At 42.3% G+C, this 142415-nt stretch overlaps 8 protein-coding genes across 13 annotated transcripts; 4 read left to right on the top strand and 4 right to left on the bottom strand.

The window, feature by feature from the left end:
* Positions 1–57741: 57741 nt before the first annotated feature.
* On the bottom strand, positions 57742–70125 carry jam2b (junctional adhesion molecule 2b). The gene is made up of 10 exons (XM_026145726.1): positions 69990–70125; positions 64493–64558; positions 63966–64076; positions 63668–63817; positions 60843–61024; positions 60608–60716; positions 60410–60517; positions 58787–58805; positions 58655–58694; positions 57742–58509 (listed from the first exon to the last, which is right to left on the bottom strand). Exons 1-10 carry the CDS (start codon positions 70030–70032, stop codon positions 58471–58473), a joined length of 867 nt encoding a protein of 288 aa, XP_026001511.1. The 5' UTR covers positions 70033–70125; the 3' UTR covers positions 57742–58470.
* Positions 70126–74838: 4713 nt separating this feature from the next.
* LOC113008363 (probable serine/threonine-protein kinase kinX) lies at positions 74839–78212 on the top strand. Its single transcript, XM_026145724.1, has 6 exons — positions 74839–74939; positions 75343–76554; positions 76676–76758; positions 76851–76988; positions 77174–77285; positions 77834–78212. Exons 1-6 carry the CDS (start codon positions 74897–74899, stop codon positions 77899–77901), a joined length of 1656 nt encoding a protein of 551 aa, XP_026001509.1. The 5' UTR covers positions 74839–74896; the 3' UTR covers positions 77902–78212.
* A 7892-nt stretch (positions 78213–86104) lies between these two features.
* Positions 86105–88703, top strand: mettl21cb (methyltransferase 21C, AARS1 lysine b). The gene is made up of 5 exons (XM_026144713.1): positions 86105–86140; positions 86576–86684; positions 86822–86985; positions 87059–87176; positions 88248–88703. The coding sequence occupies exons 2-5, from the start codon at positions 86576–86578 to the stop codon at positions 88643–88645; spliced, it is 789 nt and encodes a 262-aa protein (XP_026000498.1). The 5' UTR covers positions 86105–86140; the 3' UTR covers positions 88646–88703.
* Positions 88704–88781: 78 nt separating this feature from the next.
* On the bottom strand, positions 88782–93379 carry LOC113007780 (rhodopsin kinase-like). The gene is made up of 7 exons (XM_026144709.1): positions 92430–93379; positions 91305–91432; positions 90659–90816; positions 90498–90581; positions 90252–90376; positions 89960–90161; positions 88782–89855 (listed from the first exon to the last, which is right to left on the bottom strand). The coding sequence occupies exons 1-7, from the start codon at positions 93126–93128 to the stop codon at positions 89566–89568; spliced, it is 1686 nt and encodes a 561-aa protein (XP_026000494.1). The 5' UTR covers positions 93129–93379; the 3' UTR covers positions 88782–89565.
* Positions 93380–95678: 2299 nt separating this feature from the next.
* On the bottom strand, positions 95679–104225 carry tfdp1a (transcription factor Dp-1, a). Of its 3 annotated transcripts, none has more exons than XM_026144710.1 (12): positions 104067–104225; positions 101999–102083; positions 101511–101577; positions 101209–101330; positions 100170–100291; positions 99794–99959; positions 99519–99665; positions 99377–99445; positions 98838–98989; positions 97696–97862; positions 96913–96991; positions 95679–96837 (listed from the first exon to the last, which is right to left on the bottom strand). In XM_026144710.1, the coding sequence occupies exons 2-12, from the start codon at positions 102008–102010 to the stop codon at positions 96699–96701; spliced, it is 1242 nt and encodes a 413-aa protein (XP_026000495.1). In that variant the 5' UTR covers positions 102011–102083; positions 104067–104225; the 3' UTR covers positions 95679–96698. The 3 variants fall into 3 exon arrangements, with proteins under 3 accessions (XP_026000495.1, XP_026000496.1, XP_026000497.1); XM_026144711.1 differs by lacking the exon at positions 104067–104225 and adding an exon at positions 102888–102959; XM_026144712.1 differs by lacking the exon at positions 104067–104225 and adding an exon at positions 102724–102797.
* A 3332-nt stretch (positions 104226–107557) lies between these two features.
* dcun1d2a (DCN1, defective in cullin neddylation 1, domain containing 2a) lies at positions 107558–113356 on the top strand. 3 transcript variants are annotated; one of them, XM_026145063.1, is made up of 7 exons: positions 107558–107637; positions 109213–109429; positions 109567–109735; positions 110053–110183; positions 110273–110355; positions 111827–111923; positions 112013–113356. In XM_026145063.1, the coding sequence occupies exons 1-7, from the start codon at positions 107635–107637 to the stop codon at positions 112090–112092; spliced, it is 780 nt and encodes a 259-aa protein (XP_026000848.1). In that variant the 5' UTR covers positions 107558–107634; the 3' UTR covers positions 112093–113356. The 3 variants fall into 3 exon arrangements, with proteins under 3 accessions (XP_026000848.1, XP_026000849.1, XP_026000847.1); XM_026145064.1 differs by lacking the exon at positions 107558–107637 and adding an exon at positions 107655–108260; XM_026145062.1 differs by lacking the exon at positions 107558–107637 and having other exon boundaries at positions 108281–109429.
* Positions 113357–114501: 1145 nt separating this feature from the next.
* On the top strand, positions 114502–118600 carry LOC113007970 (growth hormone-regulated TBC protein 1-A-like). 2 transcript variants are annotated; one of them, XR_003269968.1, is made up of 9 exons: positions 114502–115180; positions 115702–115847; positions 115943–116101; positions 116192–116316; positions 116567–116663; positions 117270–117442; positions 117535–117720; positions 117991–118147; positions 118478–118600. XR_003269968.1 is itself a non-coding variant. In XM_026145061.1 (8 exons), exons 1-8 carry the CDS (start codon positions 115119–115121, stop codon positions 118090–118092), a joined length of 1050 nt encoding a protein of 349 aa, XP_026000846.1. In that variant the 5' UTR covers positions 114502–115118; the 3' UTR covers positions 118093–118600. The 2 variants fall into 2 exon arrangements, 1 of the variants encoding a protein (XP_026000846.1); XM_026145061.1 differs by having other exon boundaries at positions 117991–118600.
* A 2566-nt stretch (positions 118601–121166) lies between these two features.
* Positions 121167–128542, bottom strand: lamp1b (lysosomal associated membrane protein 1b). Its single transcript, XM_026145090.1, has 7 exons — positions 128456–128542; positions 128142–128239; positions 126433–126608; positions 126214–126342; positions 126026–126092; positions 124038–124205; positions 121167–123953 (listed from the first exon to the last, which is right to left on the bottom strand). Exons 2-7 carry the CDS (start codon positions 128200–128202, stop codon positions 123814–123816), a joined length of 741 nt encoding a protein of 246 aa, XP_026000875.1. The 5' UTR covers positions 128203–128239; positions 128456–128542; the 3' UTR covers positions 121167–123813.
* Between the last annotated feature and the right edge of the window lie 13873 nt (positions 128543–142415).

Genomic DNA, 142415 nt, shown 5'->3' with positions numbered 1-142415 from the left:
AATAGCTACTGCATTACTGCAACTAATGCGGCACACTCCACAGGTTTAGGGGTGTTTATGGACATTTTTAATCATTCGAAGCCCATCTGTGAGCTCAGACACTGATGTTGAACAAAAAGGCCTGGCTCACAGTCCTGAGTCTAATTCATCCCAAACATGGTCTGTCTGGTTGAGGTCATGACTCTGTGCAGGCCAGTCGAACTCTTCCACACTAACTTTGCTCATCTATGTCTTTATGGACCTTGCAGATGAACAGGAATGGGCCATCTCCAAACTGTTCCTGTATAGTGCTCTTGTTGTTCCTATAGTTGGGAGCATGAAATTTGTCATATTGTCTTAGTAAGAATCTCTTTTACTGTGGCTAAGGGGCTAAGCCCAACTCCTGACAAACAACCCCACACCATAATCCTACGGATACACCACAGCATCCAACATTTTGCATCATGCTTGCTGATGCAAGACTTGGATATAGCTGCTCACCATTGGAAATGCATTCTGTGAAGCTCTCTTTTCCCACTTTGTTATAATACCACTAACAGTGGAATATTTAGGTACGATGAAATTTCATTACTGGACTCGTTGCACAGGTAGCATCCTATCATGGTACCACACTGGAATGAATAAATTATTATGAATTAATGACTGATTCATACAGTCAATACATGAGGGGTGACTCAAGACTTTTGCACAATACTGCAGCTTCTGGTGGAGGGGGCAATTTTAAAATCAATTAGAGCTAATCTGGAATCTGGAACTAATTTATAACTCCCATTTCTAATCTGATGGTGACAAGAAAGATAGAAAGAAACGTGTAGAAGCTCTCATTTAACAGGTCGTGTAGTTATAGGTGGACGCACAGCCAGAATAGCAAATGTTTCTCCAGCATATGAGGCTGTAAAAGTTAAACCGGGAGTGGAGAGTTATCAGTGTTACATAACACAAGTATGGAATTATTTATTTAGCAAAAGACTTCTTCTTAGAACTTTTGAATAATAAACTGTCAGACAGTAGTGACAACAAGTAATGTGATGGGTTTTTATTATTAATTCTCTCATTTGCTTCCATCGTTTGGGGAATAGTGAACTCTGTGTAATTAGTCTAGTCATAAAATGCATTTAGTTAGTGGGACGAGTTTGCTGATAGTTCAGCATTTGCCCAGAGAATCAATTTAGACCTTTTTTTTGCTGTTTTCTTGTGTAATTAGCTTAGAAAACTAGAAACAAATTTGGGCCATAAAGGGGAGATATTTTTTTATCCCCCTTTGATCATTCCCCACACACATTTTTATTTATTTGCTTTTATTTTTTTATTTTATTTCTGCCCAACTCCATTAAGGCTATCCATTTTACAGAAGACCACCAACACCACCAAACATATGACTGGTACAAGCCCTATTTGAGAAAGAGGGATTATAAGATCACCAGAAATTTTACTACTTTAAAAACAACTGTAAATTGCAAAATTATTTTATTTAATTTTTATTTATTTTAATCTGAATTTGTAAAATGACATTATATTGGTGTAAGAGTCATAATTACAAGCTACTGGAATGGGCTTACAAATTTAAGTTTCATGAACACAAAGCTCTCCTCCTTGAATCGCTACCTTATCGTGGTGGAGGGGTTTGTGTGTCCCAGGGATCCCAGGGGCTATGTTGTCTGGGGGCTTTTGCCCCCTGGTAGGGTCTCCCATGGCAAACTGGTCCTGGGTGAGGGACCAGACAAAGAGCGATTCAGAAGACCCCCATGAAAAGAATATCGAGGGAACAGTTTACCCTGCCCGGGATAGGGTTACCGGGGCCCCGCCCTGGAGCCAGGCCCGGGGAGGGTGCCCGAGGGCGAGCGTCTGGTGGCCGGGCCTTAGTCCATGGGGCCCGGCCGGGCACAGCCCGAAGAGGAGACATGGGCCCATCCTCCCGCAGGCCCACCACCCGCAGGAGGCGCCATAGGGGTCGGGTGCATTGTGAGCCGGGTGGCGGCCAGGAGCGGAGGCCCTGGCGGACCGACCCCCGGCTGCCAAGACTGGCAATAGGGACATGGAATGTCACCTCTCTGGTGGGGAAGGAGCCTGAGTTGGTGCGTGAGGTTGAGAGGTACCGGCTAGATATAGTTGGGCTCACCTCTACGCATTGTCTGGGCTCTGGAACCAGTCTCCTGGAGAGGGGCTGGACTCTGTCTCAGTCTGGAGTTGCCCCTGGTGAGAGGCGGCGGGCTGGGGTGGGTATTCTTATATCCCCTCGGCTTGCTGCCGGTACGTTGGGGTTTTTCCCGGTGGACGAGAGGGTTTGTTCCCTGCGCCTTAGGGTCGGGGAACGGGTCCTGACTGTCATCTGCGCTTATGCGCCGAGTGGCAGTTCGGAGTACCCAGCCTTCTTAGAGTCCCTGGGGGGGGTGCTGGAAGGTGCTCCACCTGGAGACTCTGTTGTCCTGCTGGGAGACTTCAATGCTCACGTGGGTAACGACAGCGAGACCTGGAGGGGCGTGATTGGGAGGAACGGCCTCCCTGATCTGAACCCGAGCGGTGCTTTGTTATTGGACTTCTGTGCTAATCACAGTTTGGCCATAACGAACACCCTGTTCGAACATAAGAGTGTCCATAAGTGCACGTGGCACCAGGATGCTCTAGGCCGTAGGTCGATGATCGATTTTGTAATCGTATCACCAGACCTGCGACCATATGTTCTGGACACTCGGGTAAAGAGAGGGGCTGAGCTGTCAACTGATCACCACCTGGTGGTGAGTTGGATCAGGTGGCGGGGGAGGACGCTGGACAGACCTGGTGCACCTAAACGCGTAGTGAGGGTGTGCTGGGAACGTCTAGCAGAGGCCCCAGTCCGCGAGATCTTCAACGCACACCTCCGGCAGAGCTTCAACAGCATTCCGAGGGAGACTGGGGACATTGAGTCCGAATGGACCATGTTCAGCGTCTCCATTGCCGAAGCTGCTGCATTGAGCTGCGGCCGCAAGGTGGTTGGTGCCTGCCGTGGTGGTAATCCCCGAACCAAATGGTGGACACCAGAGGTGAAGGGAGCCACCAGGCTGAAGAAGGAGGCCTATCAGGCTTGGTTAGCCTGTGGGACTCCGGAGGCAGCCGACAGGTATCGACAGGCCAAGCGGAATGCGGCTCGGGCAGTGGCTGAAGCAAAAACTCGGGTGTGGGAGGAGTTCGGAGAGGCCATGGAAAAAGACTTTCGGACTGCCTCGAAGAGATTCTGGCAAACCGTCAGGCGTCTCAGGAGGGGAAAGCGGTGCTCTACCTGCACTGTGTATAGTGCTGGCGGAGCGCTGTTGACGTCGACCGAGAAAATTGTCGGGCGGTGGAAGGAATACTTCGAGGACCTCCTTAATCCCACTGACACGTCTTCCGGGGAGGAAGCAGAGTCTGGGGATGAGGGGTGTGACCCACCAATTTCCGGGGGCGAGGTCACTGAGGCAGTTAAACAACTCCTTGGTGGCAGAGCCCCTGGTGTCGATGAGGTCCGCCCCGAGTTCCTGAAGGCTCTGGACGTTGTAGGGCTGTCTTGGTTGACACGTCTCTGCAATGTTGCGTGGAGATCAGGGGCAGTACCTGTGGACTGGCAGACCGGGGTGGTGGTCCCCATCTTCAAGAAGGGGGACCGGAGGGTGTGTTCCAACTACAGGGGGATCACACTCCTCAGCCTCCCCGGGAAAGTCTATGCCAGGGTGCTGGAGAGGAGGGTTCGTCCGCTAGTCGAACCTCGGATACAGGAGGAACAATGCGGTTTTCGTCCTGGTCGCGGAACACTGGACCAGCTCTTTGTCCTCTCGAGGATACTTGAGGGTGCATGGGAGTTTGCCCAACCAGTCTACATGTGTTTTGTGGACCTGGAGAAGGCATTCGACCGTGTCCCTCGGGGCGTCCTGTGGGAGGTGTTGCGCGAGTATGGGGTGTCTGGCCCATTGCTACGGGCCATTCAATCCCTATACAACCGTTGCAAGAGCTTGGTTCGCATTGCCGGCAATAAGTCGGACTCGTTCCCGGTGGGTGATGGGCTCCGCCAGGGCTGCCCTTTGTCTCCGGTTCTGTTCATAATTTTTATGGACAGGATTTCTAGGCGCAGCCAAGTGGCGGAGGGCTTTCGCTTTGGTGGCCTCAGAATCTCATCTCTGATTTTTGCGGATGATGTGGTTCTGTTGGCTTCATCGGGTGAGGGCCTCCAGCTCGCACTGGAACGGTTCGCAGCCGAGTGTAACGCAGCGGGAATGAGGATCAGCACCTCCAAATCTGAGGCCATGGTTCTCAGCCGGAAAAGGGTGGAGTGCCCACTCCGGGTCGGGGATGAGTTCCTGCCCCAAGTGGAGGAGTTCAAGTATCTCGGGGTCTTGTTCGCGAGTGATGGGAGAAGGGAGCTGGAGATCGACAGACGGATTGGGGCTGCGGCTGCAGTAATGCGGACGCTGCACCGGTCAGTCGTGGTGAAGAGGGAGCTGAGTGTAAAAGCGAAGCTCTCAATTTACCGGTCGATCTACGTCCCTACCCTCACCTATGGCCACGAGCTGTGGGTAGTGACCGAAAGAACGAGATCGCGGATACAAGCGGCGGAAATGAGCTTCCTCCGAAGGGTGGCTGGCCTCTCCCTTAGAGATAGGGTGAGAAGTTCGGCCATCCGGGAGGGGCTTAGAGTAGAGCAGCTGCTGCTCCACATCGAAAGGAGCCAGCTGAGGTGGTTCGGGCATCTGGCAAGGATGCCCCCTGGGCGCCTCCTGGGCGAGGTGTTCCAGGCATGTCCCACCGGGAGGAGGCCCCGGGGCAGACCCAGGACACGCTGGAGAGATTATATCTCTCGGCTGGCCTGGGAACGCCTTGGTATTCCCCCGGACAAGCTGGAGGAGGTGGCTGGGGAGAGGGAGGTCTGGACCTCTTTGCTTAGGCTGCTACCCCCGCGACCCGACCTCGGATAAGCGGATGAAGATGGATGGATGGAACACAAAGCTTGGAAAGATCTTTGTGAACAAGGGCACGCCTTTCTAGAGCAAGTGCAAAATAACACAAGTGATATTTTACAGTAGCTCCTTTTTACTGGTCCGGACGGGATTCCCGGCCGCGTCCTCAAGTCATGCGCGCACATCTTCAACCTTTCCCTCTCTCTGTCTGTAGTCCCAGCCTGCTTCAAAATGGCCACCATCATCCCTGTACCCAAATCCTCCACCATCTCCTCATTGAACGACTGGCGACCTGTAGCCCTGACCCCCATCGTAAGCAAATGCTTCGAGAAGCTGGTCAGGGACTTCATCTGCTCTGCACTACCCGACTCACTGGACCCTCTACAGTTCGCATACCGCCACAACAGGTCCACTGATGATGCCATAGCCCTGACACTACACACTGCCCTGTCACACCTGGAGAAGAGAGACACGTATGTGAGAATGCTGTTTGTAGATTACAGCTCAGCATTCAATACCATCGTTCCCTCGAAGCTGGACAGGAAACTGCAGGATCTAGGACTGAGCAGCTCCCTCTGCAGCTGGATCCTTAGCTTCCTGTCTGACAGACGCCAAGTGGTAAGACTGGGCAGCATCATCTCATCCCCCATCACACTGAACACTGGTGCTCCACAGGGGTGTGTACTGAGCCCTCTCCTGTACTCACTCTACACCTACGACTGCACAGCCACTAACAGCTCCAACATCATTGTGAAGTTTGCAGACGACACTACAGTGGTGGGTCTTATCACCAACAGTGATGAGACAGCTTACAGGGAGGAGGTCAGCGCCCTGACCCACTGGTGTCAAGACAACCATCTCACCCTCAACGTCGCAAAGACAAAGGAGTTGATAGTGGACTTCTGGAGGTGCAGAGAAGTACACACCCCCATCACCATCAACGGCGCTGCTGTGGAGAGAGTGAGCAGCTTCCGGTTCCTTGGTGTACATCTGGCTGAGGATCTTACGTGGTCAGTACACACAAACAAAACAGTGAAGAAGGCGCAGCAGCGCCTCTTCTTTCTCAGGAGACTGAAAAGATTCGGCATGAGCCCCCGCATCCTCAGGACCTTCTATCACTGTGCCATTGAGAGCATCCTCACTGGATGCATCGCCACCTGGTATGGCAACAGCACCGCCTACAACTGCAAAGCTCTCCAGCGAGTAGTGCGGTGCTCTGAACGGATAATTGGAGGTGAGCTTCCCTCCCTCCAAGACATCTACAGGAAGCGCTGCCTGAGGAAAGCGGGGAGGATCATCAAGGACTCCAGTCACCCCAGCCATAAACTGTTCAGACTGCTTCCATCAGGAAGGAGGTTCTGCAGCATCCGGTCCCGTACCAGCAGACTGAGAGACAGCTTCTTCCACCAGGCCATCAGACTGCTGAACACGTCATAGACACCTCACCTCCACAACTGGAACTTTAACATTATGCACGCCATACTGTACAGTAATGCCACTGTTTTGCACATGTCTCAACTCTGTATATTTTTATATATTTTATTTATTGTTGACTCTATTTAATTTGTAAAATATGTGTACACACACACACACACACACACACACACACACACACACACACACACACACACACACGCACACACACACACGTAGAAAAATATTTAGTATACACATCCAGAAATGCATATACTATTATATATTGTACATATATTTATTAGTTTCAGATGTAGCCATTCTTGTATTTTGCTTGTTTACATTATTGTATTTTGCACAACTCTGTTGCTTGTGAAGCTCGCACACAAGAATTTCACTCACATGTGCTGTACCAATGTACCTGCACATGTGATGTGACAATAAAAGTGATTTGATTTGATTTGATTTTTTGATCTCTTTCCAAAACTATTGCTCAAGACAAACAGAAAAGAAAGCTGAGCTGCAGGAGCACTGTAGATGGTGAATCAAAGAATCACAAAACAGAGGGATATAACGGTCAAACGAGTCCACAGGAACCACTTAAAGTGCCCCAAACTCCACAAAGACATTCAACAGTGTTGGAAAATGAAGTAAGCAAAATCCTAGGGCTGAAAAATCCATGAGGAGCCAAGCATAGCTGAAAGACACTGCACTAAATTACCCCCAAAAAGTCGAAAAACCAACAAAAGAAAATCTGTCATTTGCTGCAGTTTATGATTGCATTCTCCTTTTATTTTCTATTTTCAGAAATTTTTCACAGAAGATTAACCTAACATGTCACTGTAGGAGTACAGTTATGTGCTAAAGCTCTTGCCACTAACAAACATGCAGGAGCAAACAAAGACAAACTGCATTTTTTTTGAAATAGTTCAAACCAAAGGTGAGGTTTGCAAGTAGCTTTCTGCCCCTCTTTTCTTCCTTTAGCTTGCTTCATTCCCCCATCTACTTTGTTCCACCTAAATATTACATGTGCATTAGGGAGACTAGCAGATGATGGATGTGTGGTAATAGTTCCACCTGTTTTTTTCCACATTTTCTCCAGTGCTCAACATCTACAGCATGAACTCAACAACCGAAGACGGGGAAATGTAGAAACAGCACCTCATCGTAACAGAAACCGTTGATGTCTTCGTGACCTCCATCTGTGGAGGAAGACAGACATCCAATGTGTCCTTCAGTATACACAGTCCTCTACACCAGCACTATGATACTGAAATAGTAAAAACATTTTTTTCATCATCAGTTGACGAAAAACAACAAGTCTCTCAGGTAACCTTCACGTTTACATTTACGCTGTATTTTATTAGTTGATACTTTTTACTTCTTGTCTTTTTATTGTGTGTAAATTGGTTTGTGGCTTGTTGTGACTATGTAGTTCCTCTCAGTTATGTGACTACATCACAATAAAAGTTGTGGTAATGGCTATTTTCACACTTTTACTTCGCCTTACAATAGTTTATTGTGTGAAAGCATGAGCAGAAATAACACTAATATAACACATTTTAACAAATCAGAGAGGTGCTGGGATGCAATGCTTAAAGTATAACCGTGTTTTAGATAGAAAAATATCTAGCCAAACCTACTTGGTGTTATGTAAAAAAAGTACTTACCTCCATGTCACTGGTTAAAACATTAATTAGATGTGATTAATCACATTTATTTTCAAAAGCTCAATTTCACTTGCCACACTCAGGCCTGATTACTGCTAGACCTACTTAATCAAGAAATCACTTAAACAGAACCTTTCTGACAAAGTGAAAAGATCTCAAAAAGCAGCACCTCATGCCATGATCTAAAGAAACTCAAGAACAGATGAGAAAGAGTCACTAACATGTATCAGCCTGGAAAGGCTTACAAAGCCATTTCTAGGGCTTTGGGACTCCAGCAAACCATTATCTTAATCCCACTGGCCCAAGAGAGGCATTTAAGGTGGTGATTGGAGCATATCGTGCAACCGGTCATGTACACTGGGAATGCACATGCTGCAAAAAAACAAAACAGCACTGGCAAAAAATAGAAGACGTAATGTATTTGCTCTGACAAACACAAGTTGGGACTTTAATCATAAAATATGAGATGAGGTGTTCATATGAGGTGTTGGTAGAAAATAGACTGGGAGTTGCTGTAGTGTGGGGCATGTAAGACGTGGAGATGCTGGGAAGGCTGAATAGAGACTGACTCAGCCCAGTCAGGAAGCATGTGAGTAATAGGCTCAGTCTCTGCCCAGCCACACTAAAACAAACTCTGAGTTTTCAAGTTAAAACTAAGGAACATTTCCAAAATGCTGGACTGGAGTATGATGATATCCTCAAGCCACTGTCTTACTGCACACCTGAGAAAGTGCTGCAAAGTAATGATAAGTCGCAACAGGCTTTCATAATTATACTTTATATCCAGGCGCCTTTAGAGTCAGCTTGGCAGTTGGTTTTGTACTTTATGACACATCAATTGAAGTCTGCTCTCTTCATCACATTTGCCCCAGTAACACACTTCACACTCACATTTTCAGCACCCCATGGCTGAGAGGACAAAGTGCGAACAGCTTCCTAAATGGCTGATCACATGATTGTGAATCAATCTAGTCAGTGGTGAACCTTCCCAGGATTGGGCGGCCTACCAAAATTACTCCAACAGTGAATCAATGACTCATCAGGAGGTCACAAAAAAACCCAGAACAACATTTAAAGACGTGGAGGCCTCACTTGACTCAGTTAAGGTCAGAGTTCATGATTCAACAATAAGAAACAGACTGGGGAAAAATGGCATTCATGGGAGAGTTCGAGGAGAAAACCGTGCAAAGATCTCTGTCTTAATAAATAAATAAATATGGGTAAATTCCCAGATGATTAAACATGCCACTATTTTGCTGGTAATACCTGAAATGAGGGGTTGTATTTGTAGGGTTGGAGCGGGGCGAGTGGGGGGTCCATAACCCCCCTAACCCCACTGGATATTACACCCCTGCTTCTGTCCATTATTAAAATTTGTTTCATGACCTGAAACATGTAAGTGTAACAAAAGGATTGTAATAGGTATGCAAAAACCTTAGAAAGCAGGAGGGGTGAAAATACTTTTGGTTGTCACCTCAGAGCACATTTATGCAAACAGGTCTACATTTGAAAAAACAAAGCACTTTTTTTGGCACTTCCTGGTAAAGTTCTGTATTTTTACTCCAAGAAAAAAAAGAAGCTTTCAGAGAAAAAGGATGTTTGCGTGAAAAGACAGCACTTCCCACAACGCAGGCATTATTGCAAACTTTCCTCGTACAGCACAGGTTATCAGGACAAAACAGGAGAGAACAACCTGACACGCCTGTTGAGTCTGGCAGACAGCTGTTAACCACACATGGCCAAGATGTTCTTAAGGTGGTCTGAAAATAGCAGTATAACCATCTGTAATTGCATGTGAGCAGGCCAAACTCCATCAGCTGAAAGGGACCATGTGATGAAAAAAAGCTTAGGAGCAGCTACCAGAGACTGCTCACGTTGAGAATTCATTTTCAGTCTTTATAGCTGTGGTGCTGAGAAATAGTGCAAAAGAGACAAGCAGAAGAAAGAATCTAATGCCAGTAAAGTTTTTCCCCCGTGTGTCATGAAACATTAAGCAATTAGCAAGATTTATGTTTTCTAATTGATCGCTTCAGTTAAGCAGATGTTTTCTGTTGTTCACATGTTTCCATACTGGTATAGATCCTTACAGGTGGTGCCTGAAAATATGGACACCCATCATTTAAATGTCATTTTCAAAGTTGCTTGACTTTTCCACAGAGATTTAAACATGCCAGTGTGATGGCAACAACTCTGCCTGTAAACCTATGTTTTTATTGCAGTGGATCCACAGAGTATTTGGATCTTCCCACTTCCTCTCACTTGCTGCTATATTCATTTGCACTGCTGTTTTCACAGTACTGTTGGTCCCCATGAGGCTTCTCTGAGATCTCTTCACACTGTACCTGTCACTTCCTTGGAGATGTCAGCCCTGCTCCCACAGCCTAAGCATAAGGCAATAGCAGACTGCTTCACTTCACCTTTTGTCACTTTTAATACTCTTTGTGTCTCCGGGGCTTCAGGACCGTGTTCTGCTATTTATTTCTTCCTCACAGTATTTCCTGCACAGGCTTCACACATTTGGAAATAGCAATTAGTCGTCTTTTTGCATGTCTTACAGGGGAGAGCTCGCACTCATCTCTTTGCTGATGAGATTTTAGTTTGATGTCACATCCCTGCAATTCCTCACAAGCTCCGCCATCATCCCATGACATCCTAAACATTTTTAACAGCCGCTATTTCTGTCTCTGACTTTCTTACTTTTTCTCCTGTCCTACATCTGATTCTCCTGGCTCTGCTTGCAATCTGTTATTTGACTCGCATAAGCTGGGTGTAATTGTCATTATCACATGTTGTTGTTGTTGCTGCTGTTATTAAGATATTGTTGATATGATAAGTCTTCTTGAGCTTTATGAAATGATTGTGTAATCCTTTCTAAGCCTTCTCCAGAGAAACGGTCAGGTGCCTTTGGCCTAAGTATGAATTTCAGTAATTAAAAAAGAAAAAAACAAACAGCCACATACAGAGCTACAGTGTTTTTGCAGCTGAGCATCCATCAGCTTGTTTTCTAGTTGTGTATATTTTGGGTACACAGGCAGATACTGTGTCATACTCTCTCTCTCTCGCTCCCCCAGTTCCATTCTGTCTAACTGGAAAAGACAAGGATGAGGGTGGTCGCTTTTAAAGAGACACATCCTCTGGCAGGCACTGCTCTGTATGGTCTTCCGTTATGTTGCAGCACCCGCCTTGCGCTACTTTGGAACTAGGTTGTTTCCATGACGACCAAGTATGTGATGGACAGGTCTGTGTATGATGGCTGGTCTGCTGTGTGAGCTTCCACCCTCTGCTGTCTTCCAAACTGGATGCTAAGGTTTTGGCATGTCTACTTGTTAATGTATTCGGTGCATAACACAAAGTCTACATATAAGGATTCGATATATTTGGTTATATATCTGTGTGTGTGTTTGTGTACAGTGATGCATTCACTGTCAGCCAGCTGTAGGAATCAAATGGTTGCCTTCACACCCTGCACTCAGCAAGTCTACTTTTAGGAACAAACGCCCACATCATATTTTCTTACTGCCAGTTTTTCCCACCCACTGTACAGTACATACAGACACAAAAGAATTTGAGTGCCCAACATGTGAAATTTGGTTTCTGTACCGACTTAGTGTTGCTTGATCACACAGAAAACAATAAACAAAACAAAGATTTCAGATTCAAACGCTGCATCCTTTTATCTCTCCTCCTACATTATGCTTTTGCATGACGTTAAATGCTTTTAATATGTGGTGACATAACTACTAACTTACTAGCTGTGCAGAGTGGTTGAATGTAGCTAGAAAAAAAGTACATGTACTCAGGTACTGTACTGCAGTGCAGATTTTTTTTATACTTGTAATTCCATTTATAAATCAAAGCTATATGTTAGTCTGTATGTTTTATGTGAACAGGCCAATCTCCATAAGCTGAAATGGACTGTGTGATATTAGGAAAAGCTTAAAAGCAGCTACTGGAGAGTGCTCATGTCATGACAACTTGCTGAAACTCAAACATCAAAATGAGGAAGGAAGCTGATTTAAGTGACTTGAGTGTGGTAGGTTGAGTATTTATGAAAACACAACCGTCTCTAGGGTTGAACAAGGAACTATTCAGTGACCGGCAGTTCTCTGGGGGAAAATGCCTTGATGATTTCAAATAAGCACAAACAAAATATGCAGTAGGTTAGAATACTGTAGAAGAGTATCTCTGGATGCACAGCATACTGAACCTTGAAACAGATGGGCTACAGCAGTGGAAGACCACACTGGGGAACTGAGGCTACAGTTCACACAAGCTTCCAAACTGGACAACAGAAGAGTGGAAAAATATTGCTTGGCCTGATGAGCTTCAGCTACTGCTGCAACATCCAGATGGTAGGGTCAAAGTTTCGTGTAAGCAGCAACCCCAATATTGAATCTCTGTTATGATGACTTACGATATGTCTGAAAACAAAAAGGGTCCAACCCAGAACAACTGACAAACGTGTCAAACGTGTGCCTTTTAAAGTGACTGTGTACCTTTTAAAGTGACTGTATATATATATATATATATATATGTATATATATTAGGGGTGCAACGATATTCGTATCGATATTGAACCGTTCGATACAGTGCTTTCGGTTCGGTACGCATATGTATCGAACAATACAACATTTGTAATTTATTTTATCAACTTTCCTTCTGACGATGCTGTCTGTGTTGAGCGCTCAGTGAATCTGCGTTCGACTACTCCGCCTAGGCTCGACAGTGCAGCCTGGGCGGAGTAGTCGAACGCAGATTCACTGAGCGCTCAACACAGACAGCATCGTCAGAAGGAAGAGCGCAGGGCAAGCTAGCGAGACAGAAGTTAAGCTCTCCTTGTAACATGGACCTCCCCCACCCTCATTCAGATCTGGCGTTTGGAATTATTTTGGTTTTCATGTGACGTATGACCCTGAAGGTAAGCGAGTCATGGACTAAAGTAAAACAGTATGTTGGATGTGCCATGCAATGCTCAATTACATGGGTGGGAACTAGTGTGTTAGCGCAGTTAGCTTGTTAACGTGTTGGCCGTCTAGCCCCATGCACGGGGCGATCGGCGGTAGCTCGTTAACAGAGATTTGCCGTGTTGTGGCGTTAAGGTCATTTCAACGAGATTAACCTGAAAGCACTAGTGGGAACACAACGAATATGACTGCACATTTACGCCGACATCATCCTAGTGCAAAGACAAGTGGAAGCAGAAAAAAAAACAAGCAAGCATGCTACTAACTTTAGCCGAGTCATTTAGACAGCTGTTAGCACATGATTCTCCTTATATGTTTAATATGCTGCTGAGAATATAGCCCAGAAGAAGCGGATAGTATAGCTTTTATTTTGGAAAGAGACATTTCTCTGTAATAAACTCTCTTTTACAAAGATGAGTGATTCCTCAATCAGATACAGGGCTCGCAATATCGCTAGCCCGACGTCCCGGAGCTAGCGATTTTTTTCAGTCGGTTTACCAAAATCTATCTCTGCCCTGCCTGTCGGGCTATTGTAGGAAGGAAAAATATATGTCAATGCTTTTACATTCTTTCAGAAATGTAGCTGGGTAATTATGTCATTGGCATCGGTGAGCCACTGTCAATATGTGACATATTGCAATCGCGTTTGAATTTGCGCTTGTTTTTTTGCTTTCACTTTGCAATCGTGCGAACTGTGTATAGAGAGCGACAGCACTGATCTGTGAGTGATGATAATTTGTGCACCAATTCCTCTGACATCGTCTTATTAATTGTTAGCTTACTATGCAAACATGACAAGTGAAATCTCCCGCAGCAAGCTTAAACATGTGAGAGGTTGATCGCAGAGAATCGCTGAGCTTATGTGAGTGCGTGTGTAAAAGCAGCAGGATTTATATTTGACTACGATGACCTGGATGACTGAGAACCTTCACAGACAGATATATATTTTAGTTCTGCTGAGCCAAATAAGACAGGTCAGGGTGAAGAAGTGACAGCCAAAGAAAAGCTTACCACAAAACGGAGAAGTTATGACAAATCAGACTATAAGGCAAAAAGAAAGTGCAGCTTTATGGTTTCATGGACAAAAGAATTTCTGTGGCTGCAATATGACGAGCTAAATAACCAGGGTTGCACATAAGTGGTCCGCAGGTGCGCATTCGCTGTCAAAATAAAAAACACGCACAAGGGTTAGGGTTAAATTTAAAAACTGTACTTTTGAGTTAAAATATATATTTATAATTTTAATAAATGACAAATTAAAAAGGCATGAACATTTTCCTTGTATCAAAAAAATATCGAACCGTGACACCAAAGTATCGGACCGAACCGAACCGTGAATTTTGTGTATCGTTGCACCCCTAAAAAAAATAAATAAATAAAAAAAAAAAAAATAAATATATATATATATATATATATATATATATATATATACATATATACATATACACATATACACATATACATATGTATATATGTATATGCGTATATGGTGGCTAACCAACCGGACATAGTGGTGGTAGACAAACAGAAGAAGACGGCCGTAGTGATCGATGTAGCGGTTCCGAATGACAGCAATATCAGGAAGAAGGAACACGAGAAGCTGGAGAAATACCAAGGGCTCAGAGAAGAGCTCGAGAGGATGTGGAGGGTGAAGGTAACGGTGGTCCCCGTGGTAATTGGAGCACTAGGTGCGGTGACTCCCAAAATAGGCGAGTGGCTCCAGCAGATCCCGGGAACAACATCGGAGATCTCTGTCCAGAAGAGCGCAGTCCTGGGAACAGCTAAGATACTGCACAGGACCCTCAAGCTCCCAGGCCTCTGGTAGAGGACCCGAGCTTGAAGGATAAACCGTCTCAGGGTGGGTGTGGCTACAATGTAGCTTGCCATCACCAGTGTGTGAATGTGTGTGTGAATGGGTGGATGACTGGATATGTAAAGCGCTTTGGGGTCCTTAAGGACTAGTAAAGCGCTATATAAATACAGGCTATTTACCATGAACACCTCTCCTCAGCAGGGCCTCTACGCGACTGAGGTGCAACATCACAACAAATCCAATTACCAAATAATACTGCTAAAATGTATTTATATTCATATATAACAAACATAAACAAAATAAAAGCTCCCAAAATATAAATACAGAAAATAAACATTTATAAATAACAGAGGTGGGACCAAGTCATTGTTTTGCAAGTCTCAAGTAAGTCTCAAGTCTTTATCCTCAAGTCTCAAGTCAAGTCTCAAGTAATGTCAGGCAAGTCAGAGTCGAGTCTCAAGTCACTGGTGTAAAAGTCCGAGTCAAGTCACAAGTCTGAAACTTTGAATTTCAAGTCCTTTCGAGTCTTTAAAAAAAAAATAATGAAAAAATAATGTTGCAGTTATATGCTAAATGTAAATATTAGACCATGTAATTTTTTAATCTGTGTTTTTCTCAACACATGACAAAATAGTGAACTTAGAAAATATACACAAATTGTGAAATTGCACCTCTTTAAAATGCAGCTCAATTAAACCTAGCTCCAAGAATAATTTTCACCGACAGTTCTGAGATAAGCTGCATGTTATTCTTGGATGCGGTTGTAGGACCAGCTTTAAAATCGCATGACAAAAATATCATACACATTTAAAAAACTGCATCACCAACGTAGCCTGGAAAACATTTGCTAGTTAGATGAAGTCAGCTATCTCATCGTAGCATATTTATATGCATATTTATAATTATACGGTTCTTGGAGTGAGTGCATACACTCATGAAGTTTAGTAACTTCAGGTCACTGCAACAAGCCCAGGTACAGTTTACGACGGATGGGTGCAGGACCTTGAAATGCACCGTGTAGAAAGTAAAGACCATCGTACGTATCATAAGTTTACCAGTCTCACAAATTGTCGTCATAAATACACATTCGTTAACCGTTTATTAATAGGACCTTTGAGCTCAACGGTAATTAATTAGTAGTGGAAATAATTTCTGGTAGCATCACAGAAATGTAGCAGTGACAATAACACTGTATGCTGTAATCATACTGGACAATTAGTGATACAAAAAACCTGTTTTATCCTGTGAATAAAAGTATATGTTTTTGTCAATGTACCATAATAACAGAAGCGAAACGCAATATTGTGTCAGGACAATTCACTATTTATGCACAATAAATAAAGGAGCATAGCGCGACAATTTCTGTTCAGCGCCAGACTTGCTTGTAACCTATATCACCAATTATGTTAAGAAAAATGACGCATTAACTACTAAAAAACACTGACCTTCGTGTAAATGCTTGGAGCAGACTAACCTGTGAGCTGGAGGGTTCTGGGACGTTATATTTGATCTTTGAATGGCTGCGATCCAGGCCATCCGTCGCGTCTTTGTTACTTCGGAAACACGGCTTGAACAATTTCTCTTCAACGACATAATCCGATAACAACCGATCTCTTTACCCGTCGGCTTCCCGTGGCTGTCATGCGACCGGCTATTGCAGTTAATAATACAACGGCTTCTTGACATTTTTGTGTTTCTTTTTATCGCTGTATAACTGATTTTAATTGAAAGCCTGCGTGCGCTAGTACCGCTTGCCACGAGTTCCCAGAATCCTTTGCGGTTCTACCCGTGAATGACGTCACATTTTCAATCTCTATATAATATGCATGTTAAATTTTATATTTGGGGTAAAATATCAAGTCTTTTCAAGTAAACCGGTTCAAGTCCAATTCAAGTCCCAAGTCATTGGTGTAAAAGTCCAAGTCAAGTCACAAGTCTTAGAACATTTTTTCAAGTCAAGTCTAAAGTCATAAAATTAATGACTCGAGTCTGACTCGAGTCCAAGTCATGTGACTCGAGTCCACACCTCTGATAAATAAACACATATACATAACCAATACTGACAAAGCAAGATAACACTGCAGGATGGATCTTTGGTGAAATATAAATTATTTTTTAATACACCCGTTACATATATATATATATATATAGATAGATAGATAGTTTGGACACACAGTGAGTAAGTATGTCCAGACTTTTGACTTGTGTTGTGTGTTTATGCTGTTTATTTGTGATCCTTCCAGACAACAGTGAGATTTCCTAGAAAAAGGGCGTTCTTGGAGATTCCCACCTAGTCTGTGCAGCCATGAACTACAGCTTTGCATCATTTGTTAAATGAGTGCCCTTTTAAAAGCTCTGCTTTGAGACAAACATGTGCTAGTAAAATATTTTTTGTAAAAAATGACAAATTAAACTCAAGCAACACTGAACAATGCTGTGCTCAGCTGTGGAGTTGACCGTTCAAGGAATTCCACTCCAGTTGACATCAATAAGACAAAGGAGTGGGGAAAAAACACTGGAAACCAAGCATTTAGGAGCGGAGGGATGTTGAGATGACCTAAATGCAAGTATGTAGAGAGGCCGACCTTAATGACTTTTCTTGTTGAAGAAAAGCAAACAAACTAAAACAAAAACACAAAAAACAGCTGAGCAAAGTGAAATTGAAAAATGACACAAGTCAAATCAGAACCACTAGAAGGAAACCCATTATTCATGAGGAAGGACAGGACTATTTACAGAAACAATTCACAGCACTTCACTTAGTCCATATTCCACGTATACCCCATAATAACAAAGTGAAAAAGTTTGTTTGAAATTCTTGAAAATGTATTAAAAATACAAAACAAAAATATCACATATATATAAGCATTCACAGCCTTTGCTATAACACTCAAAATTGGGCTCAGGTGCATCCTGCTTCCCCTGATCACCTGTCAGATGTTTCTACGACTTGATTGGAGTCCAGCTTTGGCAAATTCAATTAATTGGACATGATTTGGAAAGGCACCAGTCCATATAAGGTCCCATAGTTGACAATTGCATATCAGAGCACAAACCATGCCATGAAGTCCAAGGAATTGTCTTTACAGAGGAAAAATACAGAGGCACAGCATTAAAGGTTTCTATGAGCACAGCAGCCTCTATCATCTGTCAATGAAAGAAATTTGGAACCACCAAAACCCCTTTAGAGCCTGTCGCCTGACCAATCAGGGTAAAAGGCTCAGATTTTAATTAGCCATGTGACAAAGAACCTTAGTCTTGGTTCGTCTTTTTAACAGGACAATCCAATCACCCCAACAGATCACTCTCAACCTGTAGGCTTCCTTTTAGTTTCTGGGGTACTTAGATTAATTTTTGAAATAAGCCCTGTAAGCCCTGCACTTATGTGAAACATATTAAGGCCACTTTAATAAAAATGGCAAAAATAATCCAATAATATCAGCCTTAATGGTAAAGCCTGCATCACATTTCTGTATTAGCGAGTAGTCATTTAAGTATTAATAGTCTTATTTAAAAGATATATGCTTCCACTACGTGTGCAACATTTCTACTCATAATGCAGTATTGACAAAGTATTAAAACCTAAAAGAATCTGAATACAGTCAAATCTGAGCACTTAGATTAGCGCTAGAGATTGATGATTATGTCCAGATTATAAGTGACCGAGCACAGTGAAGAAAGAGTAACACGGCATAAAGAAACTTTCAAGAAGTGCCATTAGATGTTGCTGAGCAATCTCATTTTCCCAAACAAGTTTCATTACCTCTAATATACAGTAGATCAGTTTAAGTTTTTTATGCTGAAAATGGATGTGAAATAACCACAAATCTCTATTTCAAAATCCCTTTAAAACGACTCTGTTCCGGCCTCTTTCCCAGTTATTTTCAAAAGGGATGTATCAAAGTGTTTGGCAGTGAGAGGCAGTAAAGCCCTCTTTAAAGGATTACTGGGTGAGTAGGATGAGATTTCTCACTTATTTTCCCTATATCCTCCCTCTTTAGCTGCACAGTGCATGAAACCCATATTGTTACTATCACTGGTTTTCTACTCAGGTTGTTAAGGGAGAGCTAATAACAATTCACTTAAGAAAAAATACAACAACAGCATCATCAGAGGAAACTGCAGCTGAGCCAAGTGTAATTATCTGCAGTGAGAGCGTGATTTCACTCCAGCAGGTTTGTAGCTCAACACCTGCAGGTCAGAGACACCATATGTCTTGGTAAGTAGTTCACAAGAAGAGCAGGACTCACAACCCACACAGTTCTAAGAAGATCCTCGTTTTTATGCAATATAATCATTTTCAAATGCTAGCTCACCGTAGACTTGCTAAATGCAAATTAACCAGTAAAGATGTCACTTCCTCTAGTACACATTTCACTCTCCTGATATGCTTCTCTTTTGTACACAAGGTAAACACCTTGTTTTTTCTCTATTATGAAAATCCTCTTACAGGTTTAGCTAGAGTATAATACAGGTAGCCTATGTAGACTAACGTGCTGCAAGCCTCAGTGAAAAGAGCCTGTCTAATCCATCAAGAAGTTTTGGGAAAGCAGGATTTGTTTGACAAACCAAACTAGTGAAATGCTATTAAGATGCAGAGGACTAAATGAAATTGCCTTGGCCTCCTGAATAATTTCACAGCACGAGTTCATCTTGTTACACTGAAAAGCACAACAGGTAGGCAGCAGACATGTGCGGCGTGATTGGTAGTCAGTGTTAGTTATACATAATTCATTCCCTCTGTGGTTTACTAGAGAGCGTGGTCGTAATTATTTTGCTGTGAGCCGATTTGTTTTGCATTGACTGCATATATGCAACATTATGAAGTATATACACAACAAGATGGTGCATGTCTGCCTGTCTGCTTTTTTTTTTTCTTTAACCACCAAACCCACTATTGTTTCTTTATCGGTGTGTGGTTCTGAGCAGCACTATGTAATTTCACTTGAGCTCTGTTTAGGCTTTGAAGGCTTGTTTCCTTTTTCCCAAACAGGCCAGACTCCCCATCAGATATAATGAGGGAACATGGAAGCCAAAGTGGAGGTTTGAAATGGTAATTAGTAAGACTCCCTGCGACTATAAGAGACAGAAGGACTGATTTAGCACAGCAGAATTAGAGATTGGAAGACAGTAATAGGACACGTTTGGATGGCAGTCGTATATTTAGCTGTGGTGCCCAGGAGCAGGAATGAAGTAAAATCAGATTTTAGCTCCATTACATCTATTTATACCAGAAGGCCATACTAGCGCAGCTTAAACTTTGTTCATCACTAGAGAAATCTGCAACTTTGCAAGATTGCTGTGCAAAAAATATCATTTTGTTTCATCCATTTTAGACTAAACTAACCATGTGCAAAAACAAATGTTCGTGGTGTCTATAATGAGCAATGAAGAACAAGCTAAATGGAGGTGAAATTTAAAAGACATTAAAAAACACTATTAACTGACATATTGCTTCCTCCCAAATTTCATGCTACTTCTGCTATCATTAGTCACCCTTACTGCATGTTGAGATCTCAAGATGCCTTTCAGCTCATGTGAAGGCACAATTTACATCGGCTAAGTGTCTACTTTGCTGCATTCTAATTAGCGCCAACTTTCTGTGGCAGTTTTTCTGTATTTTCTCTAACACATTATTTATATATGCCTGCAAAAAGCATGGTTATTGTATGTGTGAACAAGTGTACAGCTATAGTGTTGGGGAAGTTGGTTTCACAGTTTTATGATGCTGAATACGGTTTGGTTTAGCATGCTAATGTCCGCTAACTAGCATCACACAACTTTCACTTAACAAGAATATTTGATATGCTGGGGCTATATTTTGAGTTTTCACAAAAACCTACCCAATAACTATAAAAAAACAACAACTTCAGAGTACACTCTCTGCCAGCCATGGATTTCTGCACCAATTTCACCAGCATATGTCAAGAAATTTGGCCTGCTGGTAGCGTTTCGTAAGAAATCAAGAGGATCATGGCTGTCAGCCACATTCATACTTTGGTGACCTTGAATTCTTGTGGAAATGTTCGTGTTCATTTTTTTCAGTACACACTGGGATACTTCAGTCCTGATAAAAGCACTGGAGGATAATATTTGTCATTTTGAAAAGGAGGTATGAGCTAATAGGCACCTCGCTCACCTGACGTCTCAGTTTCTCCTTCCAATTATCTCACAATAGCGCATCTTCAGGGGGAAACAATCCACATATAAGTGTCATTTATGAGAGGTAGAGCATGAGTCTTTCATTAGATGAAGTTTTTCAAAACACATGCAAAAATTAGACACATGCATTGTTTCAGGCTATAATTTTTTGTCAAGCTTTGTAGTGAAGTGCAGCAGAAAGACGATTCAGCTGGGAGCACAGTGACTCTCTAACAACCCCTCTAAACAATACTCAGCAGATTCCTGACACTGAAGTGGAATGCATGAAATGTACAGAAGACAATCCAGAGAGGTATGACAACAAAAAACTAGGACAGGAGGAGGCTAGGCTGGCAAAGCAGACCGAGCAGTGTAGCACCGTAAGCAGCCAAAAAAAGCAGCAGGAGAAGCATTTATGAGCAAAGATAAAGAAATTATGAGCAAAGATAATACTGTTTTCATTAATATGTCTGCATGAACATGGCTACTGGACTGTTTGAATGTGAAGGATGAATATGTAGGGCAGCTCATCGTTTGACAGTGTGTGCACGTTAAGAGAAAGTAGCCTGAATACCTGAGTGACTATGAATAATCCATTGTATTATAACACAGAATTGTACTGAACAATGGTTAGCCTGACAAGTTAGTTTTTTGTGCTGAGATGTCTAATGTTTTAAACATTATGGCTTTTCCACAAGAGCAGTAATAAAGTAAATGATAGAGCTGACAGTGTGTGATCATTTTTTTTTATATTCAAAGGTTTAACCCTCTACTGCATGACTTTTTAATTTGGGGGGAAAAAAATATTTCTCCCTATTTTGGGGGAGCTTTAGGGTCCCTAATAATATATCAATCATAAAATTTGACACCCTGACCCCCCCAAACAGATATTGGTTTGTTGCTTGAAGGCAACACTGTGCAACAAGGGCAGTAAAATGCCAAGTTATTCTATAATAAGTTGTATTAGTACAACAAGGATGAACAAATAAATAAACAACAAATAAACAATGTAAACATTTCACAAAACAATGAAACACCAAAATGCATCCAACATTTGACCCTAACCCCATGCACGTGCGCGCGCATACACACACACACACACACACACACACACACACACACACACACACACACACACACACACACACACGTTGTGTTTCCATCACTTTTGGGGACATTACATTAACTTACATTAAATTCCTGGAGACTTATCCTGTCTCTACCCATCACAAGTCCCTGCCTGAACCTTACCCTAACCCTTACTCAAGCCTTCACCCTAAAATTGAATGATTTACCTTGTCAGGCGCAGTGGCCCGTGGAAATGGAAGGGACTCAAGTGCAGATTCAAAACCGGAGGCCAGGGGTGAGGTGTAACGAAAAGAGATATTTATTTTACAATGCTCAAAGGCTAACAGAAAGTGCAGACTAGAATCAATGAACATAAACTAGATGTCTGAGGCGAGAGAAGATACTGTGATGATAACTAGACGGCAGGGATAACTGAGTGCAGGTACTGGGCAGGGGAAACTGTGGCGGGCCAGGGCACTGAAACAGAGGAGAGAGCAGTCAGGGGAATTCCACAGAGAGCTGCGAGTGAATCTAAGGATAGTACACTGAGCTGTCTTACAAACTTGCAGGTGAGGGTTGCGTGGAGGGGGGAGGCAGGAGAGGTCCAGGTGGGTACTGCATGCAATGCAGGGAGGCAGGCAGGAAAGAATGGCAGCTCCGACACGGAGAGGGATTACCGGCGGCAGCAAACTGGTTTCCAGGAGAGCTTGGTAGGTGGGTTTTCGCGGTAAAGTTGGCAGATAATCTGGCGAAGACCAGTTGAGTGCGCCGGTCATAAATACTGCTGGTCCGATTGCCATCAGGTGAGGAACAACAAAGACTCCACCCAGTGGGGAGGAGCTGATGCTGTGGAAAACCACCCAGACCACGACACTACCCCCCCATCAAGGGTCGACCCCCGGCGACCGAGCCACCCGCGGCCCGCGTCGAGCCCCGTAAAAAGCAGAAAGCAAAGCAGGATCCAAAATCAAGGAACGAGACACCCAGGACCGCTCCTCAGGCCCATAACCCTCCCAGTCCACCAAGAACTGCCGGACCCGTCCCCGCCGACGGACGTCCAGAATGCGCCGGACCGCGAAGGCAGGATGCCCATCCACGAGCCGGGCGGGAGGAGGGGGAGCGGAAGGAGGGCACAACGGACTCACGACCACCGGCTTGACCTGGGAGACGTGGAAGGTCGGGTGAATGCGCAGCGAGGAAGGCAGCTTCAACCGCAGCGCAGAAGGGCTGAGGACCCGCTCCACCTCGAACGGTCCAATGAAACGCGGGGCCAGCTTACGGGATGCCACCTTGAGGGGAACGTCCCTAGCAGACAACCACACTTTCTGCCCAGGGGAGTAGGCAGGGGCTGCCCTGCGGCGACGGTCCGCGTACAGGCACTGGCGAGCAACGGACCGGCACAACGACCGACGGGTCAACCTCCACGCCCGCTGACAACGTCGGAGATGGTGTTGGACCGAGGGAACCTCGAGGTCGGCCTCCTGGTCGGGGAAGAGAGGCGGCTGGTAACCTATGGAGGCCTCGAAAGGCGAGAGGCCAGTAGCAGAAGACGTAAGCGAATTGTGAGCGTATTCTGCCCATGGCAGCAACGAGGACCATGAGGCGGGGTTGGAGGCAGCGACACAACGGAGGGTGGCCTCCAGTTCCTGGTTGAGCCGTTCGGCCTGCCCATTCGTCTGTGGATGAAATCCTGAGCTCAAGCAGGGTTTAGCCCCGAGAGCGGTGCAGAACGACCTCCACACTCGCGAAATGAACTGAGGGCCCCTATCTGACACGATCTCGCAAGGTATGCCGTGGAGTCTGAAGACCTGCTCAGTCATAATCTTGGCTGTCTCCGTTGCAGTGGGGAGTTTGTTTAGGGCAATGAAGTGTGCAGCTTTGGAGAATCTATCCACCACAGTGAGAATCGTGGTTTTACCTGAGGAGACGGGAAGGCCAGTGACAAAATCCAACGCAATGTGAGACCAGGGGCGATGAGGTATAGTGAGGGGTCGTAAAAGTCCAGCTGGGCGTAGTGAGCTCGATTTGTTACGTGCGCAGACAGGACAGGCAGCTACATATTCTTTGACGTCTTTATCAATAGTCTCCCACCAGAAATACCTTTTAAGGAGTGAGCCTGTTCTCCCCCCACCCGGATGGCAAGAAAATTTGCCCTTGTGGACCCAATCGATCACCTTAGGGCGAGCCACGGTGGGGACATAGCGTCGGTTCGGAGGGCCCGTGCCGGGGTCTGGCTCAGTCTCCAGCGCACGGCGGATGTCCTCCTCCACGTCCCAGGCGACAGAACCGATCCTGACTCCTGCCGGCAAGATGGTGGGTGCATCAGACGGGTCACACACAGGGTCGAACTGGCGGGACAGAGCATCCGGCTTGGTGTTGCGGGTGCCTGGTCGGTAAGAGATGGAAAAGTTAAATCGAGTAAAGAATAGGGACCATCGAGCTTGGCGCGAGTTGAGCCTTTTGGCTGTGCGTAAATAGGTTAAGTTCTTATGGTCAGTCCAAATAGTGAATGGATGCTCTGCTCCCTCAAGTAAATGCCGCCATTCCTCCAGCGCTAGCTTTACAGCAAGCAACTCCCTGTCTCCAACGTCATAATTCCTCTCCGCAGGTGAGAGGCGGCGGGAGAAAAAGGCGCAGGGCTGAAGCTTAGCAGATGAACCTGAACGCTGGGACAACACCGCCCCGACCCCAACGCCTGACGCGTCTACTTCCACGACAAAAGGTTTACTATGATCGGGATGGATTAAGACCGGCGCAGAGGTAAACAGTTCTTTCAACCGGGAGAAGGCGGCGTCGGCCTCTGGACTCCAATGGTAAGGTAGCTTAGAGGAAGTTAGACGAGTTAGGGGAGCGGCTACTTGACTGTAATTCCTGATGAAGCGGCGGTAGAAGTTCGCGAAGCCCAAAAACCCTTGTAAGTGTTTTCGGGAGGTTGGTAGTGGCCATTCCGCTACTGCCTTCACTTTAGCCGGATCTGTCTTCACCTGCCCCCCTGCAAGAATGTAACCCAGAAACGACACAGACGGTGAGTGGAATTCGCATTTCTCGGCTTTGACATATAACTTGTTCTCCAACAACCGCTGGAGTACGGCCCGGACATGGACTCTGTGTTCCTTGAGGTCCTTGGAAAAAATCAGGATGTCGTCGAGGTAAACGAAGACAAAACGATCCAGAAAATCCCTAAGGACATCATTCACTAGGGTTTGAAAAACTGCAGGTGCGTTAGTGAGGCCAAATGGCATGACTAGATACTCGAAATGTCCTAAGTGTGTGTTAAACGCAGTTTTCCACTCATCCCCCTCCCTGATTCTGACTAGGTGATATGCGTTCCTGAGATCCAGTTTGGTAAAAATAGTGGCCCCATGGAGGGGCTCAAAAGCGGAGCTGATGAGTGGTAATGGGTATTTGTTTTTAACCGTGATGTCATTAAGGGGCCGAAAGTCAATGCATGGGCGGAGTGTGCCATCTTTCTTACCCACGAAGAAGAAGCCAGCTCCCACAGGGGAAGTTGATGGTCTGATGAGTCCAGCTGCCAGTGAGTCTCCGATGTATTTTTCCATGGCAGCCCGTTCAGGTCGTGACAAGTTGTAGAGGCGGCTGGAAGGTAACGTGGAGCCGGAAAACAAGGTAATGGCACAATCGTAAGGGCGATGGGGTGGCAGGGACAGTGCCTTATCTTTATTAAAAACTTCAGATATGTCATGATATTCGGGGGGAACCGCAGAGAGGTCTGGGGTGCAGTTCTCCTTGCTAGAGGGCTCGGTGGCCCCTGGTGGAGCAGCTGAGACGAGACAGTTTGCGTGACAATATGGGCTCCAACTCACGACCCTCTGTCCCACCCAATCCAGGTGAGGATTATGATGCCTTAGCCATGGGAAACCTAGAATTATGGGCGTGTCAGGGGATTGTGAGGTGTAAAAGATCAGTGTTTCTCTGTGGTTGCCGGAAGTGATCAAGGTAACCGGTGCAGTGCGATGAGTGATGTAAGAAAAGACCTGATCGTTTAATGCCCTAACTGGAATAGACGGATTTAACTCAAAAAGAGGGATCTGAAGCTGTTCAGCAAATCCCCTGTCAATCAAACTCTGTTCGGCCCCTGAATCAACCAGCGCTGATGAGACGTGGGCTCCCTGACCGAGTAAGAGTGTCACAGAAAGCAAAAATCGGGGCTTGGCGTTAACCCTGGTACCGCCCACCCGTACCCCTGGATCTACCGGCGGGCGGTCTCTTTTCCCTTCTTAGGGCAGGAAGAAATCAAATGCTCACCGGAGCCACAATAAAAGCAAGAGTGTGAACGGCGACGCCTCTCTCTCTCTTCCACCGTCAGCTGGTAACGCCCGATCTGCATGGGTTCCGGTTCCGGTTCACCACCCCCTGTGCCAGCAAAGGGAGCGGACGGCTGAACCGGAAGCGGTGGCGGGAGAGAAACGACCGGCGATGACCGCCGCAAGGACCGACGGGAGCTGTAGTCCCTCTCCCACTCTCGCTCCCGCAACCTGCTGTCAATGCGAAGTGTGAGGGAAACCAGCTCCTCAAAATTAGCGGGCTCGTCCCGGGAGGCCAGGTGGTCCTTCATCTCATCGTTGAGGGAGTGCAAATACACCCCGTGTAGAGCCCGATCAGACCAGCCCGCCTCGGCGGCGGCGATGCGGAAATCGATCAGGAAGTCCGCAACGCTCCGCCGTCCCTGACGAAGATGCAACAGCTTCCGCGCCGAACTGCGTTCAGAGGTCGGGTGAGCGAAAGTCTTCTTAAACTCACTCAGAAAGTCGTCATAATGACAAGTCGGTAACGGATGTCTAGCTAGATAAGCCTCTGCCCATGTAAGGGCGCGATCGCGCAGTTTCCCGACTAAATAAGAAATCCGCACGGTTTCAGAAACAAACGAGCGGGGTGAGCGCCCGAACGCTAGCTCGCACTGAAGGAGGAAACCGCTACATCCCCCCCGGCCGCCAGAAAAAGGTTCCGGCTCCGGGGAGGCGGCATCGCGGAACATCGGCGTCTGCAGGGGCTCAGGACCCGCAGCGGGCTGAAGCGGCGGCGGCGCGGATACCGATGCCGACGTACCGGGAACGGGTTCGGGTTCCGGGGCAGTGGCCGACTGAAGGGTCTGAACCGCGGACTGCATCTTCTCCTGCTCGTCGGTGAGTGAGTTAACCTTCGCCAGGAGAAACTGGAGCGCGTCCTCGTGAGTGCCAAGAATGGCGCCCTGTTTTGAGACGGCGGTCCGGATTTGATCCGCTGAGTCCATACACTGGCCAGATTATACTGTCAGGCGCAGTGGCCCGTGGAAATGGAAGGGACTCAAGTGCAGATTCAAAACCGGAGGCCAGGGGTGAGGTGTAACGAAAAGAGATATTTATTTTACAATGCTCAAAGGCTAACAGAAAGTGCAGACTAGAATCAATGAACATAAACTAGATGTCTGAGGCGAGAGAAGATACTGTGATGATAACTAGACGGCAGGGATAACTGAGTGCAGGTACTGGGCAGGGGAAACTGTGGCGGGCCAGGGCACTGAAACAGAGGAGAGAGCAGTCAGGGGAATTCCACAGAGAGCTGCGAGTGAATCTAAGGATAGTACACTGAGCTGTCTTACAAACTTGCAGGTGAGGGTTGCGTGGAGGGGGGAGGCAGGAGAGGTCCAGGTGGGTACTGCATGCAATGCAGGGAGGCAGGCAGGAAAGAATGGCAGCTCCGACACGGAGAGGGATTACCGGCGGCAGCAAACTGGTTTCCAGGAGAGCTTGGTAGGTGGGTTTTCGCGGTAAAGTTGGCAGATAATCTGGCGAAGACCAGTTGAGTGCGCCGGTCATAAATACTGCTGGTCCGATTGCCATCAGGTGAGGAACAACAAAGACTCCACCCAGTGGGGAGGAGCTGATGCTGTGGAAAACCACCCAGACCACGACATACCTTGCATTTTGTCCCCATAAAGTAGGCGAGACCTCACAATATGAGTGTGTAAACAAATTTGTGTCCCCACAACAATAAGTAATACATGACCACACACACTGACACCCACACAGCAATATTGGTATGGCAGGGATCAGGCCCACACAATGTGCTTCCACATGGCCCACATACCGCAAAGAATGATGGCCCTTTGGTGGCCCAGACCTGGTTTGCCAGAGGTGGCCCACACATGGGCCAGCACAAGGCCAGTTTCAGACACCCTGGTCGTCCTGTGCTGGCCTATGTGTGGATTACCACTGGCAAACCTGATCTGGGCCACTAAAGGGCCGTTATTCATTGCGGTATGTGGGCCATCTGTAGGTGGTGTGCAGCCACGGGCCAGTTGTAGACACACTGCTGGCCCTGTGCTGGCCCAGAACGGTTTCAGCTCTGGCCCCAGATGTCAGCATAATGTGTACCTTAATCAAGCCATGCAACAACAACATGTGCCAGAACATGCAAAACAGTGCAAAAGTAACATGCCGAAACTCTGTTCAGACAGTGAATGGACTGATTTTTATGTAGTGCTTTTCTACTCTCCCAGATTACTCAAAGTGCCGGCTTGATACCAGATCCTGGCCAGACCTGCTTGCTATGTGGGCACTAACACACACACAGACACAGTTACTTTACCAACTGACCCCTGACCCCTGAGCTCCCAAGTGTCCCTCAAACCTCATTCAGGGATCCACTCCTCTACTTCACTGTCACTCCCTGAAAGCTCACTGTCCTCACTTTCTGAGGACAGAAAGTGCACATTCCCTTGGTTTCCTTGCATAAAAAGTTTTTACATCCATGTCCTGTAATTATGAGTAGATTGTAAAGTAAAAAAACATTGACTATGATCATATAAATGCACACAAACACATCTCTACACACATCCAAATGCATTATATTGCCTGAAAAAAATTGGGCTAACTGCGCAGTGTTGCCTTGAGGCAACGAATGAAAATGAACAGTTTTACAGTATAAATAAATTTAAAAAAGTAGAACAAACAATCAAATGTTCTTCTTAACATATTCATGCACATACAAGTATTTTTGTAATATACATTTATTTCACTATAAACATGTAAAATAGTGATCTTTATCTTGCTTCCTAATGGAAATGTCTCTCATGTAGTGCAGCTTGCAGAAAGGGCCCCCCCCCCCTCCCCCCCAAATCAAAGTCACACCACCTTCAACTCATCATTTTATTGGAAAGAGATGTGCCTGGTAACATTGTTTGAAAAAAAAGAAGTTTTTTTTTTTTTTGAAGCTCCACCGTAAGGCATGAAAATGTGGTTTGTTGCCTCAGGGCAACGCTATGCAGTAGAGGGTTAAATGACATAAATTAACATATAGAGACCAAAGACAGCACTACATTGCAGCAGGAGTCTTAGTAGACATCTGAGTGAACCTGGTGTGCTCAGCTCTGATGATGATTCTCAGAAACTGATCACAAATAGGTACTTTACTTTGCATGAGGAGCGTTTTTAATTTTTTTACAGTTTCCAAATTATTTAGCTGAATTCACCTGTTAAATTCTTTTTTGCAAAATATGTCACCAAGGAAGCAAAAATCCACGCAAAATGCTGATATGTAGCACGATATCTGGAAATGTTTGAAAAACCATACCGATGGGGGCGTTGGGGAGTTTGACAATTTGTTGATGGTAATAAACAATAAACTTCTATCTTTTGAAGTAGGTATGCAACTAAAACACATTAATATATCTAATATATCACTTTTATAATGTTTAATACAATAAAGACAATAAAGGTAATTTAATTTACTGTGAGCTGCTGTGCTGAGCCAATCCTATCATGGGTTTTTATTTGGCTGGAGTTTTGAGTTGCTGTGCTTTGTTACTTTATGATTATTGTTTTTTTATTATTAGTTATATTTATTGCGTAGGTTCCCTCAGTTTCCTGAGCCTTTAGTCTTGACTGCTTATTGCTTGTATTTATAGACTTTGATTGGTCCCCTCGGTGCTTCCTCTGTGTGAACCCCCTCTGTTAAGTTCATTCATGTTTCCGTGTTTCCTGTTTTAAGTTATTGTTATTGCTAATTACGTATCTCTGGTGCCGGGTTTAGTTTCACTTCCTCCTTACTGTCTGATTGTCGTTAATGTCTAGATCTATTTTCTATCATCCATTTTAACAGTTAGAACAAAATGAAGCTAAAAACATCATCTCCCTGTCTCCGGTACAGTTTTTACCACAACCAGTTGTGAACGTGGAAATGATGTCATTTTTTCAGTCATGTCTGCTGGGAAATCTCACAGTAATTCTGAACAAGCCACAAGTCAGTAGTGCAACTGCTGTGTAATATTTTTATGTGGAAATGATGTGCTTTTGGAGGGTGTATGTTGGATTCAAAACAAACTACGGTGTTCATGGTAACAAAGAGACCTCACCGCATGTGCAACTGACTTACCATTGCTTTCTTTAAGAGACAAATCAAGGGGCCGGGACTGGAATTGTATTTGTGTTGTGTGTCACAGTGGACATAAGCTATACTAGGCACACAAAAAGCAGGTTTTTTTCAGCTAATTTCAACAATTTGTTGACGATGAGAAACTATAATGTGTTATCTTTAGAAGTCTGTGGAACTGGTAATTTAATTCACAATTTTGTATCAAATTATTAGACTTTACAGCTTGACAAAAATCCAATATTGTGTCACAAGGGACTTGCAACCTCCTACATTGTTATTATCCTTCTCAGGATTGATTTCAGATATGCAGTGACAGGAGGTGTATTCACTAAATCACGAATCATCACAATGAATGCTGCGTTTTCCTTTTTGAATCTATGTGACTTCCTGCTTCAGGCAGCCATTAAAAGCCTGGAATGAGAAGCTCTTTCTGTGCACTCATCCAAGTGTGACGACCAGTTCGGGTGGGGCATGCATGGGTCACCACTGATCTATTCAGGGCTTTCAGTAGGAGTGTTTTCCTGGCATGATGCCCCTAAAAGGTTACCCTGTGTGTGAGATAACATTTTTACAACCATCTCATGCTTGGCTGGACTACTTTAGTAGCGGGGTGACGGCAAGAAGAAAGCTGGGGTGTGTTTTGGCAGTAAGTAAAGAAAAGACAAGTGAAATCACAGACAGAGGTCGTGTTAGCTTACATGTAATTTGCAGTTCCACTTTTTTTTCTTTTGTAGATTTTTACAACAACTACTGCTGACTTGTTTTTGTTTTTTCTTGACATGTTTTTCTCTGGATGCATTTGGCACATTACATCAAATTATAATTGCACCATTTAATACTTTATTTTCACCCCATGACTGAACATTGATGTTCCCTCAATTTAAAGCAACTACAATAACATACATCTGTGCATTTGTTGTTTGTTCCACATTGCAGTCCTTGTATGAAAAATATCGACAGTTTAACAAAAAAGGAACAAGACAGAAAAAGAGCTGAAGCCATTACCTGCAGATCAAAGGTTATTTTGCTGTGTAGTTTCTGCAGTGAACCCAAGTGCCTCTCTGGAATTTCCCCAGAATATTGTTTTTATTCAGCATGCTCCACATTTACTGCTTTCTTTAAACATTAATGGATTGCTCAGAAAGGAAGTGGCTTCTCTGTCACTACGAGGTTTCTGAGCTGGAGCGAAAAGGCAATGACAGATGAGTCTAAGATGGCTGTACTATCTAAGGCATATCACAGAAAGGGTTGATAAATATTAGTAGTCAGCAGTCCAGTTGACAAAACAGGGTACTCTATGGTAAACATTTTTAAAAGACAACAAATTTCATACAATTCCAGTGGAAGTAATCAGGCTTCCAAAGAAAACATTTCGGGAGAATCAGTCCAATATTCAGTTAAGACCATTATAGTCAGATCTTTTTAATTTTATTTCTTTTATTTCTTTTGAACTAATTTACACTTTATCAGGTACAGCTGTTCAACTCTTCATTATCACAAATATCAGCGGATTACATGGCAGCAACGCCATGCAATTAGACATGTAGACATGGTCAAGATGACCGGTTGAAGGTCAGACTTTAAACGTGGCATGGTTGTTTCTGCTAGATGGGCTGATCTGAGCACTTTAGAAACCGCTTAGCTACTGGGATTTTTTTTTCACACAAGCATTTCTAGTGTTCACAGGGAATGATCCACAAAATAGAAAATATTCACTGAGTGGCATTTTTCTGGGAGAAAATACCCTGCTAATGTCAGAGGTCAGATGAGAATGTCCAGGTGTCTTTGAGCTGATAGGAAGGCAACAGTAACTCACGAAAACCAAAACACTCATGACAACCAAGGCATGCAGCTAAGAACAGGAAATTGGGGGTGCATTTTGAGCACGCTCACCAATATTGGACTACAGAAGATTGGAAATATATTCTTTGGTCTGACGAGTCTCAATTTCTGCTGCAACATTTTGATAGTACGGTCAAATTTTAGTTTGAAGGCATGGCTCCATCGTGTGTCAGTGGTTCAGGCTAGTATAGGCGGTATTTCCTTAGCCAACTTTGAGACTTGGAACGAACTGAGCATCGTTTAAACACTTCCCTACCTGAGTATTGCTGTCGATCAGTATTGCTGTCGATCTCAAGCCAGATCTCAAGCCAGTAGAGGAACAGGACAGTGCACACATCACACTTTTAATGTTGAGCTGACAAATCTGAAGCAACTGTGTGATGATCTCCTGTCAATATGGACCAAAACAACAGCCCTGTTCTTGCTAGATAGATAGATAGATAGATAGATAGATAGATAGATAGATAGATAGATAGATAGATAGATAGATAGATAGATAGATAGATAGATAGATAGATAGATAGATAGATAGATAGATAGATAGATAGATAGATAGATAGATAGATAGATAGATAGATGTGGTTGAAGAAAATAATTACCTCAGCTGCAGTGTAAAGTGGACTATAAGTTATTCATGCATGAATTTTAGAAAAATAAGGGATCAAGAGCAAATGGGCAGCAGACTGGTCAGTGCTGCTTTTACCCTCTTGTCGCTTTTGAGGACACAGTAGGAAGCCACTTACATAATCAGTCATTTAAAGTTAACACAAGAGGAGCACTAGTGGGACTTCATGAGGACAACATTAAAGAAAGATGAATTTAAGTGAGTGCTACACTTTAGCAGGAAGGAAACACTGTGCAGTGCCATCTGTGACCTGTCTTAGCGATCGTTCAGATGAGTTCTCATTTAACCCAGTGTCACTTTAACTTTAGACTCTGCGAAGCAAAAAGACATCATTAAAAAATAAGTTTTTTTTAAAGCACACTTGCCCCAAATCAGTGTTTACATGACTTATTTCTACAAAAAGAAGCTTGTGGTTTGTGAACTTTGTGACACTGCAAATGCTGCAAAGGGATCTTACTCCCTGAAGTTGTTATGAGGAGATAAAACCATCGCTAGACTTAAGGTAGCTCCTCCTCAGATTGCTTCTCAGGTATGCATTTAGAAAACATACAGACCACACAGCCAGCCATAATTTGATGTTCTCTGGTTGTGATAAAGTAATCGTAAACTTCATCTGACGCCATATCAGATCACTCATGTTGGACTTGAATCTGTCTCTTGGCTCGGACTGCATAAGTGCTCCCCAGGGTTTCCCTGGGCTGATACATTCAACTGAAACACTCAGCCTAGATACTCAGCTGTGTTTTATGCCTGTGTTCTTTAACCTTGGAGAAAAAAAAGTCAAACTCTATGGGGATTCAGAGAGTCTAGCTGCTGAGAGGAGTTCAGTCACATGAAAGAGCAGCTGGATGAAATGAACATTCCCTCAAGGCCTGGCTGCTGCTTCAGATACTCCTACAGACACACCGCAGGGAGAAGGCTGAATAAGCATTATAGCATAGTGAAAAACATGACCCTAAGGTCCAGCTCATCTGCAGCAGTGACCCCACCCAACCACAGCGCTGTGCGCTTCTGCCTTCATGTGTGTTTTAACTCTAAAACATTTTCTTTTGGTCTTTCTCCCTCCCTCCAGATGGTTTTTTTCTGCCTTCGCATGTATACATACACTCTTTCATGGTTAATTTAAAAGATAAACCACCTTGAGAATTTTTATTTACATTTCTCTACAATATCATGTTCTCGATCTGAGAGAGACGAATGTTTTTCATAACAGAAGCCAGAGACTTCCTGTTCAGACGGACACGGATCAGCAGACGGTTTGCACAGTTTAGAGCCATCAAGTGACAGTAATAAAATTTTAATTGATAAAGTGTGCAACTCTGCATCTGTCCACCCATAAAACCACTACAAAGTACAGTCAGACATTTTCATATGACAATTACACTTTATAACAAGAAGGTTCAAGGTGAAAAACACAAAATGACAGAAACAACTCCTGAAATACAAATCTACACATCCCAGTAAAACAGTTAACTTTTATTGGTATAATAAGGTATTTATGAGTAAGATTAAGCCACGGCACAAAAGTCCACAGCTTAAATTACTCATATAACTGGATCAGTGTAGCCTGATCATGTCACACAGTGTTTGCACAGCTGTGCAGATGTATTGTTCATTTCTTTCCAATCTTTCCATGGATCTTATTACAGTGTCTTTTTTAAAGCTCATAAGTAATGTGCTTATTAATAAAGTAGCACAAAAATATTGTTCATCATGAAGGGTCACGTTAAGATATTTTCTTTCAAAAAGTACTAACTGAGATTCTTGTTTTCTACTGTATTTCACAGCAATATCGTAGGATAACTTAATGGAGGCATTAATATGATTTAACCATTGAAGTCTTACATAGCATTTAGAATGCATTTTGCATCTGTTATCTGCTGTCTTCACCACTCGTGTTAAGTTTGTATATGAAAACTCATATGTGGCATCTCTGCCTCTCCAAACTTCCTCTTTACAGTTTCCTGTTGGAAACAGCTGTAAATTTACTTCCTCTGTGGCTTCCTGACTCAGTAGAGATCCAGAGACAAGGGTTACATACCTCTGGTTTCATGTTCTTGGTGGGGGTTGATGGAGGATAGGGCCACTGAGCAGATGGGAAACCAGAAAGTGGTAGACAGCTTTCTGCTTCCCCGGTGATGCATGCACGAGTAAAACGACAAGAGGTCAAAGATACATGCAAACGATGTAAGATGTAAAGAAAATATTGTGAAGTTGGGAGATGATGTTGTTGTTGGTGTGTTGTGTTGTGTTGTATCGGTGTGCCAGAGAAAATTCTTTTCTAATTATTTTTTTTCTAGTTCTTCCTGTAAAAAACATTTCTCAAAGGATTTGATGAATTTCTACATTTTATAAGAAAGGATGGTGCTGTCGTTACTGTCACAGTGCAAAGGTGTCTGCTGGGGCCTTTCTGTGTGGAGTTTCTGTGAGTTAATATTGTTCGTGGTTCAGTTTTCTTGTTTTTCCTAGTTTTATCACTTATATTTCTAGTTCTGAGTTTCTTGTTTCTTTTAGTCTGCCTCCTTTTCATGCCTGTGTGTGTGTGTACCCTTTCTTGTCTCCCGTGCATGTTAAGTTCTGTCTCCATGGTTATTCATATGTCTCCCCAGTCACTGTGTTAAGCTTTCATGTCTAGAGTCTGAGTTTCTGTCTATGTGTTTCCTGTTTTATTTTGATAGTTCCTTGTCCTGTGTTCAATGTATTCAGTTTTGTTTCCTCCCTGTCTCATTGTGTCTGATTACTTCCAGCTGTGTATTTAAGTCCTCTGTCTGCCTTGGCTTGTTGTAGGGTCATCCCACACGGCTGTGTTTCATTTTGTGCCTCGGGTCCCTCGTCACTCCCTGTCCCAAGTTTAAGTTTGTTGTATCTAGTTTCTAAGCACACAGCTGAGCTGCCTCTCTTCGTTTATGCTGTTGCGATACTAGTCCTGCATTTGGGTCCTCATCCTGCCTGCCACACAGCATCCCCTAACAATGTGTGCTTTTTCATGATCCATTACATGCATTGCTATGAAGTTAGAATTTTGCTGAATTAATTCAAGATATACTGTTATTTATTTATTACTTTTATTTTATCAGGAATTCCCACTGAGATCGCATTCTTTTGTACAATAGACACCTAACTCAAGTAGCAACCATAAAAACATCTCAGAAATGCTACAAATACAACAAAAAACATAAATCACAAATGCACAATATAAAAATGCCCATAACATAAAACATTAAAACATCAAGTGACTTCTCAAAAAAACATTCCTTCTTGTGCTTTTAAATTCACCAAGCGATAAAGATATATTCAAATTTTACCCATTCTATAAATCAGTATATGTCCAATGTGCATTGTAAGAAAATGCTGTTTTCCTCACATACCTCAGAACTGTAGCTACAGAGGAAAATATACTAGTGCTGTTTTCATTGAGTGGTCAGTGATGGCCAGCCCACAAAATGATTAAGAATGCAACAGTGAGTCAGAGACTTTGCATTTGTAATAAAACATAGAGATGCACGGCACACCGAGTCAAGATTCATGCACACTGTAAAAAAAAAAAAAATCCTAATATAAAAGTATTTTACAGTTTTGTACTGTTCTTCTAGAATTGTTAGGATGCCTGGGTCGACGACCCAGGGTTTTTGAGTTTACGATATTATTTATACTGTCTAGTTTTTGGTTTCTTTGAGTTCTGTCTTATGGCTTAGGTCTGTCTTCTTTAGTTGCTCTGTCTCCCCTATCACCTGCATCCCCTTGTCTAGTTCGCGTCTATGTGTATCTTAAGTTCCTATATCCCCGTGTTCAGTCAGTGTTTTGTGTCTGCCCTGTTCCCACGTCTCTGTTCCCTTTGTAGTGCCTGCTTATGAGCCTGTGTCTTTTGTTCAGTCTGTGTTATGCGTTTCCTGTTTTACTTTGAAGGTCTGTGTCTTATCTCAGTGTGTTCAGTTTACGCTTCTTTGGTCTCGTCAGTTCTGATTTGTCCCAGCTGTGTTTCCCTCCTGTTACCCATTCCCTGATTGCTCCCTCTGTGTATTTAAGCCCAGTGTTTCTCTGTGTCTGTGTCGCGATCTACCGTTTACTTTGCTGTGTGTTTTGTCAATCCGCTGGTGTTAGTTTATTTTTGAGTTTTTCCAGTTATGTTATGTTTGCGTTCAGCATTAAAGCTGTTTTGGTTTAAGTTCTGTCTCCGGAGTCTGCACCTTGGGTCCTATCCCTGTCCGCACACAGCCGTCACCTAACAGAAGATCGCGACCAGAACATGGACCCTGCAGACTCCTTTTTCTTTGAGTTCTACGGCGAGATGGAGCGGCTGGTGCGCCTGCTCGACCGCATCGCCCGGTCCCCGGATTTAAGGACCATGGCAGTGGGGCTGAGTGCGGTGGAGGCCATCATTCGGCATAATCCCCGGCTTAGCCAGTTTGCTAAAGACACAGAGTTGGGGAACACCATTACTGCCTGGAGAGAGCAGCTTGCTCTCTCCCTCACTACGTCTTCCACACCGCTGCCGCAGGACAACGCACACTCTGCTTCATCGCCGCTGCAGGCTTCCTCCCCTTCCTCACGCCAGCCGGGACCTTGTTCGCCTGTCCGTTCGCCTGCCTTTTTTCTGGCAGCTGTGTGGTCGGAGGATGAGGAGGAGGTCTCCGTTTCTCCACCGGTTCCTGTTCCCTCGTCTAAAAGGAAGCGACGCCACCGTCGCTCCTCTCCTCGGTCATCCGTTCAGCCTCACGCCTCGTCAGCTGGAGGACCCGAGGAGCCCGTTCAGTCTCACGCCACGTCAGCTGGAGGGCCCGAGGAGCCCGTTCAGCCTCACGCCACGTCAGCTGGAGGGCCCGGGGAGCCCGTTCAGCCTCACGCCACGTCAGCTGGAGGGCCCGGGGAGCCCGTTCAGCCTCACGGCACGTCAGCTGGAGGGCCCGGGGAGCCCGTTCAGCCTCACGCCTCGTCAGCTGGAGGGCCCGAGGAGCCCGTTCAGCCTCACGCCTCGTCAGCTGGAGGACCCGAGGAGCCCGTTCAGCTTCCTGTCTCCGCTGGAGGGTCCGAGGGGCCCGTTCAGCGTCCTGTCTCCGCTGGAGGGTCCGAGGGGCCCGTTCAGCCACCTGTCTCTGCTGGAGGGTCCGAGGGGCCCGTTCAGCCACCTGTCTCTGCTGGAGGGTCCGAGGGGCCCGTTCAGCCACCTGTCTCCGCTGGAGGGTCCGAGGAACCGCTTCAGCCGTCTCTTCCTGCTGGAGGATCCGAGGGGCCAGTTCAGCCTCCTGTCTCTGCTGGAGGGTCCGAGGGGCCCGTTCAGCCACCTGTCTCCGCTGGAGGGTCCGAGGGGCCCGTTCAGCCACCTGTCTCCGCTGGAGGGTCCGAGGAACCGCTTCAGCCACCTGTCTCCGCTGGAGGGTCCGAGGAACCGCTTCAGCAGTCTCTTCCTGCTGGAGGATCCGAGGGGCCAGTTCAGCCTCCTGTCTCTGCTGGAGGGTCCGAGGGGCCCGTTCAGCCACCTGTCTCTGCTGGAGGGTCCGAGGAACCGCTTCAGCCACCTGTCTCCGCTGGAGGGTCCGAGGAACCGCTTCAGCCACCTGTCTCCGCTGGAGGGTCCGAGGAATCGCTTCAGCCGTCTCTTCCTGCTGGAGGATCCGAGGGGCCAGTTCAGCCTCCTGTCTCTGCTGGAGGGTCCGAGGAACCGCTTCAGCCGTCTCTTCCTGCTGGAGGATCCGAGGGGCCCGTTCAGCCTCTTGCCTCGTCAGCTGGGGGTCCGGGAGGACCCAGCCAGCACGTCCCAGTGTCTGCTGATGGTTCTGGCGAGCCCGTTCAGCCACCACCGGCTCCACCGCCTGGTCCGGCCTCCGAGTCTGCAGTTCCGTCTGGTCCTGCATCTGCAGCTCTGCCTGGTCCGGCCCCCGAGTCTGCAGCTCCACCTGGTCCGGCCCCCGAGTCTGCAGCTCCGCCTGGTCCGGCCCCCGAGTCTCCAGTTCCGCCTGGTCCGGCCTCAGCCTCTGTAGCTCCGCCTGGTCCGGCCTCCGAGTGTTCAGCTTCTTATGCTCCTGAGGTCTCCATGCTGTCTGTTCCTGCACGTCCTGTCCGGCCTGCACGTCCTGTCCGGCCTGCACGTCCTGCACATCTTGTCCGGCCTGCTCGTCCTGCACGTCCTGTCCGGCCTGCTCGTCCTGCACGTCCTGTCCGGCCGATGACTGGACGTCATTGCCGTCATGGACGACCCCCTGACCTACGTCGCCGTCGGTGCCTCCAGCCCGGCCGGCCTCCTGATCTGCTCGGTCGCCGTCGGTGCCTCCCGCCCGGCCGGCCTCCTGATCTGCTCCGTCGCCACCGGTGCCTCCCGCCTGGCCGGCCTCCTGACCTGTTTTCTGGGCTATTGGACCATCAGCCTCCGGGCCGCCCCCCTGACCTGCCCGGGTTTGGACTGTTGTGCCGTTAGCCTCCGGGCCGGCCCCCCCTGAACTTTTTTGAGACTATTGCCTGGGCCTCTGCGCCTTTCGTGAGCTCTTTTGTTTGTTTGCTTTTGGACTTTGCCTGGGCCTTGGTGCTGTTGTTTTGGACTTTGCACTTTTTTTTTTTTGTTGTTGTTTCTGGCTCCTTGTTTTGTTTCAAGCCCTCCATCCTGTTTCCCCCGCCACCCACCCTGGTTGGGTTGTTTTTGTTTTTTTGATTTTGATGTTTTGGTTTGGGCTGTCTGGAAGCCAGCCCTTAAGGGGGGGGGGGGGGTACTGTTAGGATGCCTGGGTCGTCGACCCAGGGTTTTTGAGTTTACGATATTATTTATACTGTCTAGTTTTTGGTTTCTTTGAGTTCTGTCTTATGGCTTAGGTCTGTCTTCTTTAGTTGCTCTGTCTCCCCTATCACCTGCATCCCCTTGTCTAGTTCGCGTCTATGTGTATCTTAAGTTCCTATATCCCCGTCTTCAGTCAGTGTTTTGTGTCTGCCCTGTTCCCACGTCTCTGTTCCCTTTGTAGTGCCTGCTTATGAGCCTGTGTCTTTTGTTCAGTCTGTGTTATGCGTTTCCTGTTTTACTTTGAAGGTCTGTGTCTTATCTCAGTGTGTTCAGTTTACGCTTCTTTGGTCTCGTCAGTTCTGATTTGTCCCAGCTGTGTTTCCCTCCTGTTACCCATTCCCTGATTGCTCCCTCTGTGTATTTAAGCCCAGTGTTTCTCTGTGTCTGTGTCGCGATCTACCGTTTACTTTGCTGTGTGTTTTGTCAATCCGCTGGTGTTAGTTTATTTTTGAGTTTTTCCAGTTATGTTATGTTTGCGTTCAGCATTAAAGCTGTTTTGGTTTAAGTTCTGTCTCCGGAGTCTGCACCTTGGGTCCTATCCCTGTCCGCACACAGCCGTCACCTAACAAGAATATCATTAAATTTACATCAATAGACTGTGATTTCACATTTCAAATGTAAATTAACGTAAAATCACTGTAATGTAATAAAACATAATTTTCTTGTTTTTTAAATGTATCTGTATTCAGGGCAATCGTGGCTCAAGAGTTGGCAGTTCGCCTTGTAATCAGAAGGTTGCCGGTTCGAACCCCGGCTCGGACACTCTCAGTCGTTGTCTCCTTGGGCAAGACACTTCACCTACTGGTGCTGGCCAGAGGAGAATTATAAAGTGGAATTGTCAAGCGCATTGAGGGTGTCAAAAAGCGCTATATGAATGCAATCCATTATTATTTAAACCAACTGTTAACTGTATATTTCTGTACATTTAAGTATTATTATTCATATTGCCGCATTCATTGACCTTGTTTATAGGTAAATTCATTGTTTAGTCACATTAAATTGTTCCTAATTTAATGTTTAAAAGCACTTGAAAAAGGCAAAATCCCATGTAAAATTAGGGCAACAAATTGTATTTTCATTACTTGAAATAACCTTATTTTTATGAATAAGTTATTTTCTGTTATTTTACGGTAGTATTTTTTTTCCAGCTGCCGGAATATTACTGTTTTTTTAAGGATGTTTTTTCTAACAGTACATATAAAGAGTGTATCAGCATAATAAAGACTGAACCTCATCATTAGGGTCAGTCTTTAATTTTATTTCTAGTGCTTAGGAATATGACTAAATACATGAAAAGCTAAGGACACTCCAATCAACTTCATCTGTACATTACTGTACTAACTATTAGGAGAGGTGGAACTTCTGAGCATCAGGATGTTAACATTATTCTATCTTGTTGTTAGCATTTCAGAGCTGGTTAAACTGTTCACTGATTTCTGATTATAATAGTCATTAATCAATTCATGACTTGATTAAAAAAAGGAGGAAAAAATGGAGCTTAAGTAACTTTTGCTAAGAAGTGCTGCCAACTGAGTGCTTCTAATGGACAAGAAAACAACACTGAAGAGTGCTAATAACAATAGAGAGCTATCATTAAAATGTGGAGGAAGAGTGGCAGAAATGTGGAGTCGGAGACAGGCGGTAACTGGGAATGATGGATGCAGTGAGATGGATATGACAGATGGAGAAAGGAGGAAAAGAAGAAAGTTTGATAACTTAGACCCATCTGCAGTGAAAGAATGATGAATGACTTTCATTTATAGTAGGAGCAAGTCTTCCTTTAGCAGAGCTTCCCTGTGGCTTTGAACCTCTGTGGCAATCTCACTTTTGTCCTCCTATGAGCTCTACCAGCTGAATCTGAATGCTTTATTAATCCCTAAAGAAAATATGTATTGTGCTGTGTGAGTTGTGTTGAAATATTGACAACCCAAATGCAGGATGTGGTAGACGAAGTCTGAATGTAATGCTGAGCGTTTATTCCAAGAAAAATAACAAGTAAGAGGCAATCCAGAAACAGGTAACAAAAGTCCATAAGCCATGAGAAAGCACAGGGGAAAACACTAGGCTCAGCACAGTTAGTGAGACATTAGACAAAGGGCAAGGGGAGACAGCAACAATGACAATAAATACACAACATAATGAGGGAAGCTGAAACTAATCACAGAATTGACAAGGGACATTTAATAAATACCAAACACGCTAGACACAGGTTACAGAAATAAAACAGGAATGACATCACTGAGGGAGACTTTGCACAAAAGAGAGGAGGAAGACAACTAGAAAGTCAAAAAGCCTCCAAATCAAGAGGTTTAATCACAACGAGGAAGTCCTTCAACCAGCCCTGGTGGTTTCTGCAAGTAAGCCATCTGTTAAAAGCAGTTGTGACAGTTGAATTACCCCCACAAATACAATATTAAAAACACAGTGTGGAACATAAAACGCATCATCCAGATTCAGTTTTGTGTAAATGTTTTATACATTATGTCTGTAAAACATTACATGTGACGTCACTTTGCACAGTTTACAGAGAGAAGTCAGCTTTGAGTATTTAGGTTATTTCACTGTCTTCATGTAACCCCAGATTAACTCGAAGATAAGAGAGATCTGGACACCCTAGGTGGCCACATCTGGGAGGAAACCCTGTCACTGTTGCCCAACCAAGAGGACACCCTGTGTGTAATTTAGAATATGATAAAATGGCCAAGCTCCAACAGTGAAATTCATGAACATTTGTGATGCCCAGATGATGGTGAATGTGGCTGACTCTAATGTCTCCCTGACTATATGCATGATAACATGAAACCTCTCTCAAACACAAAAATCTGCTCTATTACACGGAGAGAAAAAAACTACCTGAGCTTCTTCCTCAACTCATAACTGTGCCCTGATAGATTAGAAAAATATACCAATTCACACATTTTTGTGGACAAGATCTTGTTTTTGTCATAAAATGAGCATTCAGTCGTAGTTAATCAGCCGCTTGCAGATTGTGCAACTGATAATATCGTACATTCAGCGATTCAGCGCTGTGCTCATTACTTTGGGGTGTTTTTTTTTCTCTTTTCTTCTGTCAACGAACAGCAGGTAAAGTAAGAGGGGGAGAATGTAATTCCACAGGGCAAACATTAATTTTCTCGCTCTCCTTTCCACCTGCAACGCAGTATGTAGACACAGAGCGCGGCTCTGAGTTTGTCCTTGGATTGATGGATATCTGCCTGCGCTGCAAAGGAATCATAAGTCTGAAAACGCAATCAGCAGGAGGGACAGCAGAAGAGAGGAACTGCTTCTCACTGATATTCTTTCAGACAGTGCCAAACGCTCTGCTCGAGGGCTTTTACATCTATTCTCTACCCTTATGTTCATAGATTATGAAGGGAGTTAAGGTCTGCGATAAGGTGAAAGTATTCTTTGATGCAGTGAACATCAAAGGATTATTTTAATAAAAAGATCACTGTCCAAGCAGAGGAATCAGCTGGTGTTGCTCATCTTTGGAGAACATGTTTTTTTGATGTAACACTTCAAAATGCACAAAATGCATTAGTTGATGCATGAATCATTGCCGACTCCATAGCTGTTAATGTAAGTCTTCCTCTATTTGGAAATGAACAGCCTATTATGAGTTTATGCTATTAATTAAAGCTCAGCAGATTATTAATTAATGAGTGTTAATTTACAGTCCCTTCATTCTTTCATTAGCTTTGATTAAATTGTTTCTTTCTTTTTTAATGAGATCTGGTCCTGTTCTGCTTTCAAAGAGATTCGGCAAACACGCTACGCTAAAAAAATCTCCTTTTATATTTAAGTTCTTGTTCCATTAGTGGCGTATTTTAAAGCATTTTTCCTGAGTCAAAGCCACAGTGTCAGGTCTCTCTTCCGCTACGTATTGTAACTCAACGCAATCTCAGATTCTGCTTTTCTTTCATCTGTCTTTTTGAAGCGTGTTCCTGGGGTTTTCTTGCAACGTTCAAAGGAAAATGGCCGTCTTCTACAGCAACCTGCTATCCGATGTTGAAACCTTTGCAACTTTTCAGGAAGTCAAAGTACAATTGCTTTAAAGAGAAATTATGTTGGTAGTTGGTGGTCTGAAATAGTTCTCCCCTTTCTTTTATAATCTCTACTCTGTGCTCCCATTCCTCCAGCTATTACAGAAATGTCTGCACCAGCGCTGACACCTGGACTTGCTCGTGGATTTGCCTCTTTGGTCAAATCTGTGACACCTGGTCCACAGCCAATGGGAATTGATGCTAATTCAAAGCTGCTAAAAATAGAGATACTCGACTGTATTATGGATCATAAGCCGGCAGCTTACCCACTGTACCCTAACTAGTGGTGCCATGTAACTAAAATACATTTAGTAAAGTTCCCTAATATAATTAATTCTGCGTGTTTGTCATGCAGCTATATTATATCACTAGTATAAAAATAAATTATATAAATTAAATACTGTAGCCTGTGATGAATTTGCTCCAATTGCAGTTTCTTTTTTCCTCCTTTTTCTTAAGCGGATCATCTGCCTCCATCTTACCCTGTCACACCAACCCTCTACATGTCCTCCTTCACTACTTTTCCTCATATGTCCAAACCACCTCAGGCTTGCCTCTCTAATTTTATCTCCAAATTGCTCTATGCTCTGTGTCCCTCTGATGTGCTCATTTCTAATCTTGTCCATCAGAGTCGCTCCCAGTTAAAAGCTTAACGTCTGTCTTTCTTGTTAGCGTCACCATCTCCAATCTATACATCATACCACCATCCTGTGAACCTTCCCTTTCACTCTGGCTGCCATCCTTCTCTCACAAATCATCCCTGACACTCATCTCCACCCACTCCACCCTGTCTGCACTCTCTTCTTCACCTCTCCTGTGCACTGACCATTTCCTTGGATGGTGACCCCAGGTATTTAAACTCATCTACCTTCATTACCTCTACTCCTTGCAGCTTCCCAATTCCACCTGACTCCCTCTCGTTAAGCCACTACAGTTAAATGTCACATCCTGCAGTAATCCTGTTTAGGAATTAAACTAGTCGACATTATAAACTAATACAGACTCAAAATGACAGATAAAAAATTCACTCAGTTGACAATGATTTAATTTAATTAATTCAAGATCTTTTTCCTGTCATATACTCTAAATATTTACAACTACAACTGTTTCCCATTCATTTTTAGTATTAGCTTGATCGATTGTTGACTTTACAATACAAGCTGATTGTGTTGCTTCAGGCTCTGGTTTGTTTTGTCTGAATTGTTACAAGCCAAACAAATAACTGATTAACTGGGAAAAAATCATCAGATTGGGGCAATAAACAATAGATGGAAAATTATTGTTTTGTTTCAGAATCAGGATTTGCTCCACCTCAACCAGCAACAAGAAATCAATTAGCAACATCAGACTGTTAACTTAACAGCACCAAGAGGAGCAGTTTTTCTGCACTGAGTACTTTCTTAGTCTTAGTACTTTAGATACATTTACCCAGTCATATGTTGCATATGTTTATTTCTGTGCAGGCTTTTCCTTCTAATTGAAGGGGACATGAAATGCGCCACATTTAGAGGCTAATTTACACCACTGAGCCCTGCTCTCAAAAACCAACATAGATGAAACTCTGTCTGTGAAGATGGATTAAAGAAATAAGTGATTAAAGTTCAAGTTCTGTCAGTAAGAAATGTGACGTCATGTGGGTGGTTGAAGCTAATAGACTCACATTAGTTTATGCTAGCTAACTAGTGACAGAATGGATAACTCAGAGAAAAATAAGAGCTAAAAATCAGTTTAAGGGGAGCACATTTGTGCTGCTTCTGGCTGCAACAATGAGTTTCATGTTAAGAAACCGAGGATATACTGTCCACTTTCACTGTCTGTCTCTTTAGCAGTAATTTGTAATAAGTTAAAGCATAAGGACAGTCATGCTTGTTCCTGCTGTGACCAACATCAGAAACAAGCACAGTATTTGTTGTTGATTTATTACTTATTGTCTTTATAGAATAATAACTTTGAGATATTGTAACACTTTGAGAATTATATATGAGTTTTATTCCAGTTAAATGAATTCTCAGGGAAAAATGTATCCATCTATTAATCCTTTCGATTCCGCTTAACCTTAAAATTTCTATTATAATTTCTTACATGTATCTTTGTACTTTTGTCTTTTTTCCCATTTGTAACAAGATAAGTCTCTGTCTCTGTCTCTGTTTTTCTACCAAGGTCACCCTATAGCCGGCGGGAGGTGGGGGTGGTGGTGGTGGTGGGGAGTGCCAGGAAGACAGCAGCACTCACCGAGACAAGAGGTCGTAATCAGAAAGAGTTAAGCTATAATCAAACATGGACCTCTGGCAGAAAACAGACAAAGCGTGACAAAAGAGAAGAAGAAAAAAACATAATCACAGCAAAGAGGCGAAGAATTTGATAAAAATACATCTGAAGGAAAGCCTTTAATCACACGGGGAGAAAGAGACAAAGGAAAGCTGTGTGGCTGAGAAATTAGAAGGAAAAAAAACGAACACAGACAGAGTGGGAGAGGTGGACAGAAAGAAGAGACAGAAGGCAGGATCGAGTAAATGGAAGGGTAGCAGGGTGGTATTTTTAACATGCACTAATCACAGCCAGCACATCAAATGTGGCCTGTTGCAAAGACGCCACTCTGTGTTAATCGGAGCAAAGAAACAGAGAGGGGAAAAATGATTACCGATGCCAGGACAATACTGTGCAAAGCCAGACTCAAATATGCTGCATAAAGAAGGGCACAAGGAAATGAGCACAGAATTGAGTAAATTTGCCTCCTTATGTAAATTGTCTACGCATCAAAAATTCTTCCTGTAGAGACTCGGGGGTTTAATAAGCTGGGAGGCGGGCGTTTTTTCCCCATCCTAACTGGGCAGAGGAGGGCAAAGCAAGGAAAAAAAGGAGGTGGGGGGAGTGGGAAGTTGTGTCTCAAGATAGGGTGAGGATAAAATCAGCCTGTCTCCTCGGTGTTTGCTTCTTCTGGGCTCTGCCCTCACTCTTCACTCTGCAATCCTGGTGGCTGTCTGAGGCTGTTAATGAATCCCAGCAGATTAGCAGACTATCATTTTAAATTCACAACAACACAAGACTTTAGCTAATTCACCAAAGCATCCTTTAATTCACCAACAACTTGTAGAAACCACATTATTAAAGGGTCATTTTTGATGAGGGGAATTTTGGCCTCTGTCTGTTCTCTGCAGCAAATATTTGTTTTTCGTCTTTTCATGGCTTTGATAAATATTCATCTCGCCGATGCCCGCGTCCTGCTGCAGTGCAGCGTGTTACTGCAAGGGATATTGATGAGCTGTTGGTCTGAGGATGCTCAAATCACACAGCAATCAGGCCTCATCATAGCTCCCACGGCCAGACAATCAGCATGCAGTGAAGGCTCAGGTACACTTTTCCTCCCTTCCTAACGGGGTACCGCTTTCTCTGGTCGTTAGTATGAAGACCACGTACAAAATGATCATCGTTTGTGTTTTCACATACTGATGGGTTGCACTGGGTTGTTTTCTAAGCTCTGCTCAAGGGACAGAAAGTCTAATCCAATATAGAGGCATTCAGCGACATCCAGCAAGTGGCGGGACAGTGCAAGGGCTTGTGCACAGCAAGGCTCATCCAGCCAGCGCCGGCCGATGGGAGTGGGATTGTGGAAGCCTTTAAATGCATCTTGGGGGCTGGATAGTGGAGGCTATTATACAAAGAATCATGACAAGAATTCAATAACGGCGCTTTTGTCCTGTGAAATCTCACTCTTCCCATAAGGATCCTTCTGTTTCTGCCTCTCTTTCCACTCCCTCCTCTCTCTCGATCCCACTGCTCCTCAGGGGGGAATGAGTTAAAAGCATAATACTGAGAGTACTTGAGTGCTGAGGATTCCTCTTGAATGCTAAGCAGCCTTATCAAATAGCACACTGCAGCACAGGATCATAGGTACTGATGGGCAGTGAGAAGCTATACAGACATCTGACGAGACTGCACACCTCCCGGTGTAAATATTGAAATAAATCATAACTCACGAGACTCGTGATTTTAGTGCTGAAACTATAATCAGCTAATTAGGACCTGGTCCACGTTTGAGGCAACACTGCAGCAAAGAGATAAGAGTTACTTTACCTTAATAAAGGATTTCACATTACCATTAAACAAAGGGTGATAAGGGTTAGTTGTAAAACCTGCAGCTCTGCACTAATTTCACTGTACAGAAACTGTGTCAATGCTGTCTGTAGAGAGCATTCACATGGCATGTAATTACAGTATTAACACTAAACCTATATAAATTTATAGGTAAATGAAGTGAAAGTTCACACAAGAAAGCAACAAACAGCTGTGACCTGGATGTTCTTTCTCTCCGCATTGAAGTGATCAACAGAGACTGAAAAAAAAATACTAAGCTCATATTTCTTACTTTACAACATAAAGGTCAGATAGGATGCAAATCATGAGGTGGACAATCCAAGAGAGTATTTGACTTTATTTGATTAAATCATTAAATTTGAATGACTCAGGTCAGGAGTAGGCTAGTGCAGCAGAATCCTCTTTTAACAAGCCCATTGCACCATATATAGCTCACCATATGCAGTATTGATGAATGCCAAAACAGAAAAAATGCACACAGCGTATCAGCAAGACTGAAATGAACAGTTTTTGCTGTTTTACCTTTGCACCCAGGACTGTTTATGCGCGCTACATTAGCCTGCGGGGCTCACACTTTGCTTGAACATCACACTCGGGGATTTCACTGTTTGCGCAACATGTTTGCTTTCTACATCACGTTCTCCTCGTAAACATTTCATATCGCCGGCACGACAACTGCACACGGCTAGTTTGGAGTAAATTAATGTACTGAAACCCTGCAGGTCTAGAAACGAAATCAGCACAAACCTCTGCAGCCACAGATCAGCAAGTAAAATTGTAAACAAGCTAAAGCAGAAAATCAAGTCAGCCACCTGAATATCACTGAAAAGAATAATAAGAAGCTAGTGGGATTTGTTTTTTTTCTGGAGGCCAGAAAATTCACAAATGAGCTCCCAACCTTTCCCTCACTTTACACTTGAACACATCACAGCGAACCTCATTTCTTTATCAGGCAGAACATCATTTATGCCAAACATCTCAACACTAACACCCGTCTTCTCCATCTTCTCCTTCTTCTTTTCTCATCTCACCTCAGTCGATTATCTGCCAGCATCTCTATGTATACCTAACATCCTCCTCTCTCACACCAACCCTCCCTCACTATATCCATGAATCTTCTCTGAGGTCTTCCCGTTTTACTCCCGCCTGGTAGCTCCATATTCAACTTCCTTTGTCCAGTATATCCACTACCTCTCCTCTAACTTTACCTCCAAACTGCTCAACCCGAGCCGTCGCTCTGATATACTCATTTGTCCATTCTGGTCACACCCACTGAAAATCTGAGCATCTTCAACTCTGTCACCTCTAGCTTGGCCTCCTGTCAACAACGTTGTAATTGAATCAATAATGACGATAATAATCAGACATAATCAGTAGTGTCTTCAGTTTTCTTTAAATTGTTCAAGCTGGGTTTTAAAAAACAGAACAGAGCAGAAAAAAATTTATTAATTATAGGATGAATTTTACCCCTCCATGAATCGCTAATTTATTGTGGTAGAGGGGTTTGTGTCCCAGGAATCCCACCGGCTATGTTGTCCGGAAGCTTTTGCCCCCTGGTAGGCCTCTCCCTTAGAGATAGGGTGAGAATTTCAGCCATCCGGGAGGGGCTCAGAGTAGCCGCTGCTCCTCCACATCGAAAGAAGTCAGTTGAGGTGGTTCGGGCATCTGACAAGGATGCCTCCTGGGCGCCTCCTGGATGTTCCGGGCATGTCCCACTGGGAGGAGGCCCCGGGACAGATCCAGGACATGCTGGAGAGATTATATCTCTTGGCTGGCCTGGGAACGCCTTGGTGTTCCCCCGGACAAGCTGGAGGAGGTGGCTGGGGAGAGGGAGGTCTGGGCTTCTCTGCTTAGGCTGGTGCCCCCGCGACCCGGCCCCGGATAAGCTGAAGAAGATTGATGGATGAGCAACCCATTGCTTTTCTTTCCACTTATCCGATTTAGGATGTCAGAGGAAGGCTGGAGTGTATCACAGCTCTTGTAGGATGAGATGCAAGGTACACCCTAAACAGTTAACCAGTCTACTGCACGACTAGCACGCACACCGAAGCACACGGTTCATGCTCACAACTACGGCCAGCTTAGAATCACCAGTTAACCTCCTGAGCATGTCTTTAGACTGTGAGAGGAAGCCAGCGCGCCTACACAGGGACTTTCTTGCAGGTCTCGACACATTATATAAGGCTGACATATTTCCTACACATAGAAGGGTGGCATCAGGGCTGATTGTTTATTGCACTGCTGATTGCACTAATAAGGCCCATAAAGCCTGAACACCTTCATTTCTTTAAAGGTATGTGCCAAGAGGGAACCCACGCAGGCACAAGGAGAACATGCAAACTGGATTTGAGGTGGATTTGAACCCTGCTGTAAGCTTTGCACCACCCCAGATGTGACACAGTTTGGCTTCTTCAAATGGCAATAGCAATTTTATTTAAACTCCACGTGCTTAACATATAAAACATAAAAACATATAGCTATGTCTGCTTTGCCTCAAGGCAACAAAAAACAACAAAACAAAGTTTACAAAGAAAACACATAAATGTACATACGCAAACAAAACATTTCATCACTCTGTCTCTTCCTCTCCGCTCACACCACTGTTTGAACTCAAAGAAGAATTACAATGTTGTTGTGGGAGTTAGAGTCCTGACTGATTGCTGGTGCAAGTGTGTATGTGTGTATGCATGTGTGTGCGTCTGCGCGTGTAGTGGCAAAACCATTTCCATCCTGTGTCTCGGCTGTAATTGCACATAACAGTCCTGTCAGGGAGCGACGCTGAATAACAGCGCAATTCAAATGGACATGAAACAGAGAGAGCTCACATAGCAAACTTTCCCTCTGCTCTCCCTCTCGGCTTCACGCACAAACACACAGCAGGACTCTTTGCATTGTAAGAGAGAACCACGGCATGAAGATTTAATGAAAGTGTGGGGGACGTTTTCTGCTGGGGTTTAAATGTTTAACTGTTTCTATTTCTTACTGCCACAGTGGGAAGAGACAGTTTCCTGCGGCAATCCGCGTGTCACTGGTCTTCTTTCCAGCTCCCTTTGTCGCAACAGTTTCCCTGAGGCACGAATGAATTAATGCGCGTATGATGTAAGCTTTGCATAAGCCAATAGCTGCTAATGGTGGAAGGCTATGGCAACTGTAAATGTGCTGCAAAATGATCATCACACACAAAGAAACACAGCTCGCAGAAGCAGATTCTTATAGCAGATCAGGACTTGTGAACAATGAAAAAGTCAAGTCCTCTGTGAGAATGGTGCGCCACGTGCTGTGAACGTCGTGCCACCTGCTCATAAAAATCAGGTGCTTTTTTTGGGGTGGGGGGAGGGAGGTCTTATCTTGCACAGAGCATTATGGGTAAGGCCCCAGTGAAGGCAATTTCAGCTCCAGGCAGCAGCACAGGTCAGAGGATGTCCTGGCTCGAGGATTTAACATCTAAGAAAGCAGCAATCGTGACAGAGAATTTATTTGACAGATACCGCCCACTCGCACTCAACTGTGGCGTCTCACTTATTTTCTCACTCCCCTCCACCCCCCACTGTCGCTATTGGACAGATACGCACACATTCACAAAAGTGATGTAACAGCCCCCTTGAGCTGTAATCCAGAGTGAGCATCCATAAAGGAGGCCTGTTAGGATGTTCAAAGGAAATTGCAAAAAATGACCACAGCAAGCAGTTGAGCAGGAACTGGATATTACAAGGAACTGTGTGTGTGTGTGTACTTGTATTTTTAATTTTATGAAGACAAACAGGTCTGACTATATGGTGCATAAAGACCAAGTCTTATGGTAAATATTTGCTTTTCATTTGCGTGAGTCTCCACAAAGTCATTTTAATATCCTCCAAGGAAGACGAAACACACCTGTTGGTCTGTGTGTTTTCTTATCATATTCGTTTAGCTCCAGTGACAGATATATGTTCTCAGCGGCAATAAATATGTAAAGAGTGCTCCTTCACCTCTTTCTCCCTATAAATTAATTGGAAGGTACGCCCAGGTTGGAGCATGTGTTACTTGCATATGTAAAATATTGTTGATGTAGATGTCTGTGTGGGGACTACTGTTTTCTTAGAATTCAAATACTCAAGCCAGGACATCCCCCGATCTTTGCTGCCTGGAGGCAAAATTGTATTCACTGACGCCTTACCCATAATGCTCTGCTCCAACATTGCTAAATATTTACAGGATTCTGGGAGACTTTATTAGTCTCTCACAATGTGGTTATTGTTATCGTTTTTATTTATATAGCACATTTAATTACAACATCAATGTTGACCAAAGTGCTACAGGTGGTACAGAAATACAAAATAACTAGTACCAAATACCAAATAACTCTCATACTGTATTAAAAGCAAAAACAGTGAAAACAAATGTGTTTTTAGATATGATTTGAAAAGATTGACAGTAGGAGCCTGTCTGATGTGTAGGGGCGGACTATTCCTCAGTTTAGGTGCTGCTACCCTAAGCCCCTGATCACCTCTGTGAACCAGCCTAAACCTTGGTATGGTTAAAAGCTAAAAATCATTCGATCTAAGAGATCTAGAGGACACATAAGGCTGCAAGAGGTCAGACAAATACCCAGGAGCCTGTCTGTTCAGAGATTTGTAAGTCAACAATAACATTTTCAAATCAAATCTGAAGTGAACAAGAAGCCAATGAAGAGCGGCAAGCACAAGGGAAGTAGTTTCATGTATTCTAGTTTGTGTCAGAAGACAAGCTGCAGCTTTCTGGACCAATTGCAGTCTTGCAAGGCAGGTCTGACTAACTTCAACATATAAGGAGGTACAATAGTCAAGCTGGGATGTAATAAAAGCATGAATCGCCCATTTAAAGTCAGCTTTCACCTTAGAGAAAAGCCTCAGTTTGAAAAAAGACCAGTGCACAGTTGAGCTAATCTGTTTTTCAAAGGTGAAATTACTATCAAATACAACCCCCAAGCTCTTGAGGTTTGCAACCATTTGTTTCCTCTCACCTCTTATTTCCGTCAAGTTCAGGTCTGAGCTTTGAGTGGGTCATTGCAGCACCTTGATTCTTTTCTTTTCCAGCCTTTCTGGTTTTGATTTGCTGCTGTGTTTGTTTCATGACCCACTTTAGGCAAAGCTTTATGTGTTGAATAGATGGCCACACATTTTACTCTAGAATACTTTGTGCGTGAGACTGCACTCAGAGACTGCAAAGTGCCTGCCTGGACAGTTCACCAGTGGCTGCATAGGAAGACCAAACCATCACTCCTCCACCACCATGCTTTGCAGTTGCTACGATGAGATTTTTGTGCTGATATGCAGTGTTTGGCTTTCTACAAATGTGACTTTTTGCTTTATGGCCAGACATCTCCACTTTGATATGTGCCACAAGTTGTGCGGTTTGTTCAGATGTAACTTTGCAAACTTAAGATGTGCCTTGTTCACCTGGTATCTCTTCCAGACATGTCCTACTTGTTCAGTCTTTTTCTAATGGTACTGCCATGAACTTCAGCATTTAACACTCTAACTGAGGCCTGTCAAGTCTGAGATGTAGCTTTGTAAATATCCAATCAGCTTATACATCAAATATGATGTAAAAGCCACCTTATTGTAGATTTAGGCTCTGCAAACCCACATGGGTGCAGTTATTGTTATGAGCTATGTGAGGCAGGCAGGATTGGAGGACCCAAAATGCAGACTGGTGGACAAAACTAAACTTGAAATGCAGCTTTATGCTGGACTACAGTTATACAAAAACCAAACTGGACTGAACAGGAACTAAACAAGCAGGCAGAACACACAGCGTGGAATGAGGGAGATCGCGACAAAGGACAAATGGTGATGCGCACATACACAAAAGGGCAAACGAGGAAACACAGCTGAACATAATCTAACTAATGAGACAGGGGAAGCACAGCTGAACATGGAACACACAAGACAAGAGACTGTCAAATTAAAACAGGAAGTAGGAGAAACACACCGGGATGCAGACAGACAAAACCCAGGGAAAACAGGAAAGAGAGAGCGAGGGGCATGCAGCTACACCAGGAGACGAGACAGACTTTACAGGAAGGCATAACACAGGAGATGATGGGGAGGACACACAGAGACAAGACCAAGAACTAGAAATACAGATAACTAAACTAGGAACAAGTCACACAGAGAAAACAATAATGACTTAGGTTGGATATATGCGAAGCTCCACTGGAAATCCCTAAACTCTATACACTACTGGAGCTGATGAAGCATAGCCGCAGGAGAGTAAACGAGAGTGCATCTGCACAGTCCTGTAAATACAGGGAGTGCAGAATTATTAGGCAAATGAGTATTTTGTCCACATCATCCGAAAGCCTACTACCAATTAAGCATATTAGGTGATGCGCATCTCTGTAATGAGAAGGGGTGTGGTCTAATGACATCAACACCCTATATCAGGTGTGCATAATTATTAGGCAACGTCCTTTCCTTTGGCAAAATGGGTCAAAAGAAGGACTTGACAGGCTCAGAAAAGTCAAAAATAGTGAGATATCTTGCAGAGGGATGCAGCAGTCTCAAAATTGCAAAGCTTCTGAAGCGTGATCATCGAACAATCAAGCGTTTCATTCAAAATAGTCAACAGGGTCGCAAGAAGCGTGTGGAAAAACCAAGGAGCAAAATAACTGCCCATGAACTGAGAAAAGTCAAGCGTGCAGCTGCCAAGATGCCACTTGCCACCAGTTTGGCCATATTTCAGAGCTGCAACATCACTGGAGTGCCCAAAAGCACAAGGTGTGCAATACTCAGAGACATGGCCAAGGTAAGAAAGGCTGAAAGACGACCACCACTGAACAAGACACACAAGCTGAAACGTCAAGACTGGGCCAAGAAATATCTCAAGACTGATTTTTCTAAGGTTTTATGGACTGATGAAATGAGAGTGAGTCTTGATGGGCCAGATGGATGGGCCCGTGGCTGGATTGGTAAAGGGCAGAGAGCTCCAGTCCGACTCAGACGCCAGCAAGGTGGAGGTGGAGTACTGGTTTGGGCTGGTATCATCAAAGATGAGCTTGTGGGGCCTTTTCGGGTTGAGGATGGAGTCAAGCTCAACTCCCAGTCCTACTGCCAGTTTCTGGAAGACACCTTCTTCAAGCAGTGGTACAGGAAGAAGTCTGCATCCTTCAAGAAAAACATGATTTTCATGCAGGACAATGCTCCATCACACGCGTCCAAGTACTCCACAGCGTGGCTGGCAAGAAAGGGTATAAAAGAAGAAAAACTAATGACATGGCCACCTTGTTCACCTGATCTGAACCCCATTGAGAACCTGTGGTCCATCATCAAATGTGAGATTTACAAGGAGGGAAAACAGTACACCTCTCTGAACAGTGTCTGGGAGGCTGTGGTTGCTGCTGCACGCAATGTTGATGGTGAACAGATCAAAACACTGACAGAATCCATGGATGGCAGGCTTTTGAGTGTCCTTGCAAAGAAAGGTGGCTATATTGGTCACTGATTTGTTTTTGTTTTGTTTTTGAATGTCAGAAATGTATATTTGTGAATGTGGAGATGTTATATTGGTGTCACTGGTAAAAATAAATAATTGAAATGGGTATATATTTTTTTTTTGTTAAGTTGCCTAATAATTATGCACAGTAATAGTCACCTGAACACACAGATATCCCCCTAAAATAGCTAAAACTAAAAACAAACTAAAAACTACTTCCAAAAACATTCAGCTTTGATATTAATGAGTTTTTTGGGTTCATTGAGAACATGGTTGTTGTTCAATAATAAAATTATTCCTCAAAAATACAACTTGCCTAATAATTCTGCACTCCCTGTATGTCTAATTAAGTGATAAAAAAAAAACTGGAGTTGGATTGGACCACGGGCATGGAGAGCCTTTAGAAATCCAAGTGCTCAGAAAATGGTCTCAGCTGGCTTCATCTCTACGAGCTACATTAAAATTCAGCATTTTAACACATCATTTATAACAATTCACAAATTGATGTGACACTCTGAATGGTGCCATTCTGCATGTTGAGTATTTTCACTTTTGACACTTTAAATCCATTTTGCTGCTCAAACATTCATGTATTTCTAAAGCCAATCTGTGAATGCAAAACATCTACAGTCTCTTACTTTGCAGGACTGGATCAAGAACGAACAAATTACATCACTATTTAAACTTGCAATGCTCAGTTTACATAAAGCGCATGTTGTTCAAAAACCAGATAGATTCAGAAGGTTAAAGGTTTTTGAAATCTAAAAATAGGATTTTTTTACATTTTGTAGGTGTTGACAAACTAAGAAGGGTCACTTCCTTCCTTTCTTGCCGTGCTCCATTGTTGGCTAAATGTGTAATAGAAATTTCTGTCTTAATCTGGTGCATTTAAAATAACATTCAAAATAACCTTAATGAGTTTTGAAATAATTGCTTTAAGCTGAGAGCTAGCGGCCATCGTGCACTACACAGACAGACATAAAAAGTGTCTGCACAATGCATAGGCCTACAGCGTGGAAGGCATCTCATCTGCATACACTACACCCAATGGTGAGCAGTTAATTACTGAAAAAATGAAACAAAAATGTGTTGTCATTATGCTAAAATCAAAATTGGCTCCCACTGAGGATACATTTCCCCCACACGTGACAGATTGTGAGAACATTTGCGTTTTATAGCTCGCCTAATGTCCTTTGCAGCCAGAGAGACAGAGAATAATCTGAGCTTCCATAGAGCCATAGGAGCAGATCAATAGGATGTGCTTACTGTGATCATTAGAAAAGGTTATTACCATGTGCGAGAATAGATCCTGCCGGTTCCTGACATTGTGCATTCTGTAGCCATTACGGATCTTGAAGATCTGAGTAAAACGTGAATCAAATGTTAAAAAAAAATATAGATGCATTAAGAGATAATAGATCTTCCCCTGGAAAAGAAAATGGAATAAAAGCTGCAGGAAACAAGTGCATTTCAGGGTTTTAATTTATGGGCATCACAATGAGGAGAACAAAAAGCACACAAGGAGAATGACAATAGAGCTACTGTTCGTAGACAAATAATAGATAAAGGCATCCTGTAGCCACAGGCCTGTGGTCTCTGGTGGTATGAACAGATACAGCCAGTGCTGCACTGCTCTCTAGTGGTCAAGTGAGGAATGTAAGGAATGTGTGCACACTCAAAAAGCTGTTTGCTACAAATAAGTGATGACTCCTATAAAATCTTTCATCTTTAGTATTAAAGGTTTTGCTCCTATTAGCCTGACTGGAAAGACAAAAACCCACAGAGGGGATGAGCGATCATATCACACAAGTCCTTAAAACCACACATCATAGTGGGTAAGCAGAGGAAAGCACATTAATTCTGTTGTTGCTTATGTTCACAGCGTGCAGTAATAATCAGTTTATTTATTTCAACATTATTTTTACAGTATATTAAGTAGTTTGAATGACCTTTAAAAGTAATTTCAGTTCCCAAATGAGATTCTCTCTTTGACACCAAACGGGTGGCAAAGAATAGCATAGTCACTCATTTTGGAGCAGAAGAGATGAAAGAAGAAACACTATGAGTGCAGTTTAAAGATTTGTGGTATGTGAAGGACAGGTACACTGTATTCAATTTGAATGGAGCTTGTTTGTTTCGATGTTTTCTTTGTACACTTGCGTATTCCTTTTTTATGACAAGAACTATTACAATGTTTTTGAGTACTAGAAAAACATTTCTCTTTGAGCAGCAGACAATTTGTTTTTATAAAAGACGCCAATAGAAATGTCAAAAGTTAACAATATGTGGGACAAGGGGACACAATACTGTGCAATCTTACATAAAGTGGGAGTTTTGCTGTAGTTCAAAAACTTCCAGTGCAGAGTAAAAAAGCATTTGGAAAGTTTGCTTTGAGAGCAGCTTTGCCCAAAATGTTGAGGATTAAATGTAAATCCTGTTTCTGTTCTTTGAAATTTGCACAAATACTTTGAACACATACCGACATTAATGTCACAGCACAAATCAGCATATTGTACTTCCCGCCCTGAGTGTGTGCCTGACTCTGTGACAGTAAATAATCCAGCTTGAATTGCAAAGAGCTTTCTTATCCTTTCTTTATTGGATTAAAGTCATCACAAGATTTGAGTACAAAACATTTACAAAGCTTCCAAAACGTCATTCAGTGTGTGCAGACACCTGTTCATCTCTCACTCAATTTATATGATCAGAATTTAAGCAAATACAACCAAAGATATAAAAATACAGAAGAGATCGGCTCACAAATAGGTTTAGAAAAATATGTAAAAACACGAAGAGAAAGATAACGACATATATAATAGTATCTCTATATGTAATATTAAGTGAAACCAGGAAGAAGGATTCGATCTATGGTTTAGTGTATGCAGTAATACTGTGGGTGGTTAGTTCCTGACCAGTAGGTGGGACTAAAGAGCCAAAACGTTCTCCAAGTAAAGGTGGAAAACCGATTTTAGAAGTGTTTTGAAACACTGAAGACAAAGAACATCGTGAAAACAGTTACACAGCATTTGATAAAGTGGTAAAGTCATACATTTTGACGTGTGCTTGAGCTACCTTTAAACTGTCAGTGCGTTATTTTATTTACAAAGCAGCAAACCTGTTGCTAAGTATTTCTCGTCTTTGCTTTTGCTTGGCGTTTCAAGAGGCCTCGATCTTCATCTCCATCCCAGACGGCATCGAGCAGGCGACAGTCGATCAACCTCCCGGTGTTTTGAGCAGTAACTGCAGTTACTTTGGTTTTTTGGATGGTTTGATGTCAAAGAGGAAGAAGGCTTCGCCCTCAGATCATGAAGGACTGAGTTTGTTTGTAGTGCTTGAGCTGTAGGGAGCAGAGAGACATACAGTGACACATTTCCTTTCATTAGCTTGTGCCTGGTGTTATCGGAAGCTTATCAACAGTTGCATTCCAAATGAATGCATGCAAAACAAGCCCTGATTTGATAACGAGGCCTTTGATCACTCACATTGCGGGTGGGAGGAGGAGGAGGGTTGTAGGACTTGGTGCTGAAAGGCAAGGGGGAGGGCAGTTTAGTCAACACTTATTATTTTGGAATAACAATAAGGGCAACATGCAGGGCGGAAGAAGAAACTCTCACCTTTTTGTTTTCTTGCTCTCTGTTCGAATAAAAAACAAAGAAAAAATTAGTCAATACATGAAAATTTGTCAGTTGTGGTCACAATACCTCAATTCTGGGAGAACTCGAAAATACAGAGATTTACTCAAGTAGTCATTTTTATGTTTAACTGAAGTTTTTCTTATTAGTTCTGTTGGGTCTCTACCAAACCCTTCATTTAGTCACCAAATGTGTCTTTCTGTTATTTGGTGCTAAGTCCGGTTGTGCAAAGAGAGTTTATTGGTGAAAACAACTGCTTGCAAGAAACAGTGATAAGAAGAGCAGTAAAACAGTAAATCTGAAAGCAGTAAAATCCAAACAATTGGAAGGGTTTTTTTTAGGTAAGGCTTTAAATGCAGGAAGGATTCTTTCACGAGAGCATTTTTAAATGGTGACACTATGTTACTACATATATCAGAGTTGTTTTCTCTGTGCTTCTCACCTTATTGTTGTTTTCAAAACATTAGCATGAGCATTAGAATTACAACCTGATCAGAAGAATAACCAAATACTTTCTGCAAAAACTATTCATTTTAATATGAAAGACTGGCAAAGAGGACCTCTTCCACCCAAATAGCTCTTGGATATTTGATAAAGTACCGTGTTCAGAAACACATACACGTGATTGTTCTCATTCTAATTTTGTTTACAATTAAACTTTGCATTTGTCAACTCAATCCTGTTCCACGGCCATAGACGAAATTCATCTAATCTGGTATTTATTTTTTTTTAAATAAAAGGCTGAATCCATTGCTGACAGCCTAAAAAAATAGCTGCTCACTCATCTGGTTGCTTAGGTGCAGATCAATAAATTGACATGCACTCTGAGAAACAAGTCCAAATGGATGGACTAAATATAAGTGAAGGTGTGAAAAAACAACACGTTCTCACTCCCAAAGCGTAACATTTTACGCTAGGTGACAAATCATCGGTATATTACGCTTTTGGTCACCCAACACATCCCTATATTACGAGTTCGAGAACCGTTTGGAATGAATCTACACATGTACGTTTATTTTACTTAAATCGCTTTGGAAAACACTATATAATATGATTAAGGTGGTGGTTAACGTTAGGATTAAGGTTAGGGTTAGGGCTGGAATACACAGCTGGGTTGTGTGTTACAGCGGGAGTATCATTCGATTTCATGCACAATCCGGTGCATAGCATAGGAACGCAGACGGTCACCTTTCACATTCCCATGGAACGCCTCGGGACGTGACAAATCGTTGGCATATTACGCGAATAATGCAGAATTATTACATGACAGGACGCACTCGAGTGTTTTTCTCACACGCCTAAACGGGCTATTTTATCCTGTTTTCCTTCTCTCACCCCAACCGGTCACAGCAGATGGCCCCGCCCCTCGCTGAGCCTGGTTCTGCCAGAGGTTTCTTCCTGTTAAAAGGGAGTTTTTCCTTCCCACTGTCGCCAAAGTGCTTGCTCATAGGGGCTCATAGGATTGTTGGGTTTTTCTCTGCATGTATTATTGTAGGATCTACCTTACAATATAAAGCTCTTGAGGCGACTGTTGTTGTGATTTGGCGCTGTATAAATAAAATTGAATTGAATTGAACACATTTGTGGCAGCACTGCACTACTTACTTTTGCAGCAGCCTCGGTGTCGGCAGACACACACACAGATGCAGCAGAAAAGCATGAACGCTGCCAAACCTGCAGCACCTGCTATTAAAATCGTCATATTCAAAGGATCTGGAAGCAGCAGAATCAGATTTTTTTTTAATATTTGGTCTCCAGAGCGTGATGCATAATCTCCAGTGAGTACTTTCTTAAAATACTTACAGTCAATAACTTTGAGTTGTTGGGCCACACAGCTCTTGGGCGCCCCCACACTGTTGGAGGACTCACAGCGATACATCCCTGCATCCACCTTGGACACACTTTTAAACTTCTGCTCCAGACAAACAGAGGCAGGCGGCAGGGTACACGAAAGGAATAACAGTTGTGTTTTTGGACCCTTGTATAACATTCTGTACATTATATTATATTGTATTTGAAAACTTTAGGTAGCACTCACCAGTGTGCCCTTGTTTGTGTCAATGCTGTAAGGAGTCTCTCCCGTGGCTGTTAGTGCCTTGTTGTCTTTGTACCAGCGGTAGGTAGCGGGAGGCACACTCAGTTTGTCCTTACAGAGAAGCTCCAGGCCTGACCCTACAAACACAGAGCTTGGCACGTTGCAGGAAGGGACATGAGGCGGCACTGAGAGGGGGGAAAGACAGAGAAAGGTAAAACTATATATTTTTTAAATATATTATGTTTTCAATTTGTAAGACAACACGAAAGTCTCCCTACAAATGCTTAAAATGTTAACATCTGCATAGTGTAATATCACTTAATAGACTTTTTTAGGCAAAACTAGAGAGGTCTGATGATTCCTTTTGTTATAAATTATGTCAGATTGATGTATTGATCTGGAAGTGCATTTCCTGCAGCCACCAACCAAGTGTCTATTCAGCCAAACATGTTTCCCATACATCACTCCAGAGATATCAGTCAAAGTGAGGCTTTCACACGTGCCAGCTGGGAGGCTGCCAACCAGAAACTCCACCAACAAAAAACATTTGTGCGATCATTCTTTTATCTTTACAATGTCCACAAATGACCAACATGTGAGCATCGACCTACATTGAAATCTAACAATGTAAAAGAAACTGTGTGTAGTTTTACCACAATATGATGACACGTGTGACTTCACGACTTGTATTAAGAGTGCCAACAGAATTTATCCGTGAAACTCTTGTTTTGCAACCATGTTATTTTTGTGAAAGTATATATGTAATCACCTCAAATGACATTTAGATTTAATAATAATGAGGCTTTTTTTCAATAAGTTGGTGAATAATCTTAAAGAAAATTAAACTACACTGGCACAAAACAGTCTGCCTGTTGCAACATATCCTAATGGAAGAGATTATAAAGTTTATAAGAAGTTGTTATTTGCACAATTTCTGTGGTTTGCCAAATATATCTCACATACTCTGTAAACTCATTACTTCATGCTGCAAACTGCAAAACCCCCAAAATCTAAATTCTCTTTGGAAATGTAAATAAAATGGGAACAATATCAAAGGGCATCCAGAGGTATTTCTATGTGCGTGCTGGACCTTCACGTGGAAACTAGAAGCTTGGATCTTTGTGCTATGGCAGGAATGCATAAACTACTGAGTCGTTATCCTCGAACCTCAGAGAAACAACCATATCTCTTCGAGCAGGAATGCACAAAATAGTCAATTCATTTATAATTTCTGAAAGCTGAGTGAGGCAATGTAGACTTTTGCCTGACAGCCTTGAGTTCAAACGTTCAGTGCAGAGTATATTCACATGTACCGCACAGGGAAGAACACAACATTGTGTTTCCTTTAAAAGTACCATATGTGTCTTGATTAAAATCACAATGAAAATAAAGAATATATATATTATTATACATTATACAAGTTATGAATCTAATGTTACTTTTCCCATTTTTTCTCATTTCAAGCTGAGGATGTGTCAAAGAAACCATTTTTACCTATTTCCAAAAGATACGAAATAACTCTATTTTCTCTTTGAATGAAATGTCAAAATGTCTTCGACATCACAAAGTTCATCTTGATCTGAAGTGAGATAACCTAACATCCCACATCATATAATACCACACTTCACTGATGGCTAGTGGGTGGCTGGCCTAACATTCATAGCAGCAGGGTGGCTGATTTGATTTCATCTGGCTAGCACTTTTACACATTTAAGTTTTAAAAATGTTGAAACACAAAAAATCAACCTGATTTATTAATAGATTGTCATTTTTAACACCTATGCACTACCAAGCCGCTCGGATATTGTGTAACAGCTCGTTTGCGCTCACCATTTTCGGTGTGGTGAACAGCACCGTACAACAAAAGTGGCAGAAAAGGTCTCAGGGATTTCATTGGATGTGTCCAAATTCAGGGATCGCATCCTCAAAAGGACGTAAAGACAGAGACGCACAGAAGTTCTTAGCTGTTAAACTGGATGCTCTGCTCCTGTCACCTAGCAACCATTACCATGTATCTTGGACATCAACATTTGACAGAAATGGAGAAAATCTTTGTTCTATATCATTTTTTTTACCTTAATGGAGAAAATTATGATGTATCTGTTGTTAAATGAACACGACATTTGAATTTGCACAACATTTGTCGCCTCACTGTGATGTAATTGAAGGATGACACACCTTCTGCTTTCAGTTTTGACTTCTTTTCCACATATACGAGCGCCGATGTGGAGGTTTTGCCTGAGTGGAGACACCTGATGTAAACAGTACAGACCTGTGGTGATTTCACTGTCTGTGCAAAACAACCCATGTGCCAAGCATAATGGAGAGTTCTACTAAAGTTAGCATGCTAATAAAGTCATGGTGGTCCAAAGGTTAATGTAATATGGCTATAGCCTGAGATGGGGTAGTTACTCAGAGTAGCACCCTGTACAGCAGTCCAACATAAACGGATCGGGCACTGAGGTAACAGTTATAATTTCCTATCCATAGCAGAGCGGATTCAGAGTGGCTGCTCCATGCTATCAAGAAACTGCTTCTATCGTAAATTACTCCACATATTGCACCTTTAACGACTGTCCTCACCCTAATCTCACAATTCAGGTGAGGGAGGCTTGTGTGAATTGTTTGCAGTTATTTGTGCAATACAATCACATTTAAAAGATTTGCTGTGAATCCTCCTGGTTCCACCAACATGTACGTTATTGTTTCACATGTCACATCACAGGAGTTAAGTGCCATTGACTTGCACCCTGAAATAGTTTAGTGTTCACCTCTTACACAGATCTGTCCTATCCCTATCCTTATGTACGTTCGTAATATATTCATACCAAGAACATTAAGTGTCACAGTGGCCTCTCCGAGGTTGACGTGATCCTCGCTGGCTGTCACCTCACAGCGGTACTCCCCTGAATCTTTCTGAGTGACGGAGTGTATCGTCAGCGTCGCTCCCTCTATCTTAGCCCGTCCAGCGTAAGACCCTAAAGTGCAAAAGACGGAGAATGATGAACAAAGAAAACAATCAAAGCAAAGTGTCAGCAAACATAAAAAAAAGGCCACACAAAATCTTCTTTATTAAATCAGGTTAAGTTTAAAAACAAATGCGTGCAGTAATGATCCGTCACTCACCTGTGAATTTGTGATTAAAGTAAACAAAAGTCACCCCCTTTCCTTTCTTCTTCCACTCGATTCGAGGGTTCTGATCTTTCTCTGTCTTGAACTCACAGGACAGCACAGCGTCTAAAAGTAAAAGTAAAACAATATTCATCTTTAATCCTTACGTTACCTTTTTTAATGTCTCAAACTAATTGATTTTTACCAACTCATGCACACTCATGACTACGGATGATGTATTTCTTTATTTATATCCATGTATTCTGAAATATATTCTGGTAGTTGCAATTTTCAATAAAGAATAATTATTTGAAAGTGTTCAGTTAACATGAATGTGTTTTTTTAGAGGAGAAAAAGACAGAAATTGGACAATATGATATTAGATATGTTTATATCTAGTTTGTTGTTTTCCTATTATTTGGAATTACAATAGGTTAAATATGAAATATATTTTATTAAGATGAAACAATAAGACTGTGGCCATTTTAAGATAGCAGACAAATTATGTTCAGGAATGTGAAAAACTGCAGCGTCGGTCTCACCAGTGTGCTCGTGAACCTCCACTTTGGGTTTACTGCTGCTTACTGTCACTGATAAACTGACAGGACCTGCAGAAGAGAGAAGATCAGCGTCCTGTGAAAGACCAGTTTTACTCTCAGACCATCGAGTACAATCTTTAAATGTTTACTGGAGCACATAAATGGAAATGTTAAACATCTTTATAGTTTCAGATCAAGGAGCTACATGGTAAACCATCAGACACAAGAAGCTTACTCATATGTAAACAGGACGTTTGCTTAATGCTTGGTTTTTGTGTGGAAGCAGTCGCACTCACACACATTTGACTTTCCAGTCGAAGCCTTAACGCAAAGTATAGAACAGCAGTAATAACCTGTGGGGCTTGAATGTTCTCACAACGCAAAATGTTCTTCACAAGAAAAGTTTCAAACTGCAACTGGTGCCCATAAACATAGTAATACATGCCGACAGAGACAAACAGACACTGAGTGTGGAGCTACATCCTGGTGGTGCCAGGAGCGGTGCTGTGCAGGAATGCAAGTGATGGATGGCCCTCTGACAAGCTGCTTTAAGGCGACCTGATAACCGCCTTCAGTGATCTGTCCCTTCAGCACACGCAATCAAACACCCACGTTTACCTCGACATTAAGCAGACGCCTTCAGAAAGAGATAAGAGAAAATAATTTAGAGTGACACGCCACCTAAAAAATAAATAAACGCTTCAAACGTGGCTGTAAAATCTGACTTTTATATTATTGGCAAGCAATTTTGCTGGAAATAAAGTTTTTATTGTAGAACTTGGAAGCTTCGCAGAGGTTGCTGTTACAGGATACTCCCTTGACATCACGTAAACTGAAGCGGAGCTGCTTTGTGAAACTTAAATGTGTCACGTGACCATCAGCTGTAAGTGTGCTTTAAGTAAAAAAAAATAAACATTTGAAAGCAGCAGAGAGGAGACTGGTAGTAAAACTGAATTACATAACAGGCTTGTACTTGAGGATTAAAGATGGGGAGAAAGTGGGCTGGAACGGTCCTTCAGTTAACGAGCAGTTAAATCCGATAAACAGATTAATGCATATTACTGACCAATGAGTTAATTTTTCATGTGCTGTAGACTGACAGTATGGATTATGCTCAGTAATAACAAAATAATGATATCCCACAGCCCACTTGTGCTTTTAACGCATCTTTTCTTTTCTTTTTAACGGTGTTCAAAGTTTCAGTCACTCCGTCCAGCATTTAGCGATACAGAAGAGGAGCGAGCATGAACTGAGTGACATTTTTTTGGCTGGTGATTTCAAATAAAACTTGCAAACAGCTCGAAAAATACGACAAATATGTGGTAAAAACATTGTGTGACAAAGTACTTCTGTGCAGTCTTACATAAAATAACTGCTAATAAATGCATAGTTGTAAATGTGAGAGATGGAGAAAGAGGTAAGAAAAGAGAGGACAAGAAGATTTTTAAGGGTAGGAAATGGTCATCAAGTGAAATCGGTTTAACTTGAAACTTGAAATTTAAATCTTACATATAATGTCCTAATTGATTTTAGAGTTTTTAAACCCGATTTTGGAATTATACATGTGACAAACTAATTGAAGCTTACAAATTCTATGCTATTCAAATTTGCGTGAAAATACCAAGCAGTCTGGTAAAGTTTAGTGTTGGCTAAACCGATACGTTTGCAGTATTGTAGTGACGTTTACTGGTGCACAGCAGGCTGTGTTGTCCGTGGGCAATGTTAGGATGTATATAAAGGGTAGGAGATACAGGAGAGGTGGAGGAAGATCTCAGCCTGGGTGTTTATTGTCTTATGTAGTCTGGAAGATGAGTGGATGGTGGGGTGGGTGCAGTTTTCTCTGTGGTGGGGTTGGGTGGACTGTCCCGGGCTCTGTGGGGCCGGGCGGCGCTGCTGCACTGGGCCCCGGTCTGGATGGGCCTGGGCCCCCTTTCCCTGGCGGGTCGCGGAGTATGGGGGTGCCTACTGGGGTCAGCGGGGGAGCTGGCCCCAGGGAGGGGTCACTTGCCCCTCCCTTCCTTCCCTCCCCATCTCCAGCTGCCTCCCTCTTCCCGCTCCACCACAACCACCCACACATGCAGGGCCTTGGAGTAGGGGTATGTCACCAGGGTGCAGAGGAGGCTACCCCCCCCTCTGTCCCCTTCTGGCTGCCTCTGCCTCAATTTTATCCCACAACTTAGACATTCACATTACTCACACTCTCATTACACATACATATAGGATCTTGGGGGTGGGCACGATGCACGGAGTCCAAAGTACCATCAGGGGGTACACCCCACCCCTGGCATCGTTGCCCACCTCTCAATTTTAAATACACGTGGACATTGAGGGCTAGCAGGAGGGACCATGCGCTTACCTGCTGCTCTCTGGCAGGTAGCTCCAAGCCCTCCTGGGTTTTAAATGCACCTTAGAACACACATGCATCAACATTACAATGAGCGGGTGGAGGGAGGTTTGGAGTCTTCTCTCACCCCCATTCTCTGCGACCTGCTGGAGCAGGGGGGCTAGGAGGAGGAGGAGTTGGCCGTCCGACTGCGGTCTGGAGTGTGGAGCCTTCCTGCTGCTGCGGAGTCGGGGCGGTCTGCCTCCCCCCACCGCAGGGAAAAGGGAAACACCACCTGGGTCTGGGTGCAGTTCCCCCCTCCAGAGGCGGGGGCACCTAGACCCGGTTTGTAGAGTACGCTTGGGGAGTGTGATCGTGTGTACAACGTCTCTTTATGTCTGTCTCCACGTTGGTTGAGTGTGGAGTAAGTGCATATGAGAGCATGAGGGTGGGAATGGATGTTTGTATCTGTGTGTGCCTGTATGTCTGTGTCTATATGTCAGGTTGGGTATCAGGCGCCACCTCTCTGGGGACATCTCAGGCCCTCCAAGGTTTGGAGGCCTATCTCCCCCTACCACCACTTCCCCTGCCAGTGGTGGACCCCCTCAGACATCGGTGCGTTGGTGGTTCTTTGTGTCCGGGGGTGGGCGTCCAGGTACACACCGGCTCACTCCTTGGCGGCCGCTTATCGGGGCCTGGAGCCTGGGGCTCGCTCGGGCCACTTCGGAGGTGGGGTGCCCCCGGCCTCTCGGCCTGGGGCTCGGTCACTCAGGCGCAGCTGGCTGCCGGCGGAGCTCACGGGCGCGTCACTGCAACTCCCCCTGGCTTCTGCTCCGCGGCTGCTGAGTGAGCCCTCATCTGGGACTCTCCTCAGCTCTTTCCGGGACAGTGGCGCGGCTGCCCCTCTGTTGGTCTTCCTTGGTCTCTTGTGTTCTGGGGGCCTCTGGATGTCTGGAGTTTTGATCTCCTCCACACCTGCTTCATGCCCTGGAGGACGGGGCTGTGGCCCCCCCACACCCTCTAGCAGATTATTACATGAAGGAACCTTTTAAAAAACAAAAAACAAGCGCGTCCATGCTCACAGGTGTACACACGGGTGATCACACCCACAAACTACACCCTTTTTGGCTCCTACCTCAAAGCACACTGTGTTCTGTTGATCTTATGTGCTGCACAATAATGTTTAACATTTAGTATTTACTGTCATATTCCCATATATCATTGTGATGTTGTTTATTCTATTACTCTTGTTCTCTTCTGCTTGCTTTCTTTTTTCTTTCTCAACAGGTGATCCAGGTGATCGATATATGCATTTTTTTTTTCTCTGCCCGTTCTGTTGGTTTTTGTCTTTTGCCCTTCTCCCCCGTCCCTCTTCTCAGCTGTTTCTCTTTCCCTCTTTCTTTCTCCCCTTCTAAAAAAAAAAAAAAAGGATGTATATAAAGGGTAGCAAACATCAGTTTATTTTTCACATGATGATTCTGATCAGACTCGCTCTCTGAATTCTAACTTTTATATTAGCTGGATTGTGTCAACAGCTGAAAATCAGAAGCCTTTGCTTATATCTTGTTTTTAAAAAACAGTTAACAATAATGTAGCAGCACAGGTCAGCTGATTAAAACCTCTACAGATTTTAAAAAATAAATAAAAATTATATTGGAGCCCAAAAAACATCATATTGTAACTTATTTCTTAGTAATTCTTTTTCCAATGCTACACCCAAACTACACCTGCCAAATCCCACTTTAACCCCTGACTAGCGATGTAGCGATGCATGTTTCTTGTGTGGCACACTCTGTGTGTGTGTGTGTGTGTGTGTGTGTGTGTGTGTGTGTGTGTGTGTGTGTGTGTGTGTGTGTGTGTGTGTGTGTGTGTGTGTGTGTGTTGCACACAAAGCCATTCTTTATGACAGTAACCTTACCCTTCTCAGCTGGCATAGCATACACATGCACAGACATCTGTAAAACACACTTGTGAGGATCTCTGCTGACTGATCCTGAACACCCTGCACTCTTTTACTTTTACTTTAATACAGAATGCATAATAACGGTGTTTTAACACTACATATTTTATTTTATTCAAATGTGCACTTGAAAACCCTAAAACTTAATCCGCTTCTACTATTAAAAAAAGTTACGTGTTTTAGGGTTTCTGCTGTTTTAAGGAGACATTGTAACCTAACTGAAAAACCACCTATGATACCTCCTGTGCAGTAATGAAAAAAATATTTTCAGAGTATATTAAAAGGCAGTGTGTCTAAACAAACAGATTGTAATCGTTTCATCTCTACAAGGACTTTTGGTCCTCACATGTAAATACAAGAAAAATCAAAACACATGCACGTCAAAGACGCAATTAACTGCGTAAAACATGTTGTTTGGACGGCAGCCTTTGGCCTTTAAGATTCCCACAGCAGCATCAAATGCATTTTTTCTTTACTGCTTTTTCATCTCAGTCCAATTAACAACTAAGGGTCAGTCAGGGGCTATCTTCCCTGAAACTCTGGGATCTCAATCTCCTCCGCGGGGGTCACGTGATCCGTCTCATCAGCCCGTGGATCTCGGGTTCAAACAGCATCAGAGCGGGTTCAGTGTAAACATGAAGCCCAGCCACTCCCTGCACAATCTCTACCCCCACTGCACTCCCCAAACACATCGCACCTCCTCCGCGCTGTCTGTGAAATCACGCACAAGCTCTACAACTCACACACTAATAATCAATCAATAAGTATCAGAGCCTCGTAAATGCCCGTTTTGACACTTAGCCTACATGCAGTCGTTTATAAAGTTGTTAATTTGGCCCAAAATTACATTTTGTTTCGGTGGCCTCTTGCAGCTTAATAAGATAAAACTTGAGTTGCATAATCACGTAAGACGGTGGTATGTGTTGTTTTCTTTAGTAAAATAAAGTAGGTCCTTAACTGTTATATTGCAATAGAATGAAAGAAAGAGGAGAAAATGCGTAATTACATATTTATAAGTCTGTAAAAAGGTCTGACATTAAAATAAATAAATGCATAAAACATGTAGTTCAACCTCACATCGCGTATGGATACATGTTTGCACTGTTACTGTGTATAAATGCAACGTAAAAATTGGCTGACTCTAAAAGTTGCACACACTCTCTCATTCAGTATCAAAACAGAAATTGTTGAAGTTTTGAACACAATAAAAAGCTCACTGTGCAAAATGGTGATGAGCAGAGGCAGCGCCAGCATCTTCATGGCTTTTCTCGGGTGTCGGAGCTCTTTCCTGAGGTCTGTCGGTGTCCGTGGAGCAGATGAGTTTTACTCTAAACTCTCTGCAGCTTCTTCAAGTTTCATGTGCAACGGCCACGTGCGCGCTCACGTATCCCGGACAACTTACGGGGCGCGTGCACAAGTTCAGGGTGACCACCCCCTCTTCTCAGACAAAGCTCTCAGAGGAAACATGAGCCTTTCTTTCTGACAGGGGGACCTGCCCGGCTGTAGTAGTATCGAGTAGTAATGTAGTAGTAATGAGAAAGGAAGCTTTTGAATGGTTTCTTCAGCCATTAAACACAAAAGCGTTTGAGGATTCGTTACATGAAACACATTTTATTAACTACATTGTCACTAAGCTCTTTGGAATTTTTTGTACATCACATCATTTTTGTAGTCTCTAGAGACCACAGACTGTATATAAAAGATGGAAATAGATTGTTCTTCACACTTTGAAGCCTCAGCCTAAAGGGTTTTAAAATCCCTGTGAATATTTCGTGAGTCAAAATATTTTTCGGACTCACGTATTCTTAATGCAGCAGTTCAACTGACCATGTCATTTCACTGGCATTTATTTTTGTAACCTACTGAGATTTTTCCAGTTTCTTGTGTCGGAACAACAAGTGCGCTCATAGGCTCTCTGAAAGGATTTACCTGCCTCCACAGATGTGCTCCCAAGAGTTCAAACTGGCACACTGAAACATATACGAAAGCGGCCGTGATCCAGCTTCAACTGCTGGATCAAACTATGGAGATCTCCCAGTTGCTGCTGTCTCGTGAAAATGGGATGAAATCAGAATCCCCATTTCCTCCTTTTCTTGTTTAAGAACGTGTTGAGTTTCTTGTGTTGGGTGTGTATATAACTCACACGGCAAGTTCCGATCTGTAAAATTGAGAATTTCATGTTGATTTTTCACAACGTGTTCAGTGTATAATGGCCTTTAGTTTTACCTGCTGCCATCACAGTATTTTGACACCATATGTGAGTGGGTGAATTTGATTGAGAGGGTTGACTGCTAATTTATCCACTAATGCTGGCTAGCAAGCTGAATCGTTTTTTCCCAGTCAGGCAACAAAGAAACATCAAAATAATATTTACATGTTTGTTTTGCCTTTCGCTGACTAATATAGGGTTAGTCACTAATGATGACTTAGACCTCAGGGGGTTGAAAGGTTCCAATAGCAACAGTTTAGTGACTGCAGAGGTGAAACCTGCTGACAGCTGCCTGGTCTGGACAGTCAAAGCAGCCACACCAAAACTCTAGTATCAAAGTGGACGAATTATAGAAAAAACATTTTCCCAAAATAAAGTTGTTATGAAAAGGAGAAAGTAGCTATAGATACTAAAACTTTAGGAGCCAGCTTCAAGTGGGCCTGACACGTCAACTTTGGCTTCAGTTTCTAGCACTTAAGGTTGTTGCTTGGTAGAGACAAACGACTGAACGAAAGCTAAAAATTACTGGATGTACATTCATCGTGTAAATTATTTTTATATGTTATTTATCCTTTACACAAATATGAGTAAGAGCAGGAGTGAAAACATGGACCATTTATAAGCCAAGGGACCCAAACTAATGGTTGGACATTCTCCTTCAGTATTTTCTGGAAGAGAGCAGAATTCATGGTTTCATCCTGAAGCAGCAAAGCAGCCCCAGACCATCAAACTACCACCACCATCTTTGACTGCTGGTATGATGTTCTTTTATGATATTCTGTGTTAGTTTTACACCAGATGTGACGGGACTCAAACCTTGCTAAAAGTTTAATTTTGTCTCATCAGTCCACAGAATATTTTCCCAAAAGTCAAATCATCAGGATGTTTTCTGGCAAATGTGAGTCGAGACTTTGTGGAGTTTTTTACTCAGCAGAAATCTCCCATGGATGAGACAAGTGAGGCCTGCAGTTCTTTTAGATGTTGTTCTGGGTTCTTTTGTGGCCTCCTAGATGAGTTGAAAGTGCGCTCTTGGAGTAATTTTGGTAGGTTGGCCACTCCTGGGAAGGTTCACCACTGTTCCAAGTTTTCTCCAGTCATGAATAATGGCTCTCACTGTGGTCCACCGGAGTCCCAAACCATGCAGCAACTCCAGAATTGCAGTTGTAGAGGTAACTGTACTGTAAAGGGCTCTGTTCATGAAAGGCTTTTATATAGTACAAATAAATGTATTTGATGCCTTTGTGTTTCTACTTATTTTAAGTATTTCTTGGGAACATGTAACCCTTTGCCTGCATATAAAGAATGGAAATCACAGAGGTTGGAGTTTTCCATATGTCTGCAGTGATGAGCCTAAGCCGGAGAGAAGTGGCAGCTGCTGCTGAGCTACTGTGTCTCTGGCTATTAGGTTTCTCACCACCAGCGCCCACACAACGGCACATTGTCACTCATTCTGGTTAATGTGCACACATGCTTACATTTGTGGCCATACGCACACACAAAGACACACACGGGGGACATACATCCAGACACGTGTGCGTAAGTACACACAAAGAGAAACAGTGAAACACTAACTCCCTAAATCTCAGCTGCAACACCTGTTCACAATCGACAGTCCCAGCTGCTCTGCTCGGAGCGGGACACACTGATGTCATGTAACACACACATGCACATGCATAGCAGCACATCTCAGCAACCACTGCTCACTTTACACAAACATACAGAAACAAAGTCAGTCAGATAGTGAATCTCAGAGGACGGGTGACTTTCAAATGCACGGTGACCTTTGATAACAGCCAGCGGAGCAGCTGTCTACCTCACACTTTACTACAACAAAAACCTGATTTGTTCTTTGTAAGAGCATAACCAAGAGATGCATGAAACCTGATCCAGCTATAACTGTAAGTTTTATTAAAAAGCAAAGTTTTAAACATATTTTTAAAAGTAGAGTGGTTGTCTGTCTCCTGAACCCAAACTGGGAGCTGCCAAAGTTATCAGAGATCCCAGCTCTGTTTTGTTGATATCACTCAAACCAACAACCTTGAGCCACACTATGAGATCAGGACTGTCGCTGTGCTCACCCTTGCTCTCATCACAGAGTTTCTAAAATATTTAATACAGTCATTCATACAAAAAACAAAGAGAGACTGCAATAATCCCCATGGTGTTCAGCGTAAGAGTATCCAACATACTCTTAGAAAGCAGCAGTCTACTGGCCGACGATCTCTTTCTTAATAAATCAAACAGCGACATTCAGCAACTTGTAAAACCTGAACATATCACAGAGGATCAGGATTTGACCACAGTCCATGAATATTGAGCGACACAGCTGCCATTTAATGTTTTGCTTTGGTTTGGTGGAAACTGAATGGAGTGAAAATCCAAGTGACAACAGGTGCACTGGAGAGGCAACAACACGACAACCCTCCCAAAAAAGGGAAAGGCTTTGAAGCTGGTGGCCACAGACTGGCTCTTTCCTGACTGATTTTTCTCTACTTTTGCTTTCTGTTATTGTCTGTCACTGCTGTAATATGAGACGGTCCCTGCAGCACATTCAGGATCCACAGATAGTGCAGCTCCTCCAGGATGTCACATCCATAGGTGCCTGACATGTTTCGGTTGGATAAACTGTAATTGCTTCCATTAAATCCATCAGAGATTTTCCTTCATTTGCATTTTTTTTCCCGACTGACTACTTAAAGAAAGTCACTGTAAGGGTGTGAGAACCTTTTCCGTAGATGTGCATTATGGGGTTCACTGCTTTTTGCTGTATTGTTGTATGCTTTAATGGTAGAAGTGCAGAGAATGAGAAGCCTAAAAACATCAAAACAAGCTCTATATCTGATAAACACCTTTAGTTTTTACTGTGAAGGGATGAAGATATTATATTTGCATGTGAACTAGATGGAGAATATTTACATTTCGTTGCACTGAATATTGATTTTATTTGCTTTTACTGCAAATTAAAAGCACTGGTCCTAATTTTGTCCAAGAGAGAAAATGATAATAGTAATAATAAATTAATAATCAGTATCTGACTGTGTGGTGGGTTATTGTGGAGACACATGACAATTATTCCTGTACAAACTTTTGATGTTATAGCTTGTAAGGTTAGTTTGTTAGGTAAATATCAACATGCCTTACTAGGAAACTATATACTTTCATACTGTATTTCTTTAAGACAGTCTTCAGCTTTTACTACTCAGTTGTAAAAGGCCGATGAAGTACTGTCGTCACCCTGATGTGTGGGTGGGCATCATGGACGCCTGAATTTGTAAATACGATAACTCCAGAAGGAAGTCATCTATTTTCAAAGTGATAACATTGGTTTAGCTACTAAAAATCTTGTAAGAGTTTGAAGCTCAGCGATGCTGAACTCAACGTCATGCTCAACGTTCTAGGATTTTCACATTTATAACATAGACGCGTTTACTAGGAGGCTTAGAGATAACACCGGCATCCGCCAATATTTCTTTATATCTGTTGTCAAAACTATCAAAGTTCAACCAACAGATAAACAAGCAGTTTACGTTTTCAGTTTTTATTTGCTCACGTGTCAGGCGTCGAAAACAAGCGCACGTGAAAACAGTGATCAGATTTCATGTCTCTTACTGACATCATTTATTACTCTGATCTGTTTGGAGGTCAGACCTCTGAATCAAGTCTGCAGCCCTGAACAACATGAACTTTATACTTCGCCAGAAGGAAACAAAGAAAAAAAACAGCACTTTAGACAAGATAAGGGAGGGAGACGACCCACCTTTATGAGTTTATGGGAAATTTAAATGAAATGGGAGGGATTAACACTATTTATAAAGATTCAAAGCGCACAATCCAACAGTTGAAGCCCAGATGCTAAACATTAATGGTCAATCAGTCTACAGTCAATGAAACAGTTTTACAGATTTTGACATCTAGATGAAGATGAAGACGCCAGCGCTGCTCTCACTGAGCCTTGCAGGTAAGAGGCTGCTCGAGCGTGACCGATCTGTGCTCTTTACGGTCTTTTTCTCCTAAATAGCTGAAATCAATTTAGATTTGAAGTCATTTGTAAGATGTAATCAATCAAATGAAAACATTTCATTCACTCATTATGAGCTGCTTTCTAGGTGTTATATTGATATAACAGCTAGTAATGATTATGTTGCTATTTTTAATGGGTTAGAACATTTACAACTTCACTTATATAGTGTTTCAAAACCAAAGCTGGGTTGAGGATTGTTAGCTATTGAACTGAACAGGCCTACCAGGCTCCCCCACAATTAGAAGGTAGATCACCACCAAAAAAAGACATAGCATTTGTTATTAAAGTTTGATGTCTGTGTGATTTCTTCAGTAATTATTCAAATATTTTCTCTTTGCAGTGGCTCTGGCATTGCCAGCACTACCCCGTGGTGTGGAAAAAAGTCCAGTTTTAACTAAAGAAAACCAGCTCCCTCTGCTGGGAGACTCGGTTCCACTGCAGGGTCATGTACAGGTGGAGAATCCTGCACCACAGGCCGTACTACCCTCCAAAGAGCAGCAGGAAAAAGTGGCTGAAGAAGACCTGAAGCAGAATGTGGCAGAACTAGAGGTTAAAGTAAAGCCAGATGAAGAGCAAGAGGTGAAAGCAGAGCCTGAGGCTGAGGCTGAGGTGGAGAAAGCAGGTGTAGTGGAACTAGAAGTCAAAGTGAAGCCAGAAGTTAAGGTGGAGGAAAAGTCTGAAGCACAGCAAGAAGCTAAAGCAGAGGTTCCTGTGGAAGCTGAGGCTCAAATGGCTGGAGTTAATCCAGAAGGTGAGGGTGACCAAGAGCTCAAAGATGACCCCGAGTTCCAGGTGGAGTCAGAGGTAAAAGTTGAGCCAGATCAACTTCTAATGGAGCTAGAACCTGAGGAGAAGCACATGTTAGATGAAGAAAATTATCAGGAGCCTATGCAGCTTCAAGCTCACTCTGGTCTGGAAGAAGAAGAAGAAGAGTACGAAGAAAAGGTAGAAGAAGCAGAAGAAGAAAGTCACAATGACATGGTGGATGAGTTAGAGCCTCTAGATGATGACAACCTGTTTGAATCAGAACTGACAGAAGAAGAAAAGGCTGCAAATGCAGAATTTCAGAGTCAAGAGTCACTCATTGAACCTAAGCCAGAGGAGGAGGAGGAGGAGGCGAAAAATGAAATGGTGGATGAGCCAATCATGGAGTTAGAGCCTCTAGATGATAATAGCCCAGCTGAACCTTTGCCAGAAGAGGAGTTGTTCATGAGGAAGCGGGACTATGCTTTAGATCAAGAACCAGTGATGGAACTGGAGCCTGAGATGATGGAAGAGCCTTTTCAAAATCCTAGTATCTTGGAAGAAGGGCCAGCGCTGGACATAATGGAGCAGCCAGTGTCACTTATGGAAAACTATTTTCCAAATGAAGAAGCTAAGATGGCAGCGAGGTCTGAAGAACAGGAATCCCCACTCGCAGGGGAAGAAAAATCACAAGTGCAGCTCTATGGAGAGCCAGAAACAGAAGACCAGATTGAGCCTGATGATGGTGAGCCGACTGGTCTGGTGTCAGAAGAAGAAAATCGTAGCAGGTTCAAACAAGCCATGCAAGGTAAAACACCCATACTGAATATGCACAAAGAAAGTAATTAGAGTGACAGAAATGTAGTCATGTGTGCATATTCTGAGGCCAGCTAAATTACTAAATGTTGTAATCTCAATTTTCACCACAGGGCGGCGCTCTTGCCCTGGTGTAGTACTAGGAGAGAAGTGTTACCAGTTCTTTAAAGGGCCAAAGACGCCTGCAAATGCTGAGGTATTCATGCATCCTCTGTAATTCCATTTAAGAACCAATGACTCCATATAAACTCTGACATTAATGTGGATCTTTCACTGTTTCCTTTTTAGCTTTTTTGCCAAACGTTCCCCGGTGGCCATCTGGCCTCCATCACAAGCAATCACAACCACGCTGAGCTGATGAAGATGATACTGAAGGAAAATGGAAAGTATACGCGCACATGGATTGGAGGGCTTCGATTTCTAGACGTATGTATTTTGAGCTGGGGATCTGTGGAGGTCTTGAACTTGTTGAGCGCACAAAATAATGATTTACCTTTGTATTAACTGCACTATGAGACCTTGTTCGTGTCCCTGATGTGTTGTATCTAGAGACTCATTATGTTAAACTCCTGCTCTTGATTAACTCTCATTAATCTCTTGTTACATGTCAGACTGGTCGCTTCATCTGGTTGGACGGGTCCAAATGGGACTACGCTGATTGGCTGTCAGGGGAGCCCAATAACACAGCAAATAAGGAGAACTGCCTGGAAGTTCTGCCTTGGGGTATGAGTCGGTTTAATCCAAGATGTTTATTTTAGTTCATTTTCCTCCATTTGTGTTAATTCATTTTTGTTTTTAGCATTTTTTTTAGCATCACTAACGCACAGATACCAGTGTTACAAAGCTGAAAGAAGCCCAAAATACATAAATAGTGGTGGTGGTGCTTGTGAAAATTTATGCGGAACAATTCTGCAATCTAGGTGCAATCTAGCTCCTAAAACAGTGTTTATCTGATTATACTTACATGGACATTCTTTCTTTCTTTCTTTCTTTCTTTCTTTCTTTCTTTCTTTCTTTATTTATTTATTTATTTAAAAGGATAATCTGTCTGTGTTGTTGCAAATTATGCAAAAATGTGTAGTTATGTTAGTTAAATCGAACTTTTCCCAAACTCATAAGATGGCTCTGAATTAATTATTCAACCAGTCAGTAAGAAGTTACGTTGCTGAATAAATATGATTAATGTATTCAATAAAGCTGAACTGATCTCACATTAAATTATTAGACACACTTACTTTATTTCTTACCCTGTGTTTGTCCGTCTTTTTCAGGAAACGGGAAGTTTAACGACTTTACGTGCTGGGAACCCCAGGCTTTCATCTGCTCCTATTACAATTAGTTAATGTACAGTGAGGTGTTTTTCTTATCCTTGTCAGATGCTGGGTGCTGAGTTTGAACTTTTTTTTCCCCTTTACTTGCAGTTTATCTTAAATTGGAAAGTAAATGATTAGAAACCATGAACTGTCAGCATCTGTTAGTCACGGGACTCTTCATTTACCTGCATTAACCTCAGTTAGGACGCTCTGGTTATTTCACATTTGAAAGTAAATTTTTTGTAAATGAGTCCCATCCATCGTTTTGTTTAAATGCAATATTGCCTATTTGGTATTTAGAAATATAATAAATAAATAAAGAAGTCACATTTAATAAAGTTAGACAAAATGTATGGACAATGTTGTTTTTGATAATACGGCTTGTTGTGTAAATAAAGGAAATTTGATATTTTATTCTTGAGTTTTTCATTATTACCATCACACTTTAAGTATAGTTAAAGTATAGTGTTGTGTTATAGTCAGTGTGTTATTATTAAATGTGTTTAAGAGCTTTTTTTTCTTGTTTCTTACTATGCTTTATCATTTGTATACATAATTGTATAAGCACTCACCTGCCAGTTTATTAGGTGCATCTGTTCAAATGTTTGTTAAATTAAAATATCACCCAGTCATATGGGAGCAAGTAGACCAGGTCAACACAGCCTGCTGTAGTTCACACCGAGCATCATAACAGGGAGGAGAGGTGATTTCAGCACCCATCTCTAAGGTTTACAGAGAATGGTCCAAAGAAGAGAAAATATCCAGTGAGCTGCAGTCCTCTGATGTAAAATGCAGTGTTGATGCCTAAAGTGAGAAGAAAATGTCCCGACTGCTTTGAGCTGATTGGAAGCCTGTGTATGAACCAGTGTATACAGAAGAGCATCTCTTAAAGCACAACAGATAGAACCTTGAAGTGGACGGGCTAAAGCAACAGACAGTCACACCTGTCAGCCAAGAACAGGAAATGAGGCTACAATTCATACAGTGATGCCTCGTCCGATGAGTCTCCATTTTTTGCTGCAACATTCAGATGTAAACAACATGAAAGCATAGATCCATCTGTCTTATATCAATGGTTCATGCTGCTGAGGGTGGTGTAAATGTGTGTGGGATATTTAAAGGCCACAGCTTATCTGTGGCTTTTAAACATTTGTTTCTGACCATGTCCACCCCTTTATGACCACAGGGTATCCATCTTCTGATTTAGTATTTATTTATTTATTGTCATTGTCAAGAACAATGAAATTGCGTTTGGGGCTTCCATACAACCCAAAAAAAAGAAGAAAATAATAAATACCCCTTAAAACCCAAGTGTACATATTTAACCCAGTGTGACTCCAATGCAATAAGACAATCCTTAGCAATAATGTTCGTAGAAATTCAGACAAAGACCTGAGAAACATGACAAAATACAACAATGCAACCCATTCAATATTATTGTACTGTGAGATATGATATCAGATATGATAGTTATCTATTTAAGAAAGAGGGGGGGGGCAGGAGGGGGAAGAGAATAAAGATATGATGCACCAATGCAGACCAGTTCATTGCTATTAAGAAGTTGGATATGGTTATTGTCCGTGAGAGGGGGGCAGAGAGTTCAGGAGCCTCACAGCCTGTGGATACAGGCTGTTGGCCAGTCTGGATGTTCTGGCCTGTATAGACCTGTACCTTCTCCCTGAGGGCAGCAGATGGAAAAGGTGGCGCGCAGGGTGATGTTGGTCCCGCAGGATACTGTGCACCCTCCTCAGACAGCGAGTGGGGAAGATATTACTGATCTCTGGCAGACTTGTTCCAATAATTCTGCCAGCTTCTTTCACCACCCGCTGGAGTGCTTGCTGATCGGCCTTGGTGCAGCTGGGGAACCACACTAGAAATCCATACGTCAGAACGCTGCTGATGGCACAGTTGTAGAAGTTCAACATCAGAGATCTGGGAATGTGTGCGCTCCGCAGTCTCCTCAGGTAGTAGAGGCGCTGTTGGGCCTTCCGTACAACTGAGGTGATATGGTTGCCCCAGGACAGGTCCTCGGTCACAGTTACCCCCAAGAATTTAAAACTGCTCACCCTCTCCACCGCCTCACTGCCAATGAAGAGAGGCAGATGGTTGTTATGACCCCTCTTCCGGAAATCTACAATGATCTCCTTGGTCTTTTTGGTGTTTAAGACCAAGTTATTGTCGTGGCACCATGACTCTAGTTGTTGCACCTCTGTCCTATAGTTTGTCTCATCATTGTTGGATATAAGTCCGAGCACTGTAGTGTCATCTGCAAACTTAACAATGAGATTGGACGCGCAGGAGGAAATACAGTCATGGGTGAAGAGAGTGTATAGCAGAGGGCTCAGAACACACCCCTGAGGGGCACCGGTGTTGACCACAAGGGTGGAAGAGGTGTTCTTACCCACTCTGACACTCTGTCTACGGTTAGTGAGGAAGTCCACAATCCAGTTGCACAGAGAGGAGTTAAGTCCCAGTTGGTGGAGTTTGGGACGGAGTTTGTATGGCCGGATGGTATTAAAAGCCGAGCTGTAGTCTACAAAGAGGAGCCGTGCATAGGTGTTCCTGTGTTCCAAGTGCTTCAGTAATGTGTGCAGCACTGTGGCGATCGCATCCTCGGTTGACCGGTTCTCCCTGTATGCAAACTGGTGCGAGTCCAGGGATGGTGGAAAAGCAGCTCTGATGTGTTTAATGACCAGTCTCTCCAGGCATTTGGCGGGAATGGGGGTGAGTGCCACAGGTCTGAAATCGTTCAGACATGTGACATTTGACTGTTTTGGGATGGGAACGATGGTTGCTGCTTTGAAACAGGATGGTACCAGTGAACAGGACAACGAGGTGTTATATATAGAGGTGAAGACGTCCGCCAGGTCCGCAGCACAGTCTTTTAGCACCCGGCCCAGCACTCCATCCGGCCCGGCCGCCTTCCTGGTGTTAATGCTCCGGAACACACGCCTCAGCTCATGAGTGCTCAGGACCGGAGCAGGGTCGGTTGAGGGGAGAGGGGACAGGACAGGGTCGGTGTTCTCCCTGTCAAAACGGGCATAAAAGAGATTTAGATCCTCAGCCAGAGTAGAACTGTCGGCTGAGGGTGATGGTGTTCTTCTTTTGTAGTCCGTGATAGCCCTGATGCCCTCCCAGACCTGCCTTGGGTTTGTGTTGTTCTCAAACCTGGCCTCGATACGCCTCCTGTGCTGCTGCTTGGCAGTCTTGATGCCTCTTCTCATTTTTTTTTTTTTTTTTTAGTATTTATTGTGCAAAAGTGTAGGAGCTCCGGGCCGCTGCGTCTGTGCGTGCCGCCATCTTAAATCTTCTAATAACAGGCTGATTCCAACAGGATAACACACAACGTCACGTGTAAAATGATTTCGGACTGGTTTCTTAAATATGAGAATGAGTTCACTGTACTCAAATGGCCTCAACAGTCACCACACGTCAGTCCAACAGAGGAGTTTTCACGTGCAGCGGAACGAGAGATTCACATCATGGATGTGCAGCTGACAAATCTGCAGCAACTGTGTGATGCTGTCATCTCAGTATGGACCAAAATCTTTCCATCACAATGCTGAATCCACAGTCAACTCTCTAAGACACATTTCATATACTTATATAAGAAGTTTACACAAAAAACGTAATAAAAATATCTACATTGTGCTGTTTGTTGCTACATTATTAATAATGAATACAATATTACTATGAAAAAAAGTGTTTTTGAAGTAGAAAAACCTGAAAATTTGACTAGAAGCCCTGATAAGTAAAAGCAGTTTTTATGTGGAGGTTTGGGGATTTCGCACACTTTTTTGTCTGTCAAATGCAGAAACCAATAAATACTTTTTGTATACTCTGGACACTTTAATAAAATCCCTGAAAATGTGACTCAAGACAGCTGTGAGTTTATGTGCCAAATGAATTAATACTAATGCCACAGTCTTGCAATGAATCTCACAAATGTTAAAGCTGTAAATGGGGCTTTTCTTCAGTACTTGAGTGCTCAAATATGAGTCATTCCCCTATTGACACACACTCATTCAAACACACAATCTAACATTCACACACTCACACACAGTGAATGCATCAGGAGCAACTGGGGTTTCAGTATCTTGCCCGCGGATGCTTTGGCATGCAGATTGGAGCAGCGAGGGATTAAACCACCAACCTCCCAATTAGCAGAAGACCAACTGTAAGCCAAAGCCACTGCTTGCAATGTAGAGACATGCATAACCCTATCCAGAATCCAAAAATACATCCTTGATAATGACCATAAAACTGAATAAGAATTTTTCAACAAAGCTGAAGAACTCAGACCTTTCAAACGCACGACTGAATGCAGGACAGTCACACAACATCGACTGTTACGAGATGCTCTATTTGACTGCCGTCAGTCAAGGCAGCATTGCAAAGTGAGAATGAGGTTTAAATGAACCTCCAGCACATCCAAGGCCCCATATATGGCAACCTCAGCACCCCATGAAGACCCTAAGAGAGCGATTTGTTCTTGTGCCCAGAATCTTTCAGGGGGATAAAAGCTGTTCACATTCAGATTCCAAATTCCAAATTCAATACCTGCATCATTTCTGTCTGCTTAAACGTTTGATTACGTTTTTCTGTCACAGAGGCATCCAGACACAGTGAGTATCATTCTTAACTACACCCTTTAAAATAACAGGGAGCTTAGCGCCCATTAAGTGATGTATTCCCACAATCACGCTGCACACGTGGCTACTGTAAGCCCGCTGCAGCTCACGTGCTGCTGTGTGTGATGGTGACTCATTTTCCGCTGGCCTACACAACCTTTTCCTGACCTTTAGACGCGGAGGTGAGGATTACCAACCCTAAGGTGATGACTGGCAGCTCTTTATCCTTCTCTTATATTTGCTGACCGGTCCGCCACCATACTCACACACTATTATCAATATTCAAAAAGATTCAGCTCAGCATTGCATGAGCTATCTTTTGAAGGCTGAGCCTTGGTAATTCTCTTTTGTTCCCCACCAGGAAAAATGGCTTTCCCTGGAATTAAGAGATCCCAGTTGAATGTGTATCTTCGATCTATTAATAGAGAGCTATCTCCTAAAGATTTGCCAAGCATTGTGTGGCTTCATAACAGACTGAGTACATTATCGGCTATGGTTTATCATCATTAGGAGGCAGCTATACACACTGAATTTCATCAGTAGTGATTAATAAATTAAATCCAGTGGGTTGGGCGACATAATGCCGCCCTGCTGTGATGGAAAGCTCCAAATACTTTGACTCATTACCTGTGTTGCTGTTTAGATGACAGTGACTGAGTGTTGGTTGTTACCGTCTGTCAGTTCAAGTCATTTTCTAACCTCATACGGCACAACCAGCTGTTTCCTGGCCGCTCTGAGTGTACACTCATGCAAGGCTGTGAATCCTCCCACCTAAAGCTCTACAGCCCGGCTTACAGCTACTTGGTACAGTGAATACCCCTGTATCCATGGTCAGCCTGGACTCCACCGCTACGACAAAAACAGACTCTGAGCAGTGTTTACAGCACTCCCTTTTATAGAGATGATGCATACCAGCACTAATCTGTGTACTAAATTCATCGGTGTTCATCATGTCAGTTCCACATAAACAAATTACAGAATTAAGCATCCTGTTTGTTTTGCTCTGAATGACATTTCTAAACTGCCAGATAACATCACTAGATTTTAGCAAAATATATGAATATATATCCACAAAACTAAAGCAGTATTTTACAATGTATTTTCATTTTTGAAGGCTTTCAATTTTGAGAACCTTTTGTGAGTAAACCAGTGGTTTGATAAAGTTAATAAAGTGTATACCATTAGAATAAATGAAAGTAAGTCAGCATGTTACATTTTTGTACTCAAATCTGATTTACCTCCGAATAGTAATGGACCTTGATGTAATGGATCCACTTTATATTTTTTATCAGAATTCCGTTATTTTAAAATGCTGAGAAAATGTAAAGGAGGTAGCACGGTGGCAACGTTGTTAGCACTGTTGTGCCCACTGGCTGTGGGCTTCTGCATGGAGTTTGTATGTTTTGTCCGGGTACTCCGGCTTCCTCCTACAGTCCAAAGACATGCAGTTAGTAGGATTAGGTTAAGTGGTGAATCTAGATTGCCCATAGGTGTGAGTGTGAATGGCTGTCTGTCTCTCTGTGTTAGCCCTGCATCAGCTTGGTGACCTGTCCAAGGTGCGCCCTGCCTCTCGCCCTATAGTAGCTGTGAAAGACATCCAAACAGGATGGATGGAGAAAACATACATAAAGTAAAAGGCCACTCAGAAAGCACAGCCCTCCATCCTTGCAGTGTTAAGCAAACAAATCGGAGCAGCACCAAAATGAACGGGTTCTTATTTGCTCCACCACTTAAATTAGTTTTTGTGAAATTTAACTTGTTCGTTTTTGGGAGGGGGGGGGGGGGGGTTACCTTTCACCTTGGCTCTGGTACAGGAAGCGGTGGTTAATTGATCAATAGGCAAGTGGAAGACAAAAGACAATCAAACTTGTGAATATTTGAAATGAGAAATCATCCATACTTTAAGTTTTTAATCTAATCTGCAAAGCAAGACACTTCTACTGCTTTGTAAGTATGGCCTAGACCAAATCACATTGTATTCTTACTTTTTCTCAAGCAACGAATCTTGCAGCTTATTCTGCATATTATCATCAACGCATCGGGCTAGCTGTTTCTGTCTCCATTCTGTGAGTCTCTGCTCTGACCCACAGAGCAAAGGAGGCTCTAAGTTCTTGAGCAAGTGATTAACTGTCTGTCATTTGTGTACAGAATCCATCTGAGTCCCGACTGTGCATTTACAAAACTTCACAGGTGTGTAGTAGGAACCAAAAGATGACTAGTGAGTGTTTACACACTGACTGACTGATGGAGAAGCAACGGAAAGAAGAAACCGGGCTTCTCAACAATAAAGTTACTGTAAAAGAGAGCAAAATGATGCGATTGACAAAAACTTAATCTGCCAAATGCAGTTGGTTGGTCCCCCCCTTTTCAGCAGGTTTTCAGTCATCTAGATCATGGTGTTAAGAGCTTGAAAACAGAAGACAATCCATAAGAGGTGAAATGTCCTAAAGAAGTCCAGTTACCAGTGTTACCAGTGTTTCTGTGACAATTTTTGCCATTCATCCAGAAAATTATTGGTGAGGTTAGATACCTGTGCTGGACGAGAGGACCTGGCTCTCTCTGCTCATCCCGAAAGTGTTTGATGGGACTGAGGTCAGAGCTCTTCGTGGGCCAGTCAAGTTCTTTCACACCAGGCTCCTCCAACCATGCCTTGCTTTTTGAAGGGGATTTCCCAAACTGAGAATTGTCCGAAATGCTCTGATAAGCTGAAACATTAACATCATCCCCCCCACTGACAACTTTTGGTTCTTTATTTTGCAATATACAGTATATATATTCTGGATAGTCCTGTAAGATTAGTGATTAATTAGAAAAACAGCCCCATAGCCTTATCCCTCCTCCACAAAACCACAGTTTAGTTCATCTGGGATTCATTAAACCAAGACTGATCCACTGAACTTCTAGACAGAGGATCTGACAGTCCACAGAGCATGTTTCCACTGCTCCAGAGTCCACAGGCTGCATGCTATACATTGGTGGTGATTTAAGGCTTGAATGCACCTGAAGTTTCCAGCTCACCAAGTTTGTGGTGACGTTAATGCCAGAGGAGTGTTAGGAAGAAATTTCACAAACTGACATGTAGCGTTTGTCACTAAGTGCTCGACTATTTTGAGCTCACGAACTCACTCACTACTGCTAACCATATAAGTAATGTTAAGACTGGACACTGAGACTGGATCTATACTTTGAGCACATTAGAAATTAACCTAATCTTTGGACATGCCAGGTTGCACCCACTCTGCAAAGCCTCATACAGTTTGGCTGAGAGCCCTGTCATGATTGATATGAATATGCAAATTGGGCTCACTGTGAAAACATTTTGTTTTCAAATATTTACATGTCCCCATAGCTTTACCTGTAACCTACCTAAAGACAGATGTGTGATGCATTAATGATGACAGGAGAGAATAAACAAGTAGCTCACTGCAGTAAATCTTAGTGCTGAAACAGGATAACAGGATGCAATTCTATAAAAGCGTATATAATAAAGTCTACTGGGAGGGGGAAACTATGTTAGCAGACCCCAGCTTTACTCAGGGGTGTGTCACAGACGATGCTCTGTGTATAAACTCAGAGCACACAGAGGCAAGTGCAGACACACAACAAGAAAACACACGGGGCATACTTCCTACTGGTAGGTTTCACATCTTCTTGCAAACTATTTCTATTTTATTAAGAATATATTTCGTTTGAAAATTCTTAAAATGACGCTAATTATTTTATAAAATTGTATAAATGTAACTTTAGTCTTTGCACTGGAATTTATCTGAGTGTGCTTTTCATCTGAGGTAAACACAGTGTGCTCTGTATCCATGACTGTGGCTTGTTGACCTCAGGATTTAACCAGCTGTGTTTCTGGGCTCCAGTTCGCAGTCCAGTGGCAGCCAAAGAGACTAGCAGACTAAATCCAGTCCACTCTGAATCCATTCCAACTTTTACTGAGATTCAAATGAACAATCGTTACATAAAGGGGCCTTTTTTAAAAAATAATAATAATAATAATAATTTTGTTTTGGGTTTTTTTCTTTTTCTTCTTTTTCTTGACCCATGATGGGAACTTTAATTTAAGATGCTTATGGAGAGATCATCTGCACTCAGCCAGCCAGTAAGACAAAAGCCTCCTGGAAAGAAAAGGGAAGATGATAAGGAGGTGGAGGAGGAGGGAACTGCTATTAAAGGTATATTCAAACTGTATCTCTTATGTACAAGTCTAGTTTTTGCATGTCAGGCAAGTATAATTCGTTTTTTTTTTTAACTGAACTTTGCTAATTTGTTAGTATAACCTGTCTCTTCATGTCACGCTCTGCTCATGCAGTACTGACAGACCAGAGGGTGATGGCAAAAGAGGCTCTGAGCAGGAGGAACCTCTGGGAGCCGAGTGTTTATTACGCTCGGGGAAACGAGTCTTTTCATTTTGCCGGTCATGACATCAGCATCCGAGAGTCCATGGATACGTACGGTGCTCTGATCTGGCCTGGGGTAAGGGGCTGCCGTGGGCATTGGCTCATTTTGAAAATGTGTTGCAAATGTGACAAGAATTTTATTTTTGTAGGCAGTAGCTTTGTGCCAGTTCTTGGAGAACAACCAGCAACAAGTGAACCTGATGGACAAAGCAGTACTTGAGATTGGAGCTGGGACTGGCTTAGCTTCTATTGTAGCAAGTCTGCTTGGTAAGTGCATTTTGATAATGCAGTTGTGCATGTGCTGCATGTATGAAACTTTACCTTTAATCTTTTAGATTTGATGTTGGGAACACATTCATTTAAGAATAAATGATGCATCCTAATAAACTGGCAATACACTAGTTTATATTTGTTACTTAGGACCAGTGTTGGTCAAGTTACTTAAAAAAAAGTAATCGTAACTAATTACTGATTACTTCCCCCCAAAAAGTAATCCCGTTACTTTACTGATTACTTATTTTCAAAAGTAATTATTTACAAGTTACGCGTTACTGCCCATCTCTGCTTAGGACTTAGTTAAGTGGTGATATTCTTGGCTTTAAGACAAAGAAAAATCCATAAAGGGTTAATTCCCACTCGCGCATAATGTGTGCACTGAATATTTCATATTTCTGCTTTTATGCAAAAGTTACATTTCAGCTTGGTGATGGAACTCGCGGGAAAAGTCATGACGCAACTAAAAACACTGGAATTCATTGTTAAAGCACAACGACCATCCTCCCACATAGTTCTCCTGTACTGCATACAACAGAGGGGTTGTAACTTAGATATATTATGGATACAGCGATCACTGGATTGATGCTGTTATCCATAAGCCTCTCCATTAAGCCCAGAGTGGAAACAAAGGTTTCATTTATTCCCAATAAAATAAAATGATTGAATTTAAAGTAAAAAACTTGGAAAAAATAAATAAATAAAACAAAAACGATGCAACTTCAGCTTGCTCACCAAAATTCCTTACAATTAGAGTAAATCATTTTGCTACTGGTTCAGCAGAAACTATAATTAGTGAAAAACTCAAAGCAGCCTGTAAGTTTATATTTAGTTTAGTTTTTTGTTATCCACAAGTTAAGAATTGTTGCTTTTATTTAAAAAAATATATTTACCAAATTGAGAAAATAACTTGAAGTTTTGACTGCCAGTTAGGAATAGTTTTCTTTTTTTTAGAGGGGGAAACAAGCTTCCATAACAAAATGCACAATAATTACAAAATTTAAAAAAATAATCATTATGTTTTGATGTCTCTGTTGTTTTGCGTTTCAACCCACTTTTTGCCAGGTGCTTGGGTGACAGCAACAGATCTGCCAGACATATTATCTAACCTGACCTTCAACCTGCTGCGAAACACCAGGGGCCGCTGCCGCTACACCCCTCAAGTGGTTGCTCTCTCCTGGGGTCAGGACCTGGATCGAGACTTCCCCTATGCATCATACCACTACGACTTCGTGCTCGCAGCTGATGTGGTCTATCACCACGACTGCCTTGAAGAACTGTTGAAAACTATGCGTCACTTTTGCCCACCAGGAAGTCAAACAACGCTGCTGTGGGCCAACAAGATCCGGTTCCAGTCAGACCTGAGGTTCACAGAGTGCTTTAAGAGCCATTTTAACACCACGTTGCTGACCGAGCTGCCGCAGCAGGAGATCAGGATTTATAAAGCCATGGCAAAGGAGTGACAAGGAGGCTTTAGGAGTGGGAGCTTCCAGTGATGTCAAAGGTTATGAAATATTCCACGCCTGGTTCTGATCTGTGCTTACATTCCTGGACAGTGCTATAACCATCATTAAGCAGAAATGAAGTTCCTGACTCAAGTTTCAATAAGCTATTTTATTTGCCAGATTTGGGGTGTTTTGTCCCAAATATTTGATATTTCAACTTCAGTCCGACAGTTCTTGAAAATAAATAATTTTACCGTAAACATTCATCCTATACTCATATTTGTCTCACACTATCTAGACTACATAAACTTATCAAAGTGACTCTGCGCTGGAATAGTCATAAAACCATCGAAAGTCATCAAAACCCATGAAATAAACCCCTTAAGAAAAAGAGTTCCACAGGCACGAGACTTTGCATCTCTGATGTGTTAGCATTTAGTATGTATTAAACACTAAGAAAAAAAGACACCTTCTATTAAGTGGCATGAACCCTACAGGAGCAGATATGCAGCTCTTACATGGTCAACATGTAACTGTCACTTAGCACCAAAGATAACACATCACTAAACCCTGGCTCCAAAATGGGATTTTTTTTTAATGCATTTTAAATCTAAAAGCTTTACAATAATTCATCACATATACATATAAAGAGAAGTAAGTGAGCAGGTTGATGGTGAAAGGAGATGAGGGGCAGAAGACTGAAGGGACAATAGATGACAGATGTCAGCAATTTGGAATTTTTCAACACCTAAATCTATGATCAAGTTCATTTCAGGCTGGAAGTCCGCCTCCAGTCTATTCTTGCTGTTCCCATGTCGACATAAACTTTTTCAGTGTGCGATCACAAAGTTCAGAACCGACTGGTGTCTCTCATGGTGTCTTCATGCCGCATGCTCTAAAGAAACGAAAGTCTGTGCAGTTCACGCGTGTTAGTGACTCTAAGATAAGCAACACGTCGATGACTTTGGCTGCTCTAGTATGGACTCCCTGCGGAGATCGTTGGGGATGGTGCCTTCAGGGCCCCAAACGTTGAGCTCTCCGTAAATTCCCATCTCGATCATCTCCTCTTGCCAAGGAATGGAGATGTTGCCCGTGGAGAACTCGTCAAAAAAGTTCTTATCAGGATCTTCCAATGCCACCCCCTTCACAGAGGAGAATGCCCCGACGTCATCCAGACTTTTAGCATACACCACTTTGGGGTCAGGGACAAAAGGAGGAGGTAGAATTCCTGAAATAAAGTGACAAATTTGAATTAAGCACCACATTAAATGGTTAGTGGCTTCAAACTTTTTCCTAAATCAAAAAGATCTTGAGCAAATATCGAAAGGTTACCTGCGTTCAGTTTCCTCCAGTTAATGCCGCTGAAAAATGGATGTGCTCTGATTTCGTCACAGCATCCATTCTTAAAACCCATCCTCTGATCCACCTCCTTGGCCAGCAGCCCATCACACAACGACTTTGCGTGCTCACTAAAGCTGTCAGTGTAGGTCACCACCCGAGTTAGCATACGCTCTTTCATCTCCTCACGTTCCACCTGAGAAGAAGATCAACAACTTCTAAACCTCTTCTTTCCTCTGTCTGCTTTCTTTGCACAGAAAGTACCACCTGCAGTTTAGACTCTCACCTTCTCTCCTCTGTTTCTGAACGGATTCTTAGCAGCCACGAACTCATATAAAGTCACTCCAAGAGTGAAGTAGTCAACGGAGGAGTCGTACTTTTCTCCCTTTAGCATCTCTGGTGCCATGTAACCTGCAAAAAATAAAAATAAAAACAACGACAAGATGAGCTACAATTAAAAATTAAACCTGCAAGATTACCCTTAAACGTGAACCTGCATACAGATTTCTCAGTGGGTGCAGATGAGACCCACCTGGAGTCCCAGCATAGCCTTTTGTCATGGTTTTGCCTTCTTTTAGTTGCACAGCAAGACCCAAGTCAGATATACGTACATTCCCTGTTGTGATTTAAAAAAACATATATTATTAGCTCATAATCATATTATTCTCCAAAAATGTGATTATAATGTATTACCGTCATTATCAAGCAGCACATTTTCTGGTTTGAGATCTCGGTAGATGATTCTTTTCTGGTGGAGGTGCTCCAAGCCCTGGATGATCTGGGCAATGTAAAAACAGGCTCGAGGCTCATCAAACCCTGGGTTGTTTTCATCCACCAGGTAAACATGGTACCTACAGGGAACAGATAAGCCAAGGCTAATTATTAAAGGCCTTCAATATGCACACATTTGCAGTGTTTTACATCTTAAGCATGCCCATACGCTGCTGGTTCTACGTGTGCAGACTGTAAGCATTAAAATTTGATTTTCTAGGATTAAAGGATGTTTGCTTTAAATAAGAAAAAAAAAAAATCTATTGTCTTGCTTTCTAAGTAATCTGAGCTAAAAAGGCAAATACTTTATATTTTAGCTGAAATTGTGCATAATCTGACTCTGCACTTGTTACACTAAGTCTGCAGATGAACACTGACACATCTGGGTGAATGTCATTTCCAGCACATTACAGCGGACTTCAACATCTCTGTAATAACCTTTGCTTCGCTGGCAAAGGAGATACTTAAAGATTATAGAAGTTTAGGCTGCAACTAAAGCAACAACATGCTAATAAGGGTTAAGGGGTGTGTGCTACAGCCAGATGTTCATGCTTCAAAACAAAGTTACTTGAGATCTCCTCCATTCATGATGGTCATGACCAGACAAAGCTCCTCCTTTGTCTGAAAGGCGTATGCCAGCGACACAATGAAGCGACTGTGAACCTTCTCAAGAATACATTTCTCCACCAACGCCCCCTACAGGAAACAAATAGGAAAGACAACTTTGAAAAATGCTCACATGCCATCTTTTAAATTAAGAATAACAATGTGAAACTAAATGGATGTTTCGTTGCTCAGGTTGAACCAAACTGTAATGTTTGTCTCATTGTGTGTGCCATTTGGAGGAGAGGTTCAGGTATACACTTCAGAGAATGACCTCGGACAAGTCAAGGGCAAAATGCAACAGCGCCAAGGAGTTCCCTTCAGAAGAGCTTTTCCATAAAGCTCCCAGTAATCACTCTATCCCTGTCTCAGTATTTAATACTGCAGGCTAAAGCCAAATGAGACAGAGGCAGGGACAAAGATGATTAGCACCATTGCAGCCCTGCTCAGTGGAAGGCACTTACTCCAAAGTATAAATCCAAAGGATGCCACTCATTACACAGTGATAAAATAAATAACTGATACGGTCAAAACTAATTCTACTTTTAGGTTGTTATAAAATTTCTCCCTTAGAGCTTCCAATTTCCACATCTCATTACATGGAGAGAAAGCCATTTCATTTTTAAATATATTTATTACCATCCAGCTGAAACAGATATTATAAATCTGCAAAAGCTCATTAGGGTCTGAAGTATGTTTTGTTCGTTTTACCTTGTTTACTAGTAGTTTGCAGTAACTTTTACTTCAGATAATACAAAAAAGAATGAACAGATGAATTATGCATGATTATGTCAGTGTGTTGTGTTAGTCGTGGCAGTTTACTCGGGTAGTAGTTCAAATATCCCCAGATAGGAGCTGCATTATGAAAGCCATGTTATTATATAAATGTATGAATAATTATAATCCTGTTAGAGGAAATACTCTGCCTGATGAGATCTTCTACGTTGTTGATAAATGTTTTCTCACAAAGTATTTCGATGCTGTGATTTTGCCCCCATTTAAAATGGTTTTCTTCCACCACTGGGGGAGGCAAAAAGCCAAAGGCATGTTCAGTAAATGAGCATCGAGCAAATGACATTAATTCTCTCACCTCGTAGCCTTTCCTCTTCTTCAGCCTCTTCTTGTTGAGTTTCTTACAGGCGTACAGTTTTCCCGTGGCTTTCATCTGACAGGCAGACACCTCTCCAAACCCACCTTTCCCCAGCACACGGAAATCGAGGAACCAGTCTTCATCCATGGGCTGCATCTCCAGCCATTTCCACTGCAGGAACCTCTTCAGGTACATGCTCTCCAGGAAGAAAGTGTAGGGGGCCTCGCGCAGATAGTCCAAAGTCTTGGCCAGCGCTGCAGAGAACAAATCATCACCTACAGCCTCGAGGGATTCTTTCACCTTCGTTATGATGTCCTCACTGAGGAACGGGCAGAAGTGTTTGGCAGAGGGGTCCATGTAACGCTGAACTAACTTCGAAGCTTTTTTTGCCCTTTCAGAGTCCTCTGCCAGGTCATAGTCCTCGATGTCTTTCCACAAGCGACATGCCCCGTGATACTCTTTGTTTGCGTCCAAGAATTCCCTAAAGAGACGTTTGCCAATTGGCTGTTCAACACAGACTGAGTCAAAGGATAAATCTAGGGTGTCCTTCAGACCCTCGCACACAGTGATGTGGGGCAATTTGAGGCGAGAGTGGTACTTTTTATCCCGAGCTGCTGCTGCATTAGAGCCATCGATGCTTCCACGAGCATTGATGTAAGCAGAATTTGCTACCACGGTTGTGAGTCCTCCGATATCCATGTTGAGGGTAAGTGACTGTTAAGCAATGCAAAAAGAAGACATCGCAAAGAGAGAAAGGCGGTGAACGGTAAATGCTGCCAACTAACGCGCAGGGGTGAGGAAGAAAAAGAGGACAGGCTGAAGCAAGACTGAGAGAACAGGAGACAGATCACAGCAGAGTGGCAGAGGGAGCATGAGAGACAAACGGGAACTGGAGACTGAACTAGATCCCAGCACACTTTGAGCACTGTACCACCCTCTCTCACACACACACACACACACACACACACACACACACACACACACCTGAGTCAACACCTTTCAGTAATCCATTAACACCCCAATGCCCCAGACAAAGTGTGCGAGCACATGCTGGAACAGAACAACACAAGCAGCATATATGCAGGATATCACCAGTCAACTGGCAAACCAGTTAGCAGTTCATACAGCCTATAAGCACCACTCTGCTTCACATTAAAGCTTCAGTTTGAATGAGGAATAATATTTGAGATAACCCAAAAGGCCTACCAAATGCTGAAATGCACTGGGATGTTTTTAACAGCCAATAGGGTTTTGCAGCATAGGGAAAAATATTAAAAGTTTCAAAATATTGCATTTAAAATGGAAAATATGGCTAAATACTAAATGTAAGGCCAAGAGAAGTCTTTGAGATCACTCCATTAGCCACGAGTCAGCAAAGAAACACTGTTTAAAGCAGGCCCTACATAAGGATGATCCTCAGAAGTGTCTTATTTAACTTTGAATGGCGATATATCTAGTTCAGGTTGCAAGAACAGTGTGTTCAGTCCCCCAGGTTCCATTATGGACGGAAGGAATTTGCTTTTTCTTGTTGTCGGCAATTTATGAGATCCTACCCAGAATGTACCTGTCTAATCCTGTCATTTTGTCATAAATCAAGCAGGTAAAGGCAACACGTTCAAGTATAGCACTTCTGGAAGCTGCTGCTGGAAACGGCAGCTTTCAAATTCTATATGTTCAAATGAGCCCTCAATGCAAATTAAACAGGCCACTCTTTGACAGCAAAAAAACAACAACAAAACAACAACAACAACAACAACACAAAACGCACTAGTGAAAATGCTTTGTAAACAGAATAAAAATAGAGTGGGATGATCACAGGATCCTTTCCATGGTAAAGACAAACACCACCTATCCTGTCAAAGGAATGGTCCCTGTCTACCATAAAGAGCCCATGAAAGAACATACAGACTTGACCAAAACCATCTACAACAAGAACATCAAAGTAGCGCCTAATCTGGCTCACAATCCATTATGAATATGATCATGAGAACAGGTTAAAGACCCACTGGGTGACAGCTGTGCACAAGTAAAAACTAACTAGCACTGTAGGAGAAGTAGTGATTCTTGTGAACTGTGGATGGACAACTGACCCAAATCATACTGAGGAACAGCACTGTTGGACAGTTACAACAGCAGCCTGTAACAGAATGATGGGAGGGAGAAACAAAACAAAACAGGATGGACGAGGCGTGGGACAGAATATGAATCGAAGCATACTACATAATCCAAACACAACGGAGGCAGTGTAATGTATGGACATGCATGCTTCCACTGGAACTGGTTTCACGACTGTTTATTGATGATGTGACAAAACACAGAAGCAGCAAGATGAATTCTGAATCGTACAGAGCTTTACTGTCTTCAGCCAAACGCAGCAAAGCTTAAAACAGTGAATTAAACGTTAATGCAAGAGCAACCCAAATGTGTTTGGACAAAGGTAAAGTGGAAAGTTATGCAATGACAATGCCAAACCAACCAAATTAGGTAGAAAAACCCACGAACAAACAATCGAAGGAGGTTGGGCAAGACATCAAAAATGGCAAAACTCATTCTTTGTAATATCCATAGTTTTATAGATTTCAGTCATTTGTAATTTTTCTTTATTTTATTGGAAGTTGTCTAATTTCATTGGGGCCCATGTATAAAATTGGTGTAATTTTACAGTTTAATTAAATTTAAGCAAACTCCCTCCAACCACATCTGTGTGTTATTTTGTATTTTTTATGGTGGATTCCAGAGCCAAAATTAGATAAACTGTTAGTCTTCCAGGATTTCTGAATTAAAAGAACTCAACAGCTCTAAACAAGTCACAGGATCCGGTTTCTCAGAGAATTAACAGATGCTAAAATAAATGCTCCCCCCCCCAATATTCCAGTATCTGCAGTGTATCCACAGTTTTTGGCCAAATCTAATTAAAAACTGCTGACAGAAAGCAAACTAGCATAATGTAAGAACCAATCACACTGCAGCAGCATAATCATTGTCAGGCATCCTTTTCCCAAGTGTTAGGCATCCAAGCAGTGTATCCCTTGTGGTTTTCTTTTGACAAGCAGTCAACTTCTTTAAAAACCGAGCTAGTTTCCTTCCCCAGTTCTTTTAATAGACAGGGTTGAGACAACGACCCAGCTAGACGTTTCTAGCGCCTTCTGCTCACCTCTCATATTACTATTTAAGCAAACTTTGTTTCCAACCCAACAGACAGTCGACCTTACCCCAACCCCAGAAAAATCATGAATTGTGGATACAAACTTATTAAAACAATCTATATTTAATTTGCAAACTTATATTAGATTACAGAAAAAGGTATTTGGAAGAGTCAGTACACGTGTTGCTCAGTTTTAAAAGGGAGATCTTTGAAGGGTGTACATAAAGACCTATACAACCACACATTGTTACATCAATAATTTTTGTAGGTCTATCTTTACCACTGGCCTCTAAAGGAAACTATAAGCTACAATTGTTGTAGGATTCATATATGTAATTAACAAAGAAAGCTTATTTACCTAGGAGCCTGGGTTATGAAAGTCTTTACCTCGCTGCTGCCATTATTTTGTAAACACTACCAAGGCATTAACAGGGCGGTGATGGAGAATTCCTCAACTCTGGAATACAAATAAAACTAGCAAAGAAGATCAGGAAAGCAGCTGCCTACGGAACAGAAGGAAGCCAGCCCAAAAACAATCGGGAAACCATTTCAAATTGCTCAGAACACAAAACCAAAACAAAACAAACAAAGCATGACGAGATGTGATGGAGCCCCATACTGTGATGCAGTGGCATCTGTGTTAAGCCATTCCGAATCCATGGTGTTGCACTAACAACACATCTCACAGCAGACACTTTGGCCACCTTGGAACATTTTGATCATGTCTGCCATATGCAACTGCAGAAAAAAAAATTATAAGTCAAACGGGTACATTATACATTCTCCAACAGCAGTAGGCCTTAGAGTTGCTTTTTAGTGGGATGGCTTATTAAGAAGTGGATTAGACAAAGACTTCAGGTGGCAGGGACAAAGACTACAGTTCCCTTGGACGACACCTCCCACTGAGCTGTGGTGCAGGTGACTCAGGAGCAGAAAAAGGTGGGTGCAAACACCTCTGTTCTTTTAATTTTCATCGACACCCCTGAGAAAGCCAGACAGAAATACAGGTAAACAGGGCGGAGGGGAGAAAAGAAAAAAAAAAGCACACACGACAGTGGACTAAATTCCCACGGTGAGGGTGGTTTTGAAGACTGTGCTTGTTGGAGTGGCGAGGTGTAGGGAGGTTAGTCTTCATCGTCATTCTCATCGTACTCATCCTCATCGTCGTCATCCCCCATGTAAGACACTGGAGTCTCCACACGAGACCCGCTGTAGTGAGAATCGTTTGAACTGGACGCCATGGTGCCATCAGTGCAGCCATCACTGCATAAGAGGATGGGGAAATGTTAGAAAAAGCAGTGTGCACATTAGAGCTACATCACATTTAGCAACTCTTACCTGTTTGCAGGGTAACGGGCTCCATTAGCAGAGGAACCTCCAGTGATGTAGACGTTACTGATGGGACCTTTGGCCATTTCTGGATAAAGAGAAAATGAATTAGAATGAAGACCTTCGACTATTTGCAGACCTGAGTGGGGATAAGAGATATAGAACAAAGGGATTCAGAAAGCACAATCAGATTCTTGCCTACTTTAACTGCAGATGAAGACTAACCCTTTGAAGCAGTTTCTGTCTAAGCTTGTTTTTCTCACCTCTCACTCTAGACCGAGTTGACGAGTTTGTAAACGTGTAGCTGTTTTTCACTCATTTTCAGAAAATGCAGACCTGGTAGTTAGGTCAGATCATCATACCATAAGCCGCACTGGAGGTTTTTTTTTTTTTTTTTTTTTTTAATTTATTTTCTTTATAAAGTGTCCCAAGACCCTGCCCTCCAAAGCTGCGATCCCCAACCTTTTTTGCACCACAGGGGAAAAGACCCAGGGAAACAGAGTTAACGATAAAAATGATTAAAAAAAACAAAAACGATAGAAACTAATAAAAACTCTGAAAACCATAAGTTTCCCACCTGAGCCTCAACTCTTGCGCCCGGTACCAAATGACTCACGGACCGGTAGCGGTCCGTGGCCCAGGGGTTGGAGACCGCTGCTCCAAAGGGTCTTGGTCCAATTGTTTGGTCCCCATCCAAGTGTGATTACTGTGTTCACAACTGCACCAAGTACCAGGGGCGTAATTTCCAGGGGGGGTAGGGGGGCCGAACTCATAGGGATATTGGTCACTTACCTATAACATAAGGCTCTAGAGCTTTGGGCACCAGGCTACGTGCGATTTTCAGATCCTCTGGAGAACACTTTCCCACCTCCAAGCCGCAGGCCATGCCCATACGTTTTAGCACCTCGATGTCATCGTGGATCTCAAACATGCTGTCGAAGTTAAACAAATACTCGAACCTGAAGAGTGGAAAAATGGGAAAGGGTCAATTATCCAAACAAGTGTTCGTTCTAATTTTAAAGAAGATCATGGGTACCAAATCAAGGACAGAATACTGAATAGAATAGAACATGGGTCCCATTTTCAACACCTTTGGCTAAGAAGAAATTAGCCAAAGGTTCTTCAGTATTTTAGTTAGCCCGTTGAGGACAGCTACTAGTATTCCTTTCAAAATAAAGTTAATCTACAAAGTGGGGATTAGTTTAGATCAGGGGTGTCGAACTCCAGGCCTCAAGGGTCGGTGCCCTGCAGGTTTTAGATGAGTCCTTGATCCAACACAGCTGATTTAAATGACGAAATTACCTCCTCAGCATGTCTTGAAGTTCTCCAGAGGCTGGTAATGAACTAATCAGTTGATTTAGGTGTCCTGATCGAGGGTGATATCTAAAACCTGCAGGACATCGGCCCTTGAGACCTGGAGTTGGACACCCCTGGTTTAGTTGCATGTGGGAAGGCCTCATATTTACTTCTTCAAGTCAGCCACTAATCCTATACACACTGAAATGTTGAGTTAAAAATGAGGAGATTCTAGTTATTGTTATAATGCACATCTTGATACCACACTATAATGGCTTTGCACTGACAGAAGGCTTCCAAGCCTCTTTTAGCTTATTTGCCAAGAACCAGAACACAATTAACCTGCAATTATAGTTGAGTTTCCCACCTATGCAGCTCCAAGGTATTACATACAATCATGTCACATGGCTAGAAAAAATAAAGCAGCTTATGTGGCTGACGGGCTGTTGTCAAGTACATGTTGTTCCGCAACTATTTATTAAAGCCCTAATAAATACAGCCCGGTGAAGCACTACCAGCGCCTCGATGAAAATGTGAACACCTCCCCCACTTTTTGGATAATTTCTTCCCCCCCCCCCCCCAGTTACAAATTATTCCAAGTGCCAGCATTTTAAATAACAGAGCTGATGATCACACACTTGTCATTGGAGATGCTGCAGTCAATGACAGTTTTCTTGCTGGTGTTGACAATAATGAAAGGAAGGTGGATGATGGAGTTGGGAGGTGGAGGTCGGTTTGCCTGCTGCTCTGTCTGCCTATTCCTCTGAACCAGGTTCTTAAAAGCTATTTGCTGTAAGACAAGATCAAAGACAAGTTAAAACTCAAACAGCTGCAAAGAACTAAGTGTAGCACTACAGCATTCTTGGATATATTTATGCTTTTTTTTTTTTTTAATACTAATTTTTTCTTTTACATTGTAACAATTTTAAGTTGCCATTTTGCATGTGCTACTTGCATATATAGAGATTCAATGAGAAGAACTTCTGTTTATTACTGATTCATTATGATCCAGCATCACAAAAAGAGACAAAACGCAGACAAAAGCAATCTAAAGAGGCCAATCAGTTCGTGGGGTATTTATGAAGCGTCTTCTGCAGCCCTGATGCACAATTACCACTATAAAGACTATAATTGTAGCCCCCCTTTGATCACACAAGTACCAGCACTCAAATCCAACCTGCAGTATGAGCTCCTGAAGCTGTGATTGTTTCTGCTTAATCCTCTCCAGCCGCCTTTGTCTCTCCACCTACAGTTGAAATAAAAGCGTTTTAACACTGGTAACAAAAGCAGGAGTGACTGTCTTCGCTGTGCGTTTCTACCTCTAGGTTTTGGCACTCTTGCGCTGAGTTGGTGGGTAGACCAATCCACTTGATTTCTTTTTTCTCTTTAGAAATAATGTTCATGGCCATAAGCACGTTAAGTGCATCATAAACGCGTCGCCGAATGTTCTTCTGGTCATACACATGCTGAAATGAGAGAGAAAAAAAAGGACGCAATTCAAAACATTAAAAAATATATCTTAGAATTAAAATATCTTCATCAGGAGTAATCAGTCTGCATCACTGAGACAGTATCACACAGCGGCAGTGCTCACTGAGTCATTCGGTGACATGTGGTTGTCTGATGAGCTGAATTCTGCCACCAGTTCATCTGCCACTTCATTGTACGTGGTCACTCCTTTCTTCTGCACCTTCTCGCACACCTTCATGGAAAAATGCCTCAAGCCCTTCCCATTCTTTTCCCCTTTCTTCCCACGTTTTCTGCAAACATAAAAAAAAAAAAACGAGCCCACGTCACTATGAACACAAACACACTGATGTGTGGCAATCTGGCATTCACTTTTTTTTTTTTTTATTATTGCTATGAATAGCTATCAGACTTGACCCATTCTAAAATGCTTAGCTTAATCTGGACAGAGCTCACCAATAATGTCCCAAGCTTAAAATCTTAAGGGCAATTTGAAGCCTTACCCTGATGACCAAGGAGAGGCATCGGCTGGTTGACTCTGTGTGAGGAACTGGGAACTGGGTGTGTGTGGACTGTTTACCAAAATGGTGTTCGATACGGTAGGCCTCTGGGGTGTTCCAATCACCTACAGGAAGACCACAGAGAAGAAAAAGAACACACACTGATAGTCATGCTTTTGTTGTCATCAACAATGAGTTTCTCCTCTAAAACCTCATGTACTCAAATCTTGACATGTAATATTTCTTCTAAAGCCTCACACTTAAATATTTTATGTTTAACTACAAGAACCAATTCACACTGAACATAAACTCAAGGTGGGACTCTGTTCACTCTCTTTAGGACGCGCATCTTCTGCTGATTTCTGTCATTTTGAGGATACCTTGCAGAAAGCTATAACTACCCTCAGTGCAATAAGGAATGATTTAAATACATTTGGCCTTGCATTAGATAGCTGACAGGTGAAGCAGTAAAGTTAAATGACAGTTATTTCATTTGACAGAATTTGACTTTGTAAGCAAAATATTTGGTTTGTCATGAAAATCATCATTGGCGATTGTTTGAATACAGCTTTAAGGGAGAAATAAGACATTTTTAGAATTTCACTCATTTATGATGACTAATAAAAACCTGATGCTGAATTGGGCTGATGACAGTTAAAGACACAGCTTTAAAAAACTGCATCCCTAACAGCAATGTGAGGCATCTTGAAGACGGGTGATCTATTCCTTTAGTAAGGTGATATCTAAGCTGATTTCCGTTATGTATACATTCCTTGTACATAATGGGATGATGGGTGTAATCCTGCTGACTGTAGAGTTGATGAGCTTAGGATCAACTGCCTCCAGCTACCCTCTCCCCGGTCACCTCACAATGATAATGGAGGGGGCTTATACAACATTCATATAAAGCAGAGTAAAACCCTACAAAAATTCATCTAGCTAATATTTAGCAGAGCCAAAGCATTCTTTAAATTTGCTGAGGGTTTCTACGCCTTAAGAGAAAAGAAACCACATAATGCTGACTTAACAGGACCTCACTCACCATGTGTGGCACATTTTGCATGTGTGTAGCGACGTTCACATTGGATGGCCCAAGGGTTTTGGGTAGTAGCTGTTTGGCCACAGGGGCAGCTGTGGGCTGGACAGTAACCAAGGACAGGACACCTTATAGGAGACATGAGAAGATCATTAATGAGGGAAGCTTTTGAATGAAACACCATTGCCCCCTATTGTCCACCTACCAACAAACAGCTCTGCTGCCTCTTAAACTAGACTGTACATGTTGCTTAGAAAGCCCTGCATATCACATATGCACAATTTCTGTAAAATATACATAAAATATACCTTTACTAGGGCTCAGATTCTGATCGATGAAAACCTTTAGCTCTCCATTGGTTTCAATTAGACCAGCCTGTAAAAGAGAACAACTTAATATACTACAGAAACCAAAGAATTGAAGACGAGTCAAGTTAAACAAACTCCATACAGTAGAAGCTACTTTTGGCTGATGCCTTATTTACGAATGGTCACCGCAGCGAGTTGCACAAGTTTGATTTGTCACAGTTTTAACGCCGGATGCCCTTCCTGATTCAATGGAACTATGTCACCTTCCAGGACCTAACAGGGGATCTTTTGTAAGGCAAATGTATAAACCACTCCACTATGAAGTCACTAAACAAATCCCACAGTCTATTTAAAGAGAAAAAGAAAAGAAAACACTACAAGACTAAGTGCAGCCAGTAAACTGAAGGACCCAAATTAGCTACAGTACTTAAGTGACACCGCAGAAATAGCCTGATGTTTCTCATGAAACCATGTATATATTTACTTACATCTTTAGCCATGATCCCAAAGGACCGAAAAGAGGTATGCTTTAGGTTAAAAAGACTTTTCTTCTGCCAGTCACTATTCAGACCCCTGCAAACAGAAAGAGAACAAACTATTACTTAAATAATGACAAAATTGCAGTTTGACCCAAACATTATATTTCCCAATACTGTTTCCCAAGCTAAGCTGTGTTTCACTTTGTTTTGGAGAGGAAATTTAAACTTATTTCTGAAGTAAGGCCCATCTGGTCTGCTTGCTAAGAGCACATTGTAGAAAGCTAACTACATCACCAATGTTAGCGTCACTGTTTGTTTTATTATCCAAAATGCGCAGACATGTACGCTTCTCACACCAATCTCACGTGAACGAGCCACCGAGCAGTACTTTTAAGTGTTCTTTTTATGCAGGAAACCATATTAAGCCATCCCTTGATGCTCACAACTTTTACTACGCTAAGTGTGCACAAGGCCTACTTCAGGTACCGAGCACGTCCGGAGGAGAGGCACCGTCCAACTTCTGCTACAGGTCACGCAAACAAGCGAACTTCATCACAACAGCGCTAAACTGATAATGTCGCAACAGAGAAGGCACTATATGGCTCCAGGCACTGTGGCTGCATGATACTGTAACAGCGGTCATATTATATGTCGATTAGCACGAACAATCTTTTGTTGGACGCAGCTAGCTGCTAACAGCTAGCGGTAGACCCAGCTTGCTGGTCTTAGCTTACTAGTTAGCTCCTGCACGCTCTGAGACGATTCATGTAGAAATGTTGCGATTATTGGTTCCGTGCTGCAGATCCCAGCTACACTTCAGCATGGGTTAACACTTAAAATAGTGAACGTGCCTTTCGCACGATGAATGAGCTTCACTGTGGTGACTGTATGCGCTTACGAGTGCACTTGTCTCCTCGACGGCTGTTGTTGTTGGCATTTGAGAATGGAGGAAGAGGAGGTCTAAATCCCCACTAAACAGGAAACAAACTAAGAAATGTCGAGATACTTTTTAACAATTATATAGTTAATTTGAAGTACGAAATAATGTATTCACATTGAGTATTTCACTTTTAAGCTTATTTTTTAATACAACAAGCCATGACAGGATTTGCATAACTTGCTGTGTGCTAGCTGTACAAAGAGTGATCGTTTCCAAGTCAAAGAGACTGAAAAAGTAAACAAAGTTTGCCATCGATGCCAGCAAGGTGGATTTTATCCAGACGATAAATTTTTTTGCCACAGTTAACCACAACTTCTAAAATACCAGTTGCAGGTAGCCGTATATACTCCGTGAGTTGATTGCGTTTTATTGTCAACCGCTGACCTCCTTTTGCCAGTGTAGTAACCAGTATCAAAACACATAGCTAACTAATGAATAACACGCTTTGTTGTCTGGAAGTTACATTTAAACCCTCGACTTATTAGTATTACCATTATTATTATTATTCCACGCATTTAATCGCGTAACCTTTCTTATTTGTTCTTAATAAAACACGAAGAGCCTTACGAATACTTTCCTGACGCTAAATTCACAGAAAGGTGGCCATTTTGAGGTGTCTAAAACTTAAATATTAGTTTTTATAAGGTTCGCTTCCAAACGAACTGTTGCATATGGATCCAATACAAGTACGTTACTGTAATCAGGTCGATTACAATCATCATGAACCGCAAAAACTAGCTTTGCTCTTCACTTCGTTACCGTCAGCTACATGCCGTAAGTTAGCGACTTGAAAGAGGATATATTAAATGCAATGCAAAAGGTACTTTACTTTATTATTAAAATGTTTATTTTAACACTGAGCTAGCTCGCGATTGCACTTCAAGAAGTAGGTGCTTCAGCGCTTTGTTAGCCCACTGACTAGCTAGTGGGTTAGCACAGAAGCTAAACCCCAGCTGTCATCGACAACCCCAGAATTAGCTACAAGTTTACCTCGACGGTTAGCTTTGTATTTATTGGCGGTAACATTTTTTTTCCTATATACTTAACAAACAATAGACGGTCATACAGATATTTAACGTCAGTGCTATCATATGCGTCAGCTGAGTGACAAGCTGCAGTTGAGTAGATGCTGCTTACCGGTGCACCTTACAGGTTAACAGATCGCTCGCTAGCCTTTCCTATCGACTTTCCGTTAGCCTTGCTACAGCAGCGTCTCTCACAATCTGATCTTGGCGGTGCCTCGCTTTAGTGGAGCTTGATTGGACAGCACAAATGAGACGAAAGCAAAGCGGTCAAAATAGTTCATGCCCACAACCTGGAGCTCTTTGGATTGGTGGATACCAGAGCCCTTGTGATACATGTAGCGCCGTCTGCTGCACAGGAGTGCGCCATAAAAAATGTGTTAATATGACAAGACGTGAAATAAGTAAGGGGTCAGAGTATCGAAGGTTTAACACAAAGTTAGTTAATCTCCAGGGATGCAAATCTGTTCAGTTAGGAAGCCATGAGTCATTGTGAAACAATTTCACCTGATTTGGTGCAAATAACAGTGATAGCAAGTGCACTGGAGAGGTCTTAACACTCACTTTTGTCACTGTTAGTGAGCCATCGTACAAATGCAGGAGATTTTCTTTGCCCCCACTCCACCCACACACACACACACACACACACACACACACACACACACACACACACACACACACACACACACACATATGAATTTGAATACAATCCACTCACAAAGGACTACAACATACATTTGTAGTGTGAAGGTGGTTCAATTCCAAAATATCATTTAAATGCAAAATAGCTCTTGAGAACTATCAAAATAGCATTTTTTTTCTCTTGCCAAATTCTCAATAACTAATTTATAACAGTTAAAAATAGTTATAAATCCACTTTTTTTCTTGTTTTGATTTTGTTCATCATCAACTTATATTATATATTAAAGAAGAGTCATTACACACTGCAACCCTATGTGCAGCCTAAACAGTGAGTGACTTGACAAAAAATCAGTGACACGATTGAGCTGCGTGTTAACACCGTGGTTAGATGAAAGGTCAGTTCTCTGTGATATATTTTGTATTTTTCCAGTCTTTTCTGACTAGATTGTGTCATTCCAACCAATGCAAACCTTGATATTTATATTACCAAAATAGAAATTAATTTAAAAGTTTAATTCCTTTGTTTATATCTCTATATTTATTCTTGACTTTCACAGTCAACTATCAGCTTACATCCTTTTCTGAGAAAACTCTAATATCAGCACTGATTTGCAATCCTGTTACTGTACATATAAAACAAACATTTCAAACATGTTAAAAAATATATAAGATATTATATAAAGATAAACAACATTTCTGTGTAGTCCTGAGTATTTATTTGTCAGATGTATGACATAATCTACAAATAAAAGTAATACATCCGTTCAACCCCGTTATCTTGTGCAGGCCTGTTACTCTCATTTAACCCTGTTACCATACAATTTTTTTTAATAAAGTAGTCACAAATGTTTTTCTTCGCTCATAAGGGTTTAATCGTTTGCCTTTCTTTGCTTGAATTATCATATGAGTTGTGTATTTGTAACTCTTGAAAAGCTGGGCAAGGTAAACTTTCTCCATCCATAGATTCATCCATCCATCCATCCATCCATCCATCCATTCATTTTCTTATGTGTATCTGGCACCAGGTTGTGGGGGCAACAGCCTAAGCAAAACTCCCTTTCCCTAGTTACCTTTTCCACCTTTTCCGGGGGAACACCAAGGCCTTGGTGTTCTTTGCAGTATTGTTTTAATTCAGCGACGTTGGAGGGTTTCAGAGCATTAATGGCATGTTTAAGGTCATCACAAAGAATCTCAATCGGCTTTAAGCCCGGACTTTGACTAGGTCACTCCAAAAACGTTTTTGGATGTTGTCTTTTTTGTTTGTTTGGGGGGTGGATCGTTGTCCTGATGCATAAACCAATCCTCTGATATCATTTTTTTTTTTTTTTGAAATCCTGTATTAGTTTTATGTCAGATGTAATGGGACTCAAACATTCCAATAAGTGGAACTTTTGTCTCGTCAGTCCACAGAATATTTTCCAAAAAGTCTTAGGGATCATCAAGATGGGGTTTTTTTTGGCAAATGTGAGACTAGCCTTTGTGATCTTTTAGGTCAGCAGTTTTTTTCTCCTTGGAATTTTTCTGAATTAACTTTAGTAATTAGTTCTTCTTGAGGCTTCATTCCTACAAGACTGTGTGTTTTTCCTTCCCACTCTCACCAAGCACTTGCTCAAAGTGTGCACTTGCTTTGATTTTTGAGGTTTCTCTTTATTATTGTAGGGTCTTTACAATGTAAAGCACCTTGAGGTGATTGATGTTGAATGTTGAAGTTATGCAAATCTTACTGTTGAATCATAAACCTTAACTGAGACAAGTGAGGCCAGCAGTTCTTTAGAGGTTGTCCTGGGTTATTTTGTAACCTCCTAGATGAGTCGTTAATGCAGTCTTGGAGTAAATTTGGTAGGCCGGCTACTTCTGGGAAGGCTTGCCACTGTTCCAGGTTTTCTTCTTTTATGCATAATGGCTTTCACCATGGTTCATTGGAGTCCTAAAGCTCTAGAAATTACCTTGTAACCCCTTCCAGACTGATGGATGTCACTGAATTTGTTTCTTATCTGTTCTGGAGTTTCTTTAAATGGTTGCATGATGTTTTGATGTTTGAGGTCTTTTACCCTACTTTACTTTGTCACACAGGTTTTATTTACGTGATTTCTTGATTCAATAGGTCTGGGATGCGACTTGTATTAAAAATATTTAAACTTTACTATTCCAAAGCTAGTTATCTTATTCAGTAAACACTGTAAGCATAACCCAATACATTTCCAAAGCACTACAAACAATACTTTAGATTTTTTTCTTGCTAATATAGCCATATTCATTAATGGTTGCTATCAAAATAGGTCTTTTTCACAATAACCACTTTGACATCTCATACCACAATAAGCATGTAAGTGTTAAACTCAATTATAACCCTGTTATATTCAGTCTATCAGTCGTTCTAGTGAGCTGGCAAGCACAATAAACCCTGACCCTTCTAAATGGAGCAGTGCCATGATGAATGTTATTACACCTGTGCTTACCCTGCAATGGCATTTCAGAAAGGCTGCTCTGACTTTTTTTTTTTTTTTTTTTTGAGGCTTTGGGTCACCTAACAATCTTGGATGTCTACAACAGTCGTTGTTTTAATGCAGTTTAAATAAATTTCTTCGGTCAGCTGTTCATATGTCTGCCACTAACAGAGCAAGGCAGGTGTGATGTGCCGTGAAGGAGGATTACTGATGCTGTGTTTTACAGTGTGTATTGTGTTGCGGATGGTGTGTGAGGATGTTGGCAGTCAACAAGTGTGTGTCTGTGTGTGTAGCGGGTGAAGGGTGGGGTTGAGTTTTATTTTTAACAGTGCTGAATGCAGTTTTGAGGGAGTTTTCCTGTTTGTGTATTACACTTGGTATAACATCGTATTTGAAAGTGTCGTTTTAACTCTCTTTGCGCGACAAATACTTGCACAAGCCCATATTTTCTAATCAAATAAGCGCAAATAATGCAAATATCAAACGGAGCCTTTACCGCAGACCTCATCTTTTTTATGCAATCCGGCGACTTCCGCGCATGCGTATAATGAACGACAGTCGGACTACCAAACTGGTCAAACAGCGGGTGTAAAAATGGTAGGTAACCAAAATAAACACAAACCCAGGCATTGGATTTAATGCCAGTAAGGTTTGCTTACAAGACTATTGTCGTGGTATTAAAGTACATGATGTGTCGCGTTTTGGCAAGCGTACAGTGGCCATTTACTCGTGTTCGTTGCTATTACAGGGAAGGTCAGTTGGATATTTTAAGAGCAGCTAGCATTAGCTACACGTCCCTTTTTGGCAGTCTGGTAACTTCGGCTGTGAGCAGGTCAGCCGCTGGACCTCAAAGACACACACACACAGGGCCGTTTGAGTTAAGTCCCGGCTAACGCGTAACCACAATGACAGTCTGTTCCCGTGATATTAACCCCATCGTTAATGTCAGAGAGAGAGGCTAACTCAGCTAACGTTAGCCAGTGCAAGTTACTAGCTGGTGTTTGTGAAGACAATGCTAACCCAACGTTACCCTCCTGTAACAGAACAATAATCCGTGCTGCCAGAGCAGCAAACCGGGACAGACACATGACTTCATACATCGTTATTGACTACATCAGTAATGGAGTTATTAGCAGCTCGGTGAACTCAGGTTGAGGACATGCTGATCTTCAGTGAGGTGTTCAGACGCTGCAGCTAGTTGGAGGACATGGCATAGGATGGTGATTTTTTATTTATTTATTTTTTGCAAAAATAGACAGAACTGTTTAAAAGCTTTTCTAACCTTTTGGATCAGAATACAGCATCACAAATATTAGGTAGACTTGTCCTCAAACGGTCCACAATCCCAAACTTATTCGTTTTATTTTCATAGTAGAAATTAGACTTTGGAGCTGCTAAAATAACTTTTGGCAATTTTTTCTTTTAGATTTATGGCTTTAATGATTGATTGCTGGTTAATTTCTGCTGGAGAGGAGATGGTAGTTGCACACTAGCACAAGTATCTCTGGAAAGGTTTGGTCTAAGATATGATAAAAACTTGTTATATGGCTGTCTATAATTCAGTGGTGGATTATTCTAAATGAACATTACTGATTTTAGCCAAGAGAAGTGCACACTGAGTAATTTCTTTTGTTCTTCTGTCCGTAATGAATTAAAATCACCTTATAAGTATTTATGTAATGAAAGTGCACTCTATATTTTTATGTAAGGGGTATTTGTTGAGTATTTCTGGTGGGGGGCAGCTTGTGTTTCACTCCAGACTTGTTGCACCTCTGGGTCCTTGTGATGGCATCCTATGTCCCTACTCATGTTACAAGTATGAATGTAGTTATCTGAGGGGCCCTCCAAGGTACAGCATGTGCTTTGAGAATCCATAACAACCCCTTTCAGAAAAACCCACCTTGTTTTTGGAAAGGACGTCATTACTACCAGCGCGTCTTGGCTCAAAATTTGTAGCGCGTTTGTCGGCGTGACTGACTAACCTTTTGAAATATGTGCCGGAGTATTCCTGAGCGTGTCCCAGTCTTTCTTCCTGTTGCCTGAATGCCTGTGGAGTTTTATGTTTCGCTGTGTGTTTTTGTCTGTGTGTCGCTCTGCATTTGTGTGGTTCTGTCTGTACTGACTGGTTTGATTGCACCGGTGCCTGACAGCCCCTGTCCTGTACTTGTACAGCATAAGCTGAAGTCTTCGCAGAGGGACAAGGTACGGCAGTTCATGTCCTTCACACAGGCTGGGGAGAAAACGGCCGTGTACTGTCTCACACAGAATGACTGGAAACTAGAAGTTGCTACAGACAACTATTTTCAGAATCCAGAGCTTTACTGTAAGGAATCCATGAAAACCTCAGTAGACCGTAAGAAGCTGGAACAGCTCTACAATCGCTACAAAGGCAAGTAGGATCTTAAAATACAGTGTTTAAGGCTGTAATTTTGTTTACAAGAACAGTGTAAAGATCCTTATTCCAGAAGAGTTACAGACACTGCTTGCTTGAGTATTTCGAGTGAAACTGTGTTTTTGTCTTGATAGATCCCCAGGATGAGAATAAGATTGGTATTGATGGGATCCAGCAGTTTTGTGACGACCTCTCACTGGATCCAGCCAGCATCTCTGTGCTGGTTATTGCGTGGAAGTTTCGTGCCGCCACTCAGTGTGAGTTCACCAAGAAGGAGTTTATGGATGGAATGACCGAGCTGGGGTGAGTGTTGACATGAACAGCACGTGACACGCTCTAAAGTGGGACAAAAACACTCTTACTGAAGTATCTACGCATGGCGGTTCTCTTAGTGTTGCTCCAGGGAGGGAAGGCTGTCTATTTATACATCCGCCCACAGCCTGGGTATACTGTGTCTTCGTGGAACGACTCAATGAAACAGTTGCAGTGTTTTGACTTTTGAGGCTCAGGTGTCCGAGTAGGCTTTCAGGGCACTGAATGTTAGAACAGTTTTGTTTGTCCATGTGTTGTGATTTGTGTATGTGCTGCTTATATTTTCTTTTCTTTTCTTTTTTTTCTAGGTGTGACAGTCCAGAAAAACTGAAGGCACTTTTGCCAAGATTAGAACAAGAGCTAAAAGATAGTGGAAAGTTCAAGGACTTCTATCAATTCACCTTTAACTTTGCCAAAAATCCTGGCCAGAAGGGTCTCGGTAAGTTCACGGATTGTGACCTAACAATAGATTTTTGACTAATATTATAGATTCACAAACATCTGAACAAAGTTGTCTCATTTGTGTAGATTTGGAGATGGCCGTAGCCTACTGGAACCTGGTCCTTTCGGGACGATTTAAATTCCTCGATCTTTGGAATAGATTCCTTTTGGTGAGTCAAAGGAGTAAAACTGGGCACGATGGACCCTGAATTTTTGCTTATTAAGAAATCCGTAATGTTGATTTTTATTGGCAGGCGCAGTGTTTGGATATTTGGGGCATTATTTAAAAAAAAAAAAGTGCAAATTATTTTTTATTTTTGTTTGTTTTTACACTGATGTATGTATACAGATTTTAAATGTGAGGAAGGAGCTGTGTTCTAAGAGCTGAGATACTACTACTGGTATTTTTAAGAGAAAAAGGTCAGGTGATGTCCTCATTACACCTAAAAAGGTGTTCACTTTTCCCCAAAAAGTCACCAAGATTGTAATTCTTTTTAAACCTTTTTAAGTGGCATTTTATTTGCTCCAGAATAAAATGTGTGTGTGTTTTTTTTTTTGTTTTTTTAAATCAGTTAGCCAAACTTTAAGCCATTTTAATCCTCTAATTAAGGAGGAATCCGTTCTAGAGGCCTGGGCCATTATTCCGTTAGATACCTACGTGATCACAAAAACTAGTGGGCAAAACCAGATTGTTTCCACCATGATGTTTCCACCAACCCTGCACTTTTCAAGAATCTTAGTCCGAAGCAGGTGTAAAAGTCCAAATTCAGACCATTTCTGCCGACAGCTTAGTCAACACAGCACATTACATTAAAGTACCAGTGGCGTAATGTTTGAGGCAAACAGACATTTAGATGTCAGAGTTATTCAGATAACATAAGCAGGCTGCTGCCAGGGGGGTGATTGAGTGGTTTCAACTTGTAGGAGTTATCTTTTTGAACATACTGAAGAGCTGTACCATGACTTGCAGTTTTTTGTTTGGTTTTTTGGACCACAAGCCTGCAGCTGTCCGACAAAACTACACCCACTCTGGCAACTTAAACAGTTATATACTGCTAATAAAAATCTGCCTAGCTGTGCTGGTTTGAAGGGATTTCTTTTCAAAGAAACATCTTTGTTTGGTTTTTCCACTTTTCTTTGCATCGTTTCATTAACAGAGGCTGTCTGAGTTAGTGTATGATTTATTGTGCTCGTTATTTCTTTCCTAGCTCTCTTATTGCTTGTTATAAAGTTGGACTTGGCCGTCTGTGTGTTCTTGCGCTGCCTGCACAGCTCTTAATTTTCTTATTTCTGTGTCAGTAATGGCAATTTTGTTTACTTTGATCCTCCAAATCTACTCCAAAGCAGAACTGACAAATTAGGCGGACATCAGGAGAATGTTACAGATTTTTTTCTTTTATTGAGCGTAAAGTCCAGTCTCAAGACTGCTTTTCAGAAATACTGACTTAGGTGTTTGGACCAGGCTTAGCAAAGTACAGTTGGTGCAACCTGTCCCTGGTGTTTTGGTTGAAACAGAACTCTAGAATTCAGTCCATCAGTTATTTACAGTGACAAAAAAATCTATTATTAAAGATGGAAGGAAATGAAAACATGTGAAGCTGTTTCTGTACCTGTGAATTTACCAGGACTCGTTCGTTTCAGGAACACCATAAACGATCTATCCCAAAGGACACATGGAACTTGTTGTTGGACTTTGGCAACATGATAGCAGACGACATGTCAAACTATGATGAGGAAGGTGAGCCGGCACAATCGATAATACATGCTTCATATTTAGCTCTCGTCCATCACTGTGACACTAACGATATTTCGGTGTTTCTCACCCAGGAGCTTGGCCAGTCCTTATAGATGATTTTGTGGAATTCGCTCGACCAATTGTAACAGGATCAAAACGCAAAACTCTCTAAATCTAATCCCGACTCTGGAAAACCAGAACATTGTTTCTTTTACAGTGACTTGATAGTTTTTTTTAAGACTTGTACAAAAGAGAAAAAAAAAAAGAAAATTGTAGACTTCAGAGTGAAAACCGAAGCACTTGAAACTGTCAGGAAACCACCTTTCAGGGAGCTGAGTATAAACTACGAGAACAACTGGCCACGTTTTCTGCCCTCTTGAGTCTGAGGCGTCATATGGACATTGCCAGATTCTCAGTATCCTGGATGCCCCTGTGCTCTGCTCCAGGAGGAGCACTACAGCCCCCATAGGTGGGCATAGACACAGCACTGAGAGGAGGTTCACTGGCTGCGTGTACTCTGAATGGACTGGAGAAGCTGTGTGTTTTAAGATTCTTCCTAGTCAACCGTGTCTCAAAGCTCTGAGTGACTGTGCAAAGTTCCCATGTCTTATTGTCTTATTCTAACCTTGGGACAGAGTGCTCACTACACCAGCACCAACAGAACTGTTGCAGTTTTTACTGTACATACTGTATCTATTGGGACAGTTTACAAAGAGAGCTATATGAAGAATAATATAAATATGTTCAATTTATAAATACAAAAGATGATTGTTTTATGTACAGTAAATGCTAAGTTCTCTAACGGGATGCCTCAATATTGTGGATGATATGCTGTTGGTTAAATTGTTAGGTGGCTCTGTTAAGTCATGGAATTGTGAGCTTCTCATCAAAAGCATGTTGAAACACATTTTACGTCACCCCTGGCTGGTTACACCAATACATTTTCACTAAAGTAAAGGCAGTACTTTAATTTAGATCATGGATATTGGGTTGTGTTGTCTGAATAATCTCAGTGGGGAGTGGGTCTTGAATCCTAAATGTCACATAGTCGACTTTCTTTCAGAAGCAATTTTGTTTTTTATCAATTCATCACTTTGATGCGTTTTTTATGCTTAAACAACTGTTTAGCAGCACTTGAGAGAAATTCTGAAATTAGGAAACGACTGACCTTTAGGATTGCATGGCACATATCTGTGTGTTTAGGCAGTGCAAAGCCCTTAATACAGAAATCAGGACACTAAAGAGGGCGACAACAGGACGACAAAGTAAGCCTTAAGATTAAAAATCTGTCTGTTTGATATTTGTATTTCTGTTTAACCCCATCTGTTCAGTGTTCCTGAAGGTAGTGAAAAATAGAAAATATTGTTGATACATCGTGTAAGTAGCCTAATATTGTTCATTTACGAAAGATGAATAAAGCATGAGTTTTTCCATAATGATGTGTGTATTTAGCTCTTTTGCTGCTGATGAGAAATATGACGCTTAATATCACAGATACAAAAAACAACTGCTAAAGAGTACAAAAAAGCACAGTTACAGCGAAGGCAAGTCGACACTGAGGGGGGGGAAATGTTTGGAAATACCAGAAAACTGCTTCTCATTTAATATTTTCTGTTTTTCTGGTAATTCTCTATAAACTCAAGACATGATTGTGTAGGTCAGCAGTTTTTCAGACTAGCCTGTCTGCCACATTCAAAGTCACTTAAATCACCGTTCATCCCCATTCTGATGCTTTGATTAAGCTTTATCAGGTCACCTTGACCTTATCTACATAACTAAATGCACGGAGTTCCTGCCACGTGATTGGCTGATTAGATATTTCTGTTAACAAGCAGTTGAAGTGGCGTTCTCTTGTGTGGCATCATCTGCTTTGGGATCATATGCAACTCATGCACAACGCTGACTTCTAGAGGCTAAGTCACATTTATGTTTGTAGGTTGAATTATTTAAGCTACCCTCATAGGTCAATCAAATGTATTCAAGTATCATTAAAATACTTTTTCACCAGAAGTAATTCAACTCCAGCAAAGTTTCTTTTAGGGCTAATATGGCTTAAGGGTTCATCTATTTATTTCCAGGGATCATCTTTGTAAATAATTAGAAAGTAAAAGCTCTGTTAATAACTGCAGTACTCCTATAAGTTTCTGACTAAAAATAAGTGAAATAGGAAGGTACAACAATGTTGTTTCAGAGGAGATAAATCCAGATTACTTTCATAATATGATTCCACAAAACAGTACACATGACTGTTTTTTTTTTTTTTAAATCTGTTTGCAGTTAAACTAATTGTATGGCGCATATATTGTTAAGAGTACTCCATGTGGAGTGCCACTATAGCTCAACTGGTTGCGCTGAGGGCTAGTGACCTGGGTTTGAGTCCACTTTGAGCCTTTCTCCGTCACTCTATGCACTGTACTACCCACCAAAGGGTGAGACAATTAAGCTAAAAACAGAGTGTGGAGTGTAGACCAAAACTGTGTATAAAAGATGGCTGTAACCCCCCATAAAATCACCCACTGGTTTATAAAGTCCTGTTTTGGGGCCTTGAGGATGAGCATTCTTGGTGTTTTAAAATCTTATATATACAGTCTTTTATATCAGGCTTTTTAGATGCCAGCTGTCTGTGTGTTTGTCAAAAATAATGTTGAAGTAAGGTGAGACTGATCCACAGTAATGCTGTCTAATAATTCATTACTTCGGGCTACACGTTTCAGAACACGATGTATTCCAAATATAAAATATTGGCTAAGTCCACCTATCATCTCTGTGTTAATAATATGTCTGCCAAACAGATCAGCTTTGAAACACTGGAAATTTGGGTCTGGCTCCAAATCACTTTAAAGAAATAACAAATTTACCTGCTGCAGGAAATTAATAAAATGTTGGAATTACAGCCAGCAGAGGACATAAGAGCAAACACCACAGTGTCTCTTCCTCCAACTGTTTTGTGTGCGAACAGAAGTACACGCCTGTGGCTGTTACCTGTGGGTTTCTTCATACTAGCTCCTCCTCTCAGCAGTGGCTGCTGTAAGGTGAGCCATAGGAAACTCAGACCGCTTTGTTATTTACCTTGACAGCAGCTGGTTCTTTTCCAGGGAATAAAAATGGAATAAGCTTCCTGCTCCCAGTTGTTTTTTTCTTTTTCTTTTCTTTTTTTCTGCTTTCTTGGACTACTTTACCTTTAGCACATGAGACACAATGGATGGGGAAATGAAAGGAAATGCTATGCAGGCTCTGGCCGATTATGATGACAGTGACAGGTAAGCTTTGTTTGTTTCATTGCGTTTTAAAAAGTTCATTTTCTCTTTTCTTGTTTCTTTTTTTATCTGTTTTGTTGTCGGCCTGTGTTATTTAGTCAGCATATCTGCCTGCAGCTTCCTCACTGGCAACCTTTTCTTTTTTTTTTACAACATCTTTCTTCCTCTTCAGCTTTTTGTATTTCCACTTCACATTTCATCTTATAACGTGTAAATCTACCATTAAAGTTTGTCACCTGTTGGCTTTTAAGGGACAGGAGCTTGTCAGAGTTTTTACATTTTTCTCCTTGCTCCCCTAAGAAGTAATTTAACACTTAACTATTCATCCAGCTGGAGCATTTGATCACTCAGCTACAGAAACCCTACCCAGTGGAGGCAGTTTTAGAGTCTGCCATCACTGAATAGGAGAATGAAAGAAAGGGAGGGGAGCAAGCAGGTCCACCGGCAATCCTGATTTCACAGCGTCTATGAGTGTTATGTGTAGACCTTCACTGGTGGAGAACTGTGTGAATTTGTCCCAGCAGGATTGACGCCTACGGTTTTGAGAGACGTGGCGATTTCGACTCCTACAAGGAGATGATGAATCAGTATGTAGATGTCCTCAACAGGAGGTCCATGAGATGGTCAAAGCTCCTTCAGGAGAAGCCTCATGTGGAGAAGAACTTCACAGGTACAAAAACAAAAGACACCTCCATGGGTTTTGTTTGCTTGTTCGTTCCAGCTCTCTGGTCGTGTGATGGGTAATAATAAAACATGTTTTGGCAGTGAAGAGGTTTGTTCGTAAAGGTGTGCCTAATGAGCACCGTGCCAGGATCTGGATGGCGGCTAGTGGTGCCCAGGAACAGCTGGAGAGTAAGCCGGGTTATTACCAGTCTCTGCTGGACATGGAGCATGACACCAAGCTGAAAGAAACCATTCACACAGGTGCACCAAAACTGTCGCAGCATACAGCATGCTCTTTCAATGCTTAAATTATGTCCCAATAATTCACTCACTCTTTCTGCTTTTTAAAAGATATGCACAGGACCTTTCCTGACAACATCCTGTTCAAGAGCAAAGCAGAGCCAGGCATGCAGAAGGCTCTGTTCAATGTGCTGCTGGCCTACGGACACCATAATCCTACAGTGGGCTACTGTCAGGTGAAGAAAATGCAGTCAGCGACAAGCTCTGACTCTCCCTCTATCTAAGACCATGTCTGTTTACCTAAAGATCAGGGCTGGCTACTTCCTTATTTAACCAATACATGTGTAGGATTTTCCGTCTTAACCTTCATCTGTTAGCTCTTATATCGGTCAGTGCACTTATTCAATGTAAAACCTGGCATACTGTATGCACACACAGCAGGAGTTCTTATTCTAAGCGATCCACAGCATGCTCTTTCGTTTTTAGGGCATGAACTTCATTGCAGGCTACCTCATGATCATCACGAAAGACGAAGAGAAATCCTTCTGGCTTATGGATGCACTGGTGGGCAGGATACTCCCAGGTAAGGTGACAGTTAACGTCGGCTTCCTTTCAGAGCTCTTTTTTTTGTTTTTGTTTACCCCACAGCAAACATCCCCTACCCTGCACTGTTGCTCCATAGGTTAAACCAGTTCCACTTTAGAGATGCAGGGTTTTCAGTGTTCGTGTCGAGGGCCAGCGGCAGCCTCAGCTAACATTTTGCAACCACAACAAAGGAAACGTACAGCAAAATGTCAAGGCGGCAGAGAACGAGACCAAAGATGCGCTTCTCTTCCGTTTTACTTCTTTTTCTTTTTTTTTTAAGTTCTCATAGCGCCTTCCTAAACTGACACTCGGTCTATAAAAATTTGAGATCTTTTATAAAACAATGCTCCAGACCATCATTATTTATTTCTGTTCAGTTTATTAAGCAGCAAATTAACTGTGAGCATGTGAGTCTGTTTTTCTGAGGTACTGGGGATAAAATAATAATCAGTTAGCCTGATCTTTTCCTTAAGGAGGGCTGTTAAATAAATAAATGTAATTCAAAGTTTACATAATAATAAATATTATCTATAATAAATAAATGCACTACAATGGCTTTCAATTGTGCAAAAGAAAAGGAGGAATTCATCTGAATGTGTTGCAGACTACTACACCCCGGCCATGTTGGGTCTGAAGACTGACCAGGAGGTCCTTGGTGAGCTGGTTAAGGTCAAAGCTCCTGCAGTAGGACAGCTCATGGCCCAGTACCCTGGCATATGGACGCTGGTGGTGTCTCGCTGGTTTATCTGCCTCTACATCGATGTACTCCCTATCGAGGTGAGGCAAAAGCTGCGCTTTAGTGGAGGGGTCAAACTAGAAGCATGTGGCGATCATTTAACTGACATCCACCTTCTGTCTTATTCTTGCAGACTGTTCTGCGGGTCTGGGATTGTCTTTTCTACGAGGGATCCAAAGTACTTTTCCGCGTGGCTCTTACTCTCATACTTCACCACCAGGCAGAGATCCTGAGAGCGCGCTCTTTGCCTGACGTGTGCGAATGCTTCAAACAGATCACTTCTGGGGCTTTCACTCTAGACTGCCACACCTTTATGCAGGTGAGATTGCCAAATACAATGACGGTTAGGAAGGGGCCAGAGAAAAATGACACTACTTATGGTCATAAAACATCTTTTTTTAAAGAATACTTCCCAAAAAAGAAAAACAATTCATGGGGAAGTGCTACATTTCAGCTATTCTAACTTCACCAGTCCATGAGACTGTGCAGAAGATAATCTGTTAAAAGTATTTACACAGTTTTAATTGTAGTTTTTATTTTTATTTTGAGTAGAAAAAAGCCTAAGCACTCCTTAAATGTTCCTTTGCAGAAGATCTTTACGGAACCTAAGAGTCTGTCGATGTCGACTGTTGATAAACTGAGAGAGAAATGCAGACAACAAATTCTCAAGGAGGAATCAGGACAGCCATGAGGTTCAGGACACTTTCCCCTTATACTGGATTTAATAAAACAAAAGCTCAGGCAGCGTAAGTAACACTGTACAGTCAGGAACTGTATGAAACATACATGTTGGTGACTCTTCTGGTTACTTCTGTGATTTATACTTTGTTACACTCTAATCTGGCAGACTGGGTATCTAAATATGAAGGCTTATGCTTCTGAGGCTTTTCTTTTGATTTTGACTCCAATCTTTCACCTACTATATTTGCTGCTATATATACAGAAGTACATTAAGATCATAACACCGCACCAAACAGCATTTACATGTGTATTTTCTAAAAACACTTTTGCTTTGGTGATTATGGACGGATCACTTATTTTTACTGTGAATACTTTGTTCTGTCTCTTGCCTTTAGGACTGTTTACAAGAGAACGTAAAGCTGAAGGGTCACGCTTTTAATGTGGTGGTTTCTGTTTAAATTTATGGAGCTCAGTCTCATTTTTCACTTTTTGTTGTAAAATAAAACCCATTAACTTACCCCATCTGCTTCCTCACTTTGCTGAATGCTTCTGCTAAATGGTAGCATCAGTATTATTTGTGTGTGTCAGTCATGAATTCAGGCATAGTCTACAAAGCTATTAAAGTTATATGCTCACCAGCCACTTTAGTAAGTACACGTTGCAATGAGTGGGATTTCATGGTACAGATTCATAAAAGTCATGGAAAGATTTTGGTCCATATTGAATGATAGCACAAAACAGTTGCTGCAGATTTTTCAGCAGCGACTGTCGGATTTGTGAATCTCGTGTTCCACCACAGCCATTGAACCACTGAGAGAAGTAAGGATGGATAAATGTTTTCTTGTTGTTTAGTGTGAACTCTGATCCTACCATCTGAATGTCACAGCAGAAACAGGAAACATTTTTCCAGTCTTCTAATGTTCAGCTCCAGTGACCACATGTAATTATAACCTGTTGCCTTTTTTTTTAGCTGGCAGGAGTGGCACTTGGTGTGATCTTGGTGCGTGTTAAGGGATACTTCTCTTCTGTTATTTGCATTACTGCTGCCTTCCTGCCAGCTTGAAGCAGCCTGGGCATTCTACCAAGGCACTATAACACATTCAGAGTTGTTCTTATCACCGTCCTTCCCCATTCTGATGCTCAGTTTGAACTTTGGCAGGTCATCTCGACCATGTCTGCATGCCTGAATGACAGTTGCTGCCACACAATTCGCTGATTAGATATTTCCATTAACGAGCAGTTGAATGAGTTTATCTAATTAAGTGGTCAGTGAGTGCAAGTCTACAAATGCTGTGTTGGACAAATTACCTCAGTGATACAGATAATGTTGTTCATTTTAGCTCACAGTGCTTTGTTTCTGTTATAAATAGATAATCAGTTACTATAACTGGAAACTGTGATCTGCAATCTTTTACTAAATGCGATAGAAGATCTGAAATCTGCAGAGGCATACACTGACCCTTTTTCTAGGCCATAATTAGGGCTGTGCGATATGACCAAAATCTCATATCCCGATATAAGAATTCTATCGTCACTAACGATATAAATCACAGAAATGTAACATTTTCTGTAAATTCTGTGAATGTCGGACAGCTCGTCTTTCGGGAAGTGTTTCCAGCTGCGCGTCATGTAGCTGGAGTCCAGTGTTTTAACCGATGCATGAAACTATACATTTTTAGACATAAGTTGTAAAGGCCGCCGTTTTCTTTGTGAGTATTTATTACACGGCGTGCTGCGGGGAAAAGCCTGTTCTAACGTTTGAGTCTAAGGTTTATTTTTTAGCACCTGGCGGCTCTTTTTTAAATTCTCATCCGTAAATAATCTGCTCTTTCACGTGATTCAGTTTATTTTGAAAGGTCTCAACAGGATCTTGAGCTTTATTGTGAAAGGTTTATGTGGAACATAAACAAGCGGACACGCGATACTGTTACCGTCGTTGTTGCTAACCACAACGCAAACAAACAGGCGCTTGTCCATCTGTAGTGTGGTTCTATTAAATATAAGGGAAAGAGAGAACTTTTAAGAAATTAATATAGACACTACAGTGACCATCAAAACGATGAAAAAATATTGCCGTAAACAGTTTATTTTGCGACACCACGAAACAAACGATAACGTAAAATGAAATGATAGACGTTTTTATATCGTCATCCGATATATATCATTATATGAACAGCCCTAGCCATAATAGTCTGTAAACTATCATAAAGTACAATAAGTAAATATTCAAATGCAAAATGAATGTAGATAATACAGATAAACAACTTTTGAAATTAAAATGCAAACTATAGAATAGCTGATGTTAGTAAACCCAAATCCCCAACAGCTATGGATAAGACTGTGAGGTGGCGGCTCTGCTATAAAAAAAAAGAAAAGTTTCCAAACAAGTTGGGGCGCTATGTAAATAAAAACCAAACGCAAATGATGTGCAAATGATCTGAACACCATAATTTATCAAAAATATTAGAAAGACATCAAACGTGACACTGGTGGATTTTACACCATTATGGCACACCCACCTTTACTGGACACAGGGTTGTAAAAGTACCTCTTTGTAACTGTTTTACATTTCCTCATGTTCCCATTGCATCACATAACCTGGTTTTGTATCCCTTTTTCAGTCATTTTGTGCCTTATAGGATGTGTTGTATCCTCCATGACCACACCCTGCAGATCCAGTCTCTGCATGGACTGATGCAAATTTGCTGTTTCCAAGTGACATTTACATTATTTAGTCAACACGTGCGTTGTAACAGGCTCCCTGTTGCTCGGGGACTGCTTTGACAGTCAAACACCATGTTCATTTAACTTCCCTTAACCTCCCACTCTTTACTCGCAAGTATTAACTTGGCTATTTGCTTTGTTCTTTTAACTTTATTCAAATGTCAAAACTGTGGTTAAAACACAGTGAATATGTTTGTATTCTCTAAAAAAATGATATTGGAATTTAGTCTTTGATGGTATTCAATACCTTCCTTGTCAAATAATGAACATCCGCTTCTAAGGAGCCCAAACAAATAAAAACCCAACAGGGAACAGGTTTGTCTGCTAACAAACAGCATGAAGGCAAAACAAAGAGTCAGATGGCCTCATTCATCACTTTTATTGACCTCTCCTTAAAAAAAAAATGTTCAGACGAATCTAATAAAACTTTATTAAATAACTACATGAGTATTAACATGAGGGAGGGAGAAAAAAAACAAACACAAAAACACAAATTATCTGTGCTTTTTCCTACTATATCGAACAATGCATATTTATGGTAGTAACAGTACACGAAGGCTACGGGAGACACAAACATGTCTCAGTTATGGCAGCACAGTGTGGGTGAGTGAGCGAGTTCCTGTGTGATATTAGCATTACTTGAATCCCATCCATGTTACAGCTGGGAAGGCACTGATGAACACTGACCAGAGCACTTTGGCCTTTTTAATAATGACACGGGGCTGTTTCTCAGGACTGCAGTTAAACTGCTTTTCTTTCAGGAACCAACATCCCAAGCAAAACAAAACCATCTCTGTAGGAATTTTGTTAAGTTCCTACAGAGATGTTTAGGCTTTGGGCTTCATTTAAACCAACAATGCTGTTAGATCCTGTTTTGGTTGTGTTGTAACGACAGAATTCATAGGAGTGACTATCAGCCTTGTGGGAAATAAACTTTTTTTGTTGCTTTTGTGTCAACTGTTTCTTTATCTACACAGTAAATATACACTAGTCAGCCACAACTTTAAAACCAGATATCTAACATGGCACGTCCCCCTTGCGCCACCAAAATAGAGTCAGTGGCACTGACGCTGAGTAGGTCATCTGTTAAGCGGGAGATCGCTGATTCAATCTCTGGGCAATCCTCAGGCCAGATGCTGAACCCTGAGTTTCTCAGACTGGGAGTGTGTGTTAGGTTAGATTAAAAAGTGCTTTGTCATAGAAAAAAAAAGCACTCCTATGAATGTGTGTGAATGGCTGAATGAGGTTTGTAGTAGGAAGCACTTTGAGAGCTCAAATTCAGTAGCAAAGAACTATATAAGTATCAGATCATTTACTATTGACTGCTGGGACACTGACATGGTAACAGATGTGCATTTCTGGCACATCTGTTTGGGCTTTGGGGAGCTTGAGGGCCAGGTCAACACCTTTGGCACTTTGTCATGTTCCTCAAGCCATTCGTGAAATGTTTCTAGAGTGTAGTCTGGTGAATTGTTCTGCAGGGAGATGCAGATGCTATCCTGGTTTGTGCTGAATTTCCAGTAAGGTTTATGCTGCAGATTAAAGTAACATCGACACAAACTGTCTTGACTTCAGTTGAAGGCAGCTGGATTTTCTTTTTTAGCTCTAAGGGTTCCTTTTTTAGTACTTGATCAGAAGTCAACTATGACTCTCCACCAGCTTTTAGAAATGAAGAAGCTTCAAAGTCACTGCAAAAGAAATCCAGTTGCCTTTAACTCAAGCTACAGAGACTTCCACGTGACTTGTAGTGCCCAACCCTTCCCAGCAGAATACTGCACTGAAATTAAATAAACATCACGGTTCACTTCAGCTGCCAGTGGTTTTGATGCTGTGGCTGGTCAGTGCAAAGCTATAGCCAAAGACTGCATGTTGATTAAGAACGGAAGCAAGAGGAGAAGGTACTGAAGGTAACAAAGGTCAGTGTTTTAATGCTCCCCCTTTTGAACAGCGGTGCGTGCCGGAAACGATATCACAACCATTGGCCCCTGCCGCCATTTTGTTGTCGTTGCACATTGCGATGAGATTTAAAAGTGGTGACCTCGTGCGAAAAACTTTCAGGAAAATCCTTGCTTTCGGTTTTGACGTTTTCTCTTTCAATATCAGCGCTTATGTCGCGGTATTGTGAGTGGTGACAGTTGCCATTCAGGAAAATACTGCAAAGGCTACCTGTGCCTTAACGGCCGCAACACATGAAGTGACCAACTCATCCAATGTAAAAATAATACACAGGTAGTTTACAGTGGGAGTACGAGTCTGGCCAGTCTGTCCATTTCCACAAGCTGAATGAAACTAAAACTGACTCACAACAGAAAACATGCTGTGTGTCCGAAAAAGGGAGTGAAAAGCTTTGAAACACTAACCCTGCTTAAAAAAAGAAAGTTAATTCTAAAATGCATCTTAGAGCTACAAGAGGACTCCTCACACATCCTTTTTAGGATTAGGTTATTGTGTTTCTAAATATGTTCTTTCAAACGTGCATACAGCTTGCAGGTAAATAATCAGTTCAGTTCTCAACTGTCGGACGTAGTTTAAGTATAACTGGCAGAAATATTCCCTTTGTAACAGCAAACCTCATTTTATGCTGGACCAATAAAAATGGTCATTCCATAACAGACAAACCCCAGTTTCTAAATCCCCAAATCCCTCAAAATTCCTTTCATAGAAATCATAAATAGCAACTCGAGGACTATAATTGATCCTCTGCAAACATGCATCCCCTCCTTTACATAGTACCAGTGAGAAGTTGGCCTCATTTCATTACAATCTTCTAAATAATTCCCTTTTTTAAGAAAGAGCGGGTCAGTTCAGAAAGCACATATGAACCTCAACAAGGTGATAATAATTAGTGTTACTTATGAGGGCAAAGAACAGCACAGACACACAGAGGCAGGGAGAGAAACATGGAGGGGAAGAGGGGCGCGCTTCAAGTCTCGAAAGACAGTGGTTAATTTTCAGGTAGGGTAGGGCCGCGTTCAGGCCTCTGACAACATGTGAGTAAGGAGTGACCTCAGATGCTCTGGTAGCCAGCATGGCTCCTCTTCCTCCCAATGAGGTAGGCCAAGAGCACGATGGCAACGAGCCCCGCTAAAGCTGCTCCGACTACAATGGGGATCAACATGTCATCTTCATCCAGCTGGCATTCCTCAGCTGATAGACAGAAAAGGACACGTGAGAAAGGACAAGGAGGAGATGATGTGTTTTGATCACACTCTACTAGGCGGAAGTGTTTACCTGCTCCAAACTGATCTCCTTTAACAGCGAAAGGCTGCACCTGCAACTGGAAGGTGTTGATGGACAAATTCTGGACCACGTTTAGAGTTTGCTCGTCACGGCAGTAGTACGAGTACCCCACAGTTCCCCGCAGGTAGTCCAGACTGCTGTTATGGCCTGAAATATGCTCTAAAGCAGAAAACAGAATGGACATGAGAAGTGTATCAAGTGCGAAAACAGATTCATATAAGAAGGGAAAAAAATGATTATGAGAGAGAAATTTAAATGAACTACATGTTAATAAAGTTCAGATTCGGTGTGTTTGTTGATCGGTTATCTTCTGGTAAATGAAATTTAAATCAATAAAGTGTGTCTTACAGTTTGAGGTAAGCCCACAATGCTTAAACCTGCCCGCATTTTCTGCATGACCTGCAAATGTGTCAGTGCACGGAAACACTACAGTTTCAGTTTCACTGTGACTTTAACACAAAGATAAGGACTTAATTTTGCATACTGCTTTTTTCCAACTTCACCATAATTACTACAAAACTACAACCTGTAGTCTGTTGTAATGTATGTGACCTCAGTAAACAATGAATTAAGAGACACCACAGCAGAACAACATTCTCGCTAATCTGAGCGATGAAAGCTGCTTTAAATTCACTGAAGAGAGCCAGTTTACAGCTCCATTTTTTTTTTGTGGACTCTGCTAAAGTAGCTTTCTGTGACTCACATTTCAAAATCATTCTTAGTTATTTTATACTATGTCTTGGCGCTTCCCTTCAATTCATCATCTGTCTGAAACAAGGCATTTTTTAATTCCCACTGTCGCCAAGTGCTTGCTCATAAGGATTCATCTGATTGTTGGGGTTTCTTCCTGAATACTGTAGGGTCTTCATCTTGCAGTATAAAGCACCTTGACAGTGCAGGTGACTGAGGTGACCACTGTTGTAATTTGGTGCTATTACAATAAAACTGAACTAAACTACAAATGAATCCAATTGAATCCACTTGAAGTCTGTCACACTTCAAGTGGTACCGATTGATGATCAAAAACAATTCTACTGTCAACTGCATGACCAATATCATAACATCTGTCAGCACGCAGTGAGCTTGTGAAAAACAATATTTATAAATGGCTATTGAAACACAATTGTGCTCCGTTGTTGCACTGGGAAATGTGCGGTGTGCAGCTCAGGAGCAAAGAAATCCAGCTAATTTGTTTAATCTGAACAAACACCAAACAAACGTGAACTCTGACCGCTGTGACAACTGCCTACATCACCAAAAGAAACAAGGTGTCCAGCCGGTATCTGGGAGACAAGGAAAAAGTTGTTATCTGTGTCTGAATTCACTGAATTAGTTCACATGCATCCAAGGTGATGCTACAGAAAGAAACCTCTTTCATAGAAATGGATTCCCATCCAAGCACACACACTCAGTGGGTATTTTAAAACTTGAGCAGCTTGGTGTAGGTGAGCAATACAAGAAAACAGCAATGCTTTGTTGTGCTTTGCTGCAAATAACTCAGATCTAAGAAAATCCTTGATGTATTGATGAAAAGAGGTACAGAATACACACTGACATTTGAACCATTTAAACCCCGCCTATATTGCTATGTCCACTGCACTTCCCTCGAACCAATGAGCAAGTGCAATGAACGCTGTGTCCATTTTGGAAGCACCTTTACACCATGATGCGGCTTGGTCTGACATCAATGCAAATGCATTTTCAATGTGTTTTAGTCGGCTTCAGATCCCATCACAATATTACTGATTAGACAAGGACCTGAGCAACACATGACCACTCACACCTAGTTTATACATATACATGTGTGTGTGTGTGTGTGTGTGTGTGTGTGTGTGTGTGTGTGTGTGTGTGTGTGTGTGTGTGTGTGTGTGTGTGTGTGTGGACTACACTGAAGAGTAGGTCACAAAATAGGTTGCACACATGTTCATTAATCAGATACAGACTACCTGGATACAACCTAAGAAGTCGAGGAGCCTCACCTTTCATGTCCGGCCAGGCCGCTGACACGTTCACTTCACTTAAGTGGTACTTGTTGGATGTGGAGTTCTAGTGGAAAAAACAAAAGCACAGCCAAGTGAGCGCCACTGCATTAGAGCAGGTTAACTTCAAGCTCCAGCTGCCATCTAGTGGCTTCTTTAGGAAGTACATGATGAAAACAGAAACTCACCATTGTGAAGACAAAAATGAGGTTGGTTTTAACAGCATCCACTGTGAGCTGCAGGGACGCGATCTCAGAATCACATGATCCAGAGTGCTTTGTCAAATTGGGTTGTAAGTTCATCACATCCTGGACAACCTGTAAAGAAAATCATGAAATGTTATTTGTCCAAATACTTTTAACCTGCGGCATTCGCCTATCAGTTACGTGCGGGTTTTATTGCGGCACCTTTTTCTGGGAGGTGGAGTTGTATGAAATGTTGAGCTGGAGGCCCATGTATGCCATTAAACAGATGGTGCCGTTATTCGTGATGTTGTAGTGTCCTCTTTCAGGTCTTCCGGGTTCTTTGTGTGGTGCGGGAGTGGGCGGGGCAACAGTAGCAAAGCCCTGGTGCAGGACAGTCACTGCAAAACACAATCGTTTACAAGTCAAAGACTACAAAGCTTCAAAATGTCCAAAAATAAAAATAAATATGAGATAAACATTGATATTAATAGTATGCAGTAAATAAAAAGGGCCCACAGTCAATTTTCACCTTGTGCCATTACTTGAATCAATTTTGGTGCCATCGAATACAACTTTTTTGTTTTTAAGTGTTCCATATAGCCTAAGTGTTCCAAAAAGCCTCTATGTGTGAACACATGGCTACATGTTTAGGACTACTTTGTTTTCCCCAATTACTCACCGAATCAGATGGTTTACAAATGAAAAGGTAGAAATTTGACCCATCAATGAGCTGATAATAAAAGGAAAAGAGTAGCCTCCTACATCAAAAGATTATTCTAGCAACTTCAAATCTGAGACAGAAAATTAAAAAGGAGTTGAGTGGGAAGTAAAAAGGGCTTGAGCTCAGTTATTTTCTTCTCAAATTAATGTGTGGATTATGTTGAATATTAATTTTCTTGTTCTATCCAACCAACAGGCAAAACTCTGAAACAACATGAATGCAGTAGTTGATTCGACTTTTAAAGTATAATATTAAACTAGTACGTGTGATTTTAAAAAAGAACTATCATAAATTAAAGTTTTGAGACTTTAAGAGTGTCTTCTGTTTATGGTGTATGGCTTTATTTTAACTTCAGTGTGCATCATTTGCCTTTTCAGTGCTTTTTCCTCATTCATCTGCCAAGCTTGGAAAGGTTATTTGCATTTACTGTAAACCATGACTATCAAGAACATCCTTAAACAACTGGTTTGGGTTCAAATGCGCTGTATACAAGTACGAAGTTGGAAATTCCAACCTCCTGGTTTGGCCGGCATGGAGTACTTGACGAAGGTACTTTCATCTGCTCCCTCAAGGGGGGGACTACAGCAAATTCAGCAAATATTCAACTCAAAAAGAACTTAAGCACTGGACCGTTTTATGTGTCCTAACCCATTTTAAATTTTATGTGTATGTAATTACTAGCACACACACACACACACACACACACACATACATATATAAACTTAAAAATCGCCACTAAAGAAAACCTCAAAAACTGACAACATTGTAAAACCAGAACGTGAAGCCTCATAGTAAATCTAAACACCCCCTTACATACAATAACTGATCACCCATAACCATAATCATTCATCTTTACACCTAATTTGGTGTAAGCTTCTTTTTGGGCACAAATGCTGTATGCATGTGCCCTAGATTTCCTTGGTACTAGACAAAGAACAGGTAATAAGGAAGAAAACACCCAAACGACGCTTCAGCACATTCGTTGTCATCTATTTTCGCAGCATAAGGCGGCACTCAAGTTCGTTTAAGTGTTTAAAACGCTGATTTTACCACAGCAACACTTTAATTATTTAGTTAAACCAATATGTTTTAAACCATTGGCGTGTAGCGTTAGCAGCGTTGGTGTAAACGTTGGAGTCCTGCTAATTTCAGATCTTCGGATTTTGTAATCTTGTTGCTAATGTGAACTAAACCGAAACAAAATACTCACCGAAAATGAGGAGTGGCGTTACTCCCACAAACCATGACTGGACACGACAGATTTGCACCATGTTTCTGTTGTTTCCCTCGGGATGGCTCAGCACTTGTCTGCGCGAAATCACAGAAGCACAACAACAAACAGGGCGCAGGGAGTTAGCTAATGTTAGCAGTCGCTGGGCTAGCTCGGCTAATGTTAGCGTCACAACAACGGCAAGAAAACAGACGAAAGTCTCGCGAGCTTATCTGGAGCAATGACAAAGCGCTTCTCTTGAAAACAAAACCCTCAACGGCTTCTGGCTACGTAATTCCAACTTGCTTCTTTACCTGCTAGCTCTGCGGTTAACTGCACTCGCCTTCAACACTTAACAAAAACACTGGCACGATCATGTGACACGAGTGTTCAGAAACACCCAGAAAGTCACGTGTTTTCTAATGCAGCCCCACACAACCTGTTTATTTCTCGAACAGAAGACTTAACTTAAGGGTCGATACATGTTTTTCACATCTGTGTAACAGATAGCTCTTGGTTTAAGGTAACGTAACTATAATAAAATATACATTTAAAGCAACCATTCCGTGTTTAAAATTCTACTTTGGTGCAGAAGGAGAACATCATCACCCTGAAGCATTTAAAAAAAATAGTCAAGTTCGTTTATTTATACACAGTGCTGTGAAAAACTATTTGCCCCTTTCCTGATTCCTAGGGTTTTTTTTTTAAGTTAATTCGTTATTTACGTAGTTATTTGTCACACATGTTTCAGATCATCAAACTAATTTTGATATTAGACAAAGAAAGATAAATACAAAAGCAGTTTTAAATGATAATTTAATTTATTAAGGGAAAGAAGCTATTCAAACCTACCCAGCATATATGAGAAAGCAATTCACCCAACCTTTGTTAAAACATGATTTAAGTGTGATTGATGACTTTTTTTTTGGAAAGCAGTCTTCCATTTCACTGATCTCATGCAAGCCTCATTGCTGCCAGACCTGCTGAATCAATCATCCCTTAAACAGAACCTGTTTGACAAAGTGAAGTAGGTTAAAAGATGTCAAAAAGCAATGCACATAAGAACATAAAGAAACAGCTCAGAAACAAGTCCCTGACACCTATCTGTCTGGAAAGGGTCACAAAGCTATTTAAGTTTTTGGACTGCAGTGAATCATGGTGTGAGACCTGTTATCAACAAATCGAGAAAACTTGGAACAGTGGTGAACCCTCTCAGGAGTGACTGGTCTACCAAAATTACTACAAGACCACATTGGTGACTTGTCTAGGAGGTCACAAAAAGCTCAGAATAACAATTTAAGAACCGCAGGCCTCACATGTCTCAATTACTGTCAGAGTTCATGATTCAACAATAAGAAAAAGCCTGGGTAAAATGGCATTGGGAGTGATCTATGGTTAAAACCACCGCTGACCAAAAAGAGCATAAAGGCTCCTCTCACAGTTGCCAAAAATCATCTTGATGATCAAAGACTTTTGGGAAAACATTTTGGAAACTGACAAGATCCCCCCCCAACAGTCAAACATGGTGGTGGCAGTATGATAGTCAGGGGCTGCTTTGCTCGTTCAGGATGACTTGCTGTAATTTATGGAGCCATGAATTCTGCCCTCTACCAGAAAATCCTGAATGACAATGTCCAGCAATTAGCTTGTGCCCAGGAGTTGCACTTGGGTTATACAACAGGCCTATGATCCAGAATACCAGCAACTCCATCTCTGAATAGCTCAACTTCTTAAAACATTTTTAGGCAGCAAGTGTAGCTGAGGTAAAACAGCAGTGATGTGCTGTCTTTTCTTTGTACCAGTTAAGAAAGGAACGAGGTGCATTTTGAACAATCTACAAACAAGATGCAATGTAATCCTGTATACAGGGAACTGCAGTAGTCAGGCGATAAAGGTGTTTTTAATTTAACAATGGTTTTCAGTTGGTAAAAGCCTTGACAACATTTCTGATTTGATAGTTAAAAGTAAATTAACTATCCATAAAAACACCAAGATTTTTAATAGTTTGGATATTTCCAGATAAAGAACTCTGTGAGGATGTTTGTGGGGCTTGGGCAGACTTCATAAAACAACTGAAACAGTTTTGTTATTTTATTTTTCCACGAGTTCAGATCATTAAAACAGTCATAGGTTCTTTATAATGTGATAGAACAGTACAATATATAAAGCTGTTCACTTTTAAGTGTAGCAATAATATATAAATTGGTATCATCTGCATAACAGTAATACTAAATTTTGTATTTCTCAAAGAGAGGGGTAAAATATGCAATAAAATTTTTAAAAAAGACCTAAACTGGATCCTTGATGGATAACCCAGTTAATGGATGTGTGCCACAGCTGGCACATGAAGGCTTAACTGATGGCACGGCCCGATGGCCATAGCTGGACTGGCCATCGGGCATACCGGGCATTTGCTCGGTGGGTCGATGGTGATTTTTCGTTTTTATGGGCCGATTTTAATTATTTTTTTTTTGTAACAGGATAAACAATGAATGGTGGTGGATTGTCCAGATGCTGGCCGATGTGTAAAAATAACTCAGTTGTTTGGTGGTTGCTGTGGCGGAGCTCCCACAGAGGCCAGCAGGTGGATGAGTGAAAGGGGAGGCAGGAGGAGGAGAGACCCGAGGCGGCTGCCGGTCCGAGTGTCAGGTGAATTGAACTTCACGTAAGAAGTTATGACCTGCAGTCTGTCTGGGTCAGATATAAACCAAGTTTAGGTGGAGTTTATTTTTGTTGTGCTGACTTTTTACAGTCAGTTACAATAACTAGCTAGCATGACGGAGTTTCTATACAGCTGGGTGGGTGCTATGATGTTACTGATAGTGAGCTTTATTTTATTTACAAGGTTAGTTAGTAGAGTTGCCAACCGTCCCGTAAAAAATGGAATCGTCTCGTATTCAGAGAAAATATTACGCGTTTCGTATTGAGCTGAAAAGAAACACAGTTTGTTCTGTACTTCAGCTACAATGGAAAAAGACACAAAGCTGCTATTCTGTGTCTTTACGCTGTCAGCTGCCTCTTCTTCTCTCATTCTCACCCTCTCTCTCCTGCTGCTACTTCAATCATGAAACTGATCAATGATCAGCTGATCGGCTTTTCTCTCGTTTGTTTATCAACCACTTGGCGCCAGAAAGAGGAAACCAGCAGATGCCGCCCTAAACAACAGCAGCACGTTTAAACTTGATCAGCTGTTGTTAGAATTTATTTAATATTACTTTCTAGTATCAGCTGATGTTTGTTGGAGCCACAGCCATAAAAGCTGCTGGTCATGATGTCGGTTTGGATATCCTGGTGAGAGGGAAACATGAAGATGAAACCAGGAGATGTCCTTACTGAATCATCAGAGCTGAACAGGTGATGGAGAAACAGGTTTACCTTTTAGGTGACATGAATGAGTTGAAGGGAAGTTATGAACTGTTTCTGAGAGACGAATAACACCAGGATCCTTTTTTTTATGCAGCTGACAGCTGGTAACTGTGCAGGGGCGGGTCTAGCAATGTTTTGCCAGGGGGCCAGGTAGAGCATTAACAGGGAAAGAGGGGCACAAAGAAATACTTTCTTATTCTCATTTAAAATGTCTGGCTTTTATTAAATAATTATCTGAATCTTACAACCAAAGTTTTTATCTGAGGTAAAATGTATAGAAATCATACATATACCAACAAGACTGTACATCACTGTCACAACAGCGTTTGTTTTCATTCAAAGGCTTTATGGCTTTAATACCTGGTGGGCCGGTCTCTAGTCAAAATGCCCGGGCCGATTTTTTTGTCCCAGTTCAGCCCTGTGCACGACCCGCAGTGAAATAAATCTGAGAAGGTGCATTAAAAAATAAATGGCCGGGCCAGCGGTGCACATCGTAAATTAGCTTGCATAGACACATTAGTTGTGCCGCTTCTTAATGACGGTATCTCAGCTAACAACACCAACTACCAGATTCAACTTGTAATTGGCCACCACCATCCATACCTGCCTGCCTCCCTGGGCACCCACATCGCACTCTGTACTCACCCAATCCAGTTCACCTCCTCCAGCTAATCTCCACCTGCAACCATGTAAGACCTCTCAACTTTGAAATCTTGGATGCCTTCACTACTCCATGGACAACTCTGATTATTATCTCTTTTATTTCAGTGTTCCTGTTTGCATAGCTTTAACTGCCCTGTTCCTGCCCCTGCTATTCCTGTGACCAGATTCAGCTTGTGCTCAGGCCCTTCTCACAAAGCCTTGTCATTGCTCACTGTTACATTTAGCTTTTGTTCAGTCCTCTCTGTTCAAGACTCCTGTAAAATAAAACTCTGTTAAAAGTCGTTCAGCTTCCGGTTTTGGTTCTGCGCCTGAGCCCAATCCCTATTCTCGGGCCATTGAGCCTTGTCATATGGACCAATGTTTTCTTTTCAAACCAGAAAGCTTAAATGAGCAGCTGGATTTGTCTCGCATTAACTGGCTGAGTTGATGCCAGTTAATGCGACATCGAAATGCAGCTGATTGAACTGGAAAGCTTGACTCTGTGGGGGTCAAAGTTTGCAGAACTACGAACCCAGCTGGAATCCACAGCTGTGCGTGTTCATGGAGCTTGCATTTTCACCTGTTGGACATCACTACCTGACAAGTTTAACTGTCTTCAGAACATTGCAGAACATTTTCTTATCATTGTTGTGAGGAGACCATGAATAGCATTTGCATTTTCTGTTGTACAGTTCATTTGCTGTTATGGAGTTCTTGTTATGGATAAAAAGTGTCTTTTTTTGTTTCAAAATAGCTGATAAATATTTGCTGATAGCAGCCAACATCTGCAAACAAATATAATTCTATAAAGTGGTTCTATATAGTGTGTAACTGTTAATATAGAGCGTTATTAAATTTATTGCTAATGTAATCATATGGCACACTGACTTCTGAGGAAATTTTAGATGGCACACATCATCAGAAAGGTTGCCGACCCCTGCTGTAAGGAAACACACACAAGCACGCGTCTCCCTTTTTCCTAGCCCTCACCACTGAAAGGTATTTATTTTAAACTGGACCGACCAGAAGGGGTGGACTGTAGATATGTGTGTATATTCAAATAGTGCAGCATTCAGGTACACTTTTGGAATCATACTTCACATATGAATGTAGTTGTGCAACAGTTTTTGCACCTGCTTTTCATACAGCGTTGTTACAGCAGGAGGGGATACACAGAGTTGTGTGTGTCTAAAAAGTGCTGTTGTGAAGGACTGTGTTAAAACAATCATGTATCAGTGTAAGAAATGTGTCGGTTTTCCAGGAATGAGATAAAAGGATGTTTTTTTTTCATGTCTGCGTATTCAGGCTGTGAACTGAAAGGAAGTCACATCTCAGCACAAAGACTTGAAACAAGAGGAAATAACTTGCCTCTGTAGAGTCAGTGACCATCTGCAGTTTGAGGTGGAGACAGAGAGTATGACCGTTTTCATAATTCTGGCTCCATGACCAGGGGCGCCACCTAGGGTTGGCCTGGCGGATCACTGGCCACCCCCCCCCCAAATTTGCCCAGTTAATCCCCAGGTCATTAATTGGGCATATAATTCTTTACTTTCTCTCTTTTTTTAATCATAATTTTCGAGTGACCTATATTTGATAACAGCACAATAAAACGGGACATTCTGTTGTTGGGGTGCCACCCCAATATTTTTAGTGGTCCCCATATGGCCACCTCTATGAAAAAATTCTGGAGACACCCCTGCACATGGCACCACAAGAGAAAATTAAAGTGGAAAACTTTGAGCTTCAATTTAATGTTCTGCACACAAAGAATGCATTTGGAGGGATTAGAGCCATTGTTATGAACCCTGATTTCATGAGCTCACAATGACTTAAAAGAAAAATGCATTGAACAATGAACACTGTTCCAGAGCTAGTTTGACTAGATGCCTGGGACTGATTATTCATTTGAACTTTGCGTTGAACCCTGTGCACGTTCTTTTGCAAGGCTTCTCTGTATTGTAGACTTGTATAGTATAGGCCTCCCACCTGGAGAGTCTTCTTCACTTTGGATGGATGTTATGAAGGAGCTTTTCTGCTCCATACAAAGACACCTTTCTTCTATGGCTATCCAGGCCTTTTTTTAATCTCCCCAAGCTGACCCAGTATGTTCTTTTATTCTTCTTGATTTGGCCACTCAATGTTCCTCCTCTCTTTGACAGATTTGTTTTGTTTTTCACCCTGCGTCATAGATTAAGAGCTCCTTTGAGTGCAGCTTGTCTTGCAGGCTCACAGCATTACCTTTCAAATACCACACTGGAATGAAGTCTGCTGCTTAATTAATGAAGCCATAACAAAGAAAGATACCTTTCCATGAAGCAGATTTTTCATTTTTTTTTAACACCTGCATTTGTATTAAGGCCTTAAACAAGAGATGGCTATATATTAAAAAGCCTTTATTCCAAAAACCCTTCCTCCAATTTGGATACAAATATTTTCAAATAAAAGCTAAGATTCTTCACTTTAGGCTATATCATTATCTATTTTGAAAATGTATATAATGTGCAGACACATGTAGACGTGATTCGTTCTAAAACAGTTTAGCACTCCAGCTGTAATAGTGTTGCCTGGCAACCTTAACAGCCTCACTTTGATGACAAGACTCCAGGAAGCTGTAAACATCCCCTGCAACACAGCAACTATTCCTTTACTAAATAAAAAAAACCCGTCCAGTTACAAGACCAACCTGTTTAACTCTGAATAGCAGTATTAGCAGCATATATTTTACACTCGTTTGGATTTCATGAACAGAGTAATAAAATAATGTAAATAGGAATTGGTGACGGAAGTGAGAGGTAAGTGAGAGGTAAGTGACGGAAGTGATGTTGTAGGTGACGTCAGATGCCGGAGATTTTGGCGGAGAAAAAGCAAATGGTAGCATAGAGTTTAACAAAGGTTTTCCAAGCTTCAGTATTACCAAATATACTAATCAATTGTCATATAACTAACAACATCTGTTTTATCATCTCTAACACCCTGGAGGACAACGGGGAGAGTTTAGACGCTCTCCAAGATTACATCGACCGCTGTTTTCAAGATTTAGTAATGCATAAGGCCCAGAGTGCATCTTCCCCGGCCAAAATCGAGACGCCGTCATCGAAGAGAAGTCGCCAGGCAGACTCCCCCGGTACAACATCGCCTGCCGGCAAAGACATCGCAGAAATCCTGGAGTCAATCGACAAGCGATTGTCCAGTTTCGATGCGAGGCTGTCCCTGGTGGAGATCTTACACCGGGAATTTAAATCTCTGAGAGAATCCCTGGAATTCAGCCAGCGGCAGGTGGAAACGCTTGCCGCTGAAAATGCCACGCTACGGGAGTCGGTTAAATCTCTCACCGATAACGTGACCCAGCTAAACATTGAAAATAAAAAAATAAAAGAGTCCGTTATCGATCTACAAGCCCGTAGCATGAGAGATAATCTTGTGTTTTCTGGTATTCCAGAAACTGCCGGAGAGGACGCAGAGGCAACGGTGAAAAGCTTCATTAAAATCCACCTGAAGCTGCCGGAGGACACCGTAAAGAACATCGACTTCGATAGAGTACATCGCTTGGGGGGCGCGCGGTCGCGGACCGGGAGACCACGGCCTATTGTGGCCAAATTCAGTCAATTCAAACAGAAGGAACAGGTGAAGAGTCGCGGCAGAGAGCTGAAAGGAACGGACTTCAGCGTGAACGACCAGTTCCCCAAAGAGATCCTGGAACGACGCAAGGTCCTGTTCCCAGTTCGACGTAGCTTTATCCAGAAAGGCTCCCGTGCTGTCATCGCTGTGGACCGGCTCTACGTGGACGGACAGCTGTACCGCGACCCCGGCACCACACCGTGGTTATACTGACTGCACTCCAGATAAGAACCCGCTACACTCTTTTCTTATTCATTCACACTTTCTCCTTTAAAATGTGTTTAACCTAGTAATATCAGTAGGATGTCATAGCAGATATAACACCGTCACCCTCCGTCATTGCTTTAATTGGAATGTTTCCGTTTCGTTTCCTTTTTTTTGTTGTCGCTCACAGTTCATGTGGTTTCTTTCTTTCTCTTGTCTTTCACTGCTGTGGTCACCTACTTCCCCACTCACCTACAAACAACACCCTCTATTTCTCCATATTTTCACAACACGATCACGCAAACACATCAGCTCAACGGCAGCACATTCACAACAGCCTCACAGCACGCACAGACTTGCAGGACACATAAGCAAGCCACGCTTGTTCATATTAGTGAATATTCACACACATAGTCAGACTTATGGAGTCTCTCACCACACTTCTTTTTCTCTTTCTATTTACAAACAAGGGATGTTTCCATATTCTCTCCACCTGTCTAAACGAAACACCCAGCATACATCATTAAACATACACGCACAATTAAGGGCATGCTGAGGTTTGTCACATGGAATGTAAATGGAGCTGGCACCAGAGGAAAGAGGTTAAAAAACCTTTGGAATGCAAGCATGCTGATCCACACAGGTATGCACACATGGGTATTCACAGACGCGGACTAAAGCTTTCTTGGCTGCTGCCTCAAAGCACACTGTGCGCTGTCTATCTTGCGTGCTGCACAATATCGTTTATTACTTAGTAAATACTGATATCTATGACTAGCTAGTTTATTGTGATGGTGCTTTGTTTTCTCTATTATTATGTTGCTCTTTGTTGTTTGCTGTCTCCTCTGTTTGTTTTTGTTTGTTTGTTTGTTTGTTTTTTTTCTCCATACAGGTGACCCAGGAGTTTTTTTTTTTCTTTGTCTCTCTTCCCCCCCCTTCTCACCGTCTCTTCTCCCCTTTGGTTTTCTTTCTTTCTCTCCCCCTCTCTCTCATTCATTCCCCCTGTCCTATTTATTAAAAAAAAAAAAAAAAAAAAAATGACAAAGGATGAACTGAAGCTCTGCCATCACGTAATGTCGCATACTGCTGTTTCTGATGTCATTTAGAAAAAAAAAAAAAGATGCATTATTATTACACTGACCGACATCAACTTGCGTGGCCCCTGTTCTCACATTCAATTGAATTCAAAACTCCAGATAACAGCAGAAATGCTTATCTGCTGAGATTAGTAATTGGACTCTGTGAGCTGTGCTTGAATATAGTCAGTTATTCACACCACAATTTAAACAAGTGATCTCCTCATGGGAAAAAAAATGTGCTGTGAAACATTTGCAGCAGGTCTGTAAATTATTAACCGTGATGTTAAGTCAGTGCTATGCCCCATTGTGTTCTCACTGACATCCTAGTTCAAGCTGACCAGACGGCCCCAAGACAACATTTTCTTATTAGGTGGAATTTAAAGAGAGCGCTTGAATGAGAAAGTGATGAAAGCAAGCGGATAACGCGAGCAACTGAGTACGTGTGCATATATGCAATAGTTTGCAAAGGTTTTAGGCATTAGTGGATTGAGTTGTTATCCGTCAAAGGATGTCCATCAAACAGACACCAGATTCTACAGTATAGTAACAACTCTAAACATGTATCCAGCACCATCACATCACATTGAAGCATATGAGATAGAGAACAGTCTCAAGACAGTGTAAACACACAGTAAAAACTGTAGCAATTTTCTTAGCATACTTGCTGAAGAGCTTGAAAAACTGTACACTTGATATACATTGTATGACCAAACCCTAGAGGATTTCTGTTTACAGCACAAATACTGAATAAACACCACCTTGAAGGCATCCTTCATTTATTTTTAGCAATAAAACTTTTTGGTCTATATATATATATATATATATATATATATTTATTAGGGGTGCAACGATACTCGTATCGATATTGAACCGTTCGATACAGTGCTTTCGGTTCCGTACGCATATGTATGGGACAATACAAAATGTGTAATTTATTTGATCAGCTTTCCTTCTGACGATGCTGTCTGTGTTGGGCGCTCAGTGAATCTGCGTTCGACTACTCCGCCTAGGCTGCACTGTCGGGCGCAGATCCACTGAGCATTCAACACGGACAGCATCGTCAGAAGGAAGAGCGCAGGGCAAGCTAGCGAGACAGAAGTTAAGCTCTCCTTGCAGCATGACAAATTGAACCTCCCCCACCCTCATTCAGATCTGGCGTTTGGAATTATTTTGGTTTTCATGTGACATATGACCCTGAAGGTAAGCGCGTCATGGACTAAAGTAAAACAGTATGTTGGATGTGCCACGCAATGCTGAATTACATGGGTGGGAACTAGTGTGTTAGCGCAGTTAGCTCGTTAACGTGTTGGCCGTCTAGCCCCACGCAGGGGTAGCTCGTTAACGGAGATTTACCGTGTTGTGGCGTTAACGTCATTTCAACGAGATTAACGCTGACAGCACTAGTGGGAACACAACGAATATGACTGCACATTTACGCCGACATCATCCTAGTGCAAAGACAAGTGGAAGCAGACAAAAACAACAAGCATGCATGCTACAAACTTTACCTGAGTCATTTAGACAGCCGTTAGCACATGATTCTCCTTATGGGGACCTGATATGTTTAATATTGTGGCGAGCTCAGACAAGGAGGAGACGGAGGTATCGTTTGGTCTTGCTTCCCGTGAGCTAGCCAGGGAGCACAGCCGTTTATTGACATCTGCAGAAGAACACTGCCGCTAGCTAACTGCTCAGCGCAGCAACCGCACAGCAACAACAACACACAGAGCGCCCTCTGACCCCGGAAGGACACACCGTCGCAGCGAGAGGGCGTCACCCGTCACTATGGCAACATAAACAAAACATAACTGTACAAACAGAACCCCGAACAGCCCTGACCCGCTACATAGCCCCCACCTAAGGGGTCAGTCGTCCCCGACGACCCCATTACCCCACACAAAGTCCTGCAAATGTCCAGGTGCCTTCTTTTGGCGCACCGGCCGGTCACGACCGGCGAGGGAAAAGTCACTCGGGTCAGAACATGGGGTACCACCATCATCCCACTTCTGACACCAATGTGGCGAGCTCAGACAGCGAGGAGACAGAGGTGTCGTTTGGTCTTGCTTCCCGTGAGCTAGCCAGGGAGCACAGCCGTTTATTGACATCTGCAGAAGAACACTGCTGCTAGCTAACTGCTCAGCGCGGCAACCGCACGGCAACAACAACAACACAGGGCGCCCTCTGACCCCGGAAGGACAACGTCGCAGCGAGAGGGCGTCACCCGTCACTATGGCAACATAAACAAAACATAACTGTACAAACAGAACCCCGAACAGCCCTGACCCGCTACAATATGCTGCTGAGAATATAGCCCAGAAGAGGCGTATAGTATAGCTTTTATTTTGGAAAGAGCCATTTCTCTGTAATAAACTCTCTTTTCCAAAGATGAGTGATTCCTCAATCAGATACAGGTGTTACCGCGCCAGATCCGCGGCCCCGAACCGTAGTAAGGAAACCTCTGGCAGTTACTTGAAGGTTCCGTAACTGACTCGTAGCCGGCAACAGCTTACTATACAGGTCAACTCCGCTAGCAAAAAGATCGAAGGAGGCGTAGGAAACTGCTTCACTGAACTTTATTTCTTTTCTAAGGCACGAACACCGTGTACAGTGGGCTGAAACAGTTTACTCACAGCGAGCATCGCCGACACAACTCTGGCTGTCGAGGGAGTTATTATATTCCTTTTATTTGTTTTCTTTTCGTCTCTTCTGTAGCTAACCGTTACTTTTTCCCCTTCTCCGCTCTCTCTCTTCACACACACACCAGGCAATCCCGCTACACACATCCCGAATACATTTCCCATCAGGCTTCATCCTTAAAGGGCCATGCCTGTAAACAGGGCTTGCAAAATCGCTAGCCCGACGTCCCGGGGCTAGCGATTTTTCCAGTCGTACTACCAAAATCTATCTCTGCCCTGCCCGTCGGGCTATTGTAGGAAGGAAAAATATATGTCAATGCTTTTGCATTCTTTCGGAAATGTAGCTGGGTAATTATGTCATTGGCATCGGTGAGCCACTGTCAATATGTGACATATTGAAATCGCGTTTGAATTTGCGCTTGTTTTTTGCTTTCACTTTGCAAACGTCCAGGTGCCTTCTTTTGCACCGGCCGGTCACGACCGGCGGGGGAAAAGTCACTCGGGTCAGAACATGGGGTGCCACCATCATCCCACTTCTGACACCAATGTGGCGAGCTCAGACAACGAGGAGACGGAGGTATCGTTTGGTCTTGCTTCCCGTGAGCTAGCCAGGGAGCACAGCCGTTTATTGACATCTGCAGAAGAACACTGCCGCTAGCTAACTGCTCAGCGCGGCAACCGCACAGCAACAACAACAACAACAACAACACAGGGCGCCCTCTGACCCCGGAAAGACACAACGTCGCAGCGTCACTATGGCAACATAAACAAAACATAACTGTATAAACAGAACCCCGAATAGCCCTGACCCGCTACATAGCCCCCGACCTAAGGGGTCAGTCGTCCCCAACGACCCCATTGCCCCACACAAAGTCCTGCAAATGTCCAGGTGCCTTCTTTTGGCGCACCAGCCGGTCACGACCGGCGAGGGAAAAGTCACTCGGGTCAGAACATGGGGTGCCACCATCATCCCACTTCTGACGCCAATGTGGCGAGCTTAGACAAGGAGGAGACGGAGGTGTCGTTTGGTCTTGATTCCCCATATATATATATATATATATACACACATATACACACATATATACACACACACACACACACACACACACACACACACACACACACACACACACACACACACACACACACACACACACACACACACACATATATATATACACACACACACATATATATATATACACACACACACATATATATATATACACACACACACACATATATATATATATATACACACACACACACATATATATATATATACACACACACACACATATATATATACACACACATATATATATATACACACACATATATATATACACACACACACACATATATATATATACACACACACACATATATATATATACATACACACACAAAAAAAGAGAAAAAAAGAAAAAAAAAAGAAGGAAAAAAAAATGTAAACATCCCCTGCAACACAGCAACTATTCCTTTACTAAATAAAAAAAACCCGTCCAGTTACAAGACCAACCTGTTTAACTCTGAATAGCAGTATTAGCAGCATATATTTTACACTCGTTTGGATTTCATGAACAGAGTAATAAAATAATGTAAATACAAATGAAAAAGGGAAGGCAGAGTATTTGAACTTCAAAGAAATGACGCAACAAATCTAAATTGTTCTGAATTCATAAAGAAAACATGTTTCCCAAAAAAAGAAGTTGTTTCCCCTTTATTAGTCTTATGAAAAAAAATCCTACATAAATTCTGAAATAGAATCAAGTTGAACTGGAAAAATGTATTTTGCTGAATGTAAATCCCTCTTTATGTCCCTCAGTGTCAGTGTTCCCGAGGCAAAACCTCAGTCAGACATCCCTGCACAATCTGCACACCAATGTGAAACTCAAGTCTCGTACTTGTGCCTTAACCTGGCCTCATCTATCTACATGTTAGTACAGTAGTTTCCTTCAGTGTCACAGATCAGTGTTATAATGCAACGTGAGACAGACGCGATGCAGAGGGCTCATGTCTGAAACCTTTTCCTTTACCCACACACTCACAACCTGTCTTTTGACCTTTGAGCTACTTAAACATATCCCCTGTTAAACAGCAGACACATCTGGGACATCACAGTCTGAGTATAGAATGGTTCGTGCAGTGTTACGTAAGAAGAATATTTGTCTAACTTTACATTACGTAGATTTGTTCTACATGATTTTCATAATCTACATATTTACAGCAGAACACCACAAAATAGATCATTACATCAAACTTAGCACATAAACACTTCATATATTTTAGATAAGCTGTAATACAGCCGATATTACAAGATTAATGTTTATTAAAATCGTGTGAACTACATACAATTTAGCTATAATTATGTCACATGAGGAGAATGTTGCCATAGATACAAACAATATTCCCAACAATAAAATAACAATTTTATGGATGATGACCGAATGATAAAAGTGTTATGATGTGTAATAAAACACTCATACACTTTTCTGAACATGAAGTTAAATAACTTAAAGCCTGCATGTATTACCTTCTAAAACTTAACCCACATATGCTTCTTGGTAGTTACTCATTCTCAATCTAGCTGCTATCCATGCCACAAGTTTGAGAGTTTTTTTGTTTTAATTTCCTTTTAACATGTTTCCACTTGTCCAAATCATCCAGCATGTATCAGTGTATCTGATACAGTGTATCTCCTCATTACTGCCTAAGATAGACTTCCT

The sequence above is a fragment of the Astatotilapia calliptera genome, chromosome 16 (genome assembly GCF_900246225.1).
Source record: "Astatotilapia calliptera chromosome 16, fAstCal1.2, whole genome shotgun sequence".
Classification (NCBI taxonomy): domain Eukaryota; kingdom Metazoa; phylum Chordata; class Actinopteri; order Cichliformes; family Cichlidae; genus Astatotilapia; species Astatotilapia calliptera.
This window is presented reverse-complemented; position numbering and strand designations above follow the sequence as displayed.

What these genes read in the sequence shown, in the direction of transcription:
- dcun1d2a (XM_026145062.1), top strand. Translation starts at nt 109,084, where the DNA reads ATGCCTGTGGAGTTTTATGTTTCGCTGTGTGTTTTTGTCTGTGTGTCG. An exon ending in GCTCTACAATCGCTACAAAG is followed by an intron (nt 109,430 to 109,566) that starts GCAAGTAGGATC and finishes TTGTCTTGATAG; the next exon opens with ATCCCCAGGATGAGAATAAG. An exon ending in GTCAAACTATGATGAGGAAG is followed by an intron (nt 111,924 to 112,012) that starts GTGAGCCGGCAC and finishes TTTCTCACCCAG; the next exon opens with GAGCTTGGCCAGTCCTTATA.
- lamp1b (XM_026145090.1), bottom strand. Translation starts at nt 128,202, where the DNA reads ATGGTGCAAATCTGTCGTGTCCAGTCATGGTTTGTGGGAGTAACGCCA. An exon ending in AACGCCACTCCTCATTTTCG is followed by an intron (nt 126,609 to 128,141) that starts GTGAGTATTTTG and finishes TGTGTTTTGCAG; the next exon opens with TGACTGTCCTGCACCAGGGC. An exon ending in AGGAGATCAGTTTGGAGCAG is followed by an intron (nt 123,954 to 124,037) that starts GTAAACACTTCC and finishes TCTGTCTATCAG; the next exon opens with CTGAGGAATGCCAGCTGGAT.
- LOC113007970 (XM_026145061.1), top strand. Translation starts at nt 115,119, where the DNA reads ATGGATGGGGAAATGAAAGGAAATGCTATGCAGGCTCTGGCCGATTAT. An exon ending in GATTATGATGACAGTGACAG is followed by an intron (nt 115,181 to 115,701) that starts GTAAGCTTTGTT and finishes TTGTCCCAGCAG; the next exon opens with GATTGACGCCTACGGTTTTG. An exon ending in TCGATGTACTCCCTATCGAG is followed by an intron (nt 117,443 to 117,534) that starts GTGAGGCAAAAG and finishes TTATTCTTGCAG; the next exon opens with ACTGTTCTGCGGGTCTGGGA.
- tfdp1a (XM_026144710.1), bottom strand. An exon ending in GAATCTGAGCCCTAGTAAAG is followed by an intron (nt 101,331 to 101,510) that starts GTATATTTTATG and finishes GTCTCCTATAAG; the next exon opens with GTGTCCTGTCCTTGGTTACT. An exon ending in GCCCGTTACCCTGCAAACAG is followed by an intron (nt 96,838 to 96,912) that starts GTAAGAGTTGCT and finishes CCTCTTATGCAG; the next exon opens with TGATGGCTGCACTGATGGCA.
- jam2b (XM_026145726.1), bottom strand. Translation starts at nt 70,032, where the DNA reads ATGAAGATGCTGGCGCTGCCTCTGCTCATCACCATTTTGCACA. An exon ending in GGAGGTTCACGAGCACACTG is followed by an intron (nt 64,077 to 64,492) that starts GTGAGACCGACG and finishes TTTTACTTTTAG; the next exon opens with ACGCTGTGCTGTCCTGTGAG. An exon ending in ACACAAACAAGGGCACACTG is followed by an intron (nt 60,717 to 60,842) that starts GTGAGTGCTACC and finishes TGTCTGGAGCAG; the next exon opens with AAGTTTAAAAGTGTGTCCAA.
- LOC113007780 (XM_026144709.1), bottom strand. Translation starts at nt 93,128, where the DNA reads ATGGATATCGGAGGACTCACAACCGTGGTAGCAAATTCTGCTTACATC. An exon ending in TGTGCTGCTTGATAATGACG is followed by an intron (nt 90,582 to 90,658) that starts GTAATACATTAT and finishes AAATCACAACAG; the next exon opens with GGAATGTACGTATATCTGAC. An exon ending in CTGGAGGAAACTGAACGCAG is followed by an intron (nt 89,856 to 89,959) that starts GTAACCTTTCGA and finishes ACTTTATTTCAG; the next exon opens with GAATTCTACCTCCTCCTTTT.
- mettl21cb (XM_026144713.1), top strand. Translation starts at nt 86,576, where the DNA reads ATGCTTATGGAGAGATCATCTGCACTCAGCCAGCCAGTAAGACAAAAG. An exon ending in GGAGGGAACTGCTATTAAAG is followed by an intron (nt 86,685 to 86,821) that starts GTATATTCAAAC and finishes CTGCTCATGCAG; the next exon opens with TACTGACAGACCAGAGGGTG. An exon ending in TATTGTAGCAAGTCTGCTTG is followed by an intron (nt 87,177 to 88,247) that starts GTAAGTGCATTT and finishes ACTTTTTGCCAG; the next exon opens with GTGCTTGGGTGACAGCAACA.
- LOC113008363 (XM_026145724.1), top strand. Translation starts at nt 74,897, where the DNA reads ATGAAGATGAAGACGCCAGCGCTGCTCTCACTGAGCCTTGCAG. An exon ending in GTTCAAACAAGCCATGCAAG is followed by an intron (nt 76,555 to 76,675) that starts GTAAAACACCCA and finishes TTTTCACCACAG; the next exon opens with GGCGGCGCTCTTGCCCTGGT. An exon ending in CCTGGAAGTTCTGCCTTGGG is followed by an intron (nt 77,286 to 77,833) that starts GTATGAGTCGGT and finishes CGTCTTTTTCAG; the next exon opens with GAAACGGGAAGTTTAACGAC.